General features: G+C 46.0%; 1 protein-coding gene and 1 long non-coding RNA gene across 2 annotated transcripts; one reads left to right on the top strand and one right to left on the bottom strand.

The window, feature by feature from the left end:
• Positions 1-21,467: 21,467 nt before the first annotated feature.
• On the bottom strand, positions 21,468-113,985 carry LOC135393297 (uncharacterized). Its single transcript, XM_064623767.1, has 10 exons — positions 113,980-113,985; positions 95,058-95,152; positions 92,920-93,111; positions 70,686-70,920; positions 62,072-62,237; positions 58,241-58,398; positions 34,467-34,587; positions 32,793-32,981; positions 28,216-28,347; positions 21,468-21,698 (listed from the first exon to the last, which is right to left on the bottom strand). The coding sequence occupies exons 2-10, from the start codon at positions 95,137-95,139 to the stop codon at positions 21,537-21,539; spliced, it is 1,437 nt and encodes a 478-aa protein (XP_064479837.1). The 5' UTR covers positions 95,140-95,152; positions 113,980-113,985; the 3' UTR covers positions 21,468-21,536.
• Positions 77,321-79,008, top strand: LOC135393296 (uncharacterized). The gene is made up of 3 exons (XR_010422570.1): positions 77,321-77,864; positions 78,033-78,171; positions 78,812-79,008. It is a non-coding gene; the product is annotated as an uncharacterized LOC135393296 (long non-coding RNA).
• Positions 113,986-125,136: the final 11,151 nt, after the last annotated feature.

Raw genomic sequence — 125,136 nt, 5'->3', positions numbered from 1 at the left:
TTCACTACCATGTGCTACTTAGTAGTAGAAGTAGCTGCGTGTTGGAGTAACTGCCATGTGTGCTACTTAGGGGACTGTTAACGTTGAGAACATGGCAGTTACTTGGGTTGTGATTCAAACCATATTGACAGAGTACTTTGAAACACCAAATGTACGGCGAATGCAATGTGGGTGAGGGCCTGGACAGTCAACCTACCATGCGACCTACAGACCTACGTTACGGCGGCAAATCTCGGAAATTTGTGACAGTGGCTGTCTGCGTCAGACGCCGTGTCAATAAATCCTATAACGGTTTATTCAATTATTAGATATTATACAATATCTAAATTATCGCATTCAACTACATTAAATTACTCAATGTTATTCGAAGAATAAACACCATTACAGTTTATTTATATGACATCATCCGCAAGAGGGCGCCGCTGTTACTAGTAGATTTGCCGCGCTATCGTAGGTCCGTAGGTCGTAGGTTAGGCTGACCGTCCAAGACTCCACCCACATCGTATTCGCTGTACATCTGATGTTCTAAAGTTACTGTACTGTCTGAATCTTTTTCTACTACAATCGGCGAAAGAGTACTGAGGGCTCGAAGAGATAAAAATTATGAGATTTACTGCTCTACAGTACGTTTAAAAGTTTTCGGCTCAATTGGAAAGTTGGGGCATATGGAACCCTAGGGTACGTATACCGAAAATCAGTGTGACGTGTCATCTCGAAACCGAGCTTGCAATCAGACGCGCCATTAGTGTGCTTTCGCCGTCATTCGGTGTTTTACAGTTATCCATTTTGTTTTTTTGTTTTTGTTTTTTCGATTTAAGATGGCCTACGACAGACACGCTAACATAATCAACTTATATCAACATTTTCAAGTTTTCATGTGACTCTCGTCCAGAGCATTTCTAAAATCTGTCTTAAAATCTCGAATCGAATGGCCGCACTAGTGATGCAAAACTATAGATAAATGGACTATCGATACAATCGATAGTTTGTTCAAACAATCGATAGTGTCGAAAAACTATCGATAGTTTTACGACAATCGAGTATCGATGGTGCTGTCCTTTTGTTTTTCCTTACTATCGATCCCTAAATGACCTTCTGTGCTTTGGCCGTAGAATGCACCTGCAGACGTTTTTCCACGGCAGTGAACATACAGAGATAACACCATTTAAGAAACCCTCAAACTGGACACCAGATCCGTCGAAAAGAAGCCCCATGATTGACAATTACATTAGAGCGGTTTATAACGATATTAAATGTCTAACTGTCATTGATAACAACGCTAAAAATTTTAACTAACGCTTTAAAATTTTAAGCAGAAAGGGCGGCCGTAATGAATCTTAAGAGACGTAAAGATGTCATTATTAGACCTGCTGACAAAGGTGGCGGAATAGTCGTTATGAATGCATCGGCCTACATAGATGAGGCAAACAAACACCTTGATGATGAGACATTTTATAGACCTCTTGATGGCGACCCGACGTCATTATTCTGCCAAATAATCAACAAGAAGATGTTAGAACTTACCAAAGACAACTCTCTCCAGCGCTACATAGCAGGTTTTATTAAGCCGAAGAACACCACGCCTGGTTCTTCTTATCTGCTTATTAAGATGCACAAAAGTAACCACCCTGGTAGGCCTATAATTTCGGGTGTTAATACACCGACTGAGAAAATATCCCTCGTCTTAGATCACTGCATCAAGCATATTCCTCCACAACTTCCCTCTTATGTAAAGAACACTAATACTTCCTTGCCCAAATAAATTCCATTAATAACTTTTCTCCTAACCTCAACAACGCTGGTAACTATGGATGTGACGTCATTATATACAAATATTCCCCATGATGAAGGTATCAACGCTGTAGAGCTTTTTCTTTCCTCCTTTCCGTCTGATCTTCTTCAAACTAAAACCATTATCTGTCTTCTTGAGTTAGTCTTGCAGTACAACAACATTTTTTTTTATGACAAGCATTATGTCCAAGTTCAGGGCGCAGCGATGGGTTCCCGTGTCTCACCCAATAGACCTCTACCTGTTTGTAAACAAATGACGTCATAATGCTCGACAGCGCCACGAGTTTGGTGGAGTTGAACAACGTTCAATGCTAGTGGCGAACAAGGTCGCGCCCGAAAGCCACGGTCTTGAGGGGATTACGAGGGTCTCTGAAAAGGACGTGACCTTCGCTCCTACTTTTCTTTCAATAGGAGGCAGCGAACAATTGCCCATTCGTGGAAGCCGGCTCTCCTCTTCCGATCTGTTTTGGTTTCGGTGTGTCTACCAACGTCATAATGACGTTTCTCGGGTAGAGGTTTATTACGCAAACCTCTTCATGGGGCTCTTTGAACAAACAGCCTTAGAGTCTTTTCCAGTGACACCATTAGCATTCCTATAATACATTGATGATATTTTTGTCATCTGGACAGCTGACGAAACCTCCGTACTCTCATTTTTTTATCATTGTAACTCACGACACAATTCCATCAAATTCACGTGCAACTACTCTCTAACTTCAATCAGCTTTCTAGACGTCACTGTTTCTCTCGAGTCGGGTAAACTCGTCACAGATCTCTATAAGAAGCCGACTGACAGACGGCAGTACCTTCATTTCAACAGCCATCACCCTATTATCCAAATGCGTAACATTCCATTTGGACAACTCACATGTTTTAAACGCATATGTTCCAATACACAGGATTTTTTGATGCATGCAAAGGACATGTGTACTGACTTCAAGGAGCGCAGATATCTCGACGAACTCATCGACAATGCCCTAGCCAGAGCCACCTCCCTAGACAGGGAAAAGATGCTTTCTCGTGAATCCAATAAGGCACCAAGTCATAATAATTTTACTTTCATTACACCTTACAACCGCGCACTCCGTAATATAGGATCTGTGTTCAAACGCCATTTAAACATACTCCATGCTGATGAATATCTCAGACATTTTCCCTAATGCTCCGGCTATTACATTTCGGAGATCACGTAACATACGCGACTTACTCACTTCCTCCCGCAATAATCAACATAGTCCCGGTTGCGCTCCTTGCAACAGTAACCGCTGCCAAACTTGCTTATTTATTGCAACATCTACCTCCACCTGTAGCACTGCTAATGGTTTCGTTTTCTTTATTCGGCAGTCTCTTCACTGTAACCCATTCAATGTCTGCTATCCCATTACGTGCAAACTGTGCAATAAACAATACATAGGCGAAACACGTAACACCATCCGTGAAAGATTTTATGGCCATAACTCAGATATTGTTAACAAACGACAGTCACCTGAATGGCTACATTTTAATCTTCCGGGACATGATCGCCCTACGCATATACTTATCACCATTTTAGAATCCGGGTACGCTAATGACATCAAACGCAAAAATCGAGAATCCTATTTCATTTCGGAATTTGCAACGTTACAGCCGCACGGCATCAACATGTACGGCGGCCCATTACAGTCCTTTATACTATGAGTCTATTTATTGTATTATCACTTGTCTGCCATGTTTCACATCATACACGATGATACACAATCAGTAAGCCACGAACTCAGCGTTACTTTCCCAGAGTCTGGGGGCTCTTTGCCATAAAGGTGCTGCGTGTCCTCAATCCTTCGCCCTTGAGCCCTGGTTCCCCGTACGCATTCTGAAGCTCTTTGTACCAACTGGGTGCTGTGCCTACCCATGTGATGTTCATTGGTTTCTTCCACGTACAACTCCGACTCGTCTGTATGTCTGTCTGACATTGTCCAGCCACCTCCTATTGATTGCGTTTTGTTTTTATTTTTGTTTATATTTGTATTGCGTTTGTAGTTCTCTTCACCCTTGCCCTTTTCTCTTGTACCATGTGACTTGTTTTTTGATATATGCTTCGCCATTTGGGACAGGTCCTCAGACCTGAAGAAGTGCAGCCTACCGCACGAAAGTCTTGTTTTTAATGTATATAGTAACTAGTTGATGCTCTTAACCGTCCTTGTTATTACTATCGATACCTAGATTTGGTTTTCACTATCGATGCTTTGGTCCTCGTCTTCGTTTTCGCAATGGCACAGTGACGACTAAAGCAGAATCACGTGCAAGCAAGTTCTTTCCGTTTAGCTGTAATGTATTAATGATGCACTGCAAGCAGCGAAAGAAGATGCTCATCATAATCATCGCACACATGAGACTGCAATGCTGCAGTCAATCCAATTCAGAGAGTATCACCTGACCTTGCGGTTGGGTTGAGTGGCATTAGAAGATCAAGGTCAGCGTCGGAGGGAGAGCTGCATGCTCATCGATGTATTGTAGGAGTGAGGCGGCATTTTCTTTCCTAGTTTATCTGCTCCCTGATAGTTTTGCGGTACCCGACTGTCGATAGTGTACTATCGATAGTTTTCTTACTATCGACAGCAGACTATCGATAGTTCGATTCTCATACGACTATCGATAGTATAGATAATACTACGATAGTTTTGCATCACTATCGCTCACACCTCACTTCTTTTGGACTTTCACTTGTCTCTTTCTTTGAGACACCTCTAAATTCGGCACGACCTTTTCTCCAGTACTAAGTGATGCCTCAGAAAACCTCACGAGTAGCGTATCGCTAAGAAGCAAAAATCCCCATCCACACATCTATTTGGTGTTTATGTTTCACTTTATAACAATCGGGGAGACTACGAAAAAAAAGAGAATGAATTAAAAAAATTAAAAAAAATTAATAGCTAAGAGCCCCCCACAACCCTGATCCCCTTCGATTGCGATCACAGGCACTATTGCGATCCGACACCAGTTCACAGAGAATATCATAGATGGAGCCCGCACTGACGTCAGAACCGGTTCGGACCGATATGAAACAGTTATATTTTTACTCCGGAGCTGAAGCTGCGCTGAACCATTTTCCTTGAACCGGCACGAGAACTGGAACGAAAAACGTTTCGTTTTTCACGTTTTTGTTCGCGCACTTCGTTTGCGTTGTATTCCCTTTTCCTCACCCGTGCAACAGTACCAGACGAGAACACAGAAAAAACAAATGGTATCAGGTTTAATGAAACATATCAATACGAAATACATATAGTTATCACATATCTTGACAACTCCAAACAGAAGGGCACCGTGATAGCACACAGAAACGAGGAAGGTTCACTTAAGCTCCATTTCTTACTTAGAGCAATACGCGCACGCTGTGATTAGACGTTTGCATTTATTCGATGAGTGGCCATTGCAACAAAAAATGACATCGTTGGTGCACAGCTGATTCCTGCTAACACTCACGCTATCATGGCCACTCGTCGCATGAGATTTTTCTTCGCTGGGCCAGCAACAGGGGATGCATTGTATTCATCAGTTCACACGTGTTAATCTTGGCCTACAGTTCCGAGATGTCAACGTCGCTACCTGTTTAACCCAAACAGTATACGAACTCCGCATTACAATGCACGGACACACGGCACGGACACACATATGCACGGATAAACACGCCCAGTGTGACACACGCGCAAAGGAGCAGGATACGGAAACGTACTAGGGTGGTAGATGATTTCGTATATGTGCACGAGTGGGGCAACAGAAAGTTTTTTCTTCATTGAAATTATGAATAACCTATTGGTACGCACACAACCCATGCCCACGTTCTAAAGTTTTTGTGTTTACGATCGTACCTCTACTGTCAACACCCACGATCGCTCGCGCCTCATGATGGTAGCCTTGCCTATGGGTCTGATTTAGTATTTTTGCTTGTTTTCGCTACCAGTTTAGATATACCTTGGCTTCCCAATGAAGACTACTGACGGATGCTCGCATATTTTCGGTGGTGGGTAGTCCTCTTGAACTACCCAAATCCCAGGGCATGAGGGTTAGCGCACCCCTCCCTCCCCTGTGCCACCATCATCTCTCTCCTCCCTCTTTCACCCTCCCCCTTCACCCTCCCCTGGGTGCACCGAGCCGCCACTTCAGAGCAGGCTGACCGCACCTTCACCTCCCCCCCCCTTATTTCCTTGCGTGCTATACAACTGTCTGCTCCTCTGCAAACACGTCACAGCAAGACCTAGCTTGTTGAGATATTTATATGGGAGCCAGTCCTTGTGACTGGTCTTCCGCCTCGATGCCAATACACACAGCAAGTCTTTCTAATCAGTCAACAATAGTTTCCCTCTCGTCTGTGCTTATTGTTTTGTTTTTTTGCGGTTTCGAGTAGGAAAGCACCTCTCTGCTGTCGAGATTGAACAAGTGGAATATTCCCTGTTTTTTGAAATACGAAAGAAGATTATCGAGCTACTGCATCAGCTAGGCGCAAACCATGCGTAGCCAAAGGGTTATCGACAGGTTACCTAAAGTAATCCTGAATATCATATATTTCTGTTGAATTACATTTATTTGCTTTAATTACTCTCAATTTAATTGATTTTAATTACATGTAATTACCTCATGAAGACATCAATGCACATTTGACGGCATGACTTTTTTGCACCAAATGTTTATTTAAAAAATACATAGACTGGCATGTCACGTCGGTGTACTTCTAAAATATTTTGTGCAACGAAATAATGTCCTCAAATGTGCAGTAATGTCGTCATTGTAACAAATATGCAGTTTTCACCCATTGTAGAGCGCATTAATACTGCGTAGGCACCGGGCAGTGCGAATAAAGAAAGAGGAGCGTATATACACTGATGAAATTGATTTTTTAGTTTATACACATGACCTATAGATTATATATCGTGTCAGTGTCAACTTTGTGCATGGGAAATAGACAGAATCTGTATAGGGTTTTTACTGGTAAACTCTATACACTTTCTACACAGGGTTCAGGAAATAGAATGTATAGACTTTCTATACAGTCTATAAAGAGCTTATACTAGGCACGGAAGTTCCTATTTATCGACATGTAGTACTACATGAGAGAACTGACGTTCTGAGGCTGGAACAACATAGAAGGGACAATCACAAACAAGGCCTCAAGTTGCCTCAGAAATTAACGATGAAAGATGAAAGCCACTGAAAATGTTAGCTAGCTGTAGGACTCGAACCCACATCGGTAATCCAGAAGATTTGGGTTCGAGTCCTACAGCTGGCTAACCTTTTCAGTGACTTTCATCTTTCATGTAGTACTCTTCTTTTTTCTAGACATTTGAATAACAAGTAATGCATATTATTTGTGAATGTGTGAACATGGATATAAATGTCAATAGCAATAATGCGACTTATCACTTTAGGCAATGCCAACATTTATTGTTTGCTTTTTAATATTGCACTTGACACATGCTGATTCTACACTGTCAAAGGAAAAGGTATTTGTGCACAAAATGGGTAAACCAGTTCTGAAGTAGCAGTTTTGTACCTATTTCAGCTGTATTTACCACATTTGAACCATGTGTAAGGCATAGACCGTGGCAGCTAATTGTAGAATACGGGGCTCCACACACGCGCAATGTGCAGCACCACATTATTTTCTGTAGAGATTGTGTTGGTTTAGTTCCAGAGTAGTTTAAATAAACACAGTCTTCAATGCAGTAATATGTGAACGAGTTGGATGAAATATTTTTGGTGCGTCCTCATGCGTGCCGTCCTCACCCCTACGGTCGCATCTCAAGCGCCGACGACTCCCCATATGGCCAACTATGGCCAAGCCATTTCGTTGCGGACGCTTAATGCTACCGCACTTCTCTCGTATTTCGTTTGTGTTAGCGCCACGAAGCAACCATGGCTATACGACCGATGTACAGGCGTCGTGGATAGATGGAGAGTGGACACCAGGAAGGAATGGGGGACAGGGGGCTGGTGTGCGTACTGGGCTGACATAAGGAGAGATTGTGAAGACATTCGTCTAGAAAGCCTGCCGAGAAACCCAGGAAAAACCTTGGACATTCGGCCAGAGGCAGGATTCGAACCCACCACCCAGTTTTCCGCACTACCTTGGCTACCAGCAACGAGTGGACACTTTTACCCAATCGGCCATGCCGCTGATCACTCAGTGTCTGCGTATCGCGTCCTACGGGATTTCGCCCAAGACGTCTGGCAACACGAGTGCCGCTGAGTTAGAGCGTGATGAGGTGGGACTGGTGTGCTTACCCCATATTCAATCTCTGGAGAGTGCGAGGTAATTGTTTTGAAGCCCACGGCCTGAGTTCCAGCGCTATGTGTTCGCCACGCACCATACGGAGCTTGCGTTGAACTAAGCCAATATGTCCCGTGTGCGTACGCGACAGATTTTGACCACTAGTACGTTGGTTTGCATACTGACCGTTTACAAAGATCCTCAGTACTTTGTAACGAAACCTTGTGACATTTGTAGCCGTCATGTCAGCCTAGCCCACGATTTCTGCTAGCTAAAGATATCCGAATGATGCGAAGCACGTGGCCGCTTGTGTCTTATTTTGCATGAATGCGTTCTAATGTCAGACGAAAAAAAAATCAGTGGCGATTTAGCGATAAATGTGAGAGAAATGTATTAGCATTAATCTTTTTTCTGGTCTATACTAGACTTCCGGGTATCCACTTCCGGTCTACACTTGACTTCCGGTTGTCCACTTCCGGTCTAACCTAACTTCCGGTAGTCCACCTCCGGTGCCTTCAGTCTATACTTGACTTCCGGTTCGACGCTAGCATTACTATATGTAAGTCCATTTAATTACCTTTAATTAGCCACAATTACTTTCAGTTACCGTTTAAGGACCGTTTAATTATCGAAGGTAACTGCAGACTACATGGTAATCTTGAATTTCATTTAATTCCCTTTAATTGCTGTCAATTTCCCTTTAGTTGACGTTACTTGCCTTTGGTTACTTTTAATTACTTCCGGTAACCTGTGGTAATCTGTAATTCCATTTAAACTTTCTCCTAATGACATACGTTACATTCATTGCCTTTAAACTCAACACTCTTAATTTAATGACTCTACGGGTCACTGCTAAACAAGTCTAGACATGAGCGTACGGGGAATAAGGCCTATCCGTTACGGCAGGCATGCGAGAAAAGGCTTAAACCTATGCGCAGTAAAACAACGCGCAAACATCGGGCACGGCAAATCATTCACTTTTTCTCCCGCGGCGACGGTGCGACGGATCCCGACGTCAGCCAGGCACAAACTGACTCGGCGCAGGGACGGCGGAGCGACCGAGCGCATGTCTGCTACTCCACGAAAGCCAGCGAGCAAGTGACTGGTGCGACTCACCGCGGCCGCTACGTATGCGCGCGCGCGGGCTCCTAGCGGCCTCATCTCCTCATCTCTCCGGCTCATCTCCTCGCGGGCGCTCCCCGTTTCGGTTTCGCTCCCTGCTCCTTCCACTGCGCGCGCGCTCCTTGCGGCAAAGGGTTGCGTTTCGGTTTCGCTCTCATTTCTTTGTGCGCGTTTATTTGTATAAAGGTTTGTAAAATTTGTATAATCATTCTGACCGATACGTGGAAAACACCATGTGTTGTTTATTCTCCTGCGTTTCTCGCCGACGGGGTCCGAAAAAAAAACGAAGAACTTCGCGAATTTATTCGCGGCACCGTGGAGGAAGCCTTTCAAGTCCACCGCCTGGAATGGTTGCAAGCACGTCAATGACTGTCAATGTCAATGTGTCGGGACGAGATGAAGACGCTCGACGGCATCTTAGCGGCAGACAGACAGACGAAAAAGAAGTCCAACTTCAGCCTGGATAATCTGTATTGGGAACGCAGTTACGATTATCCTACAACGCCGATATCCTACAATGCCAGTTACGTCGTTCCGTGGCGCACCGTGCGCAGCGTGCACGAGATGGAACATTTCGGACAACAGCTATTTGGCAGAAAAAGATTGGAGTATTTTCTGGACGCATAAAAAACAAGGGATGTCGTCGCCCCACGCCTATTTACTCGTGGCTCTTCACAACCATACGCACAAGGATCACAGGCTGCGTAGCAATATCTTTCCGGGAGAACGTCAATATATCTACGCTCCGAAATGAATCTCCACCCTCACCTCACTTTACTCAGAGTGCTCTTGTTGACACGTTCGCGCGTTTGAGAAGCACAAATGCTTCTTACGACGGCTCGCCTACAAAAAGATTCACAAGAATCGCCGGTGGTTCCTTTCCTGCTTTCCGCCATGTTGAACTATTTCGACAATGGCCAAGAGCATTGAAGTGATCAGCTCCATCGGAAATATTCTTTCTTCGAAGGAGAGTGACGACGTCAAAGTAAAACTCTTACTGCAGGCACTGTACCGCATACTCAAGCAGTACGGATTCGATCCCTACGACAATAAAACCAAGAGTTCGACTTTGACTATTCGCTCCTCTCTCCAGAGGTTGATGATGAGGGAGTGGAAAAGGTGGTCTCGGAATTTAAAAAGGTTATTTCCTGGGATCGCGAGGGTTGTGTCTCCGTGTCGGGCAAGCTTAACAGGCACTCCTTCGTTTACGAACTCGCCAATTATTTGTTGCAACGTAAGACTGGAAAGAAACCTTCCTGGTTCCCCAAAGTCGCGAAACTATTGCGCCTGATTTCTCTACCCAAATCTCGCGAGCCTCAACAGCAGCAGCAGCAAGCCTTCATTGCGTGGACGACTTATGGAACTTATGGACTTGTGGAGAAACCAGAGGGTGGCTTGGGGGGAGTGGACCACTGTAGAAAAGCGCGTCACTTGAGCAAAAAGAAGGCTCTCGCCATTCTCAGAAAGTTGGACGCGTACACGCGTAACCAAGTTTAATAGGAGACGCATCATCGAGCTCAAGATCAACGACTTGTGGCAAATGGATCTCGCCGACTTTTCAAAATACAAGAGGTTCAACGGTGGCTACCACTACATTCTCGTGGCGATCGATTCCGTCTCCCGTTATCTGCGCACTCTCCCGCTAAAGATGAAACGCCCCGCCGAAATGAAACGGGCCGTGATAAGACTTTTCCGGGGAGGTAACGTGCCTACACACATCTTTTGCGACATAGGAGGGGAATTCTACAACAAGACCGTCAAGGAGTACCTGTCACGAAATAAAGTCCACATGTATTCCACCTTCTCTGCCGTAATCAAGACATCGCAGGCAGAACAGGTCATACGCACTTTAGGCGACAGAATATTCCTCTATGTTAGAGTAACCGGAAAATACCACTTCGTTTCCGCGCTTCCCAAGATCGTGCGCGACAACAACAACACCAAAGACAGGACGTTGGGCATCAGCCCGTCCGAAGTCACGCCCGAAAACCAATTGGAGCTGTTCAACAAGATAAATGGGAAGCCTGTCATACCCTCCGTGAAAAAGAAGCTCAAATTGGGGTATAAAGTGAGGGTCCTACTACACAGAAAAGGTTTTCAAAAGAGTTTGGAAGGGGGTTGGTTGCCTCAGATTTTCACCGTCTCCCGCCTGAGAGACACCTCCCCTCCTGGAAGATTATCGGGGTAAGGAAGTGGACGGATCCTTCTACCCCGAGGAGGTACTCGTCGTAACCCGAGACGCCAATCAGCCTTGGCCAGTAACGAAAGTGCTGAGAAAGAAGAAAGTGAACTGTCAGAGTTTCTCCTTAGTTCACTGGTTCGGTTACGACAAAGAACACGACAGTTGGGTTCCGAGCAGCGACGTGGTCAAGATTGGGAAATGGCGTCAGACATCTACGGCCACCTCCTGTCGAACGCCAGCATGGATAAGTTTCTGTTGAATAAACTCAACGCCTTCACGGTAGCTTTCTCTAGTCCGCTTCAGCTCTCGAGTCGCTATAAAGTCGATCTGATGGATCTCAGCATAAGCAACGATGTTTTAAATATCGGATACGAAAGGCAAGGTGCGAAAATCGAGGTTTCTTTCACGGACACGGTCGAAGCCGGGAGAACTCTTCGTGTCACCTCGGATCTCGAGAAGGATTTGGGAAAACCCCTTTCGGAATTTAACGTTTCTTTCGCGTACAATAAATCGCGATACGACTTCGTCTTACCTCTAGACGTGAAGACGTGGAATTGGACCCTCGGCTCGCACAGGCGCTCGAAGTCTCGCTAGCATCGCGCGAAGCAGGTCGTGCGGTGAAGCCTCCCAAATTGAGCGAACGCGAAGTCACCTCTATCTTATTGGAGCACGCCGCACCCGTCGCTTTCGGCGACGTCATTTTGACTTCGGAAACCACGTCCCTACGTAACACAGTCAAAAGTATTTCCAGCCGCACAAGCTGGACGCCTCACTAGAATTCGCAGATAACGTCTACTCTCTGAAAACGCCGAAAGGGTTGCACGTACCGGAACCCTTTGTCAAGCTGTTACAGCTCACACCCGTTGAGGGACACGGACTCTCACCCATTCATCAAGCGCGCCAATTTTCATTCACAATCAAGACGAAAATCCCTCGATCTTTTCAAGTACATCTGCTTCCCGGCTACTCTGCAACGCCTCAAGCACTTCTGGATGCGATTAACCAGCGCGTTCCGAACGCGCGCGCTTCACCATCGACGGAACCGAACAGAAATGTAAAATTTGGCTTTCTGAGGGCACCACCTCCTTAAGACTTTCCGAGTACCTCACCGTGCTTTTGGGCTTCGAGTCGCGAACCGTGTTCATGGATAAGAATGCCACGAGCTCCATAAAGGTATTCGTGGAACCCCCGTTTCCCAACATAATCGTCTACATGGATATCGTGGAACCCACGTAAGTGGGGAACGGGAAAAAAATTATATTAAAAATTCTACCCTTTTATTCCGAGAAAGACAAGCACGTCTTCACCTATACGTTAGCTAACATCCAGTATTTTAACCTGTTTCAATTCGAAATTCCCTGAGTGACGACTGTTCTTGAGGACGAAACGGGAAGACGTTTGCCGTTGCGGTCCAAAGGTAGAACCCATTCAACGTTGCATTTCAAATATGTACCGTAATTCCCTCAAAATAAATCCCGTGTACACGGGACCCCTTTTCCAACAAAGGGGGCGGTGTGTTGAGCAACATAACCAAGTTTATTGTTCCCATCTGGCAACAAATAAAACCGATGGCCAAGAGAACGTGAAGCGCTTGGCGCGGAATTTGAGCGATGGCGACGGAATTTGAGCGATGGCGACGGAATATCGCGTGCAGTAAAAAAGACAGCCATAGCAACGGGGAGAGACGTGCTGGATTCGATGGAGGGCTCTGGAAACAACAATGGATAGAAAAGTCGCAAAAGACAACAAAAGGCGCCGACACACGACGCACCTGCAGATACCTTTGGTTCGCCGTGAAGGTCACCCATCCGCTCTGCGCTCCGAGTATCATGACGTCAACCAAAGACAAAAAACAGTCGCAATGCTCGCCGCTCTGTCTGACGAATGACATGATGATATTCGAACCCCCTTCCATTTAATACGGTGTGGAAGATACTTCGTACCAACTCTTTTATCCGGTCAACGGGATAAATAATACAGTGATCGAATTTTCTACTCAAAAATTGCAAATGGCACGCTTAGATCTCTACAGCAGCTTCGTGTCCTTGACCGCGCGCATTGTTCGCGACGATGGGGAACAAATGGACGAGAAAGATGTCGTTTTCCCAACAAAACATCTGTTGAGTGGCATGTTTCAGACGGTCACCGTTTATGCGAACAAGCTCGTCAGTTCCAACGAGTTGTACGCCTATAGGAGGATTTTGGACATCATGCTTCATTCCACGCCCCTGACTCAAGAGACCGTGCACGCGGCTGGACTCTTTGTCGAGGACGACGAACATTTAAAAACCATTACGACGTCTCGTCTCGCGGTCCGAAACAACGTTACGAAGCGACGAAGGGTGAAAAATACTTTAACCTGGTCGGACAGATCAATACCGACCTGTTACAACAGCCGCGCCTGATGGTACTTGCCGTCGAAATTCGCGTCGTTTTACTGGTAAACAACGGCAAATTTAAACTCATATCGACCCCCAACAACAAGAAAACGTACAATTACGAGGTGGACATTAAAGAGATGACGTTACACTTGAAAAAGGTGACGCTGGCACCTTCCCTGTCTTGGGAATACGAGTGGCGCCAGCCATCTACGTCTTATGCGGATTGGAAACCAAAGTGCGGAGTTTGAGTGTCGGAAGCATGGACGCTCACTTTGAAAACTTTCACCCCGAAAGGGTTCCTTCCGACTTACGCATCATCTTGCTCGCCACGTCCGACTTTCTCGGCGACATCCAGTCGAACCCCTACAAATTCCGCCATTACGACCTGTCTCATTCGATGCTGTCCGTGGACGGCCAGCAAGTGCGAGCCGAGTACGACTTTAAGAACGACCTCGTCAAAATTCCCTACTTTAACTTCTTGCACGAACTGGGTGAAAAACATTTCAAGTACAGCTACGGCCGATTTAAAACGAAGGGGTACTTTCTCTACTTCAACTTGGACGTGGACAAGCGTTCTTCTCCTTTGCAACGAGTAGCGAAAAGGAAACGTTCGCCTGCAATTACGGTTCGCTAAAGCCCTTCCACACGCGGTGACCGTCCTCTTGATTTCCGAGTGTCCCAAGCTCATGTGCGTCGGCAAGGACCATACAGTCACCTTCCCATAAAAAAGATGTACGAGAGCCACATCTTGGAACTCGTGTCCCTGAACCTCCTCGCTTCCTCCATGCTGAGAGTCAATTGCGCTTCCAAAGAAGCCTTCATTTTACGCAAGCCCGGCTATTTAATAATCCATACGGAAGAGTGCATGAAGAAAGCGCGGCCAGCACTGGGTGCTCTACGTGAAAAAATACGATGGGTCTGCCGTGATTTTCGACAGTTACGGACTTCCCCCCATCGAAGCAAACCTTCGAAGGACCTTACTAGTGGACGAATATAATGACAAGTGTATTCAATCGCCTTTTTCGCCTTACTGCGGGCTTTTTTTTATCTACGTAGACACACGCATGTTGAAACGCTACAGCTTAAAAAAATGTGTATCCATGTTTTCCTGTAACCTCGAAGAGAATGACAAAACAATAAAACGTCTCCTCGTGAGCGAACTCGCTTCGTAACATAGTCTATTTTTTCACGACAAACACAAGACGCTTGCGAGACGATCTTCTAACGTACTGACCCGACGCTCGTCGCCGGTCACCGTGACGTCGAGGGATGTGTGGAGAAGCCAGTAGCACTGACCCGCATTGATGAGACACGGGTCAAATATCTTGTCTATCTTTTCCAACAGCTGAAGCCTGTAATCTACGAAACGCTTCATTTTCTTTGCAATCTTCCCACTGACGATGGACAGACGTAAGGGTATCGTCTTGAGAATCGGGCGAAAGTCACCCTCGCAGCCATCGCCGAGAATATAATTGCGTAATCGCAGCAAGTCCCGATACATTCTCGTTTGCACAAAGATTGCAAACCTCTGCTCGGGCGACATGACTGAGACGGAATGAGAGTATATACAACTTTTTGTTATTTATCGTGAGAGGTTATACACGAATTAGGCTCTAGCTTTGGTTTCGTAGCCGGGAAGACAGTCCAAATACTGACGAAGGCACAAGTCTAGCCAATGGCTGGGGTTTCTCGACCAGAGTCCACTGCAACGACAGGTGCTCAGCTGATCGCCGATCCGCAAAAAGAAGGTCTTCGGAGGAGGCTTGGAGGTTAAAACCAGGGGTAGATCTCCCGTCAGTATAGCCATTCCTAGTCTGTACAGTCTTCTTCAGTCACTGATGGTCCATCTTCTCAATCTTCCTTCAATAGTCGGCGTCCTTCGCAACGTATGTCGAACGGTACCGTCCGAGAGCCGAGAAATGGGCGTATCAATCGGTCCGTCCAATGCTTTTACTCGGAAAAAATGTGACTGGATATAGAGCGTATTAAAAATAATGAGGAAGCGTGCCTATAGACCACAATCCACCGCAGTTGGTACAGAACAAGCAGAAGCTGCCAATCTCCTGAAATATGTGAGGCGGGAAAAAACCGACTTCACGCGCAGCAAAACTGTTGTAAACTGTTAACGAAACTCTTCAATCATTTTGACGACGATGATGACGTCATGGGTATTACTTACGAGGATCTACCAAGCTGAGCATGTCAAGAATGACGACCAAACGATCGCTTCGACATTTATAGTAAAGCCTTTCCTTTCACTCTCTATAACGTCCTTGAACGTGTTTGGACATGTTTTGACGTATTCAGACACGAACCCCGCGATACGAAAATGTCATGCAGCACGAATTAGCCTAGTGGTTATTGTATCACGATCAGTGCGGGAGGTTCTTGGGTTCGAATCCCACTCTGGGCCTTCTTGTCGCCATATAGAAGTCGGCCCAGAAAGCACCAGAGTGTTAGCTAGACATTAGCGTAATGTTTTATTCAACGACAGTGGGATCATTTTTATATATGCAACAATCCAACGAAAAAAGGCGCGAAAGACGGAAGGCGGGATAGGCAAAGTACAGACGAGCAACAAGCAGACAAGGGCAATGCGAGGTGGAGGAGAGCGGTGTAGCGACTGTAAAAGGTGCTCTGGTTCTACAACGATTGACCAAGAGCCCACGAGGGGCATCCATCCACAACGTGAGCCGTTTTGTGGAGAAAAATGTAAGTTGACCGGCTCTGCTGTGCGAGTGTATTCTATATATGGTATTGTTTCTCAGGAAATGATGATGACCACTGTCACCGCATGTCACTAAACACATACAGGGACTCATCCCATCCTCTGTCATCATCAATCTCAAGGGTTCCTCAACTGAAGGGAAAAGTGAGCATTGTTTCGTGAGGGAAAATATCGTACTGATTTTGTTTGACCGCACTGCCACGCTGTCTCGTATGTCAGTACGACCCCATCGATGCCATGCTCGTGGCCGTAGAAAGAGAGCATGAAGCTAGAATAGAGAATCTCAAAAACAGTCCAGTCGTCCTATCAGACGACGACGACGACAATAGAATCAGTAGTCCACCTTTCCTAATAAGTGAAACGGACGACGACGAACCCCTAGATGGGCACCACAATACAGACGAGATCAGTCGTATGCGGATTTCATTCCTCTGTCTGGTAGGGCTAGAGATGAATCACCAGATGCAAAGCCAGATTTTCGAAGGGACGAGGACTCCGTCGAGGGCCATAGAATTGTCGAATTGAGAGAACACGTCATAGAGAGTCACCCCTCCGTCACGAAGAGACGATTTCTTCCTTTCTTTGTCACAGATGAGGCATTCGACGGAATGGCGACTAGGTACACGCCTCTCTGCTGTCCGCACAACGACAACATTGACGATTTGCGACTGTATCTACCGAGCATAGCTCCAGTAATCATGCGCGTCCTGGAAGCATATCCCATGCCTTTCAAATTTTGTCTGTGCTCGAAGGCGCTCATGGTTAAGGACGGAGCCGATGGGTTGACTTCTCATGTCCTTCACGTGAACCTTCACATGAGAGTGGTTCATAACCACCAAGAAATCGAAGGCGCGATAACTGCTGCTGTCGCAGGATCCTCGCAATGTGTAGAAAACTATGCGAGACAAGGATCTAGATTCACCTCCAACGACGTTCAATGTATCGACTTAAAACTAACGCGTTTGAGACCGAAGCGGATTGGGTGCACGATCGAGCTTCCCGAGCTGCTAAAAAGAAAACGAAAGACTCTCACAAACGTTAAGCTACCACCGAATCATGAAAACGAAACGAGTGTTTCAAGTATAGCGTGCTGGCACTCTTGCATCGATTGAAGAGGAATGCGAACGATTATGTCAGATATCACAAATATATGAATCCGTGGAACCTGGGGAGACGCATAACATACTAGCCGTCGTGCTTCCCAGTCACTTACGAAGAAATTACCCTGTGGGAGAGAAAAAACAAGGTCTCCGTGTACATCTACATGATGGACGAGCAGACGAATTCGATATCTACCGGACAGCATCCTCTCGTTCCGTCAAGACAATTTTTTGCGAGCCTACGTGCAGAGAAACGTCGCGTTGAGGAACGCCGTAAGCACGAAATTCGAGCGACCGCTGTACAAAACCATGTCAAATAGCACGTTGGGTTAGTCGATACAAAATTTGAGACGTATGAAAAAGTATACCATAGCCTACGACAAAGACACCACTCTACGAATGCTAGTTCCATCAACAGTGAGCATTTCCAGATTCTGAGTGACAAGCGCATCTTGTACGAGATGCAGGAGAAGAGGGTTAAATGCACACACCCCCTTTACGTGGGCTTTACCATTCTAGATATATCCAAAGTCCGAATGTACACTTTCATCTACAAGTCGCTCTTTTCTCGTTTGACCTGCCCAGTGCAATTGATCTACAGCGATGCGGACAGCATAATTCTTGCTCTCACGTGTGAAAGCCTGGAAGAGCAGCTGATGAAGAGCAAGAACGAGTTAGATCTGTCCTCCTATCCACCACACCACCGCTTTTCAACGGCGAGCACGCGAACCAGATGGGTTACTTCGAAGACAAGGCGGGAGGAGGAATTATTCAGGAAGTCGCAGCCATCCGAGCTAAAATGTACAGCATTCTCTTGGCTGAGTCACACAAACAGATCGCTAGAGCGAAAGGAGTTAACAAAGACATGGTGAGGAAACATTTATTCCACGAAGTGTACCGAGATTCTCTGTTCAATGAAAAGATTGTCTCTCGAAGCAGTGTACCATCCAAAGTGTAAAGCAAACAATGTACACCATTTCGAGACTCAAGAAGAGCTTGGTCCCCTACGAGGGGATGCTATCTCGTGGATGTCGTACACTCCTTCCCTTACGAAAGCTGTGAATACGGTAAGCTTTCCTAGTGTTTTGACGCGCATAGGATTACGATAGTGCTCTCTTTTTGTGTAGCATCGGAAGATCCAGAAGAGAGCCCGAGAGCGTCGTCCTCAGGGATCGAGTGACTGTAAAACAAAGAGCAAGTCCTTCGTGCACGCGCATAGAATCGAGAATAAAAGGTTCTAGTCCAGATATGCTTCTCTCTCTCTCTCTCTCTCGCAGACAGGAGAAGCACGGGTCATTGTGGCAGTGTGGTAGCGGAATGGGTGTATGAAAAGTGCTGGTGCCGTGACACGCGCAATGACGATGCTATGATGAAGATTCCCCTTCCTTTTCTAGCCGTCTGATCTTCTCGTAATGTTCTGTTCGTGAGATCAGGCAAGTCAGGGAAGGTGCAGGATCTATCGACCAACTCAAAAGACGTCTCTGCATGTATTCAATAAAGGTGTTCCCATGAAAAAAGACACAGAGTCTCATCAAAGTTATTCAGACTGTTTAATGCGTTGCATTTCGATAACCAAAGGGTATTTCAATAAGTCGGTGACAAAGTTCACGATGTAAACCGCTTGCAAATGTCGCTGCTTCCGCAGGGCGTACTTAATATGAGCGAAGGCACGCGTGAGACGGTCCACGATGTCTGCAGAGACGTAGCTGAATTCGGCGTTTGCCAAGCTCACAAATTCGCTCATCAGTCCAAGGGGTCCGTCCGGAACCTTTATGCAGACATTCTTGTAACGGGCGTGGGGTCCGACGCAACATCTCCTGCAGTGGGCCCGGAGATATCTCTCCTGTATTGCCCACCATTTCAATTACGTAGGGAAAAGCAGTGATGAGGAACACGTTACAGGGGCTTTTCTTGTTGAAACATTCACACTCTATGAAAGATAAAAGTCACTGAAAAGGTTACCCAGCTGTAAGATTCGAACCCACATCTTCTGGATTACCAGTCCAGGGTTCTACCAATTGATCTAAGCTAACACGCCTTCTCAGCGACTTCCAGGGTGCGTCATAACGGACAAACCAGTCACTCTCTCTCACTCATCCTCCTTTCACTCTTACATTTTTTGCCTTGAGGCCTTGTATGTGATTGTCCCTTCGATGTTGTTCCATTGTTCCAGCCTCAGAACATATCAGTTCTCTCACATTCATTCTCCACTTTTTCCCAAGAAGCGTGGGTATGGGGACAATTTCGTAACCTGTGGTAGCTGAACATTTTCACGTATTGATGACGCGAGCGCAGTGCGCGTTGCCTTTATACAAACAAACGCGCGCAAAGACACGAGAGCAAAACCGAAACGCAACCCGTTGCCGCTAGGAGCGCGCGCGCAGTGGAAGGAGCAGAGAGCGAAACCGGAACGGTGAGCGCCCTCGAGGAGATGAGCCGGTTGGCGCAGAAGACGCTAGGAGCGCGCGCGCGCATGCGTAGCGGCCGCGGCGAGGCGCCCCAGTCAATTGCTCGCTGGCTCTCGTGGAGTGCAGACGTGCGCTTGGTTGCTCCGCCGTCCCTGCGCCGGGTTAGTTTGTGCCTGGCTGTCATCGGGATCGGTCGCACCGTCGCCGCGGGGGAAAAGGTGAGTGATTTGCCGTGCCCGATATTTGCACGTTGTTTTACCACGCATAGGGTTAAGCCTTTTCTCACATGTTTGCCGCAAACGGATAGGCCTTATTTCCCCTTACGTGCATGTTTAGACTTGTTTAGCAGTGACCCGTAGTGTACCAAGCCTGTTGATGCACATTTAGCATTGTGAGCCTAGCATTTTGTAGTTGTCGTCTTGTGTTCTGTTGAATTTTGTAGGTGATGACGCTGCGGTTAGGCCTAACACGGCGCCTTTTCCCCGATGTGTACTGTTGTCTCCGAGCTGTTTAGCAGTAGCGGTTAGGCCATTTCCACGCGCTCTGGCATGCCTAGACTTATTGAACAGTGTTGCCATTTTTACCTGATGCTAGTATCTTGTTGTTCTCTGTCTGTCTCTCTCTCTTACATGCATATCCACATGACGGTGGTGCCATCTCGTCTGATGTCTTGCAACTAGCTTGCCACCTGCCTCTGCAACCATCGTGCCCAACGATGCCCAGTCACCCGCACCGGAGAGATTTTTTCAAGATGGCATCGTTGATCTTCAAATAAATTATTTCTCTGTCTGCTCCCTTTCTATTTAGTTATTTTTTCTACAACGCGAGTTTTACATAGAAAATTGACGACAAGTGTTGCATTGAGTTAGATTTTGCACTATTTTAAAATTTTCAACATTTTTAAAAATTGAAAATAATTTAAAGTAATTGTGCAGTAAAAAGTGCAATACTTGCCTTGGATTTTCTGTGTAAATCTTGGGTTGAATACTTACTACTGTCCTCCACGGATAGTCACAAACCCAACAAAAATTATGCACGGTATCTTAACAGAAATAGTCTAAAAATCGAATAATAGTCAAACCACATCACCCTTTCGCGTGGGATTATCGATGTCGTGGTCCCGGAGGAATGAAGTGGCATTGCACTTTCGAAATCGACTGAAATAGATGCGACCGACACCCAGGAGTACTCTGGTGAGCGAAAAGTGTGTGTGTCCGGTTTTTTTTTTTTTTTCTCGGAGTATTTTGCAACGAATAAAATGAGCTGCTGCGAATGGAGGACGAGCGGAGGAGGTAATAGTTGTCGCATATGTTGTGGCTAAGAGGCACAAGTGGCTAAGAGGCAGTGTCTCAGATATTCCTATTGGTTACCGTAAGCACGAGACCCCTCCCGCCTCACCGACCGCCGTAATGCGAGGGCTGATGTAGATTGCCATTGACGCAGGCCCAGATCCGGAAGTACGCCCCAACGTGCACCATTAACACCGAGCTAAAGAGAAATCGCTATCAGAGCGGTGAGGCTAACTCAACGTTTTATTGCATGTCCCGGAGCTCTGCACAGCAGAATCCTCGATCAGATGCCTTTCAACATGTTGTGTACTCTCTGGTCGTGTAGTCTTTTAGGTAGCTGGTGAAAGTGAAGCTGTTGTAGTTATTGTCGTTGCACTTGTTTGCGTAATCGTCAAACTCGATGCCGTGCGCGACGTATCCGCCATCAAAGGAGTGGGTCGTGGCAACCATGCACATCTGAAACAGTTCATCCGGAAGGAGATATATTATGTATGGAGGTATCCGGGTAAACAGGCTATTCAGGTACCCCTGAACCCTACCCACTTTTTTTATGCCCACTAAACGAGCACGACACGGTGACCAGGTGGAGCCTTGTACAGTGGCGCGCAGACTTGCCTTAACCAGCGGAACGCGTGTCATTGGGCGCTGTTTGACAGCTGGAAACGAGATTGGGATGATCCACTATCCCCTTGAAGGGAGGGTCCGTACACACAATGGATGCGTTCGCGTTTCGATTTTTCCATTGTACGTACCGACCCTCCCTTCAACGGGATAGTGGATCATCCCAATCTCGTTTCCAGCTGTCAAACAGCGCCCGATGACACGCGCTCCGCCGGTTAAAGCAAGTCTGCGCGTCACTGTACCAGTACTCCTTAATTTTAATTCACTGTAATCGTCGCGAAGCAACTGTGTCTACGAGCAAGACGTGGAGATAGGACAGCAAGCAGGAGCATGGGGACATGGCGTTACAATACGTCCTGTGGCAACGTCAGGAGGAACTGTGGAGACATTCGTCTGGAAAGTATACCTGAAAGCTGATCACCCTAACCGCTATGCTACGTCAGCTGGTACGCCAGCGGACGGCAGTGGACATGAGATTCGTCGGTTGCAACGTTCTTTATGGGCGAAAGAAAGTATTTGAAGTATGGAATTAAAAGGACTAAATACAAAGCTTAGGGATGAAATTATGGGTGTCATTAGCACAGGCTAGTATAATTTCCGCTTTCTCTCTCTTACCCCTTCTTCTCAAGAAGGCCGACAACGCGGAGCGCGTTCTAATTGGTCTGCGCAAACGATTCGTCCAACCATCGCGGGAGATCGGTTGAACAGCCCAATCCGAGGCCTTTCCTCAGTGGCGCGCTTCTTGTGAAGGGGGGGGGGGGAGGGCTCGTAAACAGCTGTTTCTTTCGCTCATACAATCACGAGGGACGCAACGGGTGAATGTTGCTACTTTTGCATTGCTCTCAAGGTAACGTCATCTTTCGTTCTGCGATGATACATTTTTGCTGTTTAGTGACCCTTTTAGAGGAAGAACTTCAAATGAATAAGTCTAACAGCCCTCCTGCGAAGCCCTTTCGCACGAAATCGACATATTTCCTGGGTTATTCGGAATTTGTCATGGCTGGTCGGCAACCGACCCGTAGCTACACCGGGAGGAGCAACTGGAAAATCTTCCTCGTATCACCTCGCGTTTATCTATACGTCCTCTTCCACACCTCCTCCTAACGTATTCACCGCAAAGGGAGAGAGGGAAATCACTCGCCAAGGCCACGCCCACATTTTCCCAGAGTGACGTTGTGCATACGTTTTTCTGCGAGTATTTTCATTTTAATGTCAAACCCCGTTGATTTCAACGATTTTTTCTTTCAGTGTCAATAGTAAATTATAGAGGTTCGAGTTGGCAAAAAGCGGATTCGGTAAATCAGGGGACCAGCGGCATGGCCGAGTGGGCCAAGCCGTCCGCTTATTGGTGGAAACCAAGGTCGTGCTGCAGACTGCGAGGTGGTGCGTTCGAATCCTACCGCCGGCTGTGCTGTCAGAGGTTTTCCCTGGGTTTTCTGAAGACTATCCAGACAAATGTCGGCACAGTTCCCCTTGAAGTCCGCCCAGGACGCATAATAATCCTCATGTCCCCCACACTTTCCTGCTGTCCTCTCTCCGTCTGTCCACATCTGTACGCCGCTCATAGCCACAGTTGCTTCGCAGCGCTAACACGCAATCAAAAAAAATCAGGGAATACCATAAAAAGAATAGCCTCAGAAGGCCCACTGCCCGTTTAACCGGTGCATTCCGCAGTTGCATACTGTTTGTGCTGAGACTGTAGAATGATGTTGATAGCACGAACGTGTAGAGAGTGATTTTGACTGAACATGATGGGTAATATTAGAGCGCCAAACATGATATTGATTTCGCCATATTGATGCCGCTTATTATGAGCCAGCGGGGCTCATGGGCTCAGACCCAAAATATAAATGCCGCCAATGAAGACAACGTTCTCCTACGAATTTTCGGAAGATGCCGCGACACTCCAGAGTCTCGGGTCCCTCAAGAATATGCATACAAATCATGAGGAGAAAGGGTAGGAGAAAAGCTGAGAGAGACAGTGCAGTGGGGGCGAGCAAATGACTTGTACGAACGCGATTATCTCCTCACACCGTCGATATCTGGGACGGTGACTTGGCCTGGCTTGGATTGTGCTTCAACTGGATCTTTAGCGCGCTACAATCCACGCAAGCCAACGTCTGGTAACAATGGGGTATCTAAGGGCGGCCTCCGGCATTGCACGCATCGGGATAGGAACAAATACATGGGAAAATGGCGACCTTGTTGGACCTGGTTGGTTCGTAGTTATTATGAGAGTTCTATAAGAGTAGGTAACGTCTATCCTAAGCCAACAACACAGGCGTCTTCGCCCAACGTCGCATATGTCGTCCAGCCAGCGTGGTTACGAAAGGAAGATTTGACCTCCGAGGAGCAGTGCTGCCAGGCACATTTCAGGCGGTTGCGTATCTTACGACATGATGCTTCTCAAAACTACAAGTTTTACGATACACATAAGCAATATTGTGGGAGCAAAGAGAATACAAAGTGCGGATTGCAATCACATAAGTTCTACAAGAATATCAAGGCTGAATTCCAGTGTGCACTCACTACCAGAACCAGGAATGATATGAATATCGATTCTAATTCAAACAGGGAGGGCGCCGTACGCCTTTTTATAATACAGGGTGGTCCACCAACCATGATAGAAATTCATTGTAAAAAACGCAGGCCCCGGAGAGACATGCGGTCAAAGGATTCTTCCCTGCCAATAACTTTTGACACATATTGGTATTTCATTTCAGTTGACGGAAAGTTAATTTCTTGAATTGAACTCCGAAATTTCCCAAGTCACCCTAACGTTTTCTTTGCGGAAATGGGTTCCCCGTGGTCATTTTACTCAGTATAGCACATAATCCCGCTCGTAATGTAATGGCAATTGCCGAAATAAATTCCCCGAAATTCCGTGGAAACGAGCCTTTGGCTCCGCCTCTTTTTTGACGGCTCGCTGTTTGAGCGCAAAGCTGCGAAGAAAGGAGGTTACATTGAAAGGCCACACGAGGGGGGAAAGGGTTACGAGCCCTACTAACGGAACAAACACGCGCCTGGAGTGCGGGAATTAGCGCTATCTTATCAAAAATGAAACCTTTCCCCCCTCGTGCGACGTGTCAATGTAGCCTCCTTTCTTCGCAGCTTTGCGTTCAAACAGCGAGCCGTCAAAAAAGAGGCGAAGCCAAGGGCTCGTTTCCACGGATTTTCGATGAACTTATTTCGATATGCACTCGATATGCAATTGCCATTGCATTACGAGTGGGATTATGTGCTATACAGATACGCTATATATGGATTATGAGTAAAATGACCTCGGGGAACCCATTTCCACAAAGAACAACAACAACAACTTTATTTTGAGATGGAGAGTGGGGAGGTTCATCGCCAGAGGCGATACTCTACCCCATTGCTGGTGGGGATATGGGGAATAAAATAATGAGCCTCTTCACAATAACGATAGAAGTCCGATGGTGTCCAGAAATGTCAAAAGAGCTTTGAGCGCAGATCGTTGCTGGGCTGGATTGGGCCAGGGACCAAGCAATTTCGATACGGCGAAGGGACGAGAGTTCAACTGACTAAGAGACTCGGAGAGTGAGGTTCGGGAAGGTTGGTAGTGGGGGCAATGCAGAAGAATGTGCTCCAGATCCTCGAGAGCACCACAGTGGCACCAGGTGGGAGAGTCAACTTGTCTCAAGCGGTAACGCCACTGAGCTGTAAAGGCCACATCGAGTCGCATTCGGAGGATTAATGCAGCATCTTGAAGAGAGGTGTTTCGTGGCATGCGGAAAGTGAGTGTTGGATCAACTATGCTCAACATAGATGGGGGAATGTCGGTTGTCCATTGGCGGGAAGCCAGGGGTGTCACGAGGCGTCGCAGAATGGAACGGCGGTCTCCTCACAGCAGAACAATACTGGTCCGTTTCCGATACGAGAGTGCTGCTGCTTCTGCGGCGCTGTCGGCCTGCTCGTTCCCCACGACACCACAATGGGCTGGAGCCCACTGGAGAACTAGCCTGTCGCCTGCTGCGTAGACAGTGTGGTAAGCCATTAACACATCTGTGAGTAGGGGTGCGGATGGGCCTCGTATGCCGGAATTTTCAGAAGTGCAGTTTTGGAGTCTGTGAAGACTGCCCATTCCCGCGTGGTAAAATCAGCGATGTGTTGTAGAAAGAAAAGGATGGCTCGACAAAGGAAACGTTAGGTTACCCTGGGCAATTTCGGAGTTCCATTCAAGAAATTAACTTTCCGACAATTGAAATTAAATAAAAATGTTACCAATATGTGGCAAAAGTTATTCGCATTCCTTCTGACAACAGTGAGTCAGTCTAGTTGTCCTTCCTTGTCTCCCGAGGTACACGCCACAAGTGATGACCCGACAATGAACGTTTCTCCAAACGCTCCTCGATGGGCAGACCTTCCACGTGCTCACGGACCATAAGCCTCTGACGTTTACGTTCAAGTCTAACCGTTGTGCGTACTCCTCTACCGACCTTCGTCACCTGTGCTACATCTCTGAGTACACCACGGACATTCGCTTTGTGCACGGTGCTGAAAACGAAGCAGCGGATGCCCTTTCCCGCATCGAGGCCGTCCGTGTCTCCGGCATCACTCTCGAAGCCATCGCGGAAGCACAGGCAAATGACCAAGATCTCCGTGATTATGCGTCTGCTGGCAAGCGCAAGACGTCCCTCCAGCTCAAGTACATAGCTCTCCCCGTGGCGCCTTGCGACATCGCCTGCGACGTTTCCGGTGATCCGTATCTCCCTCCTTCGCTCTGTTTCCCAGCCTTCCAGAGCTTACACAGCATTGCTCATCCCGGCATCCGGGCCACTCAGCGTCTCTTGTGTTCCCGTTTCGTCTGGCCGGGCATAAACGCCTACGTCAGACGCCGGGCAAGATCCTGCATGGCCTGCCAGCGGGCCAAAATAACCCGTCACACCAAGTCGCCCGTAGGCCGGTTTCCCCTGCTATAGACAGCCGCTTCCGTCATCTCCATGTCGACATTGTCGGCCCCTATCACCCTCCCGCGACTATCCGTACCTCCTTACCATGGTCCATAGGTATACTTGGTGGCCTGAAGCTGTGCCCATCCCCGACATGACCGCCGACACCGTAGCTCGTGCGATCGTCTCTACCTCGATCGCCCGCTACGGATGCCCCTCTCGCATTACGACCGACCAGGGCAGGCAATTCCAAAGCTCCCTCTTCAAGGCTCCCATGACCCTGCTGGGAGTTCACCACATCAGAACGACTGCCTATCATCCGGCCTCCAACGGTGCTGTAGAGCGCTTCCACCGCCAGCTTAAGGCATCTCTTATTGCTCGTGAGGCCCACGTCACCTGGGTATAGACCATCTGCCGATTGTGCCGATAGACCGTTACCTGCGCTACTCCCCTCTCTCTGTGTCTTGTGTTACTTCAGCCCTTCTTCGGGGAGGGGGAGCCCTGTAGCGGCCACCTATCGGTGCCGCCCGTCGACGACGATCGCACTAAATCTGACGCGAGCTCACGGGGCCGCTTCTGCGTGCCAGTGCGCTTTCGCATTCCTTCTGTCAACAACAGTCAGTCTAGTTGTCCTTCCTTCTCTCCCGAGGTACACGCCACAGCAGGAAAAAAATTCGTTGACCGCATGTCTTTCCGGGGCCTACGTTTTTTACTATCAATTTCTGTCATGGTTGGTGGGCCATCCTGTATGTAATTGGTACCCAAAGGAGTACGACGCACTCTCTTCGAATCCTGGAGCGATAACCCTATATTATTCGTGGCGACGGTATGCGAAGAGTGTGCTATGCGGCGAAGTTCCGTTTTTAGAGTGTGGCAAAGTCAAGTACCGTATCCGCGGCATGCGATCAACGGAAATATACAGTCATTCACACTCCCATTAGCTCCAACAACTTCAACTTTATTTGGATTTGGAACTTTTATAACAATCTGCTTTAGATCTTCTAGAACACCGCATTGACAGCATCTGGGGGAGTAAACTTGCTCAAGCGGTATAACGCCACTGTGCTGTAAAAGCCGTTGGTGCCAGTGTAGACGGGTAGACATCCAGCGAACCGATAGGGAAGTATGAAGGGAATTGCCTCAGGACGAGAGCCGCCGATATTTTGAAGAGAGACCGTTCTTTTGGTGCCAGTGCGTATGGTACACACTTAAAAATGAACATTACGGCATGGCACGCTCCTAGCCAACAACCAACTCGAATGACACCGTTCTTGCCCCGATTTGTTGAGCACCTTCTCTGCACCACTACAGTACATACAGTACTGCATGGTACAGTACAGTACATAACTGCTACAAAAAAAAAGCGTACGGAAAGGAGTACAGTATGGAGAATAGCTCCTCTCCCGAGCTGCCCACAATAAGTTGCTTTGTAAACATACCTTCCACAGGATGTCTTTGGGTGTGTCGTAGACCATCACTTCCGTATAATACCCTAGCTGCTTCGCGAACAAGTACTGTTGATGCAGCGTGCTGTCCGCCTTGTTGATGTCGCCAGCTGCTGCTGCACATATCTACAACAGAAAGACGTTCGCTCAGAAGGCAGTCGACGCATGCATGTCACTGCCCGACATTTCAACAGAGCTTCTTGTGCGGCAGCAGAGCTTGCAATAACTGTCTGCAGAAAGTAAGAGCTACCAGCTACTGTTGCAATGACCATAAATGTATTTGAGTCATTATACTGACACAATAGGCTGGTTCACGTATTTACATGCGTTGAGCGTACTGAGGCCATTGCGTAGCGCTTCCTGGTATACTGCAATAAAGTTCATGGCACTTTAACAAGTTTAAGGCATAAGCAATCATGGCAAAAAAATGCCAACGGCCCAATGTATCAGCAACTGCTGTTCTCAAGGGGTCCCTAACTCGAGACCCGAGGGGGAACAGAAAGGTGCTGCAAGTTTCTATAGGTTCAGCGTGTCGAGTATAGGGACGTTCTGATAGGGAACTTCAGATATGCGGCGGAGTTCGAACCCAAAAAACGGAGAGAAAGGTCACAGAAAGGGAGCCACCTCAGTAATTTCGAAAATAACGCCGTAACCCCTGGTCTTTCCCTTCTTTTATTTTTCCTTTTTCTTTGCGTTATACATATTCCCCTGGAAACAGATGGGTAGTGCCAACTGGAAAGTCGAAGCGCAAGGAACGGATCATAGGCACCCAAAAATGACAAGTAAGTCGGACGTGGGGTGAGCGAGTTACAACACTAAACAGCAGGAAGTGTTTGCAGACGGCGTCACCAGTCGAACTGGCGCCAGGCTCCCTATGTTGATACCGGGAGGACGAAACGCCGCGCGCCTACGGGATGATCGTGCAGTGCAATGCGTCCATGATGTAATGAATCTCTTCTGTAACGGTGTCCCAACCCATTTAATGCAGGTGCCAGTCAATTGTATCACCATCGATATAACAAGCAGCTTCTGTACAGTAAACTTTATGGCAGCGCCTTGTATAGCTGATATACTTCTGGTAAGAGTCTAGTATTACAGGTATTCAAAACAAATCGGCTGATACCCCTGCTGATACGTTCTTCGAATTTCGAGGGCAGCACGAACCAATGAGCGCTCATATTCACAAGTGGCGAGACTCATGCACAATCATGCTGGTGGGTCTCCATACAAAATAGTTAATTTGAACTTGTCGCTACCGCCATTGTTCGTGACTTATTCCGAAAAAGTGCAGCCGAATTAATATTCGGCGTTGTACTAGCTTTAGCTTTGTTCAAAGCTTGCATTGTCTCATACAGGAGATGCAGATACACTGCATATACCAACAGTTCGGTGTGGCACAAACTTGGAAAATAACAAGATAATGGTTATACCAACCTGTGCGGTGAATAGGATATGCCAAGTCTTCCCCACGGAAACTACCACAGACTTTAAATACCCGAGATACTAGGTGGAGGTACGTCTCACCATAATTTCCCTCATTTCGTTCATATTTACGAAAAGGTGGACTTAGTATATGGATTGCTTGTACGCAAGTCGAGTACAGTTCATGGTCACTCATAGCCATCCACAAATATATATCTATATATATCAGACACTTTCTAACCCAGATTTAAATTGTGTAACCTTCATGTAGCATTTGGAATTTCATAAAGCTGGTACTATTACACATATTTTTAACTTGAGTTGCCCAATATGTGATGACAAAATTTGATTGCCACATCAGCAGTGGCCACCATCTTTTAGCATGACAAAAACATAATCAGCACATTTGTAAAACTTTTGTGAGCCACCTTCCCAATATTTGCATGTGTTTACTTGGCGAGGCTCTTGAATGGGAATGCAGAGAGAAATTGTGGTGTATACCTCAATAGGAGCAACATATGTTGCAGGGAACGGTAACAGATACACTTGCAGACAGACGACTGTGTACAGAGATGGATCCATGATTTTTCTGAGAGGTGTCTTGCTTTGGACAACATGCTCTTACACCACAAAGGTCGATTGAAACTCTATGTAATGACTGAAATTGAGGAGGAGGTCAGGACCCTCCCCCCCCCCCTTGAATCTATCCCTGACAGAGTACTCTATGCACCTTACATTAAGTGCACTCACTCCTGTTCAGTGCTATACAAGGTGTTGCTTTGGTGTTCTACAAGCTTTTGTGGAGACTTGTACGTAAATTGGTCAAACATGCATTACTGACATCAGTACTTAGAACTCGCAGGAATTGATTTTCTCTTTCTTGACAGTGTCCGTTTGTAGAGCCGTTTCTGCGAGTGGCCTCCGTTGAGAAGCAATGGGCGAACAGGAGCACAGGTGTAACCACAGAATGTTGTCTGGTGTGTGCATTAGTTGGTTCTGGGGATGCTGCCTTTCTTACTAAGAAGCCTGTATTGTTTGTGACAATGTTCCTGAGAATTGGAAAGTGTGGGAAAGGGGAAATTGCAGAAAGACTGCTGAGACAACAAGGAAGTTGGAAACAGGGTGTCGGAGCGAATCGAAAACCGGAACCGAAAACCGAAAAAAAAACGCTATTTTGGTGCGAACCGGAACGGAATCGAAACCGAATACGTTTTTTTCGCTGAGGAGGGAAACCGAAAAATTTATTTAACGGTTTTCGGTCCAAGCAAAAACTTCGCCGGTTTAGACTACGAGTAGGCGAATGAAATTTTCGTTGTGTGTTCTGAAGTCATGTCATGGATACTTTACGAGGGTTACTGTTACGGTGCAATGTATGTCGGTATACTATGACCCTTAGGCTCCCTTTGTAAAGTTTTATCGTTCGCGCACATAGACTTAGGTGTACATGTGACCGGTTGTGACTCTCTACCAATGTGCGACCCATGGGTGCTGCGAAACGGCTTCTCTATCGGTAATCTCCCGCAACGTGTCCCTTGTTTGAGAGCAGCGAAGTTTAATACATGTACGTATTCGCGAGGCAAGCGCGTGCGAAGTGGCACCTCCTTTGTGGACAGGGCACGAAGAAAAGAAAACGAAGCCGTCGAGCGCGTTTGTGAGTGAAGGTGTTCCTCGATTTGCGTCGTACTCGTGCGGTAGTGCTTGCTGGCGAGCAAGCAGCAACAGGCATTCGGATGGGACGCGATCGCACCAATACAGCAAGAAAGTAGAGTACGTATGACATCACGACAAACAAGTCCGTCTGTATCATGCGCTTCTGTTTCATGCGCGTCTGTATCAGAAAAGAGAAAGCCTATTTGAACAGACGGTCACCTACAGGAACCAGGAGCTACCAATTTCACAGCTGCCTATTAATATTAAATACGATGTATGCATATAAACGGATTTACATTTTGCAGCATAGATTTTTTTTTCTGGGAATGAATATGTCCACTAGAAGCGGAACCCGTTAAAACCGGTATGAACCGTTATTTTTTTGCTCCGGAGCAGAACCGGTACCGGACCTTTTGTGATAGAACCGGAACGAAAAACGTTTCGGTTCGACACCCTGGTTGGAAACAAGCAGAGCAAGCGAACAGTTGTGTGTTGAGATCAGGTAGACGAAGTGTGAGACAGTCACCGATGGTCGAATGCGCTCGTGTTGCGCATCTCATCACTGTTGACCCCTGACAGAGCATCAACTCATCAGCCTGCTCCGCCTGGTAAGAATTAATTTGTGAGACTCTGAACTCCACCGCCGACACAGCTATGATATTTGTTTTATTTGATTTTATCATTTATGATTTTTGTTCAATGGAAATTTTCGAATCAAATTTACAACTCGTGCACAAATGGAGCGTGTGGGTGCCCGCATGTATTTAACTTGTACTGGCTGCAAAAGTGCTGGGTGAGAGGATGTCTTTACGATGTGCAGATAGGGTCGATCTTGTGCCACCTTGCCTCAGGATGCCAGTGAGAGAGCGTGGCCGTCTTTTGACACGCATCGGGTGTATCTATGCTACGGGTGCATCAATGCAGGCATATATTTACGAACCTGCTCTTTAAGTTTACCTTTGGAGATAACTGCAAACCTGAAACTAGCGGCTACATCACATGGCGACCCACCATTATTCGGTGGTGCATTTAAGGACTTACGCAGGATTGCTGATGCGAGAATGCCTAGGGTCTGTGCGGCGTTCTGCTTTTCTTTTGTTTCATTTCATTTATTTATTTCACAGGTGCTCTTTGGTTTAGGGGAGGTTGGGGTTGTTTGAGAGGGTGCTGGCAAACATCCCTGGTCTGTCTCATCATTTCCTCCGTACATGAGCGTACCGAGAAGGGGCAAAAGGTGCCATCGCTCCCCCCGCCCTTCGTGGAGCTTCGAGGTTATTTGGAGCTTGAAAATTGTGCAGCCTACGATTTTTCTCAGATGTCATAATCACATGTTCCTCTCACCATCCCCCAGAGCCCACAATGTCCACCTCCAGGAAGAGAGGCGAGAAGGCTGTACGCTTTGCCCCCCGACCCTCTAGGAACGCCCATGCCTCCATATACAGGGCGCGGGGAGAAAGTGGGGTAACGACACACTAATTCTGGAAGTAACACTGACTCACTCGTGATCTGTTTGTGATAGCTGCATCTTTGCTCTCTGTGCCTTGACCGTTCCTGTCGGGATCATATTCTTCTTTCGAAGAAAACGTGCCGCTATATGTGTAGTATTGTGTCACATAGGCAGCCACTCCTAGAAGCTGTCGCACATCGGGGGGAATGGTAACGCCTGCTCGGAATCCGAGTGTGTCTTCCTGGAAGACACAAACGAGCTTCACTGGTGGAACAGAGGAACAATGGTCCATAAGTCACACATTTCGCGCACAAACTGATGTGCCGTTATTTTCACTTTTTCTATTTTACACATTGCCTAGCGCGCATATGAGAGTGCCCGGTAAGCGGACCAGAAGGGTTCACCGGCATACAGAAGTGTCAAAAAGTGAGCACGAATAAGCGATTTTAACAATAGAAACTGTGGCGAAAGCAAAGCCAGCTTTCCGAGCACATTGACTAGGCATCGCGGCGCTGATGGTAGCGATGAAATGGAAGTGCGAGTTCAGCCAACCGTTCGGGGCCAACTTACGCATATCCGATAAGTGTGAAGAGGAGGCGCACTACGTTCCGATATAGTGAAGCGCGCGTGAATCTCACATAAATGTTTGCCTGGGTCTTTTACAGCAATTATTCAATGCGGAGAGACCATTGTGTCGCCTCCATAAGAAGCACTAATAATAACAGTTGGGGGCTTACGCGCTGTTAAAAAATAACTTCACCACACAGCACGCTCTTAGCCAACCACCATTCCGAATTATATCACTCTGTATTACGATTCGTTCAAAACAGGGGGAGGAGCCTATCTGGGGCAGGGGCTTCTCGGAGGCGATATTGTCAAACGCCACCTATCGGGGCGCTACAGGGTTGGGACGATTAAAGGGACGATGTTGAGTAACGAAGCATTGGGTAGGGCATCCCACACGGTTCAACGTCCAATGTTGACGTGCTACTTGGTATTTGGCACAAGTCCCATTACGGGTACCCTCCATTTTCGAAATTATGGTGTGCACACCGGCAATAATGGGTCCACACTGCTGACATTTTCCCCGCTACTGGCTCAAACTTGGCAATATGGGGCCCATATTGCGAAGTGTGAACCAATATGGGGAAAAGTATTGCAAAAAGGGGTCACAGGTTAAACCCGTTTAGCCAGTGCCCATCCAATATGGGCCAAATGTTGTGTGCTGCCTGGGGTGTTTCAGAATTGACTGCGCATGTTGAGAAGATGTTCAGAAGAAGCACTGCGTAGTTTATCCTGGCAGGATATGCTTTATCTCCTGGATTTATGGCGAGGAGAATATGTCGGCAAGCGGTAAAACGACATGGAAACAAATCACATGACCCTAAAATGACATTTTCTCTGACGTGTGGCCAGGACAAGGCAGGGGAGTGTTGCAAAAGGCACCCGCTTTACGGTAGTTACGACAATCAATTGCGGATTCGTGCCACCCTGTCGTTTTACAGTACCTCTAGCACTCGCAGTTACGCATGTACGAATGCATGCAATAAATGCCATGCAGTGCTAACAAAAGTAAGTGAACCATTTGTTTCGACAACCATTGCGGTTCTAACAGGTGGGTGCATAATTCCAGCCGCTGCCTTCTAATACTAAGCGCTAAGCTAATGCTAAGTGATTTACCACAGTTCCGTCAAAGGAGTTTTCAAGCCGCGATAACCGCACTTACAAAATTGGGCTGTCCGATGTAAGAGTCGTCCTTCCACAGGTTGCCACCGCTGACCTGGGTTCCGGTCATCTGGCCACTCTGCCATGCGACGGTAAAACAAATGGCGTCGGGCTTCACTAAACTGCGAGTAAAACGAAGCAACATTTATTTTAATGACGTTGTTTTGGAAGCCTCATCGTCAGGGATCGATACACTTGTGAGTACAATAGTGAGACACCGCAGAATGTCTAGTGAAATGGTAGTCTCTGATGGTTCCTGATCGACACAAAGAAAGAATATTGGGACGCAACATAAAGGACGGCAGTGGTCTACGATTGTGTGTGGTAAAACAAGTAACAAACGCACTGAATACACCAAACGTGAAAGGGGCACGCCTCTCGCATTTTAAGCATTACTGCTAGCCTTTCTGCACCCAAGCAGGCGGTACACAGTGTCATCATGAATGAAAGAACACTTCATTTCACATACACATAACTTTAACTACGTGCAACACTAGCATAACGTTATGAGCAGGATTGATGCAGCGTTTTACGACGTAGTTCATTATTTTTTCGTTGATACAAAAGCGGCCAACTTCCGCAACTTCAGCACACCGCGACGGCCCGGGAAAAACGAACGCAGAGACACAGAGAGTCCAGGCGCGCTATTGGTCAGCTAAGTAGTGAACGTGGGGCGCCCCTCACATCCCACCCTCCCTAGGCGAAACGTCCCTGTGGAGACAGGATACAGCACTCAACTGTCGTCGGTTATGACATGTTGCACGTTATGTCGTATGACGTATTGCACGTTGCATATGTCAAATTGCGCGTTTTTCAGTGGCTGATGTTTTCTATGCAGGCCGCCATGACAGCAAAATTTTCCCGAAAATGGCGGTGTACTTGGAACGGCGAAGCGAGGATTTCATGACAATTTTTGTTCACAAATAACGTCAATTTTATTCCGTGAGTGTACATTCTGTTGCAATTATCTTGCAAATCACCTTTAAATTACGATCCGGTGTCGATGTTTACCTGAAAATGATATGTTTCGTCGTCCTTGTTAGACCTAGTAGCGACAGCGATCACTGGCAAATAGCAAGAAAAACGCTACGGATGGCCGAAAATTAGCCCTTTATGACATACTTTCTCATATACACACCCTCGCCCGTTCTTGATTCAATCTTGTAATGTCTTATAGTTAAAATGCGTATAATACCGGCAGTCTGCTCCAACTTGCGGTTCTGCAGGCTAATCAGTTCTGCTAGCAAGCACTTCTGCGTCTTCCCGACATGCCACTCTCGATCCAGATGGCGCCGTTAGAAGTGGACGCAAAATCCATTATGTTGCTAGGTCGTCAGGGAATATCGCAATTAAAACTAATCCAATCCAGTTTCCCGGAAATGTCGGCACCCAGTGAATACAGGTAATATACTATAGCTTAGATAGCCTGAGATTAATAGCTAACTGTATTTTGGCTCCTTATGGGCCAGAGAGCTCAAAAAGTGGGTGGAGTTCGAGGTATAGGCAGGTTCCATTAACGGCTCGGCTTCCTTTGGCTTACACGCACTGGCCACGGCTGAAATGGAGTCGTCGGATGATACTTCCTGTTGTACTTCACTTGTTCGTGTTGTTGTTGCAGCAGGGTCCTGAAGTACTCATGCGCTGGTATAAGGTGGTCCTGCTGAGGCTAGAGTGCTAACTGTGCTAGGAGCATCCGCCAAGTATGGTGGATATGGGGGCACAAAATGCTTAAACTCTGAGACGTGAACTACTCGTTGATCACTCTGTGAAGGCGCGCTCGTTCCTGTTATCTTCTGTACGACACTAAGGCCACTGGAGACTTTTGTTCCATGACCTGATATGGACCCTTGACTTTGGGTGCTAACTTCTCTGCTCGATGAAGAATTGGTTGTTGACGCCGTACCCAGACCACTTGACCAACCTCAAACTTGAGGTTACGACGTGCTGTGTTGTAACGTCCCTCCCTGGTTGCCTGAGTGTTTTCAGTGTTATGGGCTGTATCTGCCCTATTTTCAACCATGCGAAGGATACGGTCGTGCAACCCTGTTTGGCTCTATGACCGATGGTTTTGCCTGGGAAGCTTGGGAACGCAGCCAAACAGGGGAAAACTGGGGGCTTTCTGCTGCATGAACTGAAATCGGAGAAACAAGTCGCTGCAGTCCTAAGCCTAATAGGACCAACCACATTCGCTCTACTGCAGTCGCTCGCTGTACCCAAGCAGCCAGAAGATTTAACGTTCGACGACATTGTGAGAAAGATTTGACTCGCACATGAACCCCGCACTGAACAAACTTGGGGAACGCATCCGGTTCCGACAAAGTCGATAGCAGAGTGGAGAATAAAACCCCAAGAATAAACCTCTCCCTGTTTGAAAACAAATAACGTCAAAGTGTTCGACAGCGCCACCAGTTTCGTAGAGCTGAACTATGCTCTTAGCTATGGGGCGAACAAGCTCGAGACCGAAAACCACGGTCTTGACAGGATTATGATGGCTCCTAAAAGAGACGCAACCTTCGGTCCTACTTTTCTTTCAATAGGAGTCTGCGAACAAGTGTCCATTCGTGGAACCCAGCTCTTCCCTTCCGATTTGTTTCGGTTTCAGTCTGTCTCCCAACGTCATGATGACGTTTCTCGGGTAGAGGTTTATTCGCAGCAAACCTGCGAAAGTTGTCGATACGTTGTGGATTTTCCGACGGAACTTTGAATGAAACCCTGCTAGAACATGTTCATTGAAGGACTGATAGATAGACAACTTGCAATAGCGTTTGTTGAGTGGCAGCACAGACTTGACGTTTGATAAAGCGGTGGACGAGGCCCTAGCCATGGAGGCAACCACTAACGCAGCAGCAGCAATGCACCCGACAAATGAGTTAAGTGCCGTCGGGGAACTGAAGAAAGACAGGAAACAATAGAGGCAGGAACGTCCTCACAATGGAAGACGTGGCATAAAAAACAAACATAGAGCAACATGAGTTCAAGGGATGCAGACGATGTGGAAGTGGCCCAGCATGATCCGACTGGCTGCCCCTCGAAGAAGAAGAGTGCTATACTTGTCACCGTAAAGGCCAGTTCACACATACAGCGCTTTGCTACATAGCACTAGAAAATTGCGCTATATTTTCCTCCTAGCATTGCTACGAACCGCTATAAAACCGCTCTTGTCGAAGTAGAGCCCCGGTCACTTTTCTAGCGCTATATTGAGCGGTGAGTCTGCGTTAACAGTAGTAGAGTGACAAGGAGATTAGCTGTATCCTGCGAAATAGGTGGATAGATTCGACCATCGCTACCCTCCTCGTCTGATATCGGAGTATATTTGGAGCAGGATACTTTCCGCCCAAGGAGGAGCGCGAGCCAAGACCGCCCCGCGCGTTTCGCGGCCGCGCGTAGAGAGAGGTTTCCTTCTCGCGTTTGAACATGCATCAACATGCAAAATACATCTTATTCCCTTTCCACATCTTTTAATACATCCCCGAGCGGGGAGTTTCAACCGTCATTTACCAACGATCAACTCACCTATCAACTTTCTACACAAAATGGGAGCTGCATGGAAGCTTTTCACTCGATGTTTTGGAAAGGAATATGATGAGCGGGAGACGGCGGACGAGAAAAAATGGCGACTTAAACAAGAAATATATGAAGCAAAAGCAGAAGCTGTGAGGAGGTTCCTTGCACATGAGCGTCTTATAGAAATGAAGCGTCATTCCACAAAAAGTCAAGACGATCAAATCGATTGGTAAGATGTACAATAAATCCATTTCTCACAACATCACTTATTCATTGTCTCATTTACTTTTGCATCGTGATGTCTGACGCAGGTCGGTTTGCTTTTATCCACCCTGCAAGGGTTATTATTTGCGGTCCTTCCATGTCGGGTAAAACCTATCTCGTTCGTAACATTCTAAGAAAACTTACAGTATTCACTGTAGTCCCAGAGCAAATCTTTTACGTTAGCAAATATGATGCGACCTGGCAAAATGAATTCGCAAACGATGTTACATTCCAGAAAGAGCTACCAAAGACATGGGATGAGAGCGTGCCTACTTTGATTATAGTCGACGATCTCATGACTGAGAAGAATGTGATGCAAGAAATGGTTCATCTCTATACGAGAGCATCACATCATAAGAACGCATCCATTATTTTTCTTTGTCAGTACTTATTTCACAACGACGTCAACTATAGAACATTATCTCACAATAGCACATATATAATATTATTTAATAATTTAAGGTCACGCACGCAGCTGGAACTTTAGGACGCGAGATCTTCGGCAAAGCTGAATTACCGTACTTTATCAGTGCATTTGAGCAGGCAACAGAGAAACCATTTGGTTATCTAGTGATTGACCTACACCCTCTGACACAGTCTCAATTTCGACTGCGAACAGGCATTACTGGAAACATTCGACAGTTTGTTTTCTTGCCAAAATGAAAAGTCTGCGTTGTCATTTAACTTTTCTAAAAGTCCTTGCAACATGTACTCCTAAAGAGCGCGATGAGATTTTAAAGGAGGCGCCACCTCATAGCATAGAAGCTCTTTCTGAAGTCTGTAAGAATATATTGAATAGTAATATTAAGCTACCGCCCAGATTGTTCAAAGAGCTGGAAAAGTATAAACATACCATTTGATACATTGCATATAAAACGCTGCACAAATCACCAAAAAGACTAAGATCCTTCCTCTGTCGTCAGAGGGGTGGATTAGCGCCACTAATCCCCTTATTACTCACGGGATTAACCACTGTGCTCGGTGGTGTCGCAGGTCGTGCTCTAGCAAAGACGGTAGGTGTCTAAAAAATGGCTACAAAGGTTGAGGTATTGACTCCTATCGAATCAATTCTGGAATCTAACGAAAGCGATGATATTAAAGTAAAACGAATGTTAACTGCTATGTACTACGTTATAAAAAATCATCAGAAACCATCTAATGAAACAGAGCCAGCATCCACAGTACAGGAAGAAAAAAATGATGAGTCACTTCCAATGGGACGCTCATTTGATTACAATTCGCTTCCTTCTAATGTCAACATTAAAAAAGTAAGACGTGTAGTCTCAGTGCTACCTAGGAGCTTGACTTGGAATGATAAGGGAGAAATCATTCATAACAACCAAACAATCGCTGGTTCTAATATAAAAGAATTGGTGTTGCATCTGTCCGGACACAAGAAAGGGAAGCCTGCCTGGTACCGAAAAGTGGCAAAGTTCTTGCAGCCACACAAAATACGTCAGAAGAGGAAAGCAAGGAAACGTATACTCTGGGAAACGTATCAATCGCCCCAAAGAACAAAGTTGCTTTCATCATCATCATCAGATGAATATATCACAGAAGAAGAATGAATTATAGGGATCCAAACGCTGGTTTGGGGGGGGGGGGTTGCCCGATACTGCAGAGGTCGAAACATCTCTAAGAAACAGGCAATCGAAGAACTACAGCGAGATGATGTCTACACACTTTACAAAGAAGGAAGACGTAGATTTAAGAGAAGAAAGACCATCTCACTGCACATCGACGATCTTCATCAAGCAGACCTGATTTCATTCCTGCAGTACAAGAAACAAAATAAAGGATTTTCCTTCATACTCATTGTGATAGACTGCTTATCAAGACGACTCATGGCTACACCCATTAAGACCAAGCGTGGTGAAGATGTGAAGAAAGGATTGATCAAGTTGTATAGGAGCCATAAAGTCTATCCAAATCTCCTGCAGGTAGATAGAGGGGGAGAGTTCTATAACAAACATGTGAAAGCATGGTGTAAACGTCACTCAATACACATGTATAGCTCTAGATCGATATACAAATGTGCTTTAATCGAGAGGGCAATCAGGACTATTAAAGCTAGACTTTATCGTTATTTCGCCAGTAAAGGTTATCACAAGTACATTGCTGTTCTCCCAAAGATCATCGCCGACTACAATTCATCATATCACTCGACTATCAAGATGGCCCCGAACGACGTCGATAAAAATAACGAGATTGAACTATTCAATAGACTTCACAGTAAAAATGACAACAAACCAAACAAGATTACATTGAATATCGGTGATCAGGTGCGCGTACTCACAAGTAGATCAATTTTTGACAAGGGGTACATTGGGCACTGGTCCTTAGTTGTCTACACGATCACACGATACAAGAACTCGGATCCACCAGTGATCCACCAGCTGGACCAGATGTGGTCGAAGACGATGCAACTTACTATGCCAATGAATTGCAACGTGTAGTGAAATCGCAAGACGACCCATACCCGATTGAACGCATAGTAAGTCGAAAGAAAATAAACGGTGTCACACATTATAAAGTGAAATGGCTAGGTTACGATGACTCATTTAATTCCTGGGTTCCAGCCAAGATGTCGCGAAGTTCTGATTTTTACATGTATCTCCTATCCAATGATTGCATGGATATGCACCCGAACAACAGTCTCAATGACTTTACAATCACTCTGAGTGCACCACTACAAGTGAATGAAGAATATGAAGTCGGCCTGCATGAACTTTCCATCTCTAATGTATTCTACAACGTTCCACGGACTAACGATGCTACTATACATATTACTTCCAGAAGCATTATTGAGCTGCGTAAGGAAGTTGTTGTGATATCGAATTTGAATACGCGCTGCAAGATTCTTTAAAAGAATTCAACATCGCATTTGGTTATGTTGATGGAAGGTACACATTCCAACTACCTCAAATAATTCGTTCTATTAAGTTTTTGGATGAAGAATTGCAACAAGCCATGGGTGTGTCCACTATACAGGGTTTGAAAGTTGCAGGTGCTAAAGTTCCACGTCAGAACATGTACATAGGAGAGGAAGCTATCTCAAAGATGCTTTTAAAGGAAGAGGTGACTATCATTACACAATATGCTCCAATCATATTCATACCAGGTCGCCCTATCACTGTCACACTAAATCGCTTCTTTAAAAGATATGAAATCGATGGAAAGATACTATATCAAAACAATACCTATACATTATTGGTCCCACGTCTCTTTGTTATCCCTGAACAACTCAAGAGACTCCTTAAATTAAACTCCAGTAAACTGTTAGAAAATACAACACAATACATTGGAGATCCATTTACATTCAGTTTTGGTGTTGTTCTAGAAAAAGTAATACTTGCAAGGGAAGAAGTCCAAATTCCACCAAATTATTACGAGACACCACGTTCGCTTCTACAAGCTATCAGAGGTGTGATAGGCAGCAATGCTATACTAACGTACAATGAAGATACACAGCTGTTTACTTTCACTCCACTTGATGGAGTAACTATAGATCTTTCTGAATATTTGAGTAATATGTTGGGTTTCGCACCAATTCAGTCTATTGCAAACACCACCACCGGAACCACACCACTCAATCTTAAACCATTGTTTCATAATTTAATGATTTATTGTGACATTATCGAATCATCTCATATAGGTGCAAAAAAGTTTCCCATTTTGAAACTCGTCCCATATTTACATAAAGATGATCCCCAGATTCATTACAGCTTCCATAACGTGCAATATTTGAAGCTGTTACAGAACGAAATCACGTCAATTTCGATTAAGTTGTATGATGAGACAGGTCGTCCACTTCATTTTAGAGGACCAGGTCGTACAGCTCTAGTTCTACACTTCAAAAATGTATCTTAAAGAAGTGCCAGAGATCCATTATGGATTGGGACTTGGTGATTTAGTGCCATACAAAGGACCTCTCTTTCAAACTGGGAATGGCTTCTTTAGTTCTTTGGCGTAAGCTAGCATTGCCACTATTGCATCGTGCAAAGCCTTACATAGCCCGTACTGCGATGAGCGCAGCGAAAAATTTGGCGAAAAAGTTATCTGAAGGGCAAAACATCAAGCAAGCACTGAGAGCAAGCTCAAATGAATTAGGCACACAGATTTTGAAGGACATTGCAGGCAGCGGACATCGAAGGAAAAAGAGGAAGAGAAGAGACATTTTCGATTAATCCTCTGTAACCATGAAATAAAGAAGACACTTTTTTTTTCATACATTGATGTTTCTTCTTTATAAAGAAAAAGGTTTTTCTATGGAAAAGGGTCGCACTCCGAAAATGGCGTCCAAGAGGGGTTAGAAGTCGGGCCAATGGGTCGCCCCCCTTTCACATGTAGAAAGTGTGGCGGACAATGCTTCGAAGCGGTCATCACATTCCGAAAAAAAAGGTGACCCAGGTAGGGCTGGCTTGTGAGGGCGATGTCAAAAGGTAAAGGGGGATTGGAGGTCAATGATTCCAATCGTGAACAAGATCGCATTAAAAAAATGGTCAGCGGGGGGTTAGAGGAGTGGAACGGCTGGTGGTTAGCAAAAACGGACCATGCTCGCCTGCGGACAATGTCAAAGGGTAAGGGGACTGGAGGGCAATGATTCCAATCGTGAACGGGATCGCATTCCAAAAAATGTGGTCAGTGGGGGGTTAAGAGTGTGCATCAGCATCCAAGCTGGTTAGAAGTCGAACAACGGGTCGCCTTTCACTTGCAGAAAGTGTGGTGGACAATGCTTCGAATCGGCCATCGCATTCCGAAATACAGGTGGCCCAGGTAGGGTTGGGTTGTGAGGGCGATGTCAAAAGCTAAAGGGGGATTGGAAGAAAAAAAGAGTCTTTTTGCTCGGGTAAGATGCTAACAAATAAAGCTATGAGGAAAGCATTGTACCTTTTCATTTGCAAAGATGTCGCAGGTCAACGTTGTACACGCACAGTCCCAGCTGGCTTTGAAGGGGGAGTGTGAGTTATTCAACATACCTCCTACCCAAGTTTCAATAGAATCATGCGAGGCGCAAGTTTGTTATCCTGTTTCTACAATCAGCGGAGGAGAATCGACGATCGAATGGAACATAACAAATCTCTCAGACTTGTATCTCGATTTATCATCTCTGTATTTTAATATAACTATGCAGATATTGAGGTCGGACGGGAGTGAACCAATTACCCGAAGAGCAGACGGTACCACTGAGGACACTGTATTCCCAGTCAACAACTTGGGTGCCGCTTTATTTAAATATGTAACCATTCACTTGAATCAACGTCTTGCAAGCAGCAACTGTTTGAACTCCTATCGATGTATGATTGATACCCTACTTCATACGAATACTCATCTGCAGAAGACTTTAGATGATTGTGCAATGTATACATATGACACAGGAGAGCATGCAGCAAATGATCCAGTCGCTCGGGATGCAAAGTTGCGCATAGCTAGGGCAAGTGGGGGGAAACTATTTGAAATTGTCATGAAAGTTAACACCGACGGTTCGAGTGACTGCTCTACATAATACGGTTAGCTTTAGATTGCTAACTGGCACCAATGAAACTCATAAGCATCAATTGAAAATCCACAGCGCGGCACTTGTAGCACGCAAAGTCAAAGATAGCAACTCAAGTTTTATTGCACACCAGAAAGCCCTTAGATCATCCCCGGCATGCTTTCGCCGGGCCTTCATGATGCAATCTTTGAAAACTTATTCCCTGATAGAATTCCTGATAAACTTACTGTATGTCTAGTTCGCACCGAGGCTTATCAGGGTGATTACAAGTCGAGCCCCTTTTGTTTCGAGCATTTTAATGTTAGTTCTGTAACACTATCAGTTGATGGATATAGGAAGCAACTATCCTATGACTGGGAAAATGATCTGGCTAGAGCAAGCTACTACGAATTCTTGTATCAACTGAATGAAAAACATGTCGAGTTGAGTTATGAAAAATATAAAAAAAATTCCTTTATCATGCATTGGAACTTGAGTGCTGACGAAAGTTTTGGTTCCTACTTTCATCCATTGTGCAAGGGCAATTGCAGGATTGAAATGAAGTTTGCTAAGCCATTACCTTGCGCAGTGTCGGTTATACTTATTAGTGAAGCACACCAAGATTTTATCAGTCGATGGTGATCTTGTTGTTCGAGTGGACTAAGTATGAATGTGTTTGATCTGGAATTAGTTTTCTCTGAACCATGAAACTTTGAATATGTATCGCGGGACCTTCGCAATTGATATGGTACCAAGTTCAATGACGGAAGGGTTTATAGTTATCAATACACACCCACACGACGGTCCCGGAGAACACTGGCTATTGTACATGAGAGACAGGAATGACAAGTACATCTATGTGGACAGCTTTGGTCTACCACCGATTGAAGAGGAGCTGCTAGATCTACCTGTTGATCAGTATTGCGAGAAATGCATTCAAAGCATTTACAGCTCACACTGTGGACTCTGTTTCTTTGCTTCTCGCCTTTGTAAGAATTACCAACTCAAGAGCATTGTGTCCTTATTTGACAATAACCTTATACACAATGACCTCAAGATAATAAAAATGATTGAAGAGGAATACCTCATTTAAAGAAAAATGTCTCATTTTATTTCTTCAATGTACAGACCTCTTTAAGATAGTCCTCCAGACTCGACACCTTGCGACAACCATCTTTCTTGCGACGCACGATTTATTACGAGTGTTGGGTGTAAAAGTTTCGAATTATTGGTCGCTTGAGTCCAGCATTAAGTATGGTTGGAGAGATATTGTCACCCTGACGATACCGTCGCAACAAGTCACACTTGATGGCGATGAAGCGTTGGAGCCTCCGACTAATCTTTCCTCGTTTCGTCCGCATCGGAAACGGTAGAATTTGCATAATGAGATGAAAATCACCCTCTGGTCCGTTGCAGTTCAGATAGGAGTTTAATTTCATCAAATCCTTGTACATCAGCCATTGTACCATCAAAGCAAATCGTTCACTGGGCTTCATGGTTGATCCGAGCTTGGATGGCAACCGAGATAAGGTCGGATGTTATTGTCTAGCCAATGAGATGGATTCGATTACCACAATCCACCACAACGACAGCGTCGCAGATGCTCATCATATTGTATAAAGAAAGTTCTGGGTGGTGGCTTCAATGTCTTCACAAGAGGAAGATCCCCCGTCAGGAGACAATCAGAATCTTAACAAAGAATCACATTTTTAGAGAGGGAAAAACGGGAAAACTTTCTATACATGCAATCGTCCTCGGAGACCGCGTAGCACTTCTGCGCTTCCATCGTCGACTGTGAGGGGGATGTTGAAAACGAATCCGATGGAAAGGATGTGCATACTTTCCCTATTGGTTGAGTTTTTCCTTAGCTTGCAATTGGTTGTTTATTACAAAGACTTTTGCTACATGTGGATTTCTCTAGCCCGCCCCCACATCAACATTTTCATTTCAATTCGAGCATGGCGTGCAGTGTTTCTCCAACAAGTTCTGTTGCCCTGGTTGCAGTGCTTGTTTCATTTTGCCTGCCAAATATTGTTTGGTGTGCTGCCCTCCTGCTCAAGTTCCAGGCCAAATTTTGTTTGGTGTGCTGCCTCCTGCTCCAGTTCGACACCAAAGCTTGTTTGGTGTGCTGCCTCCTGCCCAAGTTCCTACTAGACCTGCTGAGAGTGAGTATTTTTCTTGATTTATCTTCACATATTATAACTGAGACCATTCCATTTTCTTTTTTTATTTAGTGCCTCGCTGTGGAATTTGTGGGTATGATGGTATTGAACAATTAATACAACGTATTGAGGAGAGGGAGCAAGCTTTGCAAATTGATGCTGGTGGTGTGGAAGCGAATCATCCGGAGTGGGAATTGGATTTTAATATGTTACTGAATGATGGTCTGTTTGATTCGGATACTTCAATAGATGCCATTCAAAATGACAATTTTGCCGAATTAAACAACCCATTACCACCAGAGCCAAATGTCGATCAGGTACAAGAGCTCTCAGAACATATTAGGGGTGCCCACCCCGACGTTGAAGTTCCATACCTACCATTCTTTCTAACTCAGAGTGCATTTGGTGGTCATAATTGATGTTTTTTGCTGTTTGCTTCTCTACATGATGACAGTGTGGAAGATCCAATCGATTATGTTCTTTTGTATCAGCAAGATATAGTACGAATGTTGCAGGATCAGTGTATACCTTTCCGATTTTATATGCGACTAATTTTGCATATGGTGAAAGAAGTAGGTGACAATATCACAACTAACGTTGCATACATACCAACAACATCACAAGGGATACATAATCTTTCAGATATAATGGTTGCACTAAATGAGTGCTTTTTTGAACTCTTGCAAAATGTGGAAAACTATCAACGAGTTGGTAGTGGGTTTGTTTCCAGGGATGTTTTGGAACTTGAGGTAACTATCACCAAATTAAAGAAGCGCATTGGGTGTAAAACAGCTATACCCGATGAGTTGAAAAAAAAGATGGAAGACAATTACCAATGTGGACTCTCCACCCAACGCCCCTCACGAGTGCATTGGCTGTGTTGCATCCTCAGAAGAGGCGTATAAATAATTGGCAAACATATACAAAGGCTCGTTTTTCGAACCGCAACAATACTTGGAAAATTATGAGTCAAATCCTATTGCTCGTGTGAGGTGGTGGCCTGAGGGTCCAGTCTCATATTCTGATATAGATCTCTGGGAAAATCGTAATCAAGTTGGTGTGTTTATTTACAAGTATGAAGATGGGACATTACATGCCTCTCGCATACCAAAAACGGAATTCTGTGATAATGTTAAGTTGTTGGAAGTGAATGATCACTTTTTTGGTATCAGAAATTTCAATGCTCTGATGAGTCATAACGGTCGGGTATTCTGCGAGAAATGTACTCGTGGATTTTGTACAAATGATTCGCTAATCAGGCATCGTCGTGTGTGTAGGAACTTGAAGGAAGTCATCTTACAGTTACCACCACCGGGCAAAAATATAATAAAATTTAATCAATATTTCAATATGTTCGCCTATCCTTATGTGATAGGACTTGACACTGAGTCCATTCTGGACCCTAATACAGCAGTCAAAAATGCCGTACAACGCCACGTAATGAGTTCATTTTGTGCATTTCTAGTACGAACTTACGACTCGCAGATCATTGCAAAAGATGTATATTTGGGACCTGATGCTGGTTCCAAGTGTGTAGAATATCTCATGCTTCTACACGACATCGCAGCAATGTATAACAGCGAACCAGCACCTATAATTTTGTCACCTCAGCAAGAGAGTAAACACAATGCAGCCATTCAGTGCGAGTACTGCGGTGTTCTCTTTGATCAAGCTCACCCTAAAACTTGTCATCATGACCACAGTAGGTATGATAGCCCAAACTTTTTGGCCTCTTTGTGCAATCAATGCAATGTCGGTTGTGCAAATAAGGGTAAGATACCTGGGTTGGTCCACAATTTGGCCTATGACATCAGTTCTCTGCTTCGTGGTTTCCACGACATGAAATGGAAAACACCACCCAAACTTATTGCAACAAGTAGTGAAAAAATACGGAACTTTGAGTATGGTAATTTCATTTTCCGTGACACTACTCAGTATTTGAATCAATCACTGTCCTGTCTTGTTGACAGTTTAATGGTTTCTGAGGGTGTTCAAGCATTCAAGTGTCTGAAGCAGGTATATGGTGAAGATTTTCTTCGTCTGACTCGGAAAGGTGTCTTTCCATATTCTTACATTAAGAGCTTTGATGTGTACAAAGAAGAAAGTCTTCCACCCAAGGAAGCTTTTTTTAATGATCTAACTAGGACACCTGTGAGCGACGATGACTATGCCTATGCACAGGATATATTGCAGGACCCTCGCCGATTACAACAACCTTTATTTGTTATGTGACACATTGTTGTTGTTGGATGTAATGCAGCATTTTAGGTTTCTATCCTTGAAGACGTATGGGTTGGAAGTGCTTCGCTTTGTGAGTTTCCCAGGTTTCAGCTGGCAAGCTGCTCTGAAGCACACTTGGGCGGAAATAGAGCTCTTCACTGATGAAGAAATGTACCGTACGATTGAGGGCTCCATTCGTGGAGGTATTTGCCAACAATCGAAACGCTATGCTCAAGCTAACAATAAGGATTGCCCTGATTACGATGAAGAAAGACCATCGAGCAATTTGGCCTACTATGATGCCAATTCTTTTTATGGTGGTTGTCTCACAAAGTGCCTTCCAGTTGGAGGGTTCGAATGGGTGCCTGAAGAAAAGTTCTCAAGTATCGATTTTGCTAATCTCCCAGAGGATGCAGCTATCGGTTATATATACGTATGCGATCTAGTATACCCTCCAGACTTGCATGAGAAGACACGGTATTTCCCGCTGGCGCCGCTCAAGCAGAGGGTGGACTCAAGTTGACTGTCAACGTACCAACATCAACTAATTGAGCAGCTTAATTACAGGACGTCCGCTCAAGAGAAGTTGCTTCTCACATGTATGGACAAAACAGGGTATGTTGTGCACTATCGCTTGCTGGGGTTGTACTATAGATTGGGTATGAAAGTGAGCAAGATCCATAAAATACTACAATTCAAGCAGAGCAAGATATTTGAACCATATATCATGATGAACATTGGGCGTCGTAGAGCAGCACAAACAGAGTTTGAGAAGAGCTTGATGAAGCTCTCTATAAATAGTATCTTTGGAAGAAGTCTTCTTAATCCTTCTCGTTTCAGGAACATTAAGATACCCTTTAGTCTAGAGGAAGCTGAGCGGTATAGCAGTTCAAATGACTGTGTTCACTTCGAAATTCTCTCTGAGAATTGTGTGCTGTACGAATTGAAAAAAAGAACTATCAAATGCAACTTCCCATTGCAGATTGGATTCTGCGTGCTCGAACACTCGAAGTATGTCATGTATGAGTTCCTCTATTGTACTCTACAGAGCAGGCTCTCCTGTACAGTCATTCCCATGAACACGGACACTGATAGTTTTACCCTAGAGTTGATGACTAACGATTATGAAGGTGAACTGAAGAAAATTGCAGATGAACATCTGGACCTGTCATCATATCCTGGAGATCATGCATTGTACAGTGACAAAACTAAGGGTAAGTTGTTTAGATTCAAGTGTGAGACTGTGGTCGTATAATTAAGGAGGTAGTTGCTCTAAAGGCTAAAATGTATTCGATAAAGTTGGTTGGTGATGATCAAATAGCTAGAGCGAAAGGAGTGAAGAAGGATATACTTCGCAAGCATTTGCTTCATGATGTGTACAAAAATGTGTTATTAAATAGTGAAAAGGTATCTCATGTGCAAAGATCAATATGTAGCAAACGTCAGTGCATGTATACCTTGGAGAATACCAAGCTTGCTCTCATGCCCTATGATGATAAACGTTATCAATTCAATGCCATCGATTCATACCCTTATGGAAGCTGTCAAATCAAGGAAGAAAATGTGTGAGTATATTCCATTCTCATGTTTTAATTGCCATCCTATAGCATCTTTGTTGTCTTGTATGTTTCTTCTGTTTCAGATGTGAATGTTTTTCCGCTGGGGTTTTCTCCTTCACACAGATTGGCAACACAATTGGCAACATAATTGGCAATCCCCCCAGCACCATTGGCTTTAATTGGCATTACTAAGCATCATTGGCTTTAATTTGCATTAATAAAATATTTTTCACTTGTACAAATGTGTATGTCTATTGCTTGCATGTCTTCAGGAGGAAAGTATGCTATGTTAAGTGTGGTAGGAGAACTCCCCGCTCAGGGATGTATTAAAAGATGTGGAAAGGGAATAAGATGTATTTTGCATGTTGATGCATGTTCAAACGCGAGAAGGAAACCCCTCTCTACGCGCGGCCGCGAAACGCGCGGGGCGGTCTTGGCTCGCGCTCCTCCTTGGGCGGAAACTATCCTGCTCCAAATATCCTCCGATATCAGACGAGGAGGGTAGCGATGCTCGAATCTATCCACCTATTTCGCAGGGTACAGCTAATCTCCTTGTCACTCTACTACTGTTAACCAATCATCAGATTCTTTCAGCCGTGACGTCGCGGAAGCTGGGGTTTGTTTTGCTTCCGATCACTCGAAGCAGCAAGGCGGGAAGACGACGACGACGACGACGCGAAAATGGCCACGAGTTTCATCTGCCAATGCATGGGTGTTGGTTATAAGTCTGGTATCGCGATCACAGCACCGAAAGTGTCATCCCCCTTGATGCTGCGGATACCCGACGCCGACAGTAAGCAATCACGGTAGCACCGGTGCATCACGTCGCAAAAAGATATCCCGTGACCCCAGCAGGATAGCGCTACGTGCTCGGTTGTATGTGAGAACGGCAAACGGAAAAACAGCGCTAGGTTTCGAGCGCTATTTTCTAGCCCTATAGAGGGAAGCGCTATATGTGGGAACTCGTCCTAAGGGCCACATTGCGAAAGTGTGCTTCAGTAACCAAAAGAACGGACAACCAAAGGTCAAAACTCTCTTCGGGCTGAAAGAGGTAAACAGCGCCGAACGTAAGGATATAGGTAACGTAGTCTAAGTGGAACTGTTAATTGAGGGAGCAGTGTATGCCATAATGAACGTCGACACAGCTGCAGCTGTGTCACCCATGCCATTAAAACGGTTTCAACGATCGCTACCAGAGCATCCAGTAGAAGCAGCTAAAACATTGCTTCAAACCGCTTCCCACGCTTAAACCAGCTGTCGTTGCCCATATATGGGTAGAATGCAGCAAACAGAAGAGAAAGCTTCCACTAACGCCACAAGAAGACATTCCCATGCTTCTGGGGAGAAACTGGTTGCGAGAACTACGCCTATACCGTGGTCGGAAATGTTCAAAGTGAGCCAACTGGAGGTACATGCAAAAGATGAAGTTAGACGTCTACAAGAAAATTGCAAAGCGCAAAGTGGTTTTCAGTGACCAAGTCGTAAAAATACGTGGAATGAAGGAAGGGCTGCCACTGAGAGCAAACACGACTCCTGTTTTCTGTCGGAATCGACAGAATGAACGTCGACACAGCTGCAGCTGTGTCAACCATGCCATTAAAACGGTTTCAACGATCGCTACCAGAGCATCCAGTAGAAGCAGCTAAAACATTGCTTCAAGCCGCTTCCCACGAGCTGCTTAAACCAGCTGTCGTTGCCCATATATGGGTAGAATGCAGCAAACAGAAGAGAAAGCTTCCACTAACGCCACAAGAAGACATTCCCATGCTTCTGGGGAGAAACTGGTTGCGAGAACTACGCCTATACCGTGGTCGGAAATGTTCAAAGTGAGCCAACTTGAGGTACATGCAAAAGATGAAGTTAGACGTCTACAAGAAAATTGCAAAGCGCAAAGTGGTTTTCAGTGACCAAGTCGTAAAAATACGTGGAATGAAGGAAGGGCTGCCACTGAGAGCAAACACGACGCCTGTTTTCTGTCGGCCTCGACAAGAGCCATATACCTTGAAGAAGGGCATAAATGCAGAGCTGGAACGGTTGGAAAAGATGGACATTGACCTCAAACAAGCTTATCTCCATTTAGAAGTTCGCCCCGATGACCAGCACCTTCTGACTGCGAACACTCGCAAAGGACTCGCCACAAGTGCCTCAGCAATATGGCAGAAAAACATGCAATCTCTTCTGAAAGGAATCGAAGGAACGTGTGTGTGCCCGGACGACATTTGCGTTACTGCTCCAAATGTCAAGTTGCATTTAGAAAGACTAGAAGTAGTTCTCAAGCGCCTCCGGCAACAAGGCCTGCACGTAAACCAGAAGTAGTGCTCATTCCTTAGCGACAAAGTCCGCGACAAAGTCTGCGGCTATGTGATAGATGCTGAGGGAGCGCATAAGGCTACTAAAAAAGTGAAAGCCATTATGAAGGCACCAAGATCACAAGATACACGTCAAGATAAAGCATTTCTTGGGCTAGTAAATTATTACGTCAGATTCGTCCCGGATCTGTTGTGCATCCGCTCACAAAATTGGTGAAAACGGGAATACGTTTCAAGTGGACTCCAGAGTGGGAGGCAGCATTTCTGTAGCAGACGACAGCACCAGTGCCGTCGCTTGCTATACTTCCGCTGCATCTTCCAATATCTCAGCGTCGTGCGAATGTTCCACGTAAGACACGGCACAACTTCAGTTCCATCAGCAGTTTCTTTTTTACTTTTTATTCCACTAAAATACTATACAAAGATGTCCGTTCGTCATGCGCCAAAGGCAAGGGTTCTGTATGCAAGGGCTCTCTTTACCTTCCAAACAACTCTTGAAATGACTTGTATGATTTAGAACCAATAGATTCTGCATTACCAACATATCGTACATATGTGCCATTGCTGAAGGCATGATGCATAATACCCTCACAAACATCTGCCGCAAAATAAGGCACTAATTTGCACGGAGTCCTCCCATTTTGTCTGTCAGGTGAACCACTTGGTCACCATTTCTGAGAACAGCACGTCTGAAGAACACTGGACACTAGGCTTTTGGAGTATTTTTGCATCTGAAGAACACTTCAGCCTTTCCTTTGGCAGCTTCGAGAAGTTTATAATCCCTATGAATTCGTTGCACAGAGGTTTCATCTCTTTCCAGAGGACAAAGTCTGCACACTACCTGATAACATGAACATTTGGCATTACACCTGATAATAGTACGGATGAGTATCGCAGGCTCACCATTATTAAGTGAAACACAGCTACTACGCTCATTGGGCAGCTGCTCAAGCTTCTCGTTTTCAATGTAAAACTGGCACTTTACTTGGACTACTCGTCGTCCACAGCAACAACACTGTGCTATCATGTCAGGCGTAGCAGCTATAAATGGTTTGTCGTTATAAACAAACAGCCCCGTAGCTTCGAAACTTACATTCTCATAGCCTACAATGACAAGTTCCTTATATTTTGAAAGAGCACTCGCTTGATTGCGTCCTCCTCTTTTTTCAATCAATCAAATTTTTACGTTTATTGTCACCGATACCGATACCCACGATACGATACGGTATCGAAAATCTAATGCGAAATACTGGTCTAATTCCACTGTTATTCGACAGAGTACATGACAAGAGCACACGACGGATATTGAGGGCATGCTGGAGTTCCCTCTCTGGAAAAACGAGAGAACGTCGTTCTGTAACCGGCCAATGGCCTATGTTGTCGACATCATTATAGCTAGAGTAGTGCAGTATATCGCCGATCTGGTAGCAGTCCGAGGCGCTTTGCCCCCCTTCCTACAATGAGGATCGTACGCGCTGCTGTCCGAGAAATAAAGAAAGTGTTCTGGAAAGCGTCACGTCACGGAAAGTGTTGTGACGTATTCTTTTTTGCAAAGCACGTCAGCTACGACATCAGTGCTTCGACCAAGCTCCAAGAACCAGAATCAGGTACGCGTGATGATCGTCTGTACTTGCTTGCAGGCATTCTTAATCAGGGAATGCAGGTCAGCGCTTACACATCCTAGCATCTGAGATTCATCGGATGAATGTCGCCTCGCCAGCTCGCTCACTGTCTTCTGCAGACGGAGGTTCGGGTGTGTAGGGTAGCCGGATGTCGCTTTCCTTGACGAATCGTGAACAGGTGGCGCTATCGAAGAAATTTCTTGTTGGTAGAGACCCTTGGGACATCGGCCATGAACTGTGTAGCGTGCGGCTAATTTGCATATGCTCACTAATTAAATAAACACGCCACCTTTTACCTTTTACTTTGTACGCTTACGCTTGTACCTCTGTTTCACGCATCGGGACCTTCAGCGAAAAATATTCCACGAAAAAAAAAAAGAAAAAGAAAGAAACGCATCGACACTTAGTGATTTTTTCGAGTAATTAATCGGTTTCGGTTTATATATTTCTTGCGCAGAGCAGTGCACCAATGCGCCCTTTGGATGAGCTATCCGGCGGTCAATTTCGTTTTCATCCGCCTGGTTGATACACGGGTGTGACGGAAGACAAGGAACAGCCGCAAGAGACGCTTTGGTATTCGTTCTCAAAGTGACTAGTAAACAGCGCTGGCGGTTCTGCCGTTCCGTAGGTGAGATAGCGTGCTCATATCATGGATGATGACGAATGCGCCTCGAGCGCTCTGAACTAGTGGGGTTCACTCTTAAAAAATTAGCTACACCACATCGCACGCTCCTAGCCAACCATCATCCGACTTCACAAAAACACGGAAGAGCTGAAGCCTGCTTCAACAATCTCCTCAAGCTATGGCGTTTTGTCTCCGTTCAGCTATCGCACTGAAGGGCTGAAGGTAATCTGTGGCCCAGTAAGGAGACGGGATCTCCGATGTAATATATTTATTCATTTATGCATTCATTTATCATGGCCAGAGCCATTGAGCCTACTGATGGGCCTAGCGAAACGAACTTCACACCCAACGGACACGCTCTTATAGCGCGCCTCGATGGCAAATGGAGGGCGCAACATGCCCCCTTCCCCTATAGTAGAGACAGCGGAGGGCTGTGTGACCAAGTGACGTACTTCAAGTTTGGTGTGAATACGGAGGGAGACAGGTGGGGAGTTTCAAACGGACGCCTGCACTCCGCACAGAAGGCAATAATGTAGATCTCTACGGACACGCGCTTCAAGCTGTGCACGCTGATAATGTCTTCTTTGCCGTTGATGGAGATGCGGAAGGTCTTTTTAGCGCGGCTGATGATGGGATGAGGTCCGGTATAGGGCTGTGAGAGCGACTTCTTCAGGGCATGCGTCCGGAGGAAAACGTGGGAAGCGGACTCCAGCCGCTGCGAAATATAGGGCGCGCGGGAGGAGTTGGAGCGCGTAGGAACAAGGCGCAGGTGGGTAAAGAAGTCGTGAAGGCCTCGGATAAAATTAGTGTGTGTGTGGGGGGGGGGGGGGGGTCAGGGTGGCAAGGCACGAGAAGTCCGCAGGGAGCCTCAGGGCGCACCTGTAGACGAGGTCAGCAGCGCTACAGCCCAAGTCCAGTTTGAGGGCAGCACGGAGGCCAAGGAGGACCAATGGGAGGCGATCAACCCAGTGCGCCCAGTCTTCATATGCCATGAGAGCGGTCTCGAGGTGAGCGGCCGCTTCGGCCCTCATGCCTGTGGATGGCTGCGTGTCGACGTCTGTGAGGATGTATCGGTGGCCAGAAGGATGGAAGTCGGACGGCGTAATGCTTCACAAAAGCGGAGGCAGCAGAATCTTCTATACCCTGCAAAATGAGCGACGGTGCCGTTGGATTGGATGGTGGAACGGGAGAGGGCGTGGGCTGCAGCATGGTGCGCTGCGACGTCCTGGTGACCAAAAATGTGGCTCAGAAAGGATATCCGACCAGATGACCCAACTAACAGGTCCAGCGAATAGGACTTCGCACCGAACAAAAACGCTCGGGCCCAACAGATCTACCTACTCGGGAACTTTCCGGAACCCGTAAGCAAGGACTAAATTGTGGAGTCCGTGGCATAAATGGTGTTCTGTACCTGCCGGAGATGCTGTTTTCTTCAAGTTGGCACCGGCATCGGTGACAGCAGTGACAGACTTCAACGTCATGTCGAGTTCCTCCATACACTTTCCATATTCACCTCGAATTGCGTCCACGGTGTGCCGTTCGACAATGGTCCGAGTTGACGACCCCCAATGGTTTTGGAGTTCGAAGTGATCTGAGAAGCGTGCATACTTTTTTCTTTCCTATAGAGGCATGGCATTATTGACAGATGGCACCACAGTGCTAAGACGACGTTCCCATTATTAACTCATTTCCATTATTAACTCAGCCCCATTTCTTGCCGTGTACTGCACGGTGCACATTGGCGTTCACTAAATCTCGTGAATCATTTATTATCATCATTATTTTGGTCATGGTAAGCCTATTTTTGCAGTAGATTGAGCTTGGATTGCGCTTAGAACATTTCATGAACGCAGCATCAATGGAACTAGATACATCGAACGCTTCCTTATGGGCACAGGACTAGCCTCCAACCTGGCCAGAATTGCGGGACACCACATGAATGATGGTGTCACCTGTTAGTAGGTGACTGCGCAAGAAAGCCAACTAAGCAAGGAAGAAAAAGTTGGGGGAGGGACAACTAAGAGGGATGAAAGGGGGCTGTCTGTCGACATCTGCACGAGGAAGCACTCGTGGACAGGCGAACAAATACCGAATCGAAAGCGAAGCTTCGGAACGTGCCTTCTGGAAATTGCTCTAAAATCAACACTCACGCTTCCTGCTTTCAATACAAAACGACTGGTTTATATAGGCTATCATTAGCTACACTCTTAAAAATGAACTTCACCGCACAGCATGCTCCTAGCCAACCGTCATCTCAAAAGATATCGTTATCTGCCCTGATTTGTTGAAAACGGGAGGCGTACGCCTTTTTTGTGACACTTATGCTGTTCATAATTGTCACAGAAAAGGCGTACGCCTCCCGTTTGCAACAAATCAGGGCAGATAACGATATGATTCGAGGTGATGGTTGGCTAGGAGCATGCTGTCCGGTGAAGTTCATTTTTAAGAGTGTACGACGCAGTTCGCGGGCCACACAGGGATTAGGAGAGACAGAACACGTTATAAAGAAGAAATTGATGGCAGTTCTTTTCACAAGCGAACACTTCGTTACAATTCTTAGTTACAGTTCTTTTTACAGGTACAAATTTACAAAATGTTAAATTTATGTACCCATGCGATTGCATCAAACGGTGCCGGTAGAAAGAGTCCCACATGAAATCAGCGTTTTTGGGACGCATACAAAACACTTGTCAGAATAAAAATTAAGGAGTATATATATCTGCCATTTGCGACCCACAGCAGCAATACCTAATCGCTTCTCTCAGCGCAATTGAGAACAGAGCAGCATGAAAGGCCATTGTGCACACTAAAGACGTCTGTCTTGTGTGCGAAATGTGACTTACATCTCTGTATCAACAGGAGCAGCTTGATTGAGTTCCTCAGCAAGCGATAATTTTTAGTCGCAAACTAGTTCAAGACCCGCCGTTTTTAATATCTAGCACTGCATGAGGGGACACAACTGGCACCAACCCGAATGTCAATGAAAATAATGGAGGATGTCCTACAGTGAACTAGGACGAGCACTGAACGACCGAATTTTTCCCTTCTTTACTTGGAGCAGTATAACCCTCGCGCGCTGTATTAAATCCTCACTGCTGGTTCCTGAGTCTGTCATGTATTGTTCTCGTCCTCTGTTTACCCTCAAATTCAAGGCAATGTCAACTTCGTAAATTTGCTCACACAGAGAAAATCTCGTCGTGCGCGAATGGTCCTTTGCAACGATGTGTTGTGATGCCAGAACCCCTCCTTTTTAAAGTAGGGCATGTGAAAGTTGTTTGTGCGCATGAGTCGTACTCTACGTAGCAAAATTTAAATTTCTCACACACTGAGTAATTAGGGCACGTTTGAACCGTTATCTTTTCCGGTTACCATTTTTTAAACTGTTGACGCCCTCCAAAATGCCGTCAATAGTTTCATTCCGGTTAGATTAAAATAACGGTAGATAACTGTTTTCGGTCCGGTTTGGTTCGACTCTCTGCAGTCTGTTCTAAATACGCTCTATTTCTTCTTCTAAAGGTGCTCTCACACGGGCCCGCCCGCATGATCAAAAAATGGATCAACTAGTGTCTGATTCTGCAGTAATAGTCCTCTCCCTGTTTGTAAACAAATGACGTCATATATTGTTCGACAACGTCACCGATTCGGTAGAGTTGAACCACGCTCGAAGCTAGAGGGAAGATGGTCGCGCCTGACGGCCACGGTCTTGAGGGGATTACGATGATCCCTGAAAGGGATGCGACCTTCGGTCCTACTTTTCTTTCAAAAGGAGACAACGAACAACTGTTCATTCGTGGAATTCAACCCTCCCCTTCAGATGTGTTTTGGTTTTAGTCTGTCTGCCAACGCCGTGATGACGTTTCTCGGGTAGAGGTTTATTGGACATTTCGAGGAACAAAACTAACTAGGTTCACCCCCAGCATGTTCTTCGTTAGAAACCCCACTGAAAATCTCAAGATGCTACGCAGTCCCGTCGCGCAAGCTCAGTTGGACAACGTCAAACAAAGACGATTTCAGCACAGAAAGGGACCCCTTACCTGACTATACCGTTGAAGCGATCCACGAGCGCCTTGCGATTTGGAAGACCTTGTTCTGAAATGAGCCACGAGCCCATTATCAAGAAGCCATGCGTATCGGTTGTTGAACCTGGTTGTTGTGCCACATTGTTGAACTTGTCCAGATATTCTCGAAATTTCTGAAACACGAGCGACCAGAAAACTGCAATGGAGGTACGCTTTCACCAAATGAAAAAAAGAAAGAAGAAAAAAGTACCAGCTAGAAGCCACTTTAGGGTTTAGCTAATTCGCCACTTAAAAGCTGGTTACCACTACGGATTCAATAGTACACCGTACGCTATCGTCCTTGCGTACGTAAGGGATAGCGTTGATGGTTCTGCACACTGCGCGAAGCTCTCTTTCTGTTATGGGCGTGCGCAGAACCATCAACGCTATCCCTTACGCGCGCGAAGGCGATAGCGTGCCATGTACTGAAACACCCTAATCTCCTGCCTATCGACTATTTTGTCGCACCAATCCAGTGTCGTGCGCTCTTCCTCTGTGTAGACTGTCATAAAATGCTTTGTAGTTTTGAGGAGTATGACGTCAGGTGGCGCGCAACCTCTCTGGCAATATTTCTCCTCCAAGCTGACTTCCGTCCACCACAGCTCACCACGGTATTTCAAGATGAGGCGGAAAGCTGAGGCCGGGAAAGTGGGCGGGCTGATATTGGGAAATACAAGTCACCTGCACGTGGGAGAATACGCTATGCAAGTAGGTCAGCATTTCACGCAGTCTCTCATCTTTTCACTTTCCCCTCCTGCATGTACAGGGTGGTACACCAACCATGATTGAAACTCATAGTACAAGATGGAGAGACATGCCATCAAGGAATTTTTTTTCTGGACAATAACTTTTGTCACATATTGGTAACATTTTTATTTCATTTCAATTGACGGAAACCTAATTTCTTGAATTGAGCTCCGAAATTTCCCAGGCAACCTAACGTTTTCTTTGCGGAAATGGGTTCCCCGTGGACATTTTTGCTCAGTATAGCACATAATCCCACTCGCAATGCAATGGCAATTGCCGAAACAAATTCGACGAAAATCAGTAGAAGTGAGCCCTTGGCTCCGCCTCGTTTTTGATGGCTCTACTTTGACTGCAAAGTACGTTTTTTACTATGAATTTCTATCATGGTTGGTGACCACCCTGTATAGAACGGTCTCAGTGGATAGTTCTCAAATAAGGTACCAGAACAACTGCACGTAAGGGTACATTTATGCTGCAGCATCGCTGCTCGCTGCTCGCTGCAGCTTCAAGCACATCGCTGCTCGCATAACCGCTAGGGTGCGTTTACCCTGCAGATTGCTCAAGATGCTGCTCGCTTTCGCTATATCAGTCGCCTAGCAGCGTTCACTGTGGAAGGATGGAAACGAGGAAAAGTGGGAAGGAGGAAACCGACTTCATCACAACCAATCGCAGGTCGGATTTCAAGACGCCAGTCATCAATGATACCAGGAAGCAGGGTGTCGAACCGCAAAAAATACGGGTTCGGTTCGGGTTCGGGTTCGCGTTGTTTTGATTTCGTTCCGGTTCAGTTCCGGTTCGGCCACGCCAAAAACCGAACCGGTTCGCAAACCGGTTCGCAGCCCCGAACCGGTTCGCGAACCGGTTCAACGCTTCCGTTTTGTATGTTCCATAAAACTGCTTTTATCAGGAAATGCGTGACTAATAGCTTACTGCTGTTGTCTGCATTGACGTCTTTAGCGGTGAGGTAGCTCTTTAGCGAGAGAAATAAGAAATGGATGAACACTTATTGCAAATAGAGTCCACGCTGATGAAGCGGTGTTGTCCCGCTACTTTCTGTTCCCAAAATCTCTTTTTCACACGCACAGTGCCAGCAAGATAAACTTAAAGGAAGGCTAATAAGATGGACAGCGTAAGATAGACGACAGTACTTGCCGACACACTGCCTTCGTAGCGTGAATCGATCTGAAACCGTACTGAAGCATGTCGCAAATAAGCCTGCCAGCCTTACTCTGTCCGAGCTCACAGCAGTGTACTAGTTAATCCACCTCACCAAGGCAATGTATCACGACACAACTGCACTACCAATAAGCAGAACCACATTAACTTTTCAAACCACGACCAATCAAACAGGCACCGTTCTGCGTACGCTCCTTTTCCATTTCTCATGTTTCTGACTTGTTTAATTTTTACTGCTCAAGTGTAAAAAGAAATCTTGGGCGCTTATTTGATCACATATTCGTCGTGTAGAGCTACATAACTGGCCTACTCCATTCCTGTTGCATTCGTCCGCGTGGCACCTCGTCTCTGAAGAGTAGACGCCGCATCACCGCGTTCGTGGGGCGCCAGCCTGGGCGCTCACAAGTACAACTGGGCTTCAACATGTTAAAAAGATGCTGAAAGTATACTTACTATACGTCGTCGTCTGACTGCTAGGTGAAAATTTCTGAAATTCATGATATAGGCGCGTGACGATGATACCATTGTGTCTTCGTTGGGGGTAGAGAGGAACTCTTGTGCTGACTTCTATGTCCGAACCGTTTTGTTGCGAACCGGTTACCGCTATTATTTTTTATGGTTCTGCTCCGGTTCGGGTTCAGCAGTGTTCCGAAAATTTCGGTTCGGGTTAGGGTTCGGTTCCGGCAAAAATAACGGTTCGGGTACGGTTTTCGGTTCGGGTTCGGGTTCGGTTCGACACCCTGCCAGGAAGACAAACATGTTTACATTCCTAGGTGCAGCGAGCAGAGCGGCAAGCAGCGGCGAGGATAAGCGAGCAGCCAGGCTGCAGGGTAAATGCACCAACAGAAAGCTCTGTGTTTGACCTGTCATCGCCAGAAGTCAGGTAGTCCCCGGGCATGTTCAAACATGTTTGGCAGCATTGTTGTGGCGATGATCATGGCGTGCATCTTTGGCAAGCAGCGATGCTGCAGCATGAACGCGCCCACAGAGATACATGTGTTTGTTTCGTCATCGCCAAACAGCGATGTGCCATGTGCCAGCAGCGATGCTGCAGCATAAATGTACCCTAAGATTCACGTAGCTGCGAATGGCCCCTTATTGCTGCCTCCTATAGGTGGAGAGGCGCTTTGTCACGTGCTTTCTCCAGCCTTTTTTATTACTCATGCGCAGAGACGTATTGTCGTGGGGTATTGCGTCACTGAATGCATTTTCAATTTCATAAGAGTTCACAGTACGAAATAATGCGTAGCGGCAATTTACATGCTTGCAAATCCCATGACGTTTCGTTTACGCCCCCCGTAGGATGATGCCGTATCATAATCTACCCTGCCATCTGTTCCTGAGGGTTGAAACCAGGGAATGTTAAAAAAAATGGGAACAAAACTGGTAGCAGAAACAAAGGAAACTGAATTCCTTTATCGCAAAATGATCGGAAGCGATCGTCTAGAATTCTTGCAGAGCAAGACAGAGCATGTGAACACAGGCCTGTCTTATTCACCATAGAAGTGTGTACGGGGTTCTCCAGCGAATTTCAGCAGTTTTGCACAACTTCAGTTTACTTCGAAAACACGTTTTATATTACAGGTTTCATAATAAAGGAGCCTTAAAGCTCATTGCCTCTGCAGCTTGCGAAGACCCAGCGTCATCATGACGACGTCGGCCAGGCACGCAAATGGGGAAAAGCGCGTTTGGTCATGCCCGGCGTTCGCGCTGCAATATACCAAGTAAAAAATCCCCGGTAAATACCCGATCATGTCGCGTGAAAGACGCTGTACTGTTCTTGGCTGTACGAACGCGCACTGCGCTAACCCACATCGGTACATATTGCATGATGGATCCCAGACCTCCTTGAACTATAGGCTATAAGGACGTCATGCCACTCACCTGGAGAACAGTTTCCTGCATACTGACGTACTGATCCCATGGTTTTGGATTAAAGAACGGAACTTGTAAGGCGCTGTAGTGAGCAATGTTCGTGTCCCTAAGACTCTTCAAGGACTGCTCAGCAATATTTCCCTTCTTCAAGTATTCCCCAACGCCTTTTGCTCCGCTGTGGAGGATACATTGAAGGCACGGTCAAGTAGAGTCACTAAATGAGTTCAGCTTCAGAGTTCCGACAGCGAGCAGGAGAGGCAAGAAAACTACATTGTCTCCACGCATTGCTAGCGCTACCTAACGGTGCTTACGATGTTATTCATCGAGCACGCTCCGGAATGTTGTTGTTCTTGTAAGCAGCTCACTATGATAGATACATTGACAACCTTGATCTCACATTGACCTCCTCAGAGGCCCTATTCCGATCTGTGGCGTTAACGCGAACGTGTCGTTCTGGAGCGAGCGCATATGGTATGTGACGTAACGTGACGCTTGCGATGAGAAATTGGTATTCCCTGCGCTCCAAACGCACCACCCCTAAAGGGCGAAACACATGTACGATAAAATGCACGACTTGTCGCGCGACGAGTCCCACAGTTTCGTGTCACGACTTGTCGCGTGCTGCATTCGCAGACACTTGGACGGCGACATTCCCACGAACTGTTGCTCTGAACCGCCGTGTTGCTGCAACATTCGCTTACACTCTGTTTAACATAACGAAATGTGCGTAAAATACGGTAAACGAGAACAAGTCATTCCTTATTGCATTTGTCTTCCAAGGCGCAACACGACGAAATCAGCCATTGTTTGCATTCAGAACGCACACTGTCTGCCATTTTTCTCGGACCCATTGCGTCTACCAGAGAGGCAGCATCATTGGCTGCTTGGTTCGTGACGTCACCACATCTGCACGACGACCCGCTGACGGAAGCGGAGATATCCAAGCAGTTTTGTCGCTCTCCGACGTGTCGTAGGGAGCTACTGCGACGACCTATTTCGCTAGAATCCGCCCCAGAATGCTTTGCGCAGCGATGCGTCGCACATTTTGTCGTACATGTGACTGAACCTTAAGAAACGGTGTCGTTCGCGGGAACGATAGCCTCCACCCTGTCGTTAAGCGGAGCAAGAGCTGTCAATGGCTGCAACTGATCACGCGACAGCGCGTTTGTATAGACGTCTTTTGTGAAACTGCTTCATCGCGGAAGCAATACTTGAGTATCACCCATGTACAGATTTATCAGGATACAAAAGGGTTTTCCTAAAGCTTACTTCCTAACTGTCCAACTGTCCTGACAGCTCCTCCACTGGACTAATTCGGTCCACCCTTTTCCCCTGTCTGATTTGCGTGCAGGACGGCGACAAAATGCCCGTGAATGAGTTGCGGTGCTCGGTTATAAACTGCGACATCATTTCAAAACAAATGGCATTCCACGTGATCTTCCTTCTCCATCGCAATTGGCTAGGACCGTCGCGTCTCGTTCCCAGACACCTTGCTGCATCTTACGGTGCAGCTAGGTCAAACGACAGTGAATAAGCCAAACGCGCTATCGTTTATGGCGACATAGGAATGCGAAAGCTGGCACAGGTATGGCTCCCTACCGATACTAGTCTGCCGCCACTATCGGGTCCTGGACAGCAGCTCGGAATATTGCCCCCTGGACGATCTTAGGGATAATACATAGAAAGTGCTGCGCGGCAATTGCACATGCTTCCCTGACCTCCACGCCGAGCACTGTCGTATCAGGCGCCTCAAATGAGCATGACGCTTGTGCGGAGCGGAAGCAAGATGGCTTCCCTGCTCGCCTCCGTGTCACTACACCCTGAAGCGAAGCTTTAGTGACTACGGTTAAGCAATGACCGTAAGCAGAGTTGTAATGGAATACCCACGATATAACATTTACAATTATACCGTAATCGTCGATCATTAGCACAGTACTTATGAAACAGCATTGAAAACGATTGGAAAATGTGTTCTCGACTAATGGATACTGATGAGATGGCTATTGGCACTCGACTGAGGCTCTTCACGAGCTGATCCGCACCCAGGCATTAAATAAATATGGGTATATTTTCTCCCGAGACTGAACTGTTGTTTTTTTCTTCAAAACACTTTTCAGTAGAAGTTTTTTTTTCTTGGCTTTTAAACTTTCTTTAGAGAAAGGATTCGAAAGATTCAAGATTCGTAAGATCCGTGAATTCCCAGAACCTTCCTTGGATTCGGATTCGGATTTGGATTCGCAAAATTCTGGATTCGTCCCATCTCTAGTCAGGACATTTAACCTAACTAGCCTCAATTACCTTCAATTACCCTTTAATTACCGAAAGTACCTGAGGTAATCGTGAATTTTATTTAATTCCCTTTAATTACACGTACTCGCTGATATTACACTGAATTCTTTTGAGTGACGTTAATTACCTTTAGTTACATTCAGTTACCTCCGGTAACATGTGGTTACCTTCGGTAGTAGTTCATAATCTTTTTCCATCTTACATTCATTACCTTTGAACTCAACTTTCTTGCTTTAAAGGAGCATCAAAATGATATCTAAAATTGCCAAAAACTGCTGTCATCTTGTAAAGCACTATGTGAAAAGCACTCCCACAAAATATTTCTGTCCAAAGTAGTTTCACCGCGGCATAATTTGCACAATCGCCTACCCGCTCTCTCAAATCACCCACTCTAGTGTGACGTTTGTGGTAGAGAGCTCCCTGTTTCGTTGGTAGGAAAAACCGTCTGCTACGAACATTGCGAGCTGTTTCTAAGAAAACAAGGCATATATGCACCCTGACAAAATACGGTTGCAATCACAAGAGTAATATATTCGCGGTTTCTGTGCAATCTCAGAACTCGCAGCAGAGAGCAAACGATGACGCCGGTATTGTGGCGCCACCTGTTAGCAATCCGTGCCTTCAAACAAATTGCTTGCGTCTCCGCCAGCGTTCAGGAGTCGGATTCACGAAGAGCTCGCGCGACGGAACCTGTCGTATCTCTGTCGTACGAGGAAGTTACGACGGACTGTAGATTCACGAAGGGCGCACGTCGCAAAATCTTCGCAGCTGACGGCGGAATCCTGCGAGAGCTCCCGAGCAGTCTTACGAAGAAAGATGGCGGCGTTATTTGGCAGCGGTGGATTTGGAGACGGCAAATAAAGACTCCGTAATGCGCGCCAACGCATTGCACTTTGCCACAGACCATCCCCGTCATCCATTGCCTTCGAGACCATCCCCGAAGTGACATTGAGGCACTTTTTTTGCTTGGTAACCTTCAACAAATGCTTCAACTTTGTGCTCCGTAAAATCGGGTCGCAGGGATTTTTCAAGCACCCCCTACACCCCGCTAAGACACTCCCAACACCCCTCGAAATTGTCTGCAAGAAAGGCAAAAGAAGCCATAAAAGCTCCAAAACTGGGTGCCACACACCGCTTACAAAACACCCTCACCCACCCGCATAGCGCATTTTAGCGTAACTTACGATCGCGTTTGTGAATCATACCCCAGAACACGCGACCTTGGGAATGGAAAGGGGAAACGCTATTAACCAAGCCATCGTCTTTTTTTTTTTTTTTTTTAAACTGGCAACCGAAGTTTGTTCAAGCAAACAAAGAATTAAACGAGTAGATAAAAATGGTATGCCTTCTTTTTCATCCAGCTTATTTTACAGAACATTGCACAGGTATTTTAACATGACCGAAACAATACTATGTACGTTCAGAGCAGGTGTTCGAAGAGATCGCCTTCCTCAGTCACACAAAACATGCATCTCTTAACTGCGTCGTCCGTTGCCCTCCGCAACGTGGCCGCGGGGACTCCACGGCACACTTCCGTGATACTCGCCTTAAAGGGACAGTCCCATTCTCCGAGGTCAATTTCGAAACTAATGCGAATTCTAATTCCTTGCCGACCACTTAAGTGGGCCCGAAAATACCATTCGATCCGCGGCGTACTTTTCGCGCAATCCGATGAAAAAGAAACCGGAATGCTTGCGCCCTCGCTCTGTAAAAGTGGGAGCAAACGTCACCCAGATAAGGCCAATCAGCGTGCGCCCTGGGCAAATGCCAGCCGCGCGCCTGTTTGGCGATCGCGAAGCGAAGGGAGCAAACATGGAGTCGTAAAACGAGTGTGATGTTTCTCTGTCTGGGGGAGATTCTGGCGAATATGTTAGCGGTAGCGGCGACGAGTTAATGCTGGATGATGACCCATACTCTACGGACCCAATGCCTCTGGAACCCGCCGACCATCCACGAGATGTAGCTGCGGCTAACCCGCGGGATGACATTGTTAGGTGACGTATCTCTTTGCATGGTTGCCGTCGGATGTGCGAAACAGTTTAGAATGTTGAAATCGGCAGGTGTCTGTGTGGAGTCTGCGACCCACAGGAGCCCGACGAGCGCCTGTGTTGCCATTCTGTTGCCAGGGTTGTAGAAATGTGCAACAGTGCCGCCGTGCAGTGCATAACAGGTGCAGTGCATTACTCAGGGACATCTGCCTCCGTAGAGAGCTTCTAGTGGTGTACGCGCCTCAATTCTGCCGCTATGATCAACATTTTAGGCGACTCAATCTCCAGGACCACAGGTAAGCCTGCTGCAGTGCTCTCCCGTTTGGTATATGATTACGACCGTAATGAATTTTTCGGTTTAAATGACCCCCCATCAAGATTCGGAAGGGTAAACTCGGGTGCTAGTCGGGTGTTGTTGGTTATGCAAATTGTCGCACCTAAAGTGGACAAGGGCTGTATACAAAAGGGCGACTATTCTCAGCAGCTTTTTGGCCTACACAAGTTTTTCCCCCATAAATCATAAGCGTGGACGACAGCCGTGGAACGATCCAGAGAATCCTGGTCCAACAATCCCATTAGGAAAAGTGAAGCAACACAGCCGCCTCAGCTAGTCTCGACATGCTCTCAATTATGCCAGTTAGCCATGGCCTGATTGGCAACACAAAACAGCTGATTAATTGACAGATATCCAGTGGGAATTTTAAACTCCGAAAACAGAAGCATTTGAGGTGCCAATGAAGGGGCGAAGCATGTTACTGAAGAATGTGAGAGTAACACTTTTTGGGAGAAAATGGATTTTGCCGAAATTGGAGGAAGCTGGTTTGGGAGGGAGTTAGCAGTTGGAATCGGGCTCATCCTGAAAGGCGGACATTTTTCTGTTGTACTATGTTTCACACCTGCCAACCTTCCACATTCAAATTGCGGGAGACCCTGGAACTAAGGAAGGAATGCACAGGCTTTGGACTCCAAGGTTGGGATAGTGTCTGTTCTGGCCATTGTCTTCCCAAGACTGCAGGAGATTTGGCAGGTATGCAAATGCCCACAAGATATGATGCTAAACAAAAAGAAATGTCATGTGGAGTTGTCTTTTCCAGCTGCCTGAGGTTCACGGCATACTCGTCATTCACAAGATGGGTCTGGGGATACCTTGGTCCAAGGAACAGACGACAGGTTCCTGGATGCGTTGTCCGAGCAATCAGGAGGGAGCTCCTATCTACGTCTTATCAAGGCTGGGTGTCTTGACAAGAGAGACAAGCTGGTGCATACTGATGGCTGGAACTGGAGACTTGTAGTGGCAAGACGAAAATTTTGCTGACATAGGCACACTACGTGTAAATGAGCCCTTGGTCATCCCCCTTGCCTCCCATCAGAGGTTTTCGAGGATACTATAGGTGTGTGGTGTACGGATGGGTTTATCCGTACTATAGGTGTGTGGTGTACGGATAGGTTTATCCGTACACCACACACCTATAGTATCCTCGAAAACCTCTGATGGGAGGCAAGGGGGAAGCGTTCACCTGTGCGTCACGAGAGAAATTTGCCTCGTCAGTCCATATGACATTTCTTAGAAATTGGGGGTTCTCATCGACGATCTGCAAAAGCCAGTTGGCGTAGTGCCACCGGAATTCAAAGTCCTTTTGTTCCAACTGTTGGTGAAGTTGTATGTGGTATGGATGGAGGCCTGCTTCTTTTACCACTCTAAACACCGTGGAGAACGGGACGTCTCTCTGCCTGCTCGCCTCGCGGAGGCTAGCTTCAGGGTAGGCCTAAAAAAATGCCAAGATGTTGATGCGAACATAGTCTGACAGCTCCGCTGGTCTACAACGCTCCTTGGTGAACCTGCAATATTGCTTCAGCGCCTCGTATTCACGGACAATAGTCGATGGGTGTGGTCTTGTGCCTGGATGCCACCTCTGAAATATTTTGACTGCCTTTTTCTTTTTGCCCCCTGCAGCACCTAGGGCAAGGACCACGTCGCTTTCTGTTCGTTGGAGTAGGGCATTGTTTGTCCCTCAGAGCGTTCAACAAAGAATGTCGGGACAGTGATAGCCCACAGCTTTTCTTTCTTTCTTATTGATTTAATAATCTCGCGCTCGTGGTTCAAGCTAAGCCGTGGGCAGATATCTTCCGCTTCCCGTGTTTTGTGTCACTTCACGCCTAAAAAACAAAGAATCAAGAGATAAAGCGCCGCAGTGACCTTCCTGGTGTCCTCGCACCCGTGACAGATAACAGCATAAGCGGAACGGACGGCATCAATGCTTGTTCGTCAAGCGCCCGTGAGAAAGCACTGCGAAAGCAAGCGCTCTTTTCGCGCCACGGAAACTGATTCCGTCGTATTTTCGGAACTCCGGGCCCTTTCTGCTGGCCCGAGAAAAAAAGACTCGTATGAGCTAGAGAGTTGCAACAAACTGCATTCGCTTTCTCGTGTCAACGCCCACAACTTCACAATTGACATCTCCGGTGTAATCCTCTTAACTAAAAAGTTAGAAAATTAAATTAATCAATTAATCAGTTAATTGCGCGACAAAAACACTACTAAATCCTCCAGGTCACTGGTAACACTATGCACTTGGTTTCATTCCTCTGCGATGGGTCATTATATTTGAAAGGTGGAGTCCATCTTAAATTGTACACCCTGTATATGCTTTTCAGGTACTGCTTTACAAGATAACAGCAGTTTTTGACCATGTTAGATACCACTTTAACGCTCCTTTAAAGCTGCCAGTATACGACCGGGAAGCGTACGCACAAGCAGTCACGAGTCATGCGCGGTTACAAGACGGCAAAAGTAAACATTGATAAGCAAGCTACACCTGCAACAGCGAACGTGTATCACACATCCCCCACAGCTATGAAATAGACTGGTTGGACAGTCGCAAAGCAGCACAATGTACTGAAAGTTGAGTGCAATTGGGGGTGGACAGTATGTGTCTGTGCTTTTGTTTCACGGGTCTGTTCAATACCTTTTACCTACCCGTCCACCCCCATTGCACTCGACTTGCACTGCATTGTCCTGCTTGGGTCAATATTCACAGATAAGCTGTGTGAACGATGATATAAACACGTCACGAGTAGAGATCGACTTCGATGAGGGTACAGTCTCGTTTGTTGCTCATGTTTACTCGGAAAATAATAAAAATTTTGCCCCCATACGAGTTTCTACTAATCACGTTGCCTCCAACAATATCGTAGTTGACGTTGTTTGGTATACTATATAGCTGTTTGTCCAACAAGCTCAAATCAGAGAAATTCTGCTGCAGAAATTCGACATGAACTGGAACAACTTCCTCCTTGTTTGCTCAACTTTTGATTTGCTGAATTGAAGATCATGGGGGGACGGTGCCGCTATTTTGTCGCTTCACCTCGTGCCAAGGGAGAGGAATTCCGGCGATGTGACATATACGGTACATGATCTTCTCGAGATTGAGCCCTTCACAAGCTGTCGCTGTAAGAAGTGTGGCTTTGAATACTGACCAGCTTCAATTCTGCAATCTCATATTGCCACGAGAGTGGGCTTCAACAGCTATCCCCTCGCGTAATGTCCACCGAAAAGGCCATCGATCAGATCACATCCTGTTTACAATGAAAAAATGGCTAGGAAGCAAGCGAGCTGGTGAAGATTATGCATAATGTAAAAACCCCGAGACTAGGGAACACGAAGGGACAGACATAACACGAAGTCTCAATCAAGCAGATTTTGAGTATGAGGGACGACGCTTGCACGAGGATATGACAATGAAAAAATGGCTAGGAAGCAAGCGAGCTGGTGAAGATTATGCATAATGTAAAAACCCCGAGACTAGGGAACACGAAGGGACAGACACAACACGAAGTCTCAATCAAGCAGATTTTGAGTATGAGGGACGAAGCTTGCATGAGGATATGACAATGAAAAAATGGCTAGGAAGCAAGCGAGCTGGTGAAGATTATGCATAATGTAAAAACCCCGAGACTAGGGAACACGAAGGGACAGACACAACACGAAGTCTCAATCAAGCAGATTTTGAGTATGAGGGACGAAGCTTGCATGAGGATATGACAATGAAAAAATGGCTAGGAAGCAAGCTGGTGAAGGTTATGCATAATGTAAAATGTGTTCGTTTTGATGCATAATGTGTTCGTTTTGAGACTTCGTGTTGCGTCTGTCCCTTCGTGTTTCCTAGTCTCGGGGTTTTTACATTATGCAACACCCTGTTTGATTGGCAGCAATCATGCGTTCATCGCGTATACTGCCCCGAGTCATTCCGTCACTGCCAGTGTGTCTATAGGACAAGCCACATAAGAAACGGAGCAAGTTGATGTTCAGGGAACGTCGCTACGTGTTTTGTAATTATATGTATACTTACGACAGAGGTGTATCAATACCAAACCGTGTCCTACTTCCTGCCTTGGCCAGTTGTTCGAATTCTTTGAAGGTTTTCTGCACTTGTGTATCGATTGTGAAGTATGCCTTGATTTGGTCGTTATCGATGTAGAACTGGATAAAGAGGAAATCGCACAGGCCGTCCTCCGGATACGGTATGTTGGAGCGTAGACCATAAGTAACCAGGCATATGAAAGGTTTCATCGGCATCAAGTCAGCTGAAATAGAAAAGCCTTCTTAGAATCCTAACCTCGTTTACTACGAAATACCACGGGATCTAAATGATATACAGGGTGCCCCAGAAAACGTGTCATTGAATTATAATAATCGGGGCATTATCCCCCGTCACTAGAAAAAGACTACGTCACCTAGAATCATGCGGTCAAGGACGTTTGTTATTATTAGGTTTTTACCACCTCCTGATGTGGGTATCATCTAACTTAAGCTTCATTATACTAATTATTAGGAACTGAACTCGGAAATCTGCCAAGTAAAGGTCACTTTTTTACCCCACCAATATGAAGAGCGTGCAGAATTCACTCATATTCATGATAATTGACAGTGATATTCACGAAATATCCCATCGCAAAAAGTAGCCGAACATCATGCTTTTCGGAGCACCGGACCATAACGTGTGATGACTTTTCGAGCGCTATCCCTCTCTGTCCGACGAAAGGAGGTTCCAAACCCGGCCCACAGAGTGATAAAAAAAATAACAGATCATGAAATTGGGAGAGGGAAAGCATTATCCCAGCGAAAGTCGGACGCGATAAGCCGTGCCTGTGTTATCTTTTTCTGCGATGCCGGGGTGGACTGGGTTTCCTACCCCCTATCGTCGGAATCAGGATGCGTTCCAAAACCTACTCCAGTCAACTCGGGAGTAGCTCTCTACCCGAAGCGCCGTTCCAAAACCGGGTCGAGTAACTCGGTGACGTCACTACCCGCGTTCCAAAACAAGGTGGAGTAACCAGAGATTTAACTCGATTCAACTCTCCTCCGAAGGCCGGTCAGGGAAGGTTCGCTCGAGTAATGACGTCATGCTTTTGTCGTCTGCTCTTTTCCGCGAAAGCGCGGTATCGAAACCAGCTGAACGTGTGGTTGTCGAAAAAGCCTCGACCTCCACGACGGGTTATCAATACACAACTGGACACCGAAATGGCAACACTCTTCCGATGCGGATTGTGCGACATGGTTTTTGAGGACCAGGGAAAGCCCAAACACATGTGAGCTGGATACATTTCCCAGGACAGTCTCGCTGGTGCGCTCTTCTATGTGAAACGTTCAAAACTATATTAGGAGCAAGGGCTATTACTGACCAGTATTATTATTATTATTACTTTTGTGTGCGTGTGTCGGAAACGGGATTTTAAATGGAATAATACTTTTCTTCCTTTACCTTCACAGTTGTAAGGTGGTTTGTCGGTACGTTCATGTGAACAGGTTTCAGATAAAATATGTACCATAGGCGCAGGCTAGCTGGTGGATAAATGCTTGGGTGGAACTTGGATAAATTCTGAGCTGTGTAAGGAAAGGACAACACGACAGAACTCTGTCACGAATTTCCCGTCTTTTCGCCAGAGCTCAGACTTGTTTCAGGATGAATGAAACAGGAGGCTTTTGCGCGATACGTGTACTATCAGAACCGCTTCATGGCGCTCTGATTACGTTTTTTGTTTCAGCCATTCAGCTCACATTCGACTCCGACGCCGCGAACATTTCCGTGACCCAAACCACTACCTCAGTTCCAAGATTCCAACCAGCAGCTTCCACCTTTTGTATTTTTCATCTTCTGTCGTCATGATGTTCACATTTTTCCTTTTTTTATTTATTCTGACTACCAAATGCAACGGGATGTATACCACTTCATGCATTTGGGGTAACTAATCGTACGTGAAAACTTCCATCCCACAAAAAAATAACAAATAAATGACGACAATGTCAGCTGCTTTTCCCTTTCATTCTCCAATAGAGGGGCTTAAGAATAATTCTGCAGTGTCTTGGAAGAAATACTACCACACAAGCAATCTCTGAATGTAACTGTACAGTCAGTAGCTACATACACGAAGTGCTGAAAACGCCAAATGCCCACTGGGCCGACAAGACAGAGTTCAACTATGTCCGACGGGGCATGGTGACTCCTGTAAACAGCTCATAATACATTCCCAGTCGCCGTTATCGTCGCTCTGTAAAATAACTCTGACCCGCGCGAGATGAGAGCGGTGCCGACACCGGCTTCCATCTTAACTCGATCGGAGTCCCCCATGCGCTCCCAAAGCTACTCGACCGGGCGCGTACTCTGTGGTTACATGGTACAACTCGGTCATGTGACCTACTCGACTCGAGGGTTTGTTTTGGAACGCACCCCCACAACGATTGCGCTGAAAAATTCGTCGCGCGCTATCCTGTGCGAGCTCCGTACAGCATGATGTTCGGCTATTTTTTCGATGGGACAGCTCCTGAATATGCCTGTCAATTATCATTAATTTGAGTAAATTAGACATGCTATTCACATTGGTGGGGTAGAGAAGTGACCTTTACTTGGCAAATTTCCGACTTCAGTTCGAAAAAAAATTACATATTTAAACTTACGTTACACGACATTCACATCAGGAGACGGCAAAAACCTAGTAAGAACAGATGCCGTTGACCGCATGACTCTAGGTGGTGTAGTTTTTTATTATAATTCGATGACACGTTTTTCGGGACACCCTGTATATATATACAGGGTGTTTTCTCTAACGTGTGCAGAAATTTTATTTAAAGCGAGCGATAAAAGAGCAACAAGCGCTCAGCTACTTGTCTAAGAAACAGGTGGTACTAGTGAAGCAGTACCTGTTTCTTACTAAAGCAGCAGAAAAGTACCATTTGCTTTTCTTTTATCGCTCGCTTTAAATATCATTTCTGGACACGTTAGAGCAAGCACCCTGTATAGTCATGAAATATTATAAGCAGTGAACTAGCCGTCTCTAGTGCACTACCACCCAATAATGACCCAATATATTGACATCTGGAATTCCAAAGGGGGTATATGTTTGCTTTCGAGTTAGTAAATATAACACCACCTGGCATACAAGCCAATATATTTCTCAGGCTAACGCCGGCGATAATGATGTATGTAGTCCTGAGGTCGACCCTGTCTCGGACGCCAGACAAGCGTTCGCAATATTGCACAACTTCGTCTATACGGCGTTCAAGGCCGCCTTGTCAACAGGACAGAGATAATGATCTTTCAACTGCTAAGGGTGACAGACCCGGGCTTGCGTTCATATAAAAACAACAACTTCATAGTGAGATGATGAATGGGGAGTTTCATCGCCAGGGGCGATACTCTACCTCATTGCTGGTGTTGAATAATGAGCCCCTTCACAATAAGAATCGAAGTCCTGTGGTATCCAGAAAGGTCAAGAGACCTTTGAGGACAGACCGTTGGTGGGTTGGATGAGGCCGGGGACCAAGCAATTTTGTGAGACAGGAGACGAGAGTCCAGCTCGTTAAGGGGACCGCAGAGTACGGTTCGGGAAGGTTGGCAGTGTGGGCAATGGAGAAGGATGTGCCCTACAACTTCTACAGCACCGCAGTGACAGCATTGGGGAGAGTCAACTTGTCTCAAGCGGTAACGCCACTGCACTGTAAATGCCACATCGAGACACATGGCGTCTTGACGAGAGATATGTCGAGGCATGCGGACAGCCTGTGCTGGATCAACTCTGGTTAGCATAGCTGGAAGCAGAATGGTAGCGGTTCATTGGCAGGAAGCCAGGGGAGTCACGAGACGTCGAAGTGCGGAACGACGATCTCCTCTCAGCAGCGCAATCCGCGTCTGCCGCCGCGACGAAAGAGCTGCTGCTGCGGCGCTATCGGTCTGGGGTCTGGTTCACAAAAATCTCGCGCGACGGAATCTGTCGTAACACCGTCGTATGGAAAGTTACAACGCAGTGTAGATATTCACGAAGGGCGCGCGTCGCAAAATCTTCGCAGCTTACGGCGGAATCCTGCGAGTGCTCCCGAGCGGTCTTACGAGGAAAGATGGCGGCGTATTTGACAGCGGTGGATTTGGCATGACCAGAATTCAGGGACACCTCCTCTGATGCAGGTTCTGCCTGATAGCAGAAGAACGTGTAAGGAAGCCAACTTGAAAGAAAAGTATGGGGCGAGGAGGAAGGAAGATGGAATGAAACGTGGGCAGACGAGAAAGGGAATTTGTACATCAGATATCGCGCGCGGAGCCCGGCTATCAGCAGCAATTGCCCAGCGCAGAATGAAAACGTGATGAATCAGCTTTGATAAGCTTTGCCAAACTTTTCTTCGCTGTGCTGCTGCTCAGAGTTCTGGGGTGCTGCTCGTAGCGTGTGGAACGGGGTGATTGCCACTTGTAAGGCTGGCCCTGGTCCATTTTTTGTTCTCTCTGTGGGGAATGGGGATGCCGTCGACGATGACCAGTGTGTGTCCTGGGGCGACTTCTGAGGGAAATGTGCCGACGTATGTGTGACAGCGTCTGAGGAAAAGCCCATAAATTATCCTACATTATGCTGAAAAGAAATTATGCTCGATAAGCTAAGAAAGCGAATTCAGTAGCACCTCACTTTGTTACTTGCACCTTGTTACTCAGTGATCACTGTATCGTACGCTTCAGTTTGTTCTTGGCCTTATCCTGAAGACACTTCAATGCTTAATTCTAAATTTTGCGTCTTAGTCTCTTCCCGGCACGATCAAGAATGCTTGTCGGTTATCAACTCCCTCCCTTAGAGAAATAAAAATAAGCAGTCTTCCGCTTGTTTATTTTCTTATTTTCAGAACATCGAGAGGTGAAAGAGTCATGTTCGGCACAAGAAAGTGCCGAAACCAACACTTCCTAAATAATGTCGGGCATGCACGCTTACGTCACCTATATGGAGGCCTACGACCTGCTTCGAGCTTTCTTCTCGTTCGTTCTTTCATTTACTCCATGGCAGCATCCACAATAGTAACAGCAGGCCTTCCAATGCGACGCAAGGGACAGGCCTTCTCCATATCCTGGAGGTGTTGCTCAAATAGGCGCTCGAATCAAAGACAAAAGGAAGAGAGATGCCCAAGCAGCACAATGTCTCGAGTGCTCTAGTTGTGAACGGTATGTGTATTATCAATGTAATTAGTGCGGCCGTTAATTATTTTTGTAATGAATCTTCGTAATTCCTGAAAACAAGCTGAGCGCGCAATTCCGAATTGGGAGAACACAACCCTGAGAAGTCTAGTCAGCAGGAATTGAAACAGTAACACTTCTCTGTGCCCTTAAAAAAATGAGCGAAAATGCACTATCGTCGAGAGTTGCCGCGAGTTCGGCAGCCGCTCTTTCCTATCACCTTCACTGTCACCGTTTGACGATACTGACATCACGCTGTTCCTCAAAACATGGGGCCCCCGCTTCCTAGCGTCCTCGTTGTTTTTCTCTCGTTAAAATCTGACACAAGACATTTATTAAGCAGCGGAATCGGTGATTGCCTTTTTGTTATCTGCTAGGTTTTTACAGTAATGCATTTGTAGTTTTATTGTGTGACGTTTATGGCATTACATCGCGAACTGTGTTGTGCAGACCAAACGAGATACCGCGCAAAGAAAATCAAGTATGATAATGTAGACTGAGAAACAACATCGCTATTTCCCTCGCTCCAGGGACAAAGCGGGCTGTTCCATGATTTCAGTAACAATCTGTTGTCAGTTGAGAAGTGGTGACACCGAGTCACGGAGAGGAGAAATTGCCGCAAAACCCGAACAGTGTTCAATTATTTTGTATGTTCGCACATTTTTTTTTACTAAAGTGCAAAAAGGTTCTGCGATTTCGGTTCTTGCGGCGTAGGCCCCTCAGGGTTACGCTCTACATCTTTGCAATTACGCAGTCAACGTATTTTCACTAATTATAATGATTTATCGCGAATGTTAGTTAATGGCTGCGCTATTTGTTTATACGTCACCACCTTTGAATTGGTCGCGTACGGAATAGATATATTGAACGACTTTTGCGAGAAAGTCATTTTGAAAGTCATTCGCGGATTTCATCAAATTCATTCAGTCTTACTTCACCTACCCTGTATGCAGGGTATCCCAGGTAAATGTGATCATATTTTTTAAAAGATATATCTATCACTTCTTCCGAGATGAACTCAATTTGAGATATAGCGTAGGCTCAAGGGCATTCCCTAGAAGGGCATTAGCAGACTCCTAAGGCAATGTCTTAATTCTTTCAATAATTAACATTTTAATTAGGAAAACTACGAAGTTGTTCCAATGAGAACATCTGACCTCTTCGGTCACCAAATACCAAAGCCGTTTTGAGAACAAAAATCCGTTCGATAGATCGTTCGCAGAAGAAAAAAATCGTGAAGGAACACCATTTCTTTATTTTATTCATTCATAATGAAAAAGTTCATTATTGAAAGTTAGTTAAAGCTCAGCTACGCCGATTTTCGAGTGTTACAGAATGGAATGGTACTCACACGATGTGTTCATAAGGGAACACCGATTATGTATGCAAAACAGTTATCCCAAACTCCTCGCGGTTTTCCGAAAAAGTGAATTTTTAGTTTCACTGACATCCCGTCTTGTGGCCCGCAAACCCTGTGTCGACGACACATTCGTGGTCTGCCCGCGCTCCGGCTTGGCATGACTTTTGGCTTGGTTTCTTCCGCCAAGCCGGCCAGTTTCTCCTGCCGAGCCGTCTGCTGCGCAGATTCACATTGGGGAAGTGATAAACAGTTCGCTATTAGGGAGCCAGTATATTTCTGGACTTCACTAAACCCACGAGGAACGTGAGTTTTGCTTCCTTCGACTGCAAAGCATTTGCTAGGCCAGTACAGACTTCCTGGTGTGATTCGTGTTCTGTGCTGCGTGCCGAGAATGCGTGAGCGTTTTGCTCCCGTCTGCAAGAACACTTCAGCATGCAGTTCCAATGTTTCAAACCACAATTTTCCGAAAGGTGAAAGAGAAATCTATTGACTGCAACAATCGGTTACAACTCCGACTGGGTGCCACCTTCGAAAGCAGTGATCTGTTCATCTGGCTCATACGAATGTTACGGAAGCAATGCGCAACTTGTTTCACAAGAAGCCGAAGATGTCTCGTCCGGGATGCCGTGCCAACCTTATCTGCAGCAGGAGATTGCAGGGGCAGGACTAGGCAGCAGATAAAGGTAAGACGCGTAATGTTAGACAAGTCAGTCATGCGGTGCAAATTGCATCACGTAGAAGAGAAAAATACGCTATCTGTCAGTTACTGCTTCATCCTTTGAGATTACGCCCCAGCGGGTGTATTCTCAGTACAGATTTGGAATTGCCTTATTTGTTAAATGATTTCGCAGGCATTCTGGCACCACCGAAAAGCTTGCACTCCACGTCTCAACTATCACCGTCTGGGTTTCAATCTGAAGGCTGTCACCAGTGCCAACCAGACGCCCCTTCAAAGTTCATCTGTTTTTGTTGACGGAACAGTGACACCTGGTACTGAGACATTTCATTTTCTGATTAATCAAGTACATTCCACCACTTGTGCTCGACTTCTTGTGTTCGTATACCCTTGCTGTTGCTCGCTACCTTAGAGCAACCATGCCTGAGGTGCCAGCGCTTTCAGAGTACATTTAAGCAGTATCATCGTATCACATGCACGGCAGCACATCTTGTGTATTTTGAGTAAGGTATAAATTCAATGTTCGCTCAGCTGTGTATTTTGGTCACAAATAAGGTGTTCTTCCAGAGCGCTCAAGGGCAGTTCAAGCAGTTTCATGTGTGCAACAGTACATACTTTTTCTCAGTTTTGACTAAGGTAAATCGAAATCTTCCAGTTGATGTCTTTCGGTCATAAATTATGGTTTTCGAGACATTCAAACAGCATCATGTGTGCAACAGTACATACTTTTTCTCAGGTGCAGCAGAAGCTTGTGTTGCATTCAAGTGGTATCATGTATACAAAAACTAGTTTTATGCCTTTCTGTAGCTGCTGTACTAATATTGTGAGTACAGAGACATTCCTGCATAGCATATCGGAGCATCTTGTGTGCTATTGTTGGTATGATCTGCAGCAGTATATTGATAATGTTAATTATTCAATGACTTTAGCTAACATTTACATTCTTACTTCTAGGTAAACCTGTCACGCAGATGCCCTACCCCTTGGTATGCATAGTTCAAGATTGTACCGAAACAATCCACCTGGAGCATTATTCTTCAATTGGCAGTGGCATTACTATCACAACACACCACATACTTCATGTGTATGGTGCGTGTACAATGCATCAAACCTATTCTCATGTACAGACCAGCTGGTACGCAACTACAACATGAAACAACAGACACAGAGACCGTAAAGTCATGCCTTTTCCTCCACGCCTCGGGTTTCATGTTATTATCCTCACATGCAGCTCAATTCGCCTGTGCTGTGCAGCATGAGCAAAAGCATATACACTATTCACGGTCCCTTGATAGCTTCCTGGTCACGCAGCTTCTCCGTAACTCTATGGGGAAGCTTTGCCCAGGGACCGGAGCGCCCGCGTGGTGGCGCTGCCATCGGAACGCGGGAGAGAGACGCCTGCGTCTCCCATTGCAGTACACGTCTTTCGGCTGTTGTCGCGTTGTAACCGTGTGCTAGCAGCATGCCAGAGACATGCTGTGTTACCAAATGTCGCTCTGGGTATTCGGGGGGTGGCAAGGGGGTGTACGTGTTCGCTTTTCCTGCGAATTCTGACAAGCGTGAGAAGTGGAAACGTGCCACCCATCGCATTGATGGTGGGCAGTTCAGTTTTGACTCTCCACACACACGTGTCTGCGAGGAGCACTTTGACCACTGCGATGTCGTATGGCACGACGAACCCGTCATCAACGACGATAAAGTGCTGCACAAGCGTGGAAAGTCAAAGCTTGCGTGCAAACAAAGTCAATGCAGTGCCGCGCATATTCGACGGCTGCCGTCGTATCTGAGCACGCCGAAACTGCGAAGCCGTTCCGTCAGACAACGATGCCCGGGAAACAACCCCGTAACAAGAAGGCGTCTGCCGTAGACACCAACAACGAACTCAGTGCTTTTATGGAGAGAATCTGAAAGAAAATTGCTCATGGAACTGGGGCTTTTGAGCTAATTTGGCTCCCAGGGATGTCAACATTTGTAATAATCGTGTAATCGCGGTCGAGCGATCGCGTCAAATACTAAGGCAGCGTTCACACGGAGCAGCTTTTCCCACCAACTCTGAGCAACTTTGGAGTTATTGACAGTCGTCCGACACCGGCAACCTCCAGCAACTCAAGTTGCTCGTAATCGCTCCTCGAACGAAAACTTAAAAAGTTGCTCGCGCGCTGGCCAATCAGCGAGAGGAGTACTGTCACGTTGCTCCCGAGGGCGTGGATTCACGGGTTCAAATCCTGCACGTGCAGCTCAGAAATACTCGTTTTTTTTATTTTATTTATTTTTTTTCTTACGAACGTCACGAAAATATGTCAATTTCCATTCTAGAAGGTAATAATGATCTATTCGCGCAAAAAAAAGACTGTAATTTGACAAACGGTTGATAAGGAAAAGACTCCACCAGTTGGATTCGAACCCACGCTCTCCGGTTGCCGTAAGATTGCTTGTGGGTGGAGCTGTCGAGTTGCTACATGTGAACGCGCCCTCTAAGCGGTCATGTAACTGTCTGAGATTAACTGTAGTAAGTCCTTTACACGCTAAATAATGTACGCATCATTAAAGTGTTTTAGCATGGCAGGATAAAAAGGCCGCTCGAGATTGATTCACGGAAGCATGTCGGATACATGGCGGTTCTTTTCAGTCTCGTAAAAGAAATGAGGTCCAGACGATAGATGACTAAAACAAGAGATGAACGGGACAAGGGCACAGTGGTTAAATTTCGTGACATGTCCTTCTTGTCGGAATCTTTTTAGACGCTATACTTTTGTCTTCATCAGCTTCGTGGCAACAATTGAGAGTAACTCATCTGGTACCTCGTGAAAGGACTGGTGTGATTGCGATCGGCCGATCGCGTCAATTAGTACGCCGTCATGGGCGCAGCAACTGTCCGCAATTAACTGTAAAATGTACTGTACCCGCTATGTAAAGTACAGATCACCTTACCACCGTGCCCTATGCACATAAACTGCGCTAGAATTTCCGGTTGAGGGTTTGAAGATAGGAGACTCGCGACAATACATCCGTGCCACTCGAAGTGGTCGGCAGCAGCTTTACGCATAAAATAATGCCGAACAGAAAACGATTATTCGATTATAGTTGCTGCAACGTAGCAGAAAACCATTGCAACAAATAATTTTCTCGTTGGATGTCTGGAAAAGCGCAAAAACAACACTGCATCTGCCGTTCCCATGACTGGCCCGAGCGGGAGATTCTACCGCGTTCCGATCGCGGCGCCACCACGCGGCTCCCGTTGTCCCTAGGCCAACTTTTTGACGGAGCTGCATGACCAGAAAGCTATCAAGGGACCGTGCAGTATTGTTTGTGGTCACATGACACGGAACATAAATACAGTGAAACCTTCCTATGTTGGACACCCGCAGTGCAGCCGAAGCGTCTCCTACGTATAGAGGTGTCCGAGTTACAGAATATGACGGCAACAAAAAATGGAAGAGATCACAGCTGTGAGAAATGTCCCCCTTCTTCAATTTAAGGTCCTTAGTGGTACCTGGTGGTGGTGCCTGGTAGTGGTACCTCTACCCACTCTTCACTGATAATTATTACTGATTTTACTATATTCAATTCCGTTCAGATTCTACTCAATGGCATTACATCCGGAGCTTTTCGAGCAGCAAGGACTTGTCTCTGAAGCGTCAGCCTACTTCTCATAGCTTTGGTGCAGTGCTCGTTCAAAGGCTCTAGACAAACTGAAGACAAGTGCTCACGTAACAATGTAGACTGACAGCACTTGTTTTTGGACTCGAAAAACTAAAGCAACAAAATGCTGAGACCAGAATAGGGGGAAAAAGGGGCAAAAGTCAAGGCCACTGGCTCATTTTGGGTCTTTTTGGTGCAAAGATGGGCCGACATTGAGGTAATTTGGCCAGGGTTTTGTCCGACTTTGCAGGGAAAACCCTATCCTACTTCCAAGATAGGGAGGTGTCCGACATAGAGAATTTCGTCCCCATGTAGTTTCAATGGGAGCCTGCCCGTGCAATGAAATCATGGGGAGTTGTCCGAGGTAGGGAGGTGTCCGACTTTGGAGGTTTTACTGTACTACAGAGCATTCTACATCATGTAATCGAACAGTTGTTCACGTTTGGATATTTTAACCATGGAATTTACCCTGCATGCACCATACCATGTCCAAACACGAACAACTGCTAGAGAGCAGCATGTACTGTTTCCGTATAGCACTTATGGCGAGCGTCCTGTGATCGGAAACAGTGGTGTCTTTTTTCTGCTACAACCAGTAAACTACAGTAAAGATTTAGAAATACTGTGTCATACCATAAAGCACTATGGGAAATGGCAGTTTGAAAAACTGGAGAAGACTGTCATTAGAATGGGGGACATGTTCTACGGTGAAATTTCTTACAGTGTGTGCTGTACCACGTAATGCACTGCAGGCCTACCACAGTATGGTAACGCGCTGAATACTGATTTGCTCAAAAAAGGAATGTGTACGTTTCTTGTACTAACTTCCCATTATGCAAAGTAGTAGAAAAATGTTCTCAGCCAATGGGGAGGGAGAGGACATCATTCTGGAGTCTCGTTGACCTGCAATGTGTCGTGTGTGAATGTCATTTTGAAGAGTGTAGGTGGTACAAGACTGTGTTCCCACATTCTTGGCAGTGTTGACTAATAACCATAATAAAGTAGAGGGTACATTTGTTGCTTCATATATTTGTGTCATGGCAAAGCATGTAGAGATACATCTTCCTCAACATGCAGGTGACAAAACTGCTTTTTATGCCTAAACTATGACAAATAGTTGTGTGTTCAGCACCACTAATCATGTGCCGGCCTCCATGACATGTCTGTGACATTCCAAAGTGATTAACATGTCCCATATATGTGTGCAATGCTGAAGATGACTGTGTACCTTCCATCGAATCTTGATTCAAGAAAAGTACTGTGTGATTTGCTAACAGCGCCTGGCTGTACCTTCACAATTCTACATAAAAATATGTAAAGTTTGCCGAAGGAAACATAATGAAGGTCCATAGCGAAAAACCCTGAGACAAGGGATAGGAAGGGACATACACAATGTCTCAACATAGCGTGTTTATGTCCCTTCTTGTATCTCCTCTTCAGGTCTCGCCATTATGGACACTATCACCAGCTCGCTTGCTGTTGAACCGTTCTTTCAACGATAAGGGTCACTTTCATGGACTGGATGGCAGCCAACATGCTGTCAATAAAAAGAATAATGGAAGGAGCTCAATATGATCCTTAGGCTGTGTGTGGTCATTGCTTTCTGACAAATGGTGACTTAGAATTTCAGGACAGTGCTTGCAGTGGTAGTATTCTTGTGTTCTCACCCTTGACGCCCATTGTGTGTCATCGGTCACCCGTAATCTGCTAATATGCACATAGCTCAAACAAAGTATATTTGTATTTCTTTGAATACAGTTGGTACAGCACATTGTTTTTTACATGTTCTTTGGAAAATATAAATAAATTCTCTACTCTGCAAGTCTCCTGTCAGCTCTACAGAGCAGCTTCGAATTTCACTAGAAGCCACGTGTGAAGCCTAGACCAAACTAGTGGTGAAGGTCCATATAGGTCATAGATAGATACTATTATTATTATTAGATCATATGTCAGGCTTAGGTCCTGGTTGGCAGCAACGCATTTGAATCTTATTAAAAATTGGTGCAGGAGGCGACCAACATAACTAAATACACCAACTGCCTCTCACAAATTTTGTGGTGTTATACTTTTGAAACAACATTAATATGCCGCAGTGGTCTTTTCTCTTTTGTTCCTTTTAACCTAGAAATATTAGGTCTTCGGCATCACCAGCCTTAGTTGCTGAGCATTGAGTTATCTACGTTGAGCACTGCAGTTTCATATTTGTTTCTCTGGACAAGCAAGCCTGCTTCCCCATTCTGATAAGAGTCTTTCAGCTTTGACAGGGCATTTGTGGACAAGGAAAACATTTCGACTATTGTGTATTTTGCTATGAAGTGCACCGTACCAGGCAGAGGACACCATCCACCATTTCCACTAAGGTTATTAAATTTGTGATAAAGTACATGTACCTTTTGTCACTGACTAATTTGGTGGCAAAGTTACTTGAGTGGCAGTTGTGCAATTTTAAGCACATGTTTAAAAAAAATAGGATATGGGAAGTGCTGACTTGGTGAACATGTGGAGTACCCAATATAATAATTGGGGGTTTACATCGCGAGACAACTGAGTGTGGAATACACAGCACAGTGTAATGTTCCTTATTCTGGCAATGTTAGCATGGTTCAAGAAGTGGGAAATGTTGCACTACCCTTAATAACATCTGTTAAGCCCAGCAAACAGGGTACACATACCCTGATCTGAAGACACTATGCCTAACTCAAAAGCAATATGAGATCGACCCGTACGTGTTTATTTACGAAACTATTATGAATGAAATATGGCCTGTGTGGTATAGAACAATGCGCACACTCAAGTAAACATGCAAAAAATACGTATAAGGGCTCTCGACCTACATGCCGCGATGCGCTCTACGAGATAAACAACACACTACAAAACTACATCCAACTGTTTTTGTGCGGGGCAACTCTAATGAGCACTTTTATATAACCGACGAATGGTTCAACGAATGCAGTTCGAGTGGTCACGATACATTCCTACGTCGTTCATTGCAGTCGCGCTATGATGCTGCACAATATATGTATCTCGTGTAACAAGCCTGGGAATCGCACGATGTGCATGGGCAGAAATACGGCCTTCTTTCTTTGAAGACCAGTCCTCTGCAGGTGTGTGCTCAAACGATCACAAAGTCTCACGTTGTTGCTCAATCGCTCCCATTCCTGCACTTGTAGTAAAAGCAGCAAACGGGTTGACGTGAATGGCAGCTGAACGGTTGAACTGCGAAGTTCTCGAGCACATAATCACAATTTCTCGCTGAAAATGATGTTGAGGTGAGTTCGCGGTTGTTGTTTCCATCGTTCAATAGTGATTACCTCGGACGAAACGCTCATCGTAGCCGGCGGCCATAACTGGATTTCCTCGCAAACGGGAGAAGACGCCAGGGAAGTCAGAGAAAGCCTCAGCTTTCATCCAATCAGACGCACGATTCTCTATCTACGTAGATGGAGCAGGTTTGTCCCATCTACGTCACAAAAATGGCTGCGCCCATGGCTTGTTTTGGTTTCTTTGATGAATTAATTTTCGTAATAGGAAGACAAAATTGAGAAACGAAGGTGTGTATCGGGGGCAGTTGGATGTGCTCGTTCTGAATATCACAACCGTTTCAACACATCGGGAAATCGGCGTAGCTGACCTTTAAGACATTGCCTTAGAAGTCTCCTAATGCCTTCCTAGAGAGCGCCCTTCAGCATATGATACATTGCAATTGATTTCATCTCGGAAAAAGTTATAGATATACTTTTAAAAATATGGTAACATTTAGCTGGGACACCAAGTAGATGACAATAAACACGCATGGTATTTTTAACATATTCATTATTTTCCTATAAGAACGAGTTAACCCGTAAGGAGGTTACGGCCTTGCACAATGCTGCATGAGAACGAAAAATTTGTCGAGGTACAGAATAAAAGAAGTTTAAGCCACATGTCCGGAATTTATGTTAAATGATTCAAATACATCTACACTGCGAAAAACATGCGTAGGAATTTCTTCACTTTAATTCCAATTACCATTAGAGCGAGTCAAAATTGACCCGCATAATTGGTTCCGTCGTCATATTGACCTCGAATGAAAAGTTGGTGAGTTGTGTATTTACAGGGAACAAAAACGGACGTTTAAGCCACAAGTTCGATCTACATTACATAAAAAAATTACATTACAAAAAAGATGCTTGTAACTTTGTGCATCCTATTTAGTTTCACCATTATAGAGCGCGTCCAAGTTGGCTTTCACCAGGACTCCGTCGTCAACAACAACAACAATAAATGAAGAAGTGATGATGACATGGGATGTTTCCCCGTGGTAGCCACAGGACACTACCCCATTTCCGTCGTCATATCGATCTCGATGCATGGAAATTTGATGAGTTCCGCCTTGACAGGGAACAAAGGACGTTTAAGCCACATGTTTGAAATTCATGGTAAATGGTTGACAGGCCTCTACACAACAACAAACACGCGTGGCACTTTGTGCATGATTCCGTGTCATGTCACCTCTATCCATGAAAATTTGATGAGTTCCGCCTTGACAGGGAACAAAGGACGTTTAAGCCACATGTTTGGAATTGATGGTAAATGATGGACAAACGTCTACACTACAACAAACACGCGTAGCATTTCGTGCATTTCATTTAGTTTCGCCATTATGACGCGCTGAAGTGTACCTGCTTGACGATTCCGTGTCAGGTCGACCTCTATCAATGAAAATTTGATGAGTCCCGCCTTGACAGGGAACAAAGGACGTTTAAGCCACATGTTTGAAATTGATGGTAAATGGTTGACGGGCGTCTACACTACAACAAATACGCGTGGCACTCTGTGCATTTCAATTAGTTTCGCCATTATAGAGCGTTACTGAGCGTTAAAGTGTACCCGCACGACGATTCCGTGTCAGGTCGACCTCTATCAATGGAAATTTGATCAGTTCCACCTTGACAGGGACAGGGACGTTTAAGCTACAGCTCTTTTCCCTGAGATGTTTGCATTCGTTACAGGTCCGAAATTTATGGTAAATGTATCATGTATCAGCGCTACAACAAACACGCGTGGTAATTCGTTCATCTTAAATACATTTACCATAGAGCGCATCAAAGTTGACCCACATAATTGATTCCGTTGTCACATCGACCTGGAGTTCACAGACAAGAAAGGGCGTTTATGCCACAAGTCCTAAATTTATTTTAAATGATTGACAATAATCTACATTACAACAAACGCGGGTGGTATTGTGCAAAACGGGGATTCCTGTAGCGGTGAAGTAAGTGGGAGTGCAAGAAGAAGTCATCTGCTATTCACATATTAACTGCACAGGCCGTCGCACAGCATTAAGGCAACTAAATCAAACTGAACGCCATGCAGTGTGATATAGATCCAGTACAGCATTATTGAGCCAAAACTCTGATGCTCTCGCCCTGTCGTTACTCTCATACCTACCTCTGTTAAACTACCTCAACAAAAAGAAAAAAGAAAAGGAAGAAGAAAGAAAAAAAAAAAAAAACAAGCGGAGCAGACCGCGGGACCCCGAAAGCAGTGACCATCATCGTTACCACTGAGCAAACAATGCCATACATGCTCGTTCCAGGAATGAAGGTACAGACGCTTCGCAAGCCACACCGAGCTTGTCAATACTTCTTTTGTCGTGGGAACAAAATAGGAGCGTCCCACAACAGCTCACAAAGTTGCAAACCGTACAAGACAAATTCAACTTTCACGTCCTACATGCGCATTTTCCGGAGAACCCATTGTTTTAGCCAAGTACAACAAAAATAGCACACCAGTGCATTCTGCCATGAAGCCAACACGGCCAAAATAAGTCCTCCAGGAGCAAAACTGTGACGCTCTTACGCTTCCATTCCACTAGTACAACATCGATGGGCCTTTCACAGCAACACCCATGTGTGGGCTTTTCTTTCTAAAGCTCAGCGTCAACAGATATTCTAACAAATCCAGGTGGAATGCATTGCTTCAATGGAGGGCAGCGAGTACGCCGGTCAAGCCAACTTTAAGAAACCGTGTCCCGGATTTCTGGGAATGAGACGGCAAGCAGACTCCGTAATACGCGCCCACGCATTGCACTTTGCTACAGAACCTTCCAGACCATCCCCGAACGTCAATGATGCACTTTTTTGCTTGATGACCTTCAACAAATGCTTCAGTTTTGTGTGTAGTAAAATCAGGTCGCAGGGATTTTTCAAGCATCCCGTACACCTCGCTAGGGCACCCCCAAAAATCGTATAACGCCTCTCCAAATTGTCTGCAAGAAAGGCCAAAAAAAACATGAGATAGCTGATAGCATGAAAAAAGCTGCAGATATGGGTGACACACACCCCTACAAAACACCCCTGAATCCCTGCTAGGTCGTCGAACGCGTTTCGCCTGTGATTGCATGGCATCCATTATGGCTACCGAAAGACCGAGAGCACGTGGGGTAACAACATAGTTGTGGACGGAGGGCTTCTTCTAACGGGATGACAATTATTGGTACGATTGCACATTTTCGTCATCGTTGCCATAGTGAAAACATAGTCTCGCACCCGTTGCCTGTTTCTCCACTACGATAGCTTTGTGAATCGTGCTTACGACGCCGTCGTACATGCGTCGCAGGCTGCGGCGTCTTAGCGCATCTTAGCATTACTTACGGTCGCGTTTGTGAATCCGACCCCTGTTCATTCCCTTCGACAGCGCAATGGACTGGAACCCACTTGAGATCCAGCCTGTGCCCTGCTTCGTAGACAAGGTTGTAAGCCACTAACACTTCCATCACCAACGGTGCGGATGAGCCTCCGATGCCAGAAGTTTCAATTGCTTGCAGCGCAGATGTAGAGTCAGTGAACAGGACCCATTCCCACGGGGTAAAATCAACGATGTGCTGCAGAAAGAAAAGTATGGCAGGGGCGATACTCTACCCCAATGCGGATGGTGATGTAGAGAGTGAAACAATGAGCCCCTTCACAAGAAGGATCGATATCCTATGGCAGGGGTGACGAACTCATTCGTGTCTATGAGTTTCATTGAGCGAAGGAGGAACTACGCGAATCGCATACCTCGCCCTTGGGGTATGGGGTATAGATGACACAACACAGAACTTAAGACGTTCGGCATTACGGTCATAATTACCGCTGCCCCGTTAAACTTTGAATGATTATTTTTAGGTTCAACTCTTTAATAGGAGGATACAAAATGCAAGAGACGGGCGAGTCGCCCGTGATACATGAGTTCGCTCTGCCCAAGCAGCTTCGACTGAGGAAAACTGCGTCAGCCGCGTCAGATGTAACGCGAGCTTCCCTTTGCTTCTCAGCCTTTAGGTACGTTGCACCCTCACGTGGAGAGCTTCGGATACTGTTGCACGTACACGTACGGAGAGCACAGGGAACATCCAACATCTCCCTCCTTAACTCTGGCCGTACCCGTAACGGGTTGGTGGCTTCAGATGTCGTCAGTAACGGGACGTAGGTCCAGACGCTTTCGGTACTGTTTGTGGAGTTGTCCCATCGGATGGACTTGGAGGAGAAACGCAGGGCAAACTGGAAACAGACAGCTGATCATAGTCAATGCTGCTTCCTCGGTGGTCAAGCACTAAATGCTTTGCATTTCGGCGAACGGTGCCCTGATCTGTGATAACCGAGTAGGACCGAGGAGTGTCAGTCACACTCAATATGGTTCCGTGGCGTTTGAGGTCAGTTACCCAGACCTTCTACTGAGGTAGGAACTCCTCACGTTCTCGGACAGAATGTCGCCTGTTGAAATTTATTTCTTGACGCTTTCTTCTTTGGCCTTCAAATGCGCTCAGCTGATCAGCATTGGGCACAGATGGTAGCAGCAGCTCCGCCGCGATAGGTACATGGGTGCGCAATCGTCTGTTGAACAGCAGTTCAGCAAGGCTGAAACCATTGGCCAGGGGCGTTGCGCGATACGCTAGGAGTGCTCTGTAAGGGTCAGACGATTTCGAGATCTTCGCTTTTGCGATTTTTACCGCTGCTTCAGCGCAACCATTACTCTGTGGATATTTGGGGCTCGAAGAGGTGTGGGCAAAACCCCAATCCTTGGCAAAAATGGTGAACTCTGAGCGAAACTGTGGCCCGTTGTCCGTGACCACCGTTTCCGGAGTCCCACTTCTGACACCATGTTAGGTTCAACTCTTTAATAGGAGGATACAATATGCAAGAGACGGGAGAGTCGCCCGTGATACATGAGTTCGTTCTGCCCAAGCAGCTTCGACTGAGGAAAACTGCGTCAGCCGTCTCAGATGTAACGCGAGCTTCCCTTTCCTTCTCAGCCTTTAGGTACGTTGCACCCTCACGTGGAGAGCTTCGGATACAGTTGCACGTACACGTACGGAGAGCACAGGGAACATCCAACAATTATCACCACCTACTCGCAGACGTTTGGTGACACAGTTGTCTCGCGAAGTAGTGCCACGAATTCTTCTTATTATTATGTAATATCGAACACGGACGGGCAATTGTTCGCAGTAGCATACGTATCTTCATATAATTTCGTCCAACGTAGAGAATAAAACGGAGCCACACGAACTTCAGCAAGCTTGTTCTTATCGGTGCGTCGCACACCAGGTCAAGCAGTTCCATTTGTTAATCATCAGGGACGTTGTCAGCATGTGCGGAAAAAGGCAAGCCAAACGGCTCCGATTCAAGTCTCCTGCACTGGAAGAATACTTGTTCGAATTCACTCGGGAGATCACCAAGCCTGCGACTGAACCGGTCGTTTCTGGTGGCATTGTAAGCACCAATATTAGAAATCAGCATACGTACGGCTCGCTCAGAAATTCAGCAGGAATGCACCAGTAATAAATCAATCAAGTAAGAATGAGACACAGGGACATGTTTAGAGCAGGGTGCCGAACTGAACCCGAATCGTCGTTGTTGCCGGAAGCGAACCCGAACCGAAATTTTCATGACACTGTTGAGCCAGAAATGGAGCAGGACCGGAAAAAATAGTAGCGGTAGCCGGTTCGCAACGAAACGATTAAGTCAGCATAAGAGCTCAAGTACCTCTCAATCCCCGAACTATGACACACTGGTCTTTCTACCATGAATTTCGCAAATTTTCACCTAGCAGTCGAACGAGGACGTACACTCTAAGAAAAAAAGGTATGATTTTCTACCCATTTCGGTAGAGCTGCATTGCAACCACATTTCTACTCCAACCAGTTTTACCTTTTGGTTATAACTGCAGAGTAGAAACAAACTACAGAGTAGAAACCATTTTTTCTTAGAGCAAACGTGAGAGAGAGGAGCAAGCGAAAGGGACGCCGCAGCTTATACCCGCGGGGGAGGATTCGCGTGTGGGTTGGCACGAAATGGTAGAACTACTGTCCTGCTGCCACTTTCGGTAGGAAATTCTACCTTTTTTTCTTAGAGTGTAGAGTAAGTATGCTTTCAGCGTCTTTTTGAACACGTTGAAGTGCAGTTGCCCATGTGAGCGCCGCTGCTAGCGCCCCACGCACACACAGTGGTGTCTGCTCTTCAGAGAGGCGGCGCCACGCAGACGCTTGTGAAACGTTGGTTTCCAAGAAAACGACGCGGCAATCCTCTGATAGCAACTCCTATTTTCCAGAAAGTATGGCCTGCCATCGTCCACCCAATGAAGCAGGAATTGAGTAGGCCAGTTGGTGCAGGCGCCCAACATTTCCCTTTACAAGTGAGCAGTAAGAATTCAACAAGTCAGAAACATGTGAAGTGGAGAAGGAGCGTACGCATAAGGGTGCCCTGTTTGATTGGTCGTGGTTTGAAAAGTAAATGTAGTTCTGCTTAGTGGTAGTGGAACTGTGCCGTGACACAGTACCTTTGTGTTGTGGATTAACTGGTACACTGCTGTGAGCTCGTATTACAGAGCAATGCTGGCGAACTTATTTTCGACATGCTGATGTACGGTTTCAGGTCAATTCACGCTACTAATGCAGTGTGCCAGCAAGCACCATCGTCTATGTAAAATGACGTCCATCTTGTTAGGCTTCCTTTAAGTGTATCCTGCTGGCACTGTGCGCGTGAAAAAAAAAAAAGATATTGGGGAACAGAAAGTAGCGGGACTACGCCACTTCATCAGCGTGGCCGCTATTTGCAAGCGTCCATCCATTTTTTGCTTTATCTCGCTAAATGACGACGACTAAAAACGTCAATACGGACGACAGCAGCAAGCTTTTAGCCAGGCATTTCCTGATAAAAGCAGCTTTATGGAATACATAAAACGGAAGAGTTGAACCAGTTCGCGAACCGGTTCGGGGCTGAGAACCAGCTTCCGAACTGGTTCGGTTTTGCGCGCGGCCAAACCGGAACTGAACCGCAACGAAATCCGAGCAACGCGAACCCGAACCGAAACCGGAATTTTTTGCGGTTCGACACCGTGGCTTAGAGAGTCATAAGCGAAGACGACGAAAGCAAGAACAGACAGATTAAGAACGTGGAACGTTTTGTCATATGATTAAAGGTTGAAAGTTTGACGTTCCCTGACCGCCCTTCTGTACTTCTGTCGTCTTCGCTGTTGTCGTGTGCAAACCGGTGCTGCTCGTCCGCTCGACTCTTAGTTAGAGAGTCAGCGGCTGCTACAGGTCAGCGGCAACAGTTTTCTATCACTAGTTAACGCAAACGAAACTGCTCGAGAACAGAGCCCAGTGATAACGTCACGACTGCCCGTGAAGCTTCTGTCCGTTTTTCTCTTTTTTGGTGAGGGGAGCAACCCTACGCAGGTCGCCTCCGCTTTGACACCTCTGACGTAAGAAGCTGTGGCCTCGCGCTTCTCGCCCAACGCCCGACCAATATTAAATTATGTTCGAGTTCATGAAGCACTGCAATTTCTTCACGGGCACATTGTCCCCGTCTCACGCGCAATAATGGACAGGCGGGAGGAACGAGCAGAATTAGTCGCGATATTAAATTTCAGCGAAGTGTTGTCTGGACAAATAGAGAAACAAGTTTTGGGGCGGACCTCTGTGTATGGTGGTGATAGTCTGTGCATGGCTGATAGAGAACGAAAGACGTCTCATTTGTCTCAACCATACATATCATACCATGTGCGCTCGCTTCCGAAGGACACGTTCGCGCTATAGAGTCACTAAATAAGCTACGCTTCACAGTATCGACACTGAGGCAAGAGGGGCGAGTTCGAGCCGCCATGTTGTTTCCTTTTGACCTCCAGCCCCACCCGTACTTCGGCAGTGGAGACAGATGAATATGAAGTTCGGCAGTGGAAGAAGACAACACCTCGAACAGCGCTCCATGAATGGCAAAGGGAGGTCAAACGGAAACAACATATGGCGGCTCCTATTCGCCCTTTTGCCTCAGTGTTGATACTCTGAAGTGTAGCTGATTTAGTGACTCTAGTTCGACACGGACCGGAATACGGCCCCTAGTTATGCACTCGTTGAGTATACCAATAGGGCACTCCACGTACGCTAAGTTCGCACTTACGTCTAAACGTAGTTGTCGCCATCATCGTAGAAGCCGTTGGACTCGTCGTACTGGCTGGCGCCGGCTGGGTGCCGGGCTGGTGCCCGGTGGGTGCCGGGACGATGCTGGGAGGAGCAGTGGCGGGACTCGTCGGGTCGTTCACGAAGAAGTATTCATGCTCCTCTGTGGTTGTTTTCTCATCGCCGTCACCACCTGACCACATAGCCGATGGGGAAGCACGGGTTTTATTTACTGGCACAGAAAGCTTCGGCCTAAGGAGCTACCGAAAGGAGAAACTTCCGGTGGACAAATTCAACGGACCTCCAAGTCAACCTTATGAAAGACATGGTGCGAAAGAATTTTCTCCCACTCATCCTGAAAACCTTGCATTACACGCAGACACTGTCACATACTTCCTCATTGACCACGAAAATATAGCTCGGTTAAATTAAATTTGGTTACACGGCCAGCACTAGCACGGTAGCAACCGGCAGCAGCGTTGTGGTCATGGTTTGCTGGCGTCACGTCAGGGCGGGCGTTAGCTTCGTCTATCCTGTCCTTATAAGCAACGAGGTCACCGATTTGGAGAAAACATGCCGTAATTATGTTTTGTCGTATCTGAAAACTGCCTTCGAACACCTCTATAGCACATGCTGAACTTTGTATATCTGTGTAAGCTTCGACTGGATCAAATTTTGCACATGGCATTCGCTTGTAACAAAAGCAGTCGACATCTCCAGTCTGCAAAGAATGAAGTCTCAGAACAGTTTTAATGTGCTTTCGTGCGGAGCTCTCGTTAAAGCACCCGAACCACATCCGAATTCCATACAGTGTTTGTAGAATCGTTTTTTTTCTCTCCCTCCTCTTCTTTTGCGTGCCTTTTTCGCGTGTTTTTGCGATTTCACACAGTTTTCTTTTTGGCTTACGCCCAGCCGTCTTCCACCTGGCTCTCATATGTTGACATGATGAGGGACAGACAGTGCAAAAGTACGTCACTTTGTTTTGCCGACATTGCCTTGAGACACCTGATCCTCGTACAGCCGAATTGAGGCATTCTTGGTCGTTTTCGCTCATATGGGTGCCATATTTGTTTACATGCGATGAAGGAATGGTGCTACTTAGCAGACGTCAAAGATCATTGAAAATTGCTTAGATATGTGGCAAAACGCAAGCAATAAATTTGCTTGGTAAAAGAAACCGGAACTTCAGGACAGGGAAGTGACGGTAGCACTGGGTACAAAATTATAATTCAATTCTGTCAACAATATGTAATATAACGTTAAGGTTTATGTTACGGTATAACGAAGCGCTCGGTCAGTACGAACATCCTTGATGACCCCTGCTCCTGAAAAATAATAGACCTCTCCCTGTTTTCAAACAAATGACGTCAGATGGTACAACACCGCCGCCTACTTGGCAGAGTGGAACTACAAAAGCAGAAAAAAAATCAAGTCAAAAGAAAGCGACGGTTCCACATAGTTCTTCATATTGTAAGGTTTTTTGCACTTTCTTGTTCTGCTCCATTCTACCGGTTACACTATCTTTTCTGTAGCCCTTTCTAAAGATGGCTACCGGGCTTTTCCATCATCAGGAGCCTGAAGGGCACGAGATTTTCTCGGAGTGCACGTGGTGTCTATACAGAGCAAGCGCGAACTAAATCGGAATAACAAACAACATAACGCACAGGATTACGACGTTGACTTTCTAGACGATGCAGCTATACCTTGGATTGATCATTCTTTTCTTTCCGCAGTGCACTGGAAACGGGAATGAAGACATGAAAGGGGGGCGACTAAAAACGTGACCTCATTTGTGTGCACCACTAATACAAAGAAGAGACTCTTGACCTTCGTGAAGGGATACGGCTTCATGAAACGGCGGTGTTCTCCACCCCGGCTGTTTCGGTTTCACTATGTCTACTAACTTCATGTTATGTCACGGTGGCGCTTCTCCGGTAGAGGCCTATTAGCTGCAAACTACATTTATTGGTGCAATAATTGTTGCACGGTGAGAGTCAGAAGAAAGCATATGACAGGGAGTTTTTTAGTTTTAGGCTCCAGGGTATTAAAATGCTTAGCCCGGTTTAGGCAGGTTAGGCAACGTTAGCTTAGGTATACGCTTACAGATTGGAGTCGGTCATAAGACCCATTTCTACTTACCACTTTGCTTGGCTGCGTATATAATCGCCGAGGCACCAAACGTGAGCAGCAGAATTATGAGGCAAACCGCTATTACCAACATGGCTATATCTTCCCTGAAAAAAAAAGGAGGAAAGAGATCAATGATGAAATTGATCTTTTTCACATACGCGTCGTTTCCTAGCGGCTCTCCAGCAAACCACGCTCGCAGCGCGTCAAAACTAATCCACGTGGGTGACACAAAGGGCCAAAACCGGTCCGGAATGGGGCAGACTAGATTGCGCCGTTGATGCGGTCCCCCCACAGGACCTCACTTAACTGCGTCCCCATACTGCGCCATCTAGTGAAGACGGAGATATCCTCTGCGGTGCCTCAAGGTCATGCGCATGCGCATAGGGCATGGGGGAAAAGGTTCATTCAGTGCATAGATCATCGGTTACTGATTCAGTGTCAGCACCGCTATCGTCGGTGGCTATGAGCGGTTGCATATCGAGAGAGGGCATCAAAGATTGGTCGACAGAGGGGTAGCACATATACAGGGTGTTTCACCTAAAGTGATAAATTCTAACTCACGGTGTACTCGTCGGAGGATTGCGGGACTTTAAGCGATTACCTTCTGGAAACTTTAGCCGCCATTTAGGACGGCTTTGGATAAGAGAAATTTATTTCTATCACTTAATCTTTGAACATTACTGTAGTGGCGCTGCAGTTCTACCGGCAGCGATGTTGAAAATGAAGACGGGCAAGTCTCGTGAGCAGCTGCTAGGCAGCTGGCATTCGGGTTCTGGCCTATTTTCGGAGTCCAGGAACCTTTGATCCAGCCAAAGAGGAATGAAACCTCTATCATGTGAGGTTCGAAGCCGCTTTGCATGTGGCCAGGATTTCTGACGACGAAGACAAGAGCAGCCTACTTATATCGTCATTGAGTCCAGAAGTATTCAAGCGACTATACCATTTGTTGCAGCCACGCAACGTTGCCGATGTCCCCTTCAGCGAGCTTCTCAAGCGGATGTCGGAGCACTATACGCCGAAGAAATTCGAAGAATTCGAGAGGCTCAAGATGTTGTCTACCCGTCAAGACGAGGAAGAAACGGTGAGGGACGACATGGATCATCTGTCTGCTATTGTCGGTCGCTGTGAGTACGAAGCCGAAACGGATCTTCGGACCTGCTAATTGCTAACCGCGTTCATCGTTGGACTGCGAGACGAACGACTCCGGACATGACTTGTGCTTGAAAAGGACCTTACCTTGGACTCTGCGCTCCGGTTGGCGGAAGGTTGTTTGGCAACTGAATCTCAGCAGCTGTGCTTAAAGAACGTGGTGCACTTACTAAGGAGTGATGGAAACATTCGTTGCTTTCGATGTGGAAGCACCAACCATAGTGCAGACGACTGCCGTTTCCGATCCGAAGACTGCCGTTCTTGCGGGAATAAGGGCTACATAACGAAGATGTGCCGCAGCGAAAACTCCTCAGCGACGCCATCAGGCCGTTCGAGAGGAGGAAGGCGCTCCCGCAAGGTCAAGCTCGTGACTGATGTTTACATAGCAGAAGAACAAGATGGACAGTTTGTGACTTGCCGGATCCAAGGAGAAGATGTCCTACTTTAAGTTTACACCGGATCTCGCGCAACCCTGCTTGATGAGCGGACTTTTCTCAAACTGGGAAGTCCTGAGTTACGTCCTCCAAGATACCAACTCCGTTGCTTCAACAAGGCCAACATTGGGCTGCACGGACTGACACATCTTCAGGTATGCTTGGGAGAACGCAGCGTGAAGCTGGAAGATACGTTCACTAGAACGGAATACACAAACCTTCTAGGGAGGGAGTGGATTCGAGCACTTCGCATCGACATGAATTCGCTCTTTGTTGGAAGTGTAAGCTCCAAGGAACCGTCTCTGACCGAGATCGTTGTGAAGTACCAAGATTTGTTTCGTCCAGAATTGGGAAGGTGTTGAAAAGTTTGGTTCACCTGCACTTCAAGGTAGGGGCAAAACCGAAATTTGTCAAGCCTCGCCCCATTCCGTTCGCTACAAGGCAAGCCGTTAAGAAGGATCTGCACAGGCAAGTGGACAATGGAGTTCTGCAACCAGTTGAGGTCTCGGAATGGTCGACGCCTATCGTTGTAGCCAAAAGGAGCAGTAAGGGTTTGTGGCGACTTCAGCGCTACCGTCAACCCGCAACTGGCGATTACACAGTATCCACTGCCACGACGAGAAGAGCTACTGGCAGTTCTCAACACTGGTCAGAAGTTTACGAAGCTAGATCTGTCTGAGTCTTATCTACAAATGGAACTTGATGAAGAGGCAAAGAAGATGCTCATCATCAACACACACAAAGGTATGTTTCAGTTCAACAGGATGCCTTTCGGTACCGCCTCAACAGCAGCTGTTTTTCAACGCACGATGGAACAGGTCATTGTTGGACTGTCATCGGTGGCTTGCTATCTTTACGACATTATCATCACCGGAAGAATTGACGCAGAGCACCTCACAAACTTGAACAAGGTCTTCACTCGACTACGGGAATTCGGTTTCACTTTGAAGAAAGAGAAGTGTACGTTCCTCCAGCCGCAGGTGGAGTACTTAGGCCATGTTGTGGATGCTGAAGGTTTTAGACAATCACCCAAGAAGTTCTCAGCAATCCTTAATATGCCTCCACCAACTCAAGTGTCGGAGCTGCGTTCATTTTTGGGAATGGTCCAACATTAAGGCAAGTATTTGAAGAGCTTGTCGGATGTTTGCGCACCAATGAATGACTTGCTGAAGAAAGGCATTGTGTGGAAGTGGTCATCCGCATGTGTAGAAGCTTTCGAGACGGTGAAGAGGATGTTGACATCCGCTGAGGTCCTGACTTACTACGACCCGGAGAAGCCGATCTTCTTAGCAGTTGATGCTTCTTCAAAAGGACTCGGCGCAGTTATCTATCACCGAATCAATGGCAAAGACAGACCGGTAGCTCACGCATCAAAGACACTCACGTCAGCAGAGACGAACTACGCTCAGATAGAGCGAGGGGCACTTGCCGTCATCTCTGGTGTGAGAAAATTTCATCAATACCTATGGGGAAGGAGATCTGTCCTCTACACCGATCATAAGCCCTTGACCACCCTTCTCGGGTCAAGAAAAGTCCAGAAAAGAACCAGTCTCAACAGCGAGTCGTCTACAGCGCTGGGCACTTATTTTGATGAGCTACACCTACGACATCGAATTCAAAGGAACGAAAGACATTGCTAATGCAGATGGTCTACCTCGTCTTCCGGAAGGCCCGGATGCAGAATCCGATCGGTCAGGACACCAGGAAATCTTCAGCGATCATTGTGAAGAAATCAATGCCATCCAAGATGAGAGCATGTCTATCCAATAGCCGCTGAAGACATCGCAAAAGCTACAGCCAGCGATTTGTCCCTCTCAATGGTGGTAGACTATATCGAGAACGGTTGGCCCGCGACTGTTCCTGCTGAGTTGGTTCCTTACTATCAGCGGCAGACAGAAGTGGTAGTGCACAAGGGTTGTGTCATATGGGGCTTTCGTAGTGTTATTCCCCTACATTCAGAGAAGCGATGCTAGACGTCCTCCATGACTGTCACGTTGGACAGACTAAGATGAAGATTTTGGCACGTTCTGACGTCTGGTGGCCTGGGTTGGACAAGGCTATCGAGATTAAGGTGAAGCACTGCGACGCGTGTGCAGCAGTGTCCGCTCAAGAAGTACCGGTACCCTTACACCAATTGGGAACGTCCAGACAGGCCTTGGGTCCGGCTTCACGCGGATTTTGCTGAACTGCAAGAAGTCTATTAGCTAATCGTCATAGACGCATTCAGCAAATGGCTGACGTTAAATGCATGTCCAAGACCACCGCCAGCAAGACAGTGAACGCATTTACTGACGTATTTGCCCCTAACGGGTTTCCTGACGTCCTTGTTACTGAGTTTACCAGCGAAGTTCTCGAAAACTGTCTACGAGCAAAGGGGATAAGTCATGTCTTCGCTCCTCCATCCCACCCGAATGGCCTTGCGGAAAACTTTGTACGGACGTTCAAGATACTCGTTCGTAGTTCTACGTCGGAGGGAGGAGAACGGGATCGAGTACGTGATTTCGTCTTCAAGTATCGCGTTACTCCTCATGCAACGACAGGTCGTCAACCATGTGACCTTCTAAATCGCAGACACTACCGATCAGTGCTGGATCACGTCTGAGTCATCTAGGAAAGCCCGTGCTAGACAGAAGAGGAACCACGATGTCCGAACCCGCGATCGCAGCTTCGTAATCGGCCAGGTAGTGTGGATGCTCGACCTAATCAAGCCCATTGAAAAATTGGGACAGTCGTCAACAAGCAGGGCACCGCAATCTATGTAGCAACAGACGAGTTCGGCAAAGAACACAGGGTCCCCAAGGATCATTTAAAACGACGAGAGTCAACGACTACATGGCTTCCGCATGTTCCACAAGACGACAGAGCTCCATTGCAGTCTCCACGAAACAACGCTTCTGAAGGCTTCCTTCGCCCGTTTCCTGAGACGACTGAAACTGAAGGCGACAGCGAACAGTGCCCTGTTCCAGCGACAGCAGACTCTGCAGTTCCTCTATAAAACTCTGCTGCTCCTCGAAGGATTTTCGGAGCTCGATATCCAACGCGCACGCTTTGTAAACCGGAGCGCTACGGATATTCCTAAAGGGGGGAAATTGTAGTGGCGCTGCAGTTCCACCGACAGCGATGTTAAAAATGAAGACGGGCGAGTCTCGTGAGCAGCTGCTAGGCAGCTGGCATTCGGGGTCTGACCGCCGTGCAATAACCAGGTACTGCCCACGTAGCCCGGTCACTTCAATTGCCAGGCTGACCTCACTTTTTTTACAGAAATATGAAGTCCGTCAGGGATAACCACAGACCCGACAGAAACTATGCACAGTGTCGGAACAGAAATAGTCGAAAAAAATAGTAAGAATCCGGCTTTAGCCCCACCTGCTTCATTGCCGCAAAGAAGAGCGCACGGAAGATGCGTGGAGAGGAGAAAGTATTCCATCCTCTTCTTTTCTCCTCCTCTTCCTCTTGTAGCCTTTTTTTTATGCGTCACAAATTTTTTTATTAAAAATCTATGAGAGCTCCAGATATGCTGTCTGGGCGTCTAATATCTGGCCTGGCGGACATATTTCCTAGCTGGTCGCATCAGTGACAGTGACTAGTTAACTAAAATCTGATAAGTAACTTATCAATTATCGAATTTCTGGAAAAACAAAGATGGCAGGATTAAAGAGGGTCGTAGTCGAAACCTAATTCAGCTGTAAGCGATTTCGAAATGTTTCTGTGCTTCAAGATACCAGCAGCTTTTATGTGCTATGCAAATGAGCCGAAACCGAAAAAGCGCCCCTTATGAGCGCATCGTCTACGCCGACGGAGGCTCATCTGCGTCGGAAAGCGGATTATCTGATCAGCAGGTTGGCAGTTGTGCGAGGTTCAGTGGCAGCTCTATATGCTCTATACGGAAATGGTACTATAAAAAAGCAGTCAGTCATTATGGAAGCCACTTCAAAGGAGTCAGGCGATTGACTACTCATGTTATCCGAGGCGTTGTTAAGACTTTCCGGTCTGCTTCAACTCTCTCCCTCAGGCAATGAACCTGAACGTATGTGCGTCAACGTACGCGATCACTCGAAGGATTCCTCTTCGTCTGGGTGGTTTTCAGTTCTCGCGATGCAGACAACGGGTTTGTGAATACTGCAGTAGGAGATGCAGTCCATGTAGCGCACACTATGCAGGGCATTTCACGAAAATCAATTCGTCAACAGGTGGCGCAATCGAATAAATGTTCGTTTGGTAAAGATCCTTTGGGCATTGGCTATGAACTAAGCAGTAAGCGGCGCATTTGCATACGCTCACTAATTAAATAAACATGATAACTTTTAAATTTTTCTTCGCACGCTTACAGAACCTCTGTTTTACACATCGGGACCTTCAGCGAAAAATGTTGCATTAAAAAAACAGAAAAAAACGCGTCGGCACTTAGTGATTTTTCCGAGTAATTAATCGGTTTCGGTTTACATATTTGTTGCGCGGAGCAGTGCACCAATGCGCTCTTTGGATCAGCTATCCGGCTATGAATTCCGTGTTCATCCGCCTGGTTCACGCATGGGGCCGATGGAAGAACATGGAACAATCGCAAGAGACGCTTTTGTATTCCTTCTCAAAGCGACAGCTAACCAGCGCTGGCGACTCTGTCGTACGGTAGGTGAGATAGCGTGCTCTTATCATGGATGACGATGAACGCGGCGCGAGGGCCGTGCACTACTAGGGTGGTCTTAAAAATTTACTACACCACATAGGGCGCGCCTAGCAAACCATCACCCCAAATGACAACGTTCTGGCCTGACGTCTTGAAAACGGGAGGCGGAGATTTTCCTTTTTTATTTCACCTTATGTAAGTACGGCATAATTGGTACAAAAAAAAAAAAGGCGTACGCTCCCAACGTGTCGAGGTGTCCAAAGGTGTCAACGTGTATTTTTTTTTCCTTTGATTATTTTTAGCTGAAGGTTCGATGCGTAAAACAGAGGTTCCGTAGCGTGCGAAATACAATTTAAAAGTTAGGATGTTTATTTCATTAGTGAGCGTATGCAAACGAACCGCAAGTGACCGACGATCCGTTTGTCTACGAGGGCATGAGCAACGACACCGTTGATACGCACATCAATGTAAATTAGGTTTGTGGAGAGTTTTAAATTGTTTCCCTGGTGGAAACCGGCACCGTTTTTTCCTCGTTTTTGGCGATACATACAAAGTCTAGTGTTCAGCAATGGGTAATGTTTGCGTATTTGTTGGGCAGCCTGGCTGCCCCTGCGGTCCATGAGGCGGGAGAGTGCGTCGATTTGACGTGCCGACGTTTCCTACAGTATTCGACGTACTGGCGTGGTTCGTACTCCATGGTCACTTCGATACACCAGCGCCGCGTAAGACATTTCATTACAGCTTCCGGGTCTCGTGGTCCGCGGATCTTTACTTCTTGATGTACATGAACGGGCAGCCCGTATACTACAGCTTTTTCCGGCGTACGCATATTGCACTTGCTTTTGACTAATATTGTGGGTTTCTGCACCATAACGGGATACTGTGGGACTGTCAATCTGGCTTACGGTGTTGTGGGACTATTCCCATGTCTACGAGTACTACCCGTGGTTTTCATTAAAAACGTGGGTTTCTGAACTGTAATGGGATACTGTGGGGGGGACTGCCAGTCTGGATTGTGATATTGTGGGACTATTTCCATGTCTACAGATATTACATATGCTTTTATTAAAAACATGGGTTTCTACATTGTGATGGGACTGTGTATATGGATTACGATATTGGGGGACCATTCCCATGTGTACGGATATTGCCCATGCTTTTCATTCCAAATGCAGGTTTCTGGAGTATAACGGGACACTGTGGGAGTGTCTATCTGGTGTAGGATATGGTGGATCTATTCCCATGTGTGCGGGTATTAGCTATGCTTTTCATTAAATATGCGGGTTTCTGCAACTTAATGGAATACTGTGGGACGGTCGATCTTGATTACGATATCCTAGGACTATATGCAGGTCTACGGGTATTCCACTTCCTTTCCATTAAAACGTGGTTATTTGCACTGTAATGGCATACTGCAGCCCATGACATTTAATCCATTTGCCATCGGAATCAATTCTCCTTTCATTATTTTTAATCCTCATTTCACATAATTTAATCCGTTTCTCATGCAATGTAATCCAAGTGACTATGTGTGGGCTACATTATTTTTTTGTGTGTACTTTGGGACAATTCCCATGTGTACGCATATTGCACTTGCTTTTGACTAATATTGTGGGTTTCTGCACCATAACGGGATACTGTGGGACTGTCAATCTGGCTTACGGTGTTGTGGGACTATTCCCATGTCTACGAGTACTACCCGTGGTTTTCATTAAAAACGTGGGTTTCTGAACTGTAATGGGATACTGTGGGGGGGACTGCCAGTCTGGATTGTGATATTGTGGGACTATTTCCATGTCTACAGATATTACATATGCTTTTATTAAAAACATGGGTTTCTACATTGTGATGGGACTGTGTATATGGATTACGATATTGTGGGACCATTCCCATGTGTACGGATATTGCCCATGCTTTTCATTCCAAATGCAGGTTTCTGGAGTATAACGGGACACTGTGGGAGTGTCTATCTGGTGTAGGATATGGTGGATCTATTCCCATGTGTGCGGGTATTAGCTATGCTTTTCATTAAATATGCGGGTTTCTGCAACTTAATGGAATACTGTGGGACGGTCGATCTTGATTACGATATCCTAGGACTATATGCAGGTCTACGGGTATTCCACTTCCTTTCCATTAAAAACGTGGTTATTTGCACTGTAATGGCATACTGCAGCCCATGACATTTAATCCATTTGCCATCGGAATCAATTCTCCTTTCATTATTTTTAATCCTCATTTCACATAATTTAATCCGTTTCTCATGCAATGTAATCCAAGTGACTATGTGTGGGCTACATTACTTTTTTTGTGTGTACTTTGGGACAATTCCCATGTGTACGCATATTGCACTTGCTTTTGACTAATATTGTGGGTTTCTGCACCATAACGGGATACTGTGGGACTGTCAATCTGGCTTACGGTGTTGTGGGACTATTCCCATGTCTACGAGTACTACCCGTGGTTTTCATTAAAAACGTGGGTTTCTGAACTGTAATGGGATACTGTGGGGGGGACTGCCAGTCTGGATTGTGATATTGTGGGACTATTACATATGCTTTTATTAAAAACATGGGTTTCTACATTGTGATGGGACTGTGTATATGGATTACGATATTGTGGGACCATTCCCATGTGTACGGATATTGCCCATGCTTTTCATTCCAAATGCAGGTTTCTGGAGTATAACGGGACACTGTGGGAGTGTCTATCTGGTGTAGGATATGGTGGATCTATTCTCATGTGTGCGGGTATTAGCTATGCTTTTCATTAAATATGCGGGTTTCTGCAACTTAATGGAATACTGTGGGACGGTCGATCTTGATTACGATATCCTAGGACTATATGCATGTCTACGGGTATTCCACTTCCTTTCCATTAAAAACGTGGTTATTTGCACTGTAATGGCATACTGCAGCCCATGACATTTAATCCATTTGCCATCGGAATCAATTCTCCTTTCATTATTTTTAATCCTCATTTCACATAATTTAATCCGTTTCTCATGCAATGTAATCCAAGTGACTATGTGTGGGCTACATTACTTTTTTTGTGTGTACTTTGGGACAATTCCCATGTGTACGCATATTGCACTTGCTTTTGACTAATATTGTGGGTTTCTGCACCATAACGGGATACTGTGGGACTGTCAATCTGGCTTACGGTGTTGTGGGACTATTCCCATGTCTACGAGTACTACCCGTGGTTTTCATTAAAAACGTGGGTTTCTGAACTGTAATAGGATACTGTGGGGGGGACTGCCAGTCTGAATTGTGATATTGTGGGACTATTTCCATGTCTACAGATATTACATATGCTTTTATTAAAAACATGGGTTTCTACATTGTGATGGGACTGTGTATATGGACTACGATATTGTGGGACCATTCCCATGTGTACGGATATTGCCCATGCTTTTCATTCCAAATGCAGGTTTCTGGAGTATAACGGGACACTGTGGGAGTGTCTATTTGGTGTAGGATATGGTGGATCTATTCCCATGTGTGCGGGTATTAGCTATGCTTTTCATTAAATATGCGGGTTTCTGCAACTTAATGGAATACTGTGGGACGGTCGATCTTGATTACGATATCCTAGGACTATATGCATGTCTACGGGTATTCCACTTCCTTTCCATTAAAAACGTGGTTATTTGCACTGTAATGGCATACTGCAGGTCTGTCAATCTGGATTACGATATTGTGGGACTATTTCCGTGTCTATGGGTATTACCCATGCTTTTCATTCCAAATGCAGGTTTCTGGAGTATAACGGGACACTGTGGGAGTGTCTATCTGGTTTAGGATATTGCGGGACTATTGCCATGTGCGCGGCTATTACCCATGCTTTTCATTAAATATGTGCGTTTCTGCACTGTAATGGGATACTATGGGACTGGCAATCTTGATTACGATATCCTGGGACTATGAGCATGTCTATGGGTATTCCCCGTGCTTTTCATTAAAAACGCGGGTTTCTGCACTAATGGGATACTGTGGGACTGTCAGTCTGGATAGCGGTATTGTGAGACTATTCCCATGTCTACGGATTTTACCCATGGATTTCATTTCATTAAAAACGCGGGATTCTGCACTGTAATGGGATACTCTGGGACTGTCAGTCCTGATTACGATATTGTGGGGCGATTCCCACGTCTACGGGTATTCCATGTGATTTTAATTAAAAACGTGGGTTTTTGCGCTGTATTCTGTGGATCTGTCAATTTGGATCACGATAGTGTGGGACTATTTCCATGTCTACGGGTATTACCCATGCTTTTAATTCAAAATGAGGGTTTCTGAACTGTAATGGGATGCTATGGGACTGTCTATCTGGATCACAGTATCCCATTACAGTGCAAAAACCCTCATTTTGAATTAAAAGCATGGGTAATATCCGCACACATTGCAGTAGTCCCACAATATCCTAGACCAGATAGACAGTCCCACAGTATCCCGTTATACTGCAGAAACCCACATTTTGAATGAAAAGCATGGGTAATACCAATATACACTGAAATAGTCGAACAATATCGTAGTCCAGATTGACAGACCTGCAGTATCCCATTACAGTGCAAATAACCGCGTCTTTAATTGAAAGCAAGGGGAATACCCATAGACGTACATGCATATCCCCAAGAACACGCTGATATCCCCCACTCATCCTGAGGATGTCATTGCGGGACAGCAGTGACATCCTGGGGATATCCCCACATGATCCTCAATTTGTTAGAAAAGTGTTAGAATGAGACTCCAGAGATGGTCCTAGGGACAACATCTGGGGACAAGACTGGGATACTCTCAGGAGCACTATAGGATCATGTAAAATCCTCCGGTAAATCTGCTTTCATTTCTTACTTCTAGAAGTGTGCAGACGTTTACAGTGGAAACGGACTCTCTCTCTTGCAGTTTTCAACCTCGGCCACCAGCTTGTCATTTACCGTCTCTCATTTTTGATTGTGTTTCGATGACGAACAATGGGTGCCGTGGTATAAAAAGCAAAAAATATAAAAGGCCATGTGCCACTAAGTGTAAGGCTAAGACAGCCGACTTAGAAAGGAATATCCAACAGTGTTATTTCCTTTCGCAGATAAAATATATACTATATATTGCTTAGCTTGCAAACTCCCGCATGTGCGAGAATCCTCCTAGCATCGCAGTCAAAACCGAGGGTAAGGTACCTAAGTTTAATTCAATTGCATGTATAAGCAACACACCAGTGACGAATTCCTTGGATGATAGGGTTACAACCAAGGTAATGTCCGTGTTTCCTACTTAGTTGATTTAAAACATCCACCGAAAGTCAAGCACGCGTTGTAATATGCCATCACTTTTCTGTATCTTCCACGGAAATGCTCCGTGCAGCATCCCATCAGGGACGTTGCACGGATGTTCCTGGCAACAAGATCACAATGAAAGGTCTAGCAAGCTATATTTTATCGCACATTGAACCCAGTGCATAGAGTATCCGTTCAAATCATTCAATTTGTATTTGTACCACTGCATTTTTTGTATTTCTCTTTGTAGTATTTTTGTAGTTTATAAATGATCACTGCTGATTTGGTTGAATTTGGTTATGACAAACAAACCGAAACACTAATTAATGGGCGCAGGCATAGAAATGCACATCGCATTATTAAACTAATTTACTTCTCCTATATATGTCCTCCGGCTGGCGGCCGCAAGATGTACGCAAATGACTATCACTGGAAGATCCCATGATGACACTCTCCGGATCTCCTCCGGATATCCCATCACGGACGAGGACGCGATGACACTTTGAGGACGTCCTGAGGATCGCGAGTGTTCTTGGGGATAGTCCCAGTATATCGTAATGAAGATCGACAGTCCCACAGTATCCCATTAAGTTGAAGATTCCCACATATTTAATGAAGAGCATGGGTAATACCCGCACACATGTCAATCGTCCCACAATATCGCAAGTAATGTTGACGGTCCCACTGTATCCCATTACGGTACACAAACCTGTGTTTTTAATGAAAACATGGGTAAAATACGTAGACATGGGAACAGTCCGCAATCCAGACTGACCGTCGCACAGCATCCCATTATGGTGCAGAAACCCGCATTATTAATGAAAAGCATGTTCAATACCCGTAGACATGGGCAGTGTCTCAAAATGCCGTAATCAAGATTGACAGTCCCGCAGCACCCCATTAGTGCAAAAACCCGTGTTTTTAATGAAAAGCAGGGGGAATACCCATGGACACGCTTATAGTCCCTGGATATCGCAATCAAGATTGCCAGTCCCACAGTATCCCATTACAGTGCAGAATCCCACATATTTAACATAAAACATGGGTAATACCCGCACACATGGGAATAGTCCCACAGTACCCCATTACAGTGCTGAAACCCACATATTTAACGAAATGCATCCCAGTCAAAAAATTCTGTCCTACGGATGTCCATCGGATATACTTTCACGGAGATACGGATATCCGCAGAATAATGGAATCCCTCCAGAGGAAGTACTACGGAGATCCACTTGGCCGGGCTTCGAACTTCCTACGAACATCCACTTTGCGGACATAACCAGGAGATACGGACATAAACAGGAGCTCTCTGGGATGTAGCGTGTATTTCGTGCGCGTGCTACTTTTTTATTTTTCAGAAGTCAGTATACGCTTTTTAGTAAAATATAAAGCGTGTTTCCGCCATTTTTCTAACATCTGCCACCGTCGCCGCTCGTTTCACTTTCTGTTGCTCCGCTTTGCTTCCCATGAGGGAAAATCAGCACGGCGTTTCAAAAAAAGAAGAAACAGCAACAATAGATTGGGCCACTCAGCCGAAACGCTTTGGAAATGAGATTGCATTCACTTCCAAACAGGGAACAGACACTGTACATTGGTGTTCTCGCGAGGGGAGGGGGGGTGAAGTAGAAGGAAGGTGCGGTCAGCCTGCTCTGAAGTGGCGGCTCGGTGCACCCAGGGGAGGAAGAAGGGGGAGGGTGAAAGAGGGAGGGGAGAGATGATGGTGCCACAGGAGAGGAAGGGGCGTGCACCTCTTGATCTGAGATTTGGGGTGGGGGATATGTTTATTAAAGATAAGGAAAGGGGGAAAGGTCAGACAGGCCAAGACTGACTTGCTATTCCCAAAAGAGAAAAAAAGAAAACGAGAGAAAGAAAGAGGAAAGAGAAGCAGAAAAGGAAAGAGAAAGTGGCAGGGGACGATGGGGTGGCTCAAGGCTCAAAGGCTGCTGAGCAGCCCAGTGTCCTTCAGGTAACACAGGAGGGCTCGGGTGACTGCCCACTGTCTGGAGTGCCGGACAGGTCCCAGCAGCGTCGCCAGGGAAAGTTCTGGGATTTGGGTAGTCCAAGAGGACTACCCACCACAGAAAACATGCGAGCATTCCTCAGATGTCTTCATTGGGAAGCTCCCTGTACCACAGTAACCGCCAGGAATATTGGCGAAGTTACCCCATCACCTTCTCGCGAGCTTCTACACATTCGAGAGCCTTGTTCGCCTGGGAGTCGAAATGAAGGGTGAGCTGTCTAAGTCTAATTCGATTGCGTGCACAAACAACGGTGAAATGAGAAATTGTTTGGCGTGTTAAGTCGGCGTAGAGGTAATGTCTGTTTCTTACTCATGTAGTTTGAGAAAGTGAGTTGGTTCATGGAAAGTCGAATTTCTGCAGTGCTACATCGTCCTGCGTTTCTCTCTCTCTTAATTTTTTTTCCTTTTTCCTTTTCCTTTATTATCAATTTAAATGCAAATACAATGTAGGGATATGCCAAAAAGCGGCTAAGTAGCCGCTTGACTGGGGCATTATCCCGTATGGATATTGCTGTGGCAGCTGCAACAGTGTACAAATATAGAAGGAGGAAACAAACAAAACACAGGTATAAGAAAAGGTACAAAGAACACTGTACAATACATGTTATGCACTGGTCAAAAATAAGCAAAAACAAACATCAGTGGGTCATGTAATAACAGCTTCAGGTAGACTAGACAAATGATGCTCGCAATGAGGATCGTGAGTGTGTCTGAATATTAATATTTTGCGTATGGTAAAAATTAGATGTGCTTGGGAGAGTGTATGATAATGATTAATGACCGTAATTTGTTCGGTATAGTGGTATTTTTAACAGGTGGCTGTGACGCGAATGCGGCGGAAACCACTCAAGAGGGATCATGAAAGCATACATTCGTTGTTATGTTTGACTGCTGATAAGTAAGCCTTTAAGAGTAAGAACTGGTATAAGTGAGTTATTTTAATGAAGTTGAGAGCTGTGAATAAGTGTTGTGTGCGATGGTCGTAGGGGACGTTGGCAATGATACGGATGGCCCGCTTCTGAGTAACCAGTAGGCCCTTAACAGCGTTAGTATTAGCGGTGCCCCAGACCAACAGGTAGTACCGCAGGGTGGAAAAAATTAGTGAGTTATATAAAAGTATTTTAACATGTTCGGGCAACGTATGGCGAAGGCGATTCATGATCCCAATGGGCCTAGCGATTCTGGACCTTACATAGGATATGTGGGCGTCCCAAGATAAATTTGCAGAAAAATATACGCCTAAGACTTTGACCGACTTTACGACGTCTATGTAGTTCTCCCCCAGTCGTATATTTACAGGACAATCTGCTAATCTATTTTTGGGTCTGTATAGTACGGCCTTAGTCTTTTTGGTATTTATTACTAGGTGATTTGCTTTGGTCCGCTGGTGAATAGCTCGGAGAACAGTGTTGGCCTTAGCAATTGCTTTTGCTATATCAATATCCGACACCAACACAGTGGTGTCATCGGCATAAATATAAAAATTGGCATCGCTGGCAATATTTATTACAGTCGACCCCCGTTTATCCGGACGGTGCCGTTCCCGGCGAAATCGTCCGGATACCGGGGCATCCGGATAAATGAAACAACCGAATAGAAACGTTCTACAGAGCAAGGTTTAATTAAAACACAGAAATCTTGTCAATGACAGCTGTTACATAGTAGTATACGCACTCGATTCCTGGAAACTTTTGCTAACTGCATAGAGTTGAGCCACGCTGTGGCGCTGCTCGAATAATGTCAGTGCGGACGCAAAGTGTCAATGTCGGAGCCTTGTTTCTCACTGGCGTCATTGGCACCGTCTTGCTGCACATCATCGGAGGCAACAGCAGCAATCACACCGTCATCAGTCATAGCTACACACGCGCATAGGTCGGCGAGATCATGATCGCGGCAGCCTTGCCAGTACTTCGTGATCGCACTCATGATCGCCATCATCAGGCTTTGATAAGGCATTGCGATCATGATTGCGCCGACCTATGCACACGCGCCATCATCTTATCAACGTCAACGTAGTCAGAAACCGCAGCATCATCTACGGCAGTCGCAGTGAGCCTCTGCGTCAAGGATCGCAGCTCAGCTAGGGGAATGTCTTCATCGGCCAACGGGCCGTAAGCAGCAGGCCCTCGGGTTGGAGTTTTCCCCTCTAGAACCGGACAGTTGCTCAAGATATTTCCAAATGACTCACTGGTCAAAGTGACCCAACGCAAACAAATAGAAAAGGGGGTCATCGTGCACGGTTGTCTCCCCTACGGAGGAATGCAGGTCCCTGACGTGTGAGGGAATAACCCCAACACAGCGAAAAGGGTGACGAAGCGGCGTCAGCGTCTCCTCTTACACACGGTAGTCCGGATAACTGAAGCGGAATTACAAGAATTCTCGACTTTCGTTCCCTGGAATTCTTGTCCGAGTCCGGAAGCTGAAGTCCGGATAAACGAGAACAAAATACATGGAGGAAAATCCGTTCCCGCGCCTTTTGTTCGGATACCGCGGGATCCGGATAAATGAAGTCCGGATAAACGGGGGTCGACTGTATATAATTTATATACATATTAAACAGTAACGGGCCGAGGATGCTGCCCTGTGGAACGCCAGTATGTACTTTAAGTTTGTCAGAGGAGGATGTGCTAATCGATACATACTGTTGCCGCAATGTCAAGTACGAGCGAAAAAAGGTGAGGGCAACACCTCGAATCCCGTATTTTTCTAACTTGGCCAAAAGGAGTGAATGGTTGAGAGAATCGAAGGCCTTGGAAAGGTCTAACGTTCTAATCTCCTAAAAAAAGGCCTAAAGGTCCCTAACGTGAACAGTTTGCGCTCTATATTCTGTATAATGTGCTCCTTATGACGAAGAAGAACTATTTCTGTTGACCGAAATTTTCGGAGCCCGAATTGCAGATTAGTAATGGACTGGTGCTTCTCGAAGAATTTAGTTAATTGTTTGTTCACAATGACCTCCAGGCCCTTCGAGAGAATTGGAAGCAAATATATCGGTCGGTAATTTCTAAGCACATTGGGGTTTCCACCTTTACTTAAAACAATAACCTTGGCAATTTTAATATTTAATGGGAATACGCCAGTTGCCAAGGAGAGATTATAAATGTGTACCAAAAAGGGAGCAAAAATGTCAATAACAAACTTTATAGGTCATATCTGCAGGTCCTCATGATCTCTGGCTTTGCTGTTTTTCAAATTCACGAAGGAGGAGCAGACTTCCTCAACATTGGTAGGGAAAAGGAATACCGAATCTGCAGTATTATTTGCAATGAATTTACAGCCTTCAGCAACGCTTAAACTCTTCAAATACATGATCCGTACAGCATCCTATCACGGAGCTGATTCGGAAAATCCGTGAAACAGCCGCAACAGGACCTCCTGCGGATATACGGCTACGGATATACCTCCATAAATACCCGAGGAGAGTCCCAGGGAGGTCAGTTTTCGGATATGGATATTGGGATCTATTTCGGACGTCCGTAGGAGATGATGTTCTGTCTGGGATGGGTAATTCCCGCACACATTGGAACAGTTCCACAATATTCTAAACCAGACAGACAATCCCACAGCCTCCCCTTATACTCCAGAAACCTGCATTTTGAATGAAAAGCATGGGTAATACCGACATGGAAATACTCCACAATAACGTAGTGAAGATTGACGGCCCCACAGTATCCTATTACAGTACAAACATCGCATTTTTATTGGAAAGCACTGGGAATAACCGTAGACTTGCTTATAGTCCCAGGATATCGTAATGAAGATCGACAGTCCCACATTATCCCATTACACTGCAGAAACCCGCATATCTAATGAAAAGCATGGGTAATATCCATACACCTGGGAATAGTCCCACAATATCGTAATCCATATACAGAGTCCCAGAGTATCCCATTACAATGCGGGAACCCACGTTTTTAATGAAAATCATGGGTAATACTCGTAGATATGGGAATAGTCCCACAACACCGTAATCCAGATTGACAGTCCCACAGTATCCCGTTATGGTGCAGAAACCCACAATATTAGTGAAATGCATGTGCAATATATGTACAAATGGGAATTGTCCCAAAATACACAAAAAGGTCATGTAGCCCACACATAGTCACTTGGATTAAATTGCATGAGAAACGGATTAAATTATGTGAAATGAGGATTGAAAATAATGGAAGGAGGATTAATTCCGATGGCAAATGGATTAAATGTCATGGTATAAGGATTAAAATGTACGACAAGAGGATTAATAACGTAAAAAAAAGCTGTAGAAGTGCAACAACGAAGGCGCTAGGGAGCAGTGGCTCTGCAAGCTGGATCAAAATTAACTTTTGGAAGTAATAGTCAGTGTACGAACGAGTGACATCTTGAGGGATATGACGTCATCTCACCGAGCCAGTTTATCCTCGCCAAATCAGAGGAGAAGGCCTTATTCCCGTGATTCTCAAGTGCCCTGGTGATTGTGAAGTAGGCGGAAGTCATACCACTTCCTGGCAGCACCGACAAGGGAGGGAGGAGGGATCTGTTCGTCAGATCTGTTAGCCGAGAGTTCCGCTGGCAGGCGTGCTCGTACACGGGAATCCATGCTCCGGGGCTCCTACTACTACCGGCGAATTCTATAGGTACCGGCGAGAGCTAGGTGGTCGGGGTGGGCTAAGGCTGCTCTCCCCGACGTAACAGCGTCGCATCTTCGGCAGCTCCAGGGTAGCTTCTATGAAGAACTCGACCCACATTCTGTTGTCGGGTGCACTAATGTAAGACTACGCAGTCGTCACTGTCCATCGACGGAACAGAATGAGGCTCGTGCCCCATTCATCTACCTCGTTATTCTCCTGCTTCCACCTTACACTTAGGAGCAATGAAATATTACTCATGAACGGGAAATGCGTGCTCAAACAACTTCCGGTCGCTTTCGCCAGGATAAGTCCCTCCAGACTTAGCCCGGACACCCCGTATATGAGGGAATAGTCACCGAAATACTGAAATAAAATGAAAAGTCGCGCATGTCATTGTACAACAGGAATAGCCATTACATGGATTCAATACAGGGCGATCATTTCCGTTTCCAGTGATCGAGGACCATGGTAGGCGTTTCCGTTTCGATTGCATATCGTTACGATATGCAATTTCCGAAATATAACATTTGTTTCCACAACCATTATATGTTCTCCGGGGTGGGGTGGGGGGGGGTGGGGGGATACATCCACAGGAGGAAAACAGATTAGAGGCAAGGGCGTACTGGATTAAACTTTATTGTCGCCTTTAGACACGGGTTGTTTCATTATGGCTCACGTGCGCTGTCTGTCATCTCATGTTCTTTCGCTATTTGTCGATTTATGGCAGCTGTGGTTCATTTATCTCGTACTTTAGAGCACAGCGTCTACTAGAATGCTACAGTGTATACTTTTCTTGTTCGCTATAATTAGGCGAGTACTTACCACTTCCGTTCTGTTGAAGGAAAAATACAATGAGAATGCATTCAATCCTTCCGTTCTACTAAGCGCCTCACAGAATGTGAATACTGGAATAGCCAAGTAACAGTTCACGACGACATCTATTCCACAGCACTCTCACGCCACAATTTTCGTCCCGACTGCGCTCATAGTTTTTCGAAAAGTAAAATTCAGAATTACGAGCAATAGTGTGCCGAAGTGGCCACGAACTGCACATTGCGCATCAAGTACGGCGGCAAAACTACGTCGCATGCGCATAACGCTGTCTAAAACCGACGAATTTGAACAGCAAGCACGCCAGTCCGGAACATAGATTGCTTGACAAAATTGGGGATTATTTCCCACAAAACGTCGTCTCCAGCCGCAGTTTTATTAGCAAGTTAAAAATATTTAGCTTTCCCCGTCGCAGGTATAGCTCACTTGTGCTGGGTCTACACGCAACAATATGTCAAACTACCCTATAGCTACACGGCAAAGTTAACGCATTAAACGCACTAACTTCACTTCCTATAACCAACCCTCGCCTCCAATCATCTTGAAAACAGGAGGCATACGCCTTTTCTGTTACGAGTATGTCCCTCATAATTGTCACAAAAAAAGCGTACACCTTCTGTATTTATCAAATCAGAGGAGGGAACGATGCCATTCGAGATGATGGTTGCTTAGGAGGTGAAGTTACTGCCATTCCGCTTCACTTTGCATGTGGCTACGCTCTAAAAACTGAACTTAACCACACACTTTTAAAAATGAGTTTCACCACATAGCACGTTCCTAACCAACCATCATCCCGAGTGACAACCTTCTCATCCCTGATTTGTTGAAAACGTTGGGTGGAGCCATTTTGTGACACTTGCTGTCACAAAACTTGCTGTTCATAATTATCACAAAAAAGGTGTACATCTCCTGATTTCCTGGGAAGATAACGCTATCATTCGACACTATGGTTGGCTAAGAGCGTGCTATGCGGTGAAGTTCATTTCTAAGAATACATAGCACACTCGTAGCCTACCATCATCCGGATTGACATCGTTATCTCCCCTGATTTTTTGAAAACGGGAGGCGTACGTCTTTCTGTAACACTTATGCAGAAATGTTAATTCTCACAAAAAGGAGTACACCCCGCGCGTTCCATAAACCAAGAGTGATAGAGGTATCAATCTGCACATTGGTTTGTCTTCAGCGGTCTATGTGGTGCAGTTTTCTTTAAGAGTGTACACTCTGAAAACTGGGGTCGGATTCACAAACGCGATCGTAAGTTACACTAAGATGCGCTAAGACGTCGTAGCCTGCGACGCGCGTACGACGGCGTCCTACACTCTTAAAAATGAACTTCACCGCATAGCACGCTCCTAGCCAAGCATCATCTCAAATGATATCGTTATCTGCCCTGATTTGTCGAAAACGGGAGGCGTACACTCTTAAAAATGAACTTCACCGCATAGCATGCTCCTAGCCAACCAACATCTCGAATGATATCGTTACCTGCCCTGATTTGTTGAAAACGGGAGGCGTATGCCTTTTCTGTGGCAATTATGCTGTTCATAATTGTCACAAAAAGGCGTACGCCTCCCATTTTCAACAAATCAGGGCAGATAACGATATCATTTGAGATGATGGTTGGCTAGGAGCGTGCCATGCGGTGAAGTTCATTTTTAAGAGTGTAAGCGCGATTCACAAAGCTATCGTAGTGGAGAGTGTACCCCCTTTGACGAGGAAGAGGAAGTTGCTCGCTTCCTGTCACGTGCACCTCGGAGAGAAACAGCCAAAGGGTGCGAGACTAATGTTTTCGCTGTGGTAACGATGACGAAAATTTCTAATCGCACCAATAAGAGTCGTCCCATTAGAAGAAGACGAAGTTGTTCGTCCCCAATGTTTTGTTACTGCACGTGCTCTCGGTCTTTCGGTAGCCATAATGGATTCCATGCCATCACAGGCGATACGCGTTCGATGACACAGCAAATATATTCCCAGTACGTTCGTCTCGGGGAGGGGTGGGTGAGGGTGTTTTGTAAGCGAAGTGTTGCACTCAGTTTTGCAGCTTTTATGGCTTCTTTCGACTTTCTTGCAGACAATTTGGAGTACTGTTGGGGGTGTCTTAGCGGGGGTGTAGGGGATGCTTGAAAAATCCCTGCGACCCCATTTTACGGAGCACAAAGTTGAAGCATTTGTTGAAGGTTACCAAGCAAAAAAGTGCCTCAATGTCACTTCGGGTATGGTCTCGAAGGTTCTGTGGCAAAGTGCAATGCGTTGGCGCGTATAACGGAGTCTTTGTTTGCCGTCTCCAAATCCACCGCTGCCAAATAACGCCGCCATCTTTCTTCGTAAGACTGTCGGGAGCTCTCGCAGGATTCCGCCGTAAGCTGCGAAGATTTTGCGACGCGCGCCCTTCGTGAATCTACACTTCGTCGTAACTTTCCCGTACGACGGAGTTACGACAGATTCCGTCGCACGAGCTCTTTGTGAATCTGACCCCTGAACTTCACCGCATAGCACGCTCTGCGCCAACCATTGCTAAAGAAGAGATGCGTACGTCTTTTTGTGTCAATTTTAATACCTGATAAGTGACACGAAAAGGTGTCCGCAACCATTTCTCATCGAATCAGGAGCAATAACCCTATCACTTGTGGCAATGGTTGGGGCAGAGCGTAAGTTCATGGTGTGAGTTGAGGTGCCCCCCAAAGTACTCGACCTTGATTACTTTGTCGTCTTGCCTGTCATTGACCGTTACGTGAAGGCGTGAAGAACAGAAATGAATGTCACGCGCTTTCAACCAATAGTCGAGCTCTTGATCCTGCTGTCGTCGTGATAAAGTATACTGTTAAAACAGAACTTCACGACATAGCACGCTCCTGGCCAACTATCATTTCGAATGATATCATTCTGTTTACTGATTTTTTTTTTCAATGCAGGAAGGAGGCGCCTATTTGGGGCAAGCATAAATTGTCTCAGATAAGCGCCTCCTCCCATTTTCAACAAATCAATGCACAGAATGATATTCGGAATGATGGTTGGCTAGGAGCGTGCTATGTGGTGAAGTTCTGTTTTAACAGTGTAGATAAAGAATGAAGGGTGCAGGATTAAGTGTTCGACTGTTGGTGGAGGGCGCGTGATACTCATATACGTTCTTCACTTTCCCTTCACGTAACGACCAATGACAGGCGAGACACAAAGTAATCGAGGTCGATTACTTTGACGAGAATAGAGCCCCTGCTATGGAGTGCGTTCAGTGTCTAGAGTGTAGGGCATTCAAGCTTTTCCGGCTAACTCAAGTGAGTGCCACGGCGTGGCGCCACATGTAGCCGTTGACGCGGGAAACCAGAGAAATCTTCCGGTTGTACCTGTTGCGCGACTTGTTTGTAAACAGTGAAAGAGCGTCACATTTTCGCGGGTTAATTCAAATAAGTGAAACGGCGTGACGCCACACGTTGCTGTTGACGCGGGGGACCCCAGAAAACTTTCGCTTGTGTCTGCTGTTTGTAAACAGCGAAAAAGTGAATAAGGGTGAAGGGTGTCTACCTAGTGCTTTATGCTACTTCTAACGTATTTCCATTGCTTCTGTGTTGCGTTCAATCATGTCGAATGTCACAGATGAACGCTTTCTCATAACAGCTTCATTCAAGTCAGCCGCGTGTGGCGCAGAAATAGAAACCCTGGAAAGCAATTGCTTTCCAAGATTTATATCTTGGAAATATGATTTATATCTTAATGATCTCTTGATAACTTGATATCTTATGATTTATATGAATAAGTTAACTTATACATAATGAATGAATAATATGAATTAATGAATAAGTTAACTTATTCATATAGGCGATAAATGGTATCCTATATAGATATCAGGTTACCGGTACTGTAGAGTTTGCAAGTCCTTTTTCGACCCAATACCTACCCTACCACGCGCACGCCTCATACTACAAAGTTGTATTCCGTATGGAATATCTTGAAACGCAGTGAAGAACGTTCGTGTTTGTTACCATATTTTCAATTATATTGTCCTCACCGACTATCGCTACAGCTTCGAACACCATTTCTCGCAAGTACAACGAGGGCTCGGGACAGGAGCCTGAGGAGTCACTTTCAAATCAACCTCGTCATCTTCGACACAGTCGTCCCTCAGCACACGCTCTTAAAAATGAACTTCACCGCATAGCACGCTCCTAGCCAACCGTAATCTCGAGTGATATCGTTATCAGCCCTGATTTGTTGAAAACTGGAGGCGTACGCTTTTTTTGTGACACTTATGCTGTTCATAAGTGTCACAGAAAAGGCGTACGCCTCCCGTTCTCAACCAATCAGGGCAGATAACGATATCATTTGAGATGTTGTTTGGCTAGGAGCGTGCTGTGCGGTGAAGTTCATTTTTAAGAGTGCACTCTCGTCGTTCCCCGAGGTACACGATTAACCGACAAATGATACTACAGTGAAATCTCCTGGAAGCATCGTCTCCGAAAATAGCAGGGTGTACAGAATGGCGTCACTTGAGATGGCATGGAACACCCCGTGGGTGTCCCTTCGACTCAAAAACCATATCTCGAGTATAGGATCTGCGGCACTTAGTATATGGTATCATGGGCGTTATGAGAGGGGGCAAGAGAGGGCGTTCCCCTCTCTGGAGCTGCAAGGTCATCGGCTGGAGGAACTGCCCACGCTTAATTTACAGGTCATAAGCCGTCATGATATAACCCGAATCTCATCTACCCGATCCCCTGCATATGAGAGGTTTCGATTGTTTGACAGGCAAACCTCACCCCGTTTTCCCCTGCGGCACTCTACACTCTTAAAAATTCCGACTGAGTTCCGACTGAATCCGTATAGTGGAGTTAAGTAGAGTACACTCTTAAAAATGAACTTCACCGCATAGCACGCTCCTAGCCAACCATTATCTCGAATGATATCGTTATCTGCCCTGATTTGTTGAAAACGGGGGGCGTATGCCATTTCTGTGACACTTATGCTGTTCATAATTGTCACAGGAAAGGCGTACGCCCCGTGTTTTCAACAAATCAGGGCAGATAACGATATCATTCGAGATAATGGTTGGCTAGGAGCGTGCTATGCGGTGAAGTTCATTTTTAAGAGTGTACTCTACTTAACTCCACTATACGGATTCAGTCGGAACTCGAACGAACCAAGCGGCACAATATCTTGGCTGTAGTTCTGGATAGCAATACTTCCTTAATACTGGGACAATTACTGTAACAGTATAGCCGATATCCTGTCAATATTGGGCAAATATCAGTAACTACTGTTTGGCCGACTCGCACGTTGAACGGGCGACGTCTTCCGCCAGGCCATCAGTGCCGCATTTTATTACATGCCACAGCGGATTCAAGTACTGCGCCAGAGTGACTACACTAATTCGCCTCTATGGAAATGTGGGTGGAACACATTTTCAAGAGAGGGCACGCTCAGATCTAACCCTGGGAACGAGGCGTAGACGGAAGTGAGCACAGTCTCGAACAACTGCGGGGGGGGGGGGGCGGACCCCCCCCTCCGCGCGTGTAATATGTACTGGCCTAACCTAACCTAACCTCACTAATAAATTTGCAAATTACAGCGTAATTCATTACTAGCGTACGTGCGACTTCCGGTTGGCCTCGTTCCCAGGGTCAAGATGATGGCTTGCCCTATCTTGAATATGTGTGATTTTCATGGAAATGGCCAGCAGCGTCACTAGTGAGGTGCAAGAGGTGCGCTCGGCACCGGGTGACGCTAAAGAAGGGGGTGGCGCGCCACACCACTACCGCTTCTCCCTGTCTTCAGCGGTTCGGTGACGTCAAAAACAACATGTTAAACCTTTTGGGTGCACGTGAGTTTTTGTGTGCCGCCTGGTATGGTAATGGATCCATTATGGGGCGAAGAGGGGTGATGCAAACCCTAGTGACGCCACTGGAGATGGCTGTACTATCTCGAACCAACGGCGAAATGTTCACAATATACTTCATACCTTCTTTCTTCTGCCCTTGTGTGCTCGGGGTCACTGCTGTAAAGGAATCGAGAGTCTTTTACATGTTCACGACTACACTAAACTGTTCCTAACGGTTTTCTTTAAACGTTTGGATGAAAGAAACAAGAGCAGACCGCGCATGAGATGTCGCTGTGTGCGCTGAACGAATGAAAAGGCACGGCTGCTGTGCGTCGCTCCGGGTAAACGGGCGTAGTCCGGAAATGAGCGTTACGCAACACAACCGCAATATTTACAACGCCAACATATGTGGGTGAGAAATGGTGACGGGGGATCTTGGGGCTTCTCCCAGGACTACATGGCTCGGTCTCTTTAATATTCTTTCCTCCGTGCCAAAAGTACCACATTTTGTTTAAAAGCTACGCAACATGTAAGCCACTTTTACCGTTGACTTGTACGGGCATGAGGGTAGCTACTCTAACCAATCACATAAAATCCATAAGCGCCTTTTTTTTATGTGCTTTCGTGCAAAGGTGAGATAACAGAACCGAAAACAGATAAGAGAAAAAACTAACCCATGTTCATCATGGAAAACCAACAAACCCCAAAGATTTGGTACTTGTCGTTTCTATTTTTTTTAAATAATCATAAACCCGGCACATATGTATTCATCCCCTGATTTCGCTAAGCAAGTGAGCCGAAACCGTTACATTCGTCTGCAAGTACGTGTTTGCAGCGCGAAGCGACTGTGGCCATGCCTGTGGCCAAGAGAAAAGGGTCTGCAAAGAATTGTTACAGTCTGGGTCAACATAGGATCTCGTGAAGGGTGTATAAGGGTGATAAAATCAATTATCATACGTCCAAATTGCTGGTAAAAGGCGTATGCCCCCCCAGTTCACAGAATCCACTTCCACTGTTACCTTGCGCCTCCAACGTGCCTTTGCCGCTTGACGTATGCGCCGATGACACTTCGACCGGCGTCGACATCATGCGCATTTTACTACCGGCGGCGGAGTCAACGGCGCGAAAAAATACAAGTAAACAACAGTATACAACAGAAAAAAAGAAGAAGAAGAAGACCGCAACCTACAGTCACCGCTGTTAGTAAATGAACGAATACGTGCGCGGGCGAAATCAATATACGTCGTGCCTTTAAATTTGAGTAGTTTCCTGTCGTTACAAGCAAACAAAAGCAAATCCGACTTCTCGATCGGGCTACAATGCACTTTTGCGCGTTTCCGAGGGCAGACTGTGCGGAGAAGCCCTCGGCGCCCCGGTTTGTAAAAGCCGCGGCGGCGGCGCCGTACCGAAAATGCCGGGCGCGGCGGCTTACATGCCCACCGCGCTACCTTGTCGTCTGCTCCTCTGAGTCGTCTCCTATCGTCTGCTTGCTGCGTAGCAGTATCGAATGTGCCTTTCGGTACATTATCGGACACCGTTTTTTCGGATAGTTGTTGTATTAGTTGTAAAGTTTGCGGCATTAAGTGATTTTTTTTTTTCGCACGGTTGATTTAACTAACCTCTTACTTTGTGCTATAACAAGAGTGACATCGTAGCAAGACCAGCGTCGGAACGCGCGCGGAGGTTTGCCTCGAGACAGTTGTCTAGAACTTAAAATAAGTGGCAGTGAGGCATGACATAACCAATCCGTATGCGACATTTAGAAATGAAAAACGCAAAACAGCTCCGGAGTACGAGAATTTGCGACAACGAACCTAAATACAAAACGCTCCCGTCAGCCAATCTAATTTACTTAGATTTAAACGCAGAGGACGGATTTTTCTGTGGAGGGAAGTCCATATTTGAGCGGGTGCAAACATATGGGGGAAAGGATAAGTAAATGAGAAATGATTTATGATACACTTTCACTATCGGACTTCAAGTACCGCATCCCTCTAGCTAACATGAGGTACATTACTAACATGAACTGAATTATACTTACCCGAGTACTCTGACGTCAAAGAGCTCCCTGTGAAGAAACAACAACATTATTTTCAACTATGCGGCAGAAGGAAAGCGAACAGCAGTGGATGTATAGGGTGGAGGAAGCAGTGGAAGACAAGGGTGCTGTGGTATCTATTTGACAAACACTACATGGTGCATGTCCAAGGGCTTTTCGCTGGTGTGGGACTAAGTGAGCAAAATACAACGTCGTATGGTACGTCCTGGGCCGTATTTAAAGTACCACTCCGGACACGGAAAAGAACATTTATTTTATTTAATCCATGAAAAGAAGGTGCCTGAAGGATTCTAAACGGAAAATTTTAATCCTGTTTAGGAACGCTGTGCATTTCTGTCAATTTTTGAGGATCTGCTGAGCCTCCAGAAGTTTCGATGACGCGAGGAGCGGGCGCCGTAATTATAAGCCCATAAATTGCAAGGTGTCATGTTCTGGGGATGACACTCGTCTCCTAGCAACGACGCCGGCGTCCGGGGAGGGCCACGTGGGGCTCCGCGGAGTGCAAAAAGTGAGCCACCAGGAAGACGCGCAGACGAGAGCGGGATGCTCCGTCGGAGCCTAACATGACGACACAGTTCTCAAAAATAAAAATTCTGGGTGCAGTTCCGTATCGGGACCACTTGTTTTTAAAAATCAGTGAAAGCGTTTGGAAGGTACATATTGCATAGAAGGGAAAGAAGGTCATATACTGAATCTAAAAATGTAAGCATTATAAAATTCTGTGGACTCGAACTTTTTATATGAATTTCAACAACCCCATCTGATGCACTTCTAGGGCAGGAAAACACGGGAATACTAAGCCAAACGGATCCGAAACTTCGGGAATACTAAGCCAAACGGATCCGAAACTTACCATCTTGCAAAGGGTAAGGTCATTGAATTGGGCTAAATCACCTCACATTAGTGGGGTTGGGTCAGTTTTTAATCAGGTTTGGGGGGGGGGGAGTCTGGAGGGGGGGGGGGCGCCAACTCAGGAACGCACTAGGCGGTGCGAAGTGGAGACTGTGCCTCGGGTTAGATCACAAGGTCTTCAGTAAAGATGGCGGATCGCCTTCGAGAAACGGGCGATAAAATTTATTTTTTATACGTTTCACGCAATATACGAGGGTCATTCCTGTTTAATTTCGTTACTAAGTAGTTCCTCCGTTACGTTGTTTGATTATTGTTTTTATTGTTTTTCTTCAAGAAAAGCCAGGGTCCCGTCAAGGAACTACGTCTACAAATAATTTTCTGTAGCTTTCGCGTCACGTAGAGGCAATATATTTTGCAGGAACGTAAAGCGAGACAAGAATATTTCAGTGACATAACTTTGGTAGGAACCTGAAGACACGAGATTTTGTCCGTAGTGGCACTTTAAGAGGAACTACCGACACCATTAGGAAAACCTCATACAGCTCCGTTGAGTCGTTGGTAGGATTCCATCCCAGTCCGCCCCTAGCATGGTGGTTGGTAGCAATAAGCGGTGGCTTTGTCTACTTGGCCGCTGTGCTTGGGCGCAACCAACGGAGCTAGCTGTACTTGAGATGACTCACCCATCGCCTGTGAGTCCATGGAGGACTGTTCTGTTGAGCTTGCTCCGCCGGATGGTTCCATTCTCTTGCTTTTTCACGGAATGTAAAGTACCGATGTACCGCAGATGATACAACAGCGACTGGCGAAGCGACGACTGCGTACAGAAGGCAGATTCTGACCACCACCACGGACCACAACGACACTTCTTCTTCAGACGTCAAAACGTGCAGGACGCTATCCAGCGTCTTCATCTTCTCCTTCCTCAAGCACACGAAGGGAGTTTGGCCACGGCTAGACATCAATATGTAAAAAGAGAGTGACATGGGGACTGAGCACGAAAGGGAGCATAACCGGAACCAGTGCAAAAATGTGGTGTCACCACGCCAGGAAAGGATTGAAAACCATGTGATTGGGCAACGACGGGCACGAATATGCGGGTGGCGGACATGCTCTTCCGCCACGTGCGATCTGCCCCAAATGATATTAATGAAATTCGCTGCACAGGTACAATTAAACAAATATGACTGAGAAAATTATACAGGGTGTTTCACCTAAGGTGATGGAAAATTCTAACTGGCGACGTACTCGCCGGAGCATTGTGGGACTTTCGGCGATTACCTTCTGGGAACTTTTGCCGCCGTTTAGGCAGGCTTTGGACAATTTTTAATTGCGGGAAATTTATTTTTCAATTGAACTTTCAAAATTGAGTAGCGAGCCTCACTTTTTTTTACAGAAATGTGATGTCCTCCACGGATAACCGCAGACCCCCCAAAAAATATGCATAGTATGTCAACAGAAATAGTCGAAAAAAAATTTAATAATGTCCGCTTTATCCCGCCTTCCCGATTTTCGCAAAGAAGCAAGCACCAAAGTAGTAGTAGTAGTAGTAAGTAACTAAGTAAGTAAGTAAGTAAGTAGTAAAAGTAACTGCAAACAAAGAAGAAAAAGTGGGGGAAAGAAGAAAACAGGGTGGCTGCCCTAAGGGCGCCTGCAGTTCCATCTCATTTAGGTGGTTTTGATGTTTAATGTGTGGCTGCTAGTAGTGGCAGTATATACTGCTTTCTTTTAGGTAGACACACAATGCCTTGAGTGGCTTCATGTCTTGTTCCCTTGTAGGCCATCTTCTCATAACTTTGCAGTAAGAGAATCGTCTTTTATCCAGTGTTTGAAGTGCCTGGGACAGTCTTTCCCTTGCGTCTTCTTGTTCTGGGTACAGAATAAGTACGTGTAACGTGTCCAAGGGCAATTTTCAGATGTCGCACAGCCTTGAGGCCACAATACGGAGTTGGGATTGGGTCGTGGCAATTATCAAGAGCAGCATTCAGGGACACCCCCTCTGAAACCCGGCTTGACCTGATAGCAGAGGACTACGCAAGGAAGCTAAGTTTACAGGGTGGTGCGTGAGTACGTGAGGAGGAACACATCTGGGCAGGGAGAGGAGGACATATCTGAGGCGAACAATTCCCTTTTCGCGCCCCGACCTGATAACAACACCGATAACACGCCCGGGAGCATTCGCATAAGATAAAGAATAAGACGTGATGTATAACTGTGGGAACGAGCATGAGACTTTCCAGATATCTGGAGATTGCCGGATGAAATTGGCAGGTTGGCGCCTGTGATAGCCTTCTGGACGACAAATTCACTAAATGCGAGTTCTAAGAGTGCAGCAAGGACAGCAGCTACGGTCCGCAGACGATACACAGACTACGTAATTTTATGATGATGCCATCAGTATCAAATTGGTATCAAGAGTTATTACGAG

The sequence above is a fragment of the Ornithodoros turicata genome, chromosome 4 (genome assembly GCF_037126465.1).
Source record: "Ornithodoros turicata isolate Travis chromosome 4, ASM3712646v1, whole genome shotgun sequence".
Classification (NCBI taxonomy): Eukaryota; Metazoa; Arthropoda; class Arachnida; order Ixodida; family Argasidae; genus Ornithodoros; species Ornithodoros turicata.
This window is presented reverse-complemented; position numbering and strand designations above follow the sequence as displayed.

What these genes read in the sequence shown, in the direction of transcription:
- LOC135393297 (XM_064623767.1), bottom strand. Translation starts at nt 95,139, where the DNA reads ATGTTGGTAATAGCGGTTTGCCTCATAATTCTGCTGCTCACGTTTGGT. An exon ending in GGCGACAACTACGTTTAGAC is followed by an intron (nt 70,921 to 92,919) that starts GTAAGTGCGAAC and finishes TTTCTATTTCAG; the next exon opens with CTGACTTGATGCCGATGAAA. An exon ending in CTATCACAAACAGATCACGA is followed by an intron (nt 28,348 to 32,792) that starts GTGAGTCAGTGT and finishes TTTCTGTTGTAG; the next exon opens with ATATGTGCAGCAGCAGCTGG.